Consider the following 118,789-nt stretch of genomic DNA (forward strand, 5'->3'; position numbering starts at 1 on the left):
GTGGGCACCTTGATCCAGCCCTACCAGGAGGGCCCCAATCCCAGCCTCATATGTGCCTGTGAGTAGTATTCGGTGATGGTCGAAGCTAACTGCTCCACCTCAGTCTTCCTAGGTGAACTGGTACTTTGGTCTGACCCTTATAGGTCCTCCCATTCTCTGCCTCAAACAACTCAATCTCAGCGCCCTTGCTACCTGTTAGAATTGTGGCAATGTCCATGGGAAGTCATGCATCACCTCGACATGAATTCTGTTTCCTACACACCCACACCTGTGCCAACCACAAGGCCCTTTTTAAGCCCACAAGCCGGGAGCTGGAAGGGAAGTGGAGCAGCTGGGACATGAAATGGTCTGAACTAGGGTAGCAGAGCTGAAACCTAAGAGGACGATATCACAGGTTAGGGCTTTATTTAATAGTGCAGACTCTTCAGGAAATACTTCAAGACTATAAAAGCAGACTTGATTTATTTGTTTGAACCATATGTTTGCTCCCATTCGCTCGCCCAGCCTGACCTCTCCTTAAAAAAAAAAAAAATATTTTTATTGGAAAGTCAGATTTACAGAGAGAAGGAGAGACAGAAAGAAGGAAAGAAAGATCTTCCACCCACTGGTTCACTTTCCAAGTGACTGCAATGGGTGGACTGGAATTGTGCCAATCCAAAGTTAGGAGCCAGGAACTTCCTCCAGGTCTCCCATGTGGGTGCAGGGTCCCAAGGCTTTGCTTTGGGCCATCCTTGACTGCTTTCCCAGGCCACAAGCAGGAAGCTGGAAGGGATGTGGAGTAGCCGGAATACGAACCAGCACCCATGTAGGATTCAGACACTTCCAAGGCGAGAACGTTAACCACTAGGCTACTGTACCGGGCCCCAGGAGCCAGTCTTGATTCAACTTTAGAACATCTCTGAAGTCCTACCCACAATTTCCAGCATAACTAGGAGCACAGTTCCCAGGACTGGGTCACCCATCTGCTACTGACTCACATTTTTCCCTGCCCCTGTACTGTCCATTGGACAGCACAATTGCATGTCACAAAAGCCCTGAGGTTGCACTTCAGCCTGCTGGACACTGATCACTCAGCTTCTGCAGGTGTTGTACCAGGATAGACATCAATTGATTGATAGGAAGACAAAGGGGCTAACCCTACTGCCTACATCAGGGTGTCTCAAAAAGAAGGTGCTCATCCCTTTTGCCTAAAACCCTACCCATCCCTGTACTGCCTCCAGCTCTGCTTGACCTTCAGGAAGATTGTCCTTGTCCAGACATGCTGGTGACACATTTTCCCCCATCAGCCTGGTTGCCAGGCTCTTAAAATCACAGAGCACCTTCTCCGAAGCCCTTCCCTCTCAGTGGTGTTCTCTTGCTCCGACCAGTAATGTGGACAGGGAGAGGGTCTGGGGAAGAAGCACCAACAGGAGACCAGTGATGGCAGATGTCTGCGAAGTCTCTCTTTATTGCTGCTTCATCTCTCCTTATATACTCTTCCACTCACGTCCTACCGTCCTATTTAGCCAGGATATTGGATACAGATGAGTCTAATTAGTCTAGCTGTGTTTAGCCACAAGCCCAGTTCCTGTTCCTGCCCAGCCCAACCAGGGCTAATCAACTCCTTAGCCCACAACATTCTCTTTGTCAGAATCCTTGGTTTCTCATAGCTTACCCCATTCCTCTAACCTCAGCAAGAAAATGGCACCCAATTGACAGCCCTTGTGTGAGTTCCATCTCAAAGCCCAAATTTGATTGGCCCAGTTTGAACTGGGGCTCTGTCACTAGTTCGATCAACTGTGATCATGGTGGAGCTGAAGCATAAAGGGATGGTCTATTACACAGTCATGGCCATTTCAGGAGAAAGAGTCTTTATGGGTGGGGGAGCTGCTCTAATAAGTGAATGCTTCAGGGGGTAGTGAACAGGTCATTGAGGGGTTACTGAGAATTTAGGATTTTCATTTCCAAATTTACAGAGATTTAAAGTATATCAAACGAGATCTCTAGGACACCCACTCTTTGAAATCTGTTTTGTTTCATGACTTGGTACTTTTTTTTCTGTCATTTCCACTTGTTATTACATTACACACACACACACACACACACACACACACACACACACACACACAGCTTATTGGGAATAGATGTTGGACGCAGAAGGTGAAACTTCATTTGAGACGGTAATATCCCTTACTGGAGTACCTGAGTTCAAGTTGCTGCTCAATTCCTGATTCCAACTTCCTATTAAAGTGCATCCTAAGTACCTGCTACACAATGGGAAACTAAATCGAGTTACCGGTTCCCAGCTTTAACTTGGCCCAGCCCTGACTGTTATTAACATTTAGGGGGAGTGATCCAGGATGGAGTTTTGTTTCTGACTTTGGTTGGGTAGGGAGCTGGCTGTGGAGGCCATTTGAAGAATGAGCCAGCAGCTGGATGATCACTGTTTCTTCAATGCTCTCTGCCTTTCAAGAAAGTAAAACTTAAAAAAAAAAAAAAAGTAAATTTTGAAAAGTATATTGGAGGGCCTGGTGTGATGGCTCAGTGACCTCAGGGACCTTGCCTTTGCACATGCTAGGATCCCATGTGGGTGCCAATTTGTGTCCTGGCTACTCTGCTTCCCAGCCAGTTTCCTATCTGTGGCCTGAGAGAGCAGTGAAGGATAGCCCGAAGTCTGGGAACCCTGTACCCATGTGGCAGACCTGGAAGAGGCTCCTAGCATCAGATTGGATCAACTCAGCTCTGGGCATTGTGGCCATTTGCAGAGTGAGCCAGCAGACAGAGGGTCTTTCTTTCTGTATCTCCTCTTTTTTGAGAATCTGCCTTTCCAATGGAAGTAAAATAAATCTTTTTTAAAAAGTATATTTTTGGGCCCGGCGGTGTGGCCTAGTGGCTAAAGTCCTCACCTTGAACGCACTGGGATCCCATATGGGCACCGTTTCTAATCCCGGCAGCCCCACTTCCCATCCAGCTCCCTGCTTGTGGCCTGGGAAAGCAGTTGAGGACGGCCCAAAGCTTTGGGACCCTGCACCCGCGTGGGAGACCCGGAGGAGGTTCCTGGTTCCCGGCATCGGATCGGTACCAGCCATTGTAGTCACTTGGGGAGTGAATCATCGCACGGAAGATCTTCCTCTCTGTCTCTCCTCCTCTCTGTATATCTGACTTTGTAATAAAAATAAAATAAATCTTTTAAAAAAAAGTATATTGGGGTAGTTGTTTGGTCTGCCAGTTAAGAAATTAGCATCCCATGTCAGTGTCTGGGCTCTAACTCCTGATTCCAGATTCCTAAGGCACAGATCCTGAAGGCAATGATGATGCTCCAGTAGTTTTGTTCCTGCTGGCCATGTGGGAGACTGGCACTGAGTCCCTAAGCTCTGGTTTCAGCTCCCCAGTTATTGAGAGTATTTGGGGAGGTAGCCAGCAGATGGGAGTTCTCTATGTTTATGCCTCTCAAATAAAGGAAAAAACAAACTTTAAAATTAAGAAGAAAAACATTTTTGTAAAGATTTATTATTCTTATTACAAACTCAGATATACAGAGAGGAAGAGAGACAGAGAGGAAGATCTTCTGTCCGATGATTCACTCCCCAAGTGACCGCAACGGGCCGGTGTTGCGGCTGATCTGAAGCTTGGAACCTGGAACCTCTTTCAGGTTTCCCACGTGGATGCAGGGTCCCAAAGCTTTGGGCCGTCCTCGACTGCTTTCCCAGGCCACAAGCAGGGAGCTGGATGGGAAGCAGAGCTGCCAAGATTAGAACCGTTGCCCAATATGGGATCCCGGGGCGCATACAAGGCGAGGACTTTAGCTGCTAGGCTACCATGCCGGGCCCAGCATTCTCTGTTTGTCTCTCTGGGGCTTCCTTTTTTTTTTTTTTTTTTTTCAAAATATTTTGACCTTTTTTTTTTTTTTTTTTTTTTAATTTTAAAGGCAGATTTACATAATGGGGAGAGACAGATCTTCCACCCACTTTTTCACTCCCGAAATGGTCACATAATGGCTGGAGCTGAGCCAGTCTGAAGCCAGGAGCATGAAGCATCTTCTGAATCTTCCACATGGGTTATAGGGACCCAAGGACTCGAGTCATCCTCTACTGATCTCTCAGGCATATTAGCACGAGCTGGATTGGAAGTGGAGTAACTAGAACTCAAATTGGCACCCATATGAGATATAGGCATTGCAGATGGAGGCTTAACTTACTATGCCACAGCATGGACCACACTTCTTGAACTTCTTTTCAAAAACACATGGTTCCCCTGGCATCTGACACTTGCCATGCTTGTGTCTTGTAAACCTGAATTTTACTCAGATCATTCTAGGTGTATGTTTAAATGATAGTGCCTCAACAAGAGAGAGAAAAATTGTGCTGTATTTTTCCTCTTTTTACCTCAAAACATAATGGATGTGCATATATTAAATAGCTCCTCATAAATACCCAGGTCACGTATCCAGCTGGAATTCCTCACTGAATGTATGGGTATTTTGTACCGTTTTATTTAATCCATACATTACTGTGAGCAGAATATTGATTTAACACAAGGTTGAGATCTGTCAAACTTAATCGTTGAGTTTGTCCTTCTGGTGGGGCTGTGGCCGCTTCATATTTTCACCATTAGCTATCTTAACTCTTGAAGTGCAACCTTACTGCTGTGTTTATTTTACCATTTCACTAATACTGGTATGCTGGACGCACCCCCATTCCACTGGAACTATTTATTCCATTCATACTAATTAAAAAATATTAATTTCTTTTTACTCAAAAGATTTATAGGGAGGAGAGAGAATCTTCCATCTGCTGGTTCACTCCCCAAATGGCCTCAATAGCCAGAGCTGAGTCAATCTGAAACCAGGAGCCTGGAGCCTCTTCCGGGTCTCCCATGACGGTGCAGGGTCCCAAGGCTTGGGACCATCCTCTGTTGCTTTCCCAGGCCATAAGCAGGGAGCTGGTTTGGAAGTGCAGCAATGAGGACATTAATGTTACCAGAAATGCCTGGTGGGTTCTTTCCTCAGCTTAGTATAGAAATAAAAAGCCGGGAATCTGTTGCAGACAGAAAAGTTTATTTGTGAAAGGACCAGGTGAGCAGGGAAGGGAAAAGGAAGGGGAAAACACCTCCGGAGAGAAAGCCGGAAGGTGGGGTGCCTCTTGAAAGAGGAGGGAGAGAGACACCAAAGGTTTGAGGCAGGGTCTTGGAATTTTAAGCATTCCCTGACCCCTCCTTGTTGGGCGGGGAAGCTACAGGTAAGATGTTCCCCATTGGTGGTCTCTCAATTAGTTAGAAAATGGGTGGGCCCTGCCGCCCTCATTGGGTGGTGAATGCGACTGGGGAGGGGCGCAACCTTGGGCCTGGGAGCTTAGGAGCAAGCATCTTATGCCTGGATCCCAGACGCCAGCCACCACGTGCACGTGGTGAGCTGTCCCTGGGCAGCCAGGGTGCCATTTAGTGCCAGCCTCCGTCTGCTGGCCACCCGACCGGGCAGCTCTGGGGTTTTGGTTCTTTGAGTCGCTGCTTAGGTAGCTCCAGGTTGAACCCACTGAGCTTCTAGGACATGAAGCAATCGTAAAGATTCCCAATGACAGTAACTCTTCCTTTGAAAAACTTGTAATCACTGAACAATGCTGACCACCAAATACCAGTCCATGCAAAAGCTATGGCTTGGGTCTTGTCCAGCAGAATCATATCCTGTTACCTGACATAATGATGGATCAGGAGAAGGGTCACATTGAGCATGGCCATTACATTAACTAACACTCCAGAACCATATGCGGGGGTAGATTCTGTGAGGGATTTGTGGGCCAAACCCTGTGGAAATCTAGCCCACTGGTTAGCTCGAGGGTTAGGGTGGTGATGGAATAAGCTAGGTGTGACCAAGGAGCCTGCAATCAATTACAGGTATAGGAACCCACAACAGTCTGGACTGGTCAAGGCAGCAGCACCCAAATGTGCATCCTGAATAGGGTGTGGGGTGGGCCGGGCTGCAACGTTCACCAGTTCATACAAGGCCAAATGGGAGGCTAGACTACGCCGGGTGCTGGCCTAAACCCAATGGCATGTATGAGAACTGGGTCTGGGAGTGGATTAAGTGGAGGATCTTGGGAAACTCCCTTGGCAGGTCATAGCTCCCGCTGGTAAACATGTGGTCCAGACCTGGGGGTCAGACAAGCTGAGCAAAGTAGCTCCAACAGCTGGGTGATGTGTCAATTGGTAATGGAACAGGTTGGACCAGGCAGGACTGACCAAACCTTAGCCCACAAGCAAAACTAGAGACCAGGATGGAGCACAGGTCATGCCGAGCTAGGCTCTTGCACCTACTGGTCTGCGTGAGCCAGGAACGCTAAGCCACAGTATCTAAAGCAGAGGTTGGGACAGGTGAGGGGCTGAGCCAAGCTGAGTCAGAGCAACCACTGGCAGGTGCATGATCTATGGCTGGTTACAACCCTAGCTGGGTTGAGGTTCCCACCAAGGGGCACGTGACCTGGAATGGTGGCTGCGTTCTGATCAGGAAATGGTTGTAGTCTCTCTTGGCACAAGTGTGGACTGGGATTGGATACACCGAGCCGGGTCAGACTCCAACACCCTCTGGTTTCCTGGAGGACCAGGGTAGATGGGGGATGGACTAGGCAAGGTCTCAACCCCTACTGAGCCATGTGTGAGCCATATGTGGGTATGGACGAGCCATGGATGGGCTGAAACATCCAACAGCAAGGACCAGTTTGGGTTGAAGGTGAGTCAGGAAAAGTCACTGTTCCTGCTAGGACAGGAGGTGAACTGAGTAGGGCTGGCTCATGGACCCACTGGTATGCACAAAATCTGGCATTGGGAGAGGTTCTGATGGAGGAGCCTGAGCAACTCCTCTGGTAGGACACAGACCCAGCAGGTAAGTGCAAGAAACATGATAGGAAACAGCCCAGAACAGGCCATGGAAAGTTACCCACTGGCATACATTTGGCATGGATCAGGGGAAGACCAGGCTGAATCAGTTCTCATCACCCACTGGCAAATTCAAGCACCAGAACAGAGTGTGGGTCAAGCCAGGTTCGGTCGCAGCAAAAACTAGTGCACAATATATATATTGTCTTGAAGTATTATCATTTTAAGTTTTGCCAGGCAAGACTTAACAACATTTTGTCAAGAATCTTTCTATCTTTATTTATGTGTTAAGCTGCTTTATAATTTTACTTTATATGCTGCTTCTATCATTTTTGGTATTTGAGGTATAATAATAAAATATGTTAAAAAAAGAAACTAGTGCACAATACGGAATGCCAAGGTGAGGTTGCCTGTACCAGATGTGACCGCAGCGCCCAACCAGCATGCGTGAGAACCAGGAAGGGAGAGGGCAGAGCCGGCAGGGGAATAAAGGGTGGTTCCTTTGCTGGACAGCTACTCCCACTGGAGAGCGTGAACTGGGATGGGGGCAGACCAGACTGGGCAGGGCTACAACACCTGTGCGCCTCATGTGGACCAGATCAGGGAAAAGCCAGGCTGGGCTGATTATTCCTACTGGTGCAAACAAAATTAGAGTGGGTGAGGGTTGTTTGGGCGTAGCCACAGCATCAGCTGGCAGAAGCTGGCACTGGGATCTAATTCTGTCAAGTCAAACCACAGAACTACCTGGAGAGAGCATAATCCGGGAGAGGCCTGGGAGGGAAATAGTGGGCTCCTCCCCCTTGGGTTACCACTTCCACGGGAGGGCAAGAAAACTAGGACAGGGGCTGGGGTGGCTAGACAGATACCGAACAGCATCTGTGTGGGCTGCATAGTGGAACTGGTTAGATGGAACAAAGCTTTAATACCCATTGACATGTACGAGAGCCAAATGGGGTGTGGGTCAGACTGGGCTACTGCTACACATACTGGCAAACCAGGGTAGGGGGTGGGCTTGGTGGGGGTTATTGCGGGTCGCTCCAGCTAGGCTGCAGCTCCCACTGGTTTATGCGAGGGCCAAGTATATGCTGGGTAGAACCAGGCTGGACTGCAACACCCATTGGTTCCAGTGGAAGTCGGGGCTGAAAACAGAACCAACCCAGCGATCGCAACCACCAGCTGATCAGGGCAATGGACTGTGCTGGGCCCTGTACTTGCTAGTACACACAAGAATCTGGTCTGAGAACACCTCAACCAAAGTTTCTTTGGAGATCGCCCCAATCGAAATGCTGGACTCAGAACCCTAACCATGAAAAGACAGAAGACAGAACAGGTCATTAACCATCTCAGCTATATGTTGGCAGAGAAATATGGGGCAAATGGAGACTCTATGATGGACTATGTCAATCAGTGGATTCTTCAAAGACCTCATTGTGCTTGGAGTGGCAAGATTGGCAGCGATTCATAACTGGTGAACTATCAAAACCACTTGAGCAAGAACCTCGGAGCATGCCCTACATCTGGAACCTGGGATGGGTAAGAAATTGGGTGGGCCATCTCCCTTAATACCTCCCTTTAAACATGACGGAAACAATATGGAAATAATAGTCTTACCCACTTTCCTATAGCCCTTGAACCTTTTTTACCCTAATTAACTATGTACAGATTGTCAAAAAATACAATAAAAAAAAGATTAGAAAAAAAAAAGAAAATGGGTAGGTAATGCTGGTGCCACCCACCTGAAGGTGTGGCCAAGACCTCAGCAGGCCTGGATGGTCTCAATTAATTGGTGCCCACATAGGATGCCGTTGTTACAGGTGGAGAATTAGGCTCACTTAGAATTGAGCTAAATGCTGGCCCCCATGATATTTTTTGTTGTAACTCCACTGATGGGGATGGATATTTAGGTCCCCATTCCACTTTCAGACTGTATATGCTGTTCTCTTAATTTATCCTTGGTGGCCCAACAATCAGGTCTGTCTGCCGTGAGACCGCAGCTGATACCGCCTACTCCTTTTTGTCCTTCCAGTAGGCAAAAATTACAAGGAACTCCTGTGGACACCACCACCTTCTGCAGCCTGGCTTGTGTGAACAAGTTCTCATGGCTGGAAGCCTTTTCCCCTTATTTTAAATTTATTGCCCAAGTTAACCTAGGTACTATTTCACATCCTCAGCCCCGTGGGTGGTTGAGTATCAATAAACATTGCTTGCAAGAAACAAATAATTACTAACGTTAAGCAAATATCACTACTATTATTATTTGGTGCAGTCGTTGGGGCACCACTTGGGGCATCCACATTCTCTATCAGACTGCCTAGGTTCTTCAAGTCCCAGCTCCACTCCTCTTTCCCGTTTCCTGCTGATGCATACCATGGGACAGGTGCACCCCCACTATTCCGGTGATGGAGACCCTGATTTAGTTCTGGCTCCTCCCTTTAGCCTGGCCCAGCAGTAACTGTTTGGTACATTCTGGGGTGTGAACCAGAGAATGGAGTATCTCCATCTCTCTCCCTCAGTTACTCTGCCTTTCAAATAAATACTTTAAAAAGGGAGGTGTGGTAGGGAAGGAATAAGGCCCAAGAGTAGACTTCTGGAACATGGCAGGGATTACCCAGCTGAAAAGCAACCCAGCTGGTAGCCATACAATTATGCTCTCTTTGGCATCTATGCCCTTAGAGAATATCAGCAAGTATTCCCTGGGTCTTGCCTGAAGATGTGAAACAGCATGAGTCACGTCAGTTGAGTTTCTAAAACCATTCCACACCCCCAGCCCCGTCCCCGCTCAGACTCCAAGGATTCAGAGGGAAGTCACAGTGAGGCACTGCCACCTGCTGTTCATCTGGTCAATGTAAAGGTGAAGGACAAGACAGAAACAAATGCTTAACTCACACTGGCCAGCCCCTAGGGCAGGACGAAAAGCTGGTGAGCACCTCCCGGCAGTCCTCTCCACTTTGTCACAATACCAAGATTTGTGAGAAACTACCAGAGGGAGAAAGTGATGGCAACTGGAGGTAATTCAAAGAGAACTAGAGAAACAAAGCCAGAAGCTTCCGTCCCTACATTTGGACCAAATCTTCCATTTCTGCTAATATTGGCATTTCCTGGTTCCAGCATCCTAATAAGAAAAATAGATACGGGGGGTCCCACACGATAGCGTAGTGATTAAAGTCTTCACCTTGCACGCACCAGGATCCCATATGGGCGCCGGTTCTAATCCCAACGGACCTGCTTCCCATCAAGCTTCCTGCTTGTGGCCTGAGAAAGCAGTCGAGGACAGCCCAAGGCTTTGGGACCCTGCACCTGTGTGGGAGACCCCGAAGTGCTCCTTCCTGGCTTTGGACTGGTTCAGCTCCAGCCATTGCGGCCACTTGGGGAGTAAACCATCGGACGGAAGATCTTCCTCTCTGTCTCTCCTGCTGTCTGTATATCTGCCTTTTCAATAAAAGTAAAAAAAAAAAAAAAAAAAAGAAAGAAAGAAAGAAAGAAAGAAAGAAAGAAAAAGAAAAGAAAAATAAATAGATCTGGGGACCCACTGCAGACTATTTTACCAAAATCTTGGGGTTGGGGTGTGTGTGTGTGTGTGTGTGTGTGTGTGTGTGTGTAGTACCGAGATGTAATAGAGCATCCTTTGCAGGCGCTGGGGAGCTGGCATCATGACATAGAGAGAGCTAAGCCTTTGCCTGCAATGCTGGCATCCCACGCAGGCACTGGTTCAAGTCCTGGCTGCTCCACTTTTCATGCGGCTTCCTGTTGATGGCCTGGGAAAGTAGTGGAGGATTGCCCAAGTCCTTGGACCCTTGGACACTTGTACCCACATAGGAGACCTGCATGAACCTCCTGGCTCTTGACTTTAATCTGATTCAGTCCTGGCCATTGTGGTCATCTGGGGGAGTAGACCATTGGAGGGAAGATCTGTCTCTCTTTGTAACTCTGACTTTCAAATAAATAAAAATCTTTTCAAAGAATCCTCAGATTTAAAAAAAAAGGGGAGGGCTCGGCATGGTAGCCTAGTGGCTAAAGTCCTCACCTTGCATGCATTGGGATGCCATATGGGCACTGGTTCGTGTCCCGGCTGCTCCACTTCCCGTCCAGCTCCCTGCTGTGGCTTGGGAAAGCAGTAGAGAATGATCCAGAGCCTTGGGATGCTGCACTTGCATGGGAGACCCAGAAGAAGCTCCTGGCTCTTGGTTTTGAATCAGCTCAGCATTGGTCATTGTGGCCACTTAGGGATGAACCCTTGGATGGAAGATCTTCCTGTCTCTTCTCTCTGTATATCTGCCTTTCCAATAAAAATAAATAAATCTTTAACTAATCATAAAAAAACCAAAATAAATCTTTAAAGAAAGATGCAATGATTTTCAGCAGAAGATGGCTCACTGAGAATCTTACCAGAATTTCTGGTGAAGGAGGAGGATGAGACTGTGTGTGTGTGTGTGTGTGTGTGTGTGTGTGATTTTCAAGGAACTTATTTAATGAGTCTTTCAGAGGGCTCTAAAACATCTGCATATTTCACAAGAACCCCACATGATTCTAGGTTTTGAATGTAAGGATAGTTTTGAGAAAATAATTTTAACATTCATTTTGTATCAGATTACATAAACAATAAAATTAACAGTCATGTATTCCCTTATATTAAAAGACCCGTAAATACAATACGGTTTTAGAAGGGAAATCACATGTAGTTCAAAAAGACAAGTATGCTACATCAAAAGCTATACAACAGTGAGAAAGAAAAATTAACAGCAAAACCAAGTACAAATAAGGACATTTCTCTGAATTGGCATGTTTCATCGAGCATCAAAAACCATCAATCTTTTTGTTGTCTTCTTGTATATCATTCTATACCCATATTCTGTGCTTCTGATTGTATCCTTGAACTTTATCTCATTTTCAGTGTGACATTCCCCACAAATATAAATCATTGGCTGCTGCTTGGGAGGCTGAACATCCTTCTGGGTGTCCATTGTTAGTCCCTGAAGAGCACAGAGTTGAGACTTTGAAATTTTAAAGATTTTTGTTTAATTAGAAAGTCAGATATACAGAGAGGAGAAGAGACAGAGAGAAAGTTCTTTTGTCCAATGATTCACTCCCCAAGCGGCTACAACAGCTGAAGCTGAGCCAATCTGAAGCCAGCAGGCTATTCCAGGAATCCTATGCAGGTGCAGGGTCCCAAGGCTTTGGGCCGTCATTATCTGCTTTCCCAGGCCACAAGCAGGGAGCAGGATGGGAAGCAGGGCCGCCAGATTAGAACCAGCACCCATATGGGATCCCAGTGAATGCAAGCCAAGGACTTTAGCCACTAGGCTAAGGAAAAGGATCCTTTGTCCACTGGTTCATTCTCCAAGTGGCTGCAGTGGCTGGAGCTGAGCCAACCTGAAGCCAGGAGCCAGGAGCTTCTTCCAGGTCTCCTGCACGGGTGCAGGGTCCCAAGGCTTTGAGCCGTCCTTGACTGCTTTCTCAGGCCACAAGCAGGAAGCTGATGGGAAATGGAGCAGCCGGGACACCAATCAGTGCCTATATGGCATCCAAGCTCTTGGAGGTGGAGTATTAACCAATTGAGCTGGACCTTAGAGAAGCAATTTTAAAATCAGGAATGTGGACTCTACTCTCTGTTTTTGACTCATCCTAAAACTCTGATCACATCTCTTTTTTTCTCATCTGAAAAGCAGCACCTTATACTGGATGACTCACTGACTATTACCTTTAAAAGTATGTGTCATAAAACTCCTGATGTTTACAATGCTGGAAGGCAAAAAAGAAGCAGAAAAGTTTTTCATAAAATGAGAGTATAAAAATGCTATATGCTTTCAGCTCTATGGTTGACAAAAGGTAAATAACTCAGTTCCTTGAATGAAATTATTTGAGCTGGAAACTTTCTCTGGACTTTCTTTTTAAGCAACAGTAACCAGTCAGATAAGATATGATGACATCAAGTATTTGGCATTTCTTTCCTGATAGCAGACCCATTTTACTGCAGGGAAGATGTCCAATGGCCCAATGCTTGAGTCTAGAACTTGAGAGGATGACTTGCTGGAAATAGCCAACCAGACAAGAAATCCTAAGTGGGCCTCTGGAGCTCCCCACTCTATTCATACCCCAAGTTCTGCTTGACCTCATAGGTACTCGGCCACATCCTGGAGCAAGGATTGTTCTAACTTGTGAATTTCAAATCAGGGTACGGACATCCATAAAATGGAATATGCTCCGGTTGTCAAACAGCCAAGTAAAAAAAAAAATCAGCGCTGATATCTGAAACATTCCCAACATTGATGCTATTTAAACTTGATACCCATCTGTGTTCAAATAGTACTTGGGAGGTCTTGTTTCATCCCTGCCCCCACAACTTAAGTTCTCCACTTTGACTCCTAGTATAAGGCTTCCATGATATCAGAAAGAGCCTAGCACAAAGCTGAGTGCTCCAATCCATGCTTGTTGGGTGTTGGTCCCATTTTTCCAGGGATATTCTGACCCACAGAACGTAGTTTCAGAGGGGATTGACTTGAAAATAGTCAATTTGTGTTGCTGTTATGATGAAACTAGGCCTGATGCCAAAGCCACATGACCTTTGCTCACATCAAGGGAAAGTTAACCCGAGTTGTGTACAACTCCCTCTCTTTTGGATTTTCTAGGGCAAAGTCTATACTTTGCTAGTCAGACAACTCCCAGGAATTCTTCTCTAGACATGTAGTAAGTTGTATTAACCAGTGGAGAAATCTGTAGGATTCATGTCATTATAGCAAATCGTCATTTGTTCTACTCATGTATAAGATCTTATGAATACATCATTCCAGATTTCTACCAAGCAGAAGTATGGCTGAAAGACAAGTATTTATAATCAAATATTCACAGAATTTCTACTATGGATTCAGCCCAAACACACACTTGTTTTCAGAGTTCATAGTCCAGTTAAACACACAAATTAACAGCCAATTAGTAAAATAAAATGCTCACGTCTCCTGTTAGTAATACAAGGAAACATTTTGTTTCTGCGATTTTTGTTGTTGTTGCTGTTTGTTTAAAGATTTATTTATTTATTTTGGAAAGGTAGATATATAGAGAGGAGGAAAAATAGAGAGGAAGATATTCCATCTGATGATTCACTCCCCAAGTGGCTGCAATAGCTGGAACTGAGCCAATCCGAAGCTAGGAGCCTCTTCCAGGTCTCCCACGCGGGTGCAGGATCCCAAAGCTTTGGTCCATCCTTGACTGCTTTCCCAGGCTACAAGCAGGGAGCTGGATGGGAAACAGGGATCAATCCTGCTGGGATTAGAACCGGAGCCCATATGGGATTCCAGCGCGTGCAAGGTGAGGACTTTAGCCGCTAGGAAGCATTATAGAACAATATAGGGATATTTTCATGCCATCATATCACTGGCAAATACTTTGATTTTGCTTATTTTATGGTCTCCAGAATGGGTGCTCCAAAAGAGGAGAGACTTCTTGAGGTCATTGTTGCTTCCTCACTACTTGGCAAGTAACTGGAACTCAGTAAACATTAGTTGAGTGTACGAATGAGAAGTCTAGTCCTTTGCATATCCAGGCTTCCTGGAGTGTGCTCCAAGCTGAGCCATGACTACACTTCTCATTCAGCTTGTTTTACATCCATCTACAGATTTTAGCAAAGCAACCTCTTTAGAAGAAGAAAAAAACATAAATGTAATTGAAAAAAGACAGGAGTGAGATAAAAATAATTAAAATTGGCTTTTAGGTTCTGTGACCTTAGTTCATTTCTAAAGAGAGATTTGTCTCTGAATCAAAAAATTCTATTATCTTCAAACAAAAACCCAATAAAAGATAAATAAAAGCTAAAAGCAGGGCTGCTGTGGTTGACCTCGGAGTGGCTTGGGAGAGGAGGTTGGGGAGATGTGTTTGTTTCCTGCACCCTAACTACGGGTCTATAGTTTCTCAGATTCTAAAGGCATAATTTGAAAATATTGGATAACTTCTCCCCCACTCCCCAAATTCTCCTGATGGAGGCAGATAAGGGAGGCCCTGGTCTTGGTGAGTGAAGACCCTGGTTTTCTTCTGGTTTCTGCCATTTTAAGTTGAGGGAGTCCCAAGAAAAGGCCGAGGGTGGGAGGCTGCTAGAACTACCTGGCTCCTCTGACTAGGTCTCCAACCAGGCTTACTGCCCTCCCTGAGTCCCTGGAAACTTAGAAGCCAGGCAAGCTCAGCAAGCAACTTTTCCAGGGCTCAGAGTTGCTGAGGACTTTAAACAAGAGAAATACCCAGCCTGGTCCCAGGCCAAATGGGTCAAAGTTCTGATTCATCACCAGCCTCCTCCCTTTTCTGCAGCTGGTCTGTCGGCTTGAGGTGACAAGGGGCAAACAGGTCCAGTAAGAAGCGCACGGACTCTAAAGGAAGGACTTTAATGACTGATGCGTGATTAAATCTAGAGGACCACTCAAACGACAGCATTCAGGAACAGCCAAAAACTTCATCGCCACCAGACTGGAAGGAACAAGCAAAGTTGTCATCACTCAACAGTGGGTGTTTGGTGGACCCCGTGAAAAAAATACCACTTCCACGTTACAAGAGGGAAGGAACGGGCTGCCAAATCATTATAGACACTCGCGGGGTGCCAGTTAAACCACCAGTCCCACCTTTCAGACCAGTCACTGACAATCATATAGAAACTACATCTCCCAGCACGCACCTCTCCGCGATAGTTTCCTTACACCCGATGTCCCCCCCCCCACCAAAAAAACAAACTTTTCCAGACTGGGCTAGATGAGCTTCCGGAAAAAAACTGCTCGTCCGGCCCTGCAGTCCCGCCACTTGGGGCTAGCCGCTTGACATAGTGCGCTCATTGGTGCCCAGGTCACCGCCCCCTCGCCCTCGCCCCACGTTGGTGTCTCACGCACGTAGAGGCGACGCCTGCCCACCCCCAGCCTGGGCCTAGGACGCAGGCGCGCGCACGCTCCCCGGGCCCGGTAGGCGGGGGAGGGAAGGAGGGGGGTAGGAGAGGGGGAAGGGAGGAAGAGTAGGTGTCTTTCGGGTGCGACGGTGGTGGAGCATCAAGTGCACGAAGGTCCTGCTGCCAGGAGGGTGAACTCTACACCGACTCTAGGACCGGAGAGGGGGCGGCTCGGCACCAGGGAAGGGCACGCGGCGGGTAGGAGTCGGGCCGTTGGGCCCCGGCCTAGGCCCCGCGGAGATGTCCAGCTGCGGCGCTTGTACTTGCGGCGCGGTGGCGGCCCGGCTCTTCACCTCTTCTCTCGCCTCGGCGCAGAGAGGTAACCAAGCAAACCCCCCCCCCACCGCCCGCCTTACCCCTTTGGCCCTGGCGTAGTGAAGCGGCCGACGAAGTGAGGGCTGGGGGCGCGACCCCGGGGAGGGCACGAGGCCTGCACCCGGTCCCAGGGGTTGTGAGGGGAGGCATGGCGCTTCATCCGGCACCCTTCTCCTTCGCTGTTGGTCGGATTTGAAGGCAGAGCCCTGGTGTTGGTTTGGCCGCACACTGACTTTAGGACAGGAACCTGAGGCCGCTTGGCAGAAACCTTTCAAGGTGCAAAATGCGACTTTAAGAAGATTCCTCATTTCCCCCTTCTCCAGACAGCGCTCCGGGAACCTGGTCCAGGGGCTGTCACTTCAGGGATCTCCCTATGGCCTGATGGTGAGGGCTCGTCCAGCTGGCCAGTTCTGGTGCTGGCCGCCCGGAGCACCAGGTGTCACTGTCATTGTGAAACACCCCTCGACGTGGGGACCTAAAAGCAGGGTAGGGGGTGCGCAGGGTGCCGGCGCTGGGAGAGGCTCGGGGCGCGCCGGACAGCCGCCCAGGACTTTGGGGAAACGCTGGCTGCGATTGTTTTCGAAGCTCTCAGGGCTGTCAACAGTCCATTCGTTCGTTGGCGTTCCCAACTTGGCATCAAAAACCGTTTTCCTCCTGAGAGGTGGCGCGTGTTTACCGCTCCTCTCTGTTTATCAGGAACTGTGAAAGAGTGGTGGCACTGCAGCCAAGAGATTCCGGAAAAGAAAGCCGTTTCTTTTTTTCCTACTCTCTTTCCCCAAACCTAGGACTTGTCAAGCTGTGAGGCAAAATCCTGTTAGAATCCACCAGCTTGTTGACAGATGTGTTTTTTGGGGGGATGGGAGAGTTTACCAGTTTAGGACCCCTGAATAAATAAGTCTCCTCCTAATTTTTAGGTTACTTAATAATCCTTGTCATTACTAAATGTATATGCTAGCAGTTTGTGTTGGCCACACAGGAAGGATTAAAGAGTAGATGAATGTAAGGAAGTGAGTTTAGTTCTGAAACCTTGTTGAACTTCAACAAGTAGGGGTATCAGTTTCAGAAAGGTGATTTGCAAACCCTTGAAGATGACCTGTTTAGCCTATGTATTTGGTATTTATTTGGTGAGGGGTACAAGTGGTGAATACTAACCCTGATGTGTAAGTCCAGTGGGGTAGACAGTGCCCTAAGAGGTGGACCAAGTGTGTGTGTGATCTCTTTGGCAAGCAGATGTTGAGAAAGTTCTTTCTTGCCCAGAGTCCTTGGAAACTGCATGTGTGAGTCATACGGATAAGCAATTTTTTCTTTTCAAGCCACCATTGTTTTAAAATTTAAATGTAGCTACACAAATGAATGCCTTATTTAACAGTTACTACTTACTTATTTATTAAGTCATTCGTTGGTCAGTTTGCTGGAGATTTTCAGAAATACACAACCATTGCTTTTCCTATAAAGGAATAAACTAAGCTTCAAATATGACAGTTTTCAGTATCATTCTGTAATTACCGTTTTGCATTACAATGAAATAGCAAAGTTTTGTACTTGGCACTTTCCCAAGCCTTATTTATGTAAGTATTTTCTACATGGAAGACTAATGTTACTTGAGCCTACAAGACGATAAGAATTTTTTTTTTTAAGGATTTAAAGAATTTTAGGAGGGTTGTTTTTAAGATTCTTGGAGACAGGAAGCGAGAGGAAGGAGAAAAGTCAAAATTGAAGATTGGCTGGTTTATTATTTTTGCAAACAATAGAGTTAAGAATCCCATCAAAATATGTATGATCTAGCAAGAAGTTGTAGGGAAGTTGTACAGTTATAAACAGAGGGGAAATTTCAGAGCTGTTCTGAAATGCAGTGTTAGTTTTTAAAACTGTTGATACTTTAAGATTTTAAATATGTATTTTAAAGTTATTTACTATTTTGACATGTTGATTCTGGCTCTGTGTTCCTTCTGATCAATTGTAAATTCAATTTAATTTTCCTCACTGTTTTGTTTGACCATGAAACCTACGGTAAAACAAAAATTAAAAATGTCCTTTTTCTTCTAATCAAATTGCTATTGTTTAGTCAGAGAGAACCTCCACCCATTCATTTACTCCCCAAATACTAGAATAGGGCCAAGCAGGGAACCAGGATCCCAGCCCAGGTCTCCTGTGTGGGCAGCAGGGGCCTAGCTACTGTAGCCAGGACCAGCAGGAAGCTTGTTCCAAGCTGGAAGTCAACCCCAACCGCTTCAAAATGGGATTCAGGTATCCCAAGCCACAGTTTAACATTGGCCAAATACACACTCCTGCTGCATATTTTTTTAATGTGTTTTGCATATATGAAGTTATTGAATGATAATACTTGGTCTGAATTTGATTGGAAGTTTTTAACTCCCTTATTCTCTGACTGCCTTCAGTTATTGCCTATTTCAATGGTGTCACCTCATAAAGGAAGATGGAAAGATGCTCGGACATGTTGGCACCCATAATTACCACAGCATTATGTAATGTGCTTACCTTAACAATTTTCAGCTAGATTTTACTTTTTTTTGCAAGATGTATTTATTTGAGGGGCAGGTTTAATGGCTCAATTGCCTAATCATCCACCTGCAGGCACTGGGATCCTATAAGGGCACTGGTTTGTGTCCTAGATGCTCCACTTCCCATCCAGCGCTCTGCTTGTGGCCTGGGAAAGCAGTAGAGGATGGCCGAAAGCCTTAGGACCATGTATTTGTGTGGAAGGCTGAAGAAACTCCTGGCTTCAGATTGGCTCAGCTCTGGCCATTGTGGCCATTTGTGGAGTGAACCAGTGGATAGAAGATTTTTCTCTTTGTATCTCCTCTCTGTAAATCTGCCTTTCCAAGAAAAATACAGCTTAAATATGAAAGACAGAGTGATAGAAATCTTCATCCAGTGTTTCACTCTAAATGTTGCAGCAGCTGGAAGCTTGGCCAGCCTGAAGCCAGGGTGCAGGAGCTCCATTTGGGTCTCACGGTGGCAGGGGACCAAGGACTTGGGCCATCATCCACTACCTAAAAAAAAGATTTATTTTTATGGGAAAGGCATATTTACAGAGAAAGTGAAGTAGAGAAAGCTCTTCCATCCTCTGTGCCACTCCCCCAAAGCCCGCTATGGCCAGAGCTGAGCTGATCTAAAGCCAGGAGCTTCTTCCTGATCTCCCATTTGGGCCTGCAGAGGACATCTGGTACCATAGCAGAGGATGAAAAATAGAACATATAGACTAGTACCCCAGGAGCCAGGAGCTTCTTCCGGGTCTCTTGCATGGGTGCAGCGTCCCAAGGCTTTAGGCCATCCTTAACTGATCTCCCAGGCCAATAAAAGGGAGCAGAATTGAAAGTGGAGCAGCTGAGACACGAACCAGTGCCCATATGGAATGCTTGCACTTGCAGTTGGAGGAATTAGCTAGGTGAGCTATTGTGCTGGTCTTGATCCACTGCTTTCTTAGCCTTATTAACAAGAAGCTGAGTTGGAAGCAGGGCAGTTGGGACTGAAATCAGCACTCGAATAGATGTGGGATGCCAGTGTTAGCAGCAGATTAGCTGGTTGTGCTACATTTTGGCCCCTTTAGTTACATTTTAATTCTCCCTCTTTTTGATGGTCAGATATAGTATAAATTAAATAAGGCAAAGTAAATAGGCAATAAATCATTTTTATTTGCAGAACATTTCTTAATCAGCATTTCACTTTTCCTGACATGTTCCTCTTTAGACAAGCAGACTAGTCTTAATGAATGCTCATCAAACATTTTAAAACATTTTTGGAATGATGTTGCTTTTATTAAGAAGTATTCAGAATTCACGAAGCCCATGAAATTACATTTAGAGATCAGTAAAAGTAGTTTAGGGTACTGGTGTTATTGGTGAGATTTTTGTCAGTTTTTTTTTTTCTAATTTGTCAGAGATTAGAAATCAGGTGCTTAAGTGAGCGTTTAACCTGAGTAGCTGATTCATCACTTAAATACTGTCGTTGCATTTGATAATGGTTTTAAAATTTTTCCAATAGTTTCTTTATACTTCTGAAATATAGATTGGCCTATCTGTTAAGTTGAATCAGTTGTATATGTGTACAACATTCTTGGAAGATACTTAGTTCAAGATTGGGTATAGAAAGTTAAATATAGTGAACTAATTTTCCTGTTCTTATCCCTAAAATGTACTTATTCTAATATTTCTGAGAACTGCTTGAACCCAGTAGTTACAGATGTTATCCTAACATAATCAAAGAGATAAACAGGAATGAACTGTCAGGTGCTTATTCTCATTGATAGAGGTAGCATAAGACAAATAATAGGACATAAATAACCCTTTTCAGAGCCTTACAGGTGAACAGGTGTTGAACTCCTCTCAAACTTTGAGAACCACACATTGTTATTATGCAGAGCCCTTCCAAAGGATAGATCCAGAAAGAATTTTGTTTGAAGTCATATCTAGAGAGGAAAGGAGAGACGGAGAGAAAGATCTTCCATCTATTGGAAGATTTATTCCCCAAATGGCCACAATGGCCAGAACTGAGCTGATCTGAAGCCAGGAGTTCCATCTGGGTCCGGTACATGGGTGTAGGGTCCCAAGGTTTTGGGCCATCTTTTAGTGCTTTTTCAGGCCAACAGGCAGGGAGGTATGGGGAGTAGAGCAACCAGGACATGAACCAATGCTCATATAGGATGCTAGCACCTAAAAGTGGAGGATTAACCTGTGGCGCTGGCCCCAAGAAATACTTTTATTTATGTAGAATCTTCCAGAGGTTTTGGCTTGGCTTGCTTTTGAGAGGACTTTGCCTCTGATGCTTGCCACTATTTTCTCAATTAGTTTATGCTACTGCTGTGGAAACTGGCTGTCTTCACCCTCCTGTGTGCTAAAGTTTTGTCTCCAGAGGAATTTTTGACCTGTGTCAATATTTGATGTGTAGGCTGATAGATTTTGCTTTGTTTGCAGGCATTTCTTGCGGTCGCATTCATGTGCCAGTTTTAGGAAGGTTTGGGACCTTTGAGACTCAGATCCTGCGCAGAGCCCCTCTTAGAACCTTCTCTGAAACACCCACGTACTTTGCCTCGAAAGATGGGACAAGTAAAGATGGCTCTGGAGATGGAAACAAGGTAAGGTTTTCCTCTCACTGGTACTTACATCTGTTAGAGTTCCCTCCTGTGAGTAGTTAAATGAGGTATTGTGTTTATGTTTTTTGTAGGAAGTTTGAGATGTATAAAATGATCTGAAGAATAGAACAACTTTATTTTATGTTTCAGTTTGAACCATAAAATGCTTTTATAGGGTTGCACTTGGTAAGCCCTAATTAAGATTCTGATGTCCCAAAGTAGTAGAGAACTGCCAAAAAATCTAGGTTGTCAGTCAGTAAGCTTGAGTTAGGAATAGTTATCCTTTTCTGCTTTCATACAACTCAGGATAAACTATTTCCTTCTTTAAAAATCTTGGCTTTCTGTTACTGCTTTGTGTTGAGCTGCACTGTAGGTGGCAAGTATATGATTAGTAACTATGTTGGGGGTCAGTGAATTATCAATTTTTTGCATTATGAGAATTTAATTGATGTTTGAGTTAATATTATATGAGACAAAAGGTTAGGAACTTCCATATCCATGCTTTGTTCTAACAACAACTCTGATGTAGGTGAAATTATTCCTGATTTAGAGAGAAAAAATTTAGTTACAAGACTGTTAAAGAGTTATTACCTGCCATGATAGTAACTCCTAATTTAACTTCACCAAAATTAAATGCAGGTTTTTTTTTTAACTTACAATAACTTTTTTCATAGTACTCCATGAGCCATTGAAAGCAAGCTATTTATTCCACGTGATGGCATATCCCTTGTAAGGGACTACAGACAAATACAGCTGTATGTAAGAATTGATGAAAGAATTGATTTGATTTTTGTGGTAAATACATCTTGACGCTGTTGATAGTAGAGATGTAAACTACACTGATTTCATTCTAAAAAATCATTAAAATTATAAAAGTGCGAATTACATAGTTTACATTTAAGTTACAAATAAAATGGCTGTTTAAATTGACACTTTTTCTTTCCTCTTCCACAAACATTAGAAATCAGTCAGTGAGGGAAGCAGTAAAAAATCAAGCTCTGGGAATTCTGGGAAAGGCGGAAACCAGCTGCGCTGTCCTAAATGTGGAGACTTGTGCACACATGTGGAGACCTTCGTGTGTAAGTGTTACTTCTAGAGTTCTTCTCTTTTCTACAAATGTTTAAATGTATAGAAATATATATTATAAAAGTCAGAGGCATACATGATTCCTGAGCATACATGATTTCTGTCAAGTGTTCATTACAAATTGAAAGTTCCTAGGACTGATAACAATACTTTTACGCTATGGTATAAGACATAATTTAAGAAAAATTTTGCTTGCTTGTCTTTGCTTATATGTGTTTCTTTCAAATTTGGATTTTTTGAGTTTTTAAAATTATTTGAAAGGCGGATAGAAAGAGAAGGAATCTTCAAAAGCTCATGCAGCTTGTTTATTTTTAGCAGTTTTACTTGGATTTCAGTTTTTTTTGCTTGAAAATGAACTTTTAATTTTATTATCCATGAACTTTTGAAAAACCCTTGTGGGAGTGGGGGGATCTACATTGAATTCTTTGCTCCTGACTAACCTTTCACTTCCTAACCATAGCTGGCATTTGGAGAGGGAACCAGTGGATTGGAGTTACCTCTCTGCAAAATTAAAATAATAGTTTTCTATGAATTTCTTAGAGACCCCTCATTTCTTTTTTTTTTTTTAAAGATTTATTTATTTTTAATTACAAAGTCAGATACACAGAGAAAGATCTTCTGTCCGATGATTCACTCCCCAAGTGAGCGCAACGGCCGGTGCTGTGCTAATCCCGAAGCAGGGAACCAGGAACCTCTTCCGGTCTCCCACACGGATGCAGGGTCCCAAGGCTTTGGGTCATTCTCTGCCATATGGGATGCTGGTGCCTGAATGTGGAGAATTAGCCTGTTGAGCCATTGCACAAGCATGTATTTTATGTAAAGTGATACAGGATACTAACAGTAACTTTTTAAAAAAATTATTTTTATTGGAAAGGCAGATTGAAAGAGATAGAGGGAAAGATCTTTCATCCATTGGTTCATGAGCCTATCCAAAGCCAGGAGCCAGGAGCTTCTCTGGGTCTCTTACATGGGTGCAGGGTCACAAGGCTTTGGGGCATTCTCTGCTGCTTTTCTCAGGCCTCAGGCAGGTAGCTGGATGGAAAGTGGAGCAGCTGGGACACTGGTGCCCGATCACGGTGTGTGCAAGGAGAGAATTTAGCCAATTGAGCTGTTGCATCGGGCCCTACAGTTAACTTTTTTTTTTTTAAAGAGGCTTGCTTATCGTGGTAGTATAAGAAAATTAAATTTTTCCTCTAATTTTTGAGAGTGGAAAAAAAATATGTTACAATGCTTTTGTGTTTGGTGCCACCCAGACCCTGTCTAGAACAACATTTGTTAGAATCTGTTTTCTTGAACTTGTATATAGGATGTGTCAGCATGAAATTGTATTGCAAATGTAGTGTGAAATAGGCAAATTTAATCAGCCGTTTAGTAGTAAGTAAAGAGGGATGTGATTTGTTGGTGTTTAATCTCTTTTCCTTTGACCTAGTTTCTTGTGTTCTCAAGCTGGATTTTCTTGTCACACAGCCCAAACTGGATTGGAGGCTTCTCTGCTCTTTAATCCTTGCCCTGTTAAACTGGTGCCTCAGTTTAAAATAAAGGTGTTCACTGTCTTTCTCATCGAAGGGAGAGAATGATTATATATTTGCATATTTGTTAATTGCAGGTATTTGGAATAGCTTGTTCTTTAGGTAAGCATTTATAGGTGATCAGTAAATAGAAGACGTGATGGGCCCTTGGAGTTTAAATTTTTGCTATTAGAATTTACCCAGATAGCATTTTTAGTTGGTCTTATGCACATCAACTTAGGTATTAGACTGATTGAGTTGCTGATGAAATTTATTTTTTGATGTGGAATTGTCTTTTTCTTGTTTTCTATTTAGGTTGTTTCTGGAGGATGTAGGTTTGTGTTCTAGCCTTTCTGAATAGCTGTATTTGTAATTTTCCCAAAAAGAAATTCCCATTTTTATATAAATTATTTTTCTCTGAAGTTCTGTTTGTCTAATTATTTTATACAAAATAGTATAAAAATGTATTACCTGGTTATCCAGCTTTGTATGTGCTAATTATGTTTCTATGAAATGCTCTATCCCGCTGCTTTCTTAGGTCTCTGGTTACTACTAGTAAGGTTAAGTTTGAGAACGTTAAAAGTATTTATCCATGCCTGTATTCTTCAGCTCCATTAAAAGGAAGAGAGGTGAAAGGGGAAACAATCACCTTAACATAAGATACCCTGTAATTGATGCTTTAGAATTGAGAAACCCCTCTTGTCTTCACTTTTAACTGGCCTTTTGTTACTTTCTTCAAATTTATTTATTTTTTTATTTATTTGAAGAGCAGAGTTAGAAAGGGAGAGGCAGAGAGGTCGTTCTAGTTCATTCTCCACATGGCCACAACAGCCAGGGTTGAGCCCAGACCAATGCCAAGCACCACGAAGTCTGCCCAGATCTCCCATATGAGTGCGGAGGTCCAAGCACTTAAGCTGTCTTCTGCTGCTTTCCTAGGTACATTAGTAGGGAGCTAGATCAGAAGTGGAGCATCTGGGACTCAAACTGGTATTTCATGTGGGATGTCAGTGTCACTGGTGGTACTGGTGGTGGATTAACCCTTTGGATCACAGTATTGACTCCTTGTGTTACTTTTTTTTTAAAGACTTATTTATTTTTATTGGAAAGTGAGATTTGCAGAGAGAACGAAAAACAGAAAGATCTGTCTGTCGGTTCACTCCCCAAGTGGCCTTCAACGGCCAAAATTGAACTGATCTGAAGCCAGGAGCCAGGAGCTTCTTCTGAGTCTGCCTTGTGGGTGCAGGGTCCCAAGGCTTTCCGCCATCCTCTACTGCTTTCCTGGGCCACAAGCAGGGAGCTGGAAGGCAGCTCGAGCAGCTGGGACACTCACCAGAGTCCATATGGCGCATGCAAGGCGATGACTTTAGCCACAGGGCTACCGTACTGGGCCACTTGTGTTACTTTTATGCATGTTTATGAATTTGATGTCTGAGAATGGTATTTTATTGGTTATTAGGCGCATTAGTAGGAAGTTGAATCGGAAGCAGAATAGCCGGGACTTGGCCCTAGGCACTTTGTTACACAGTGCTGGCATTTCAACCCACCACCTAATGTCCGCCGCTAAAGTAGATCTATCTTTCGGCTTTTGTATATGTTTGCAATTTTTCATAATAAAATATTGGAAAAAATATAGATTAATATATCTTAGAATAAGATAGTATTTTATTCAGTATTTTCAAAGTGGATTTTATTTTATTTTTACTAATTTATTTGAAAGCCAGAGTGACAGGGAGAGACAGCTTTCATCCATTGGTTCATTCCTAAAATGGTCATAAAAGCAGGTGCTGGACCAGGTTGAAGCCAGGAGTCTGAAACCCTACCCTGGTCTCCCACGTGCATGGCAGGGTCCAGGTACTTGGGGCATCTTCCACTGCCTTTCCAGGTACATTAGCAGGGAGCTGGATCTTAAGCAGATTGAACTGATACTTTGATATAGGATGCTGATGTTACAAGTGACAGGTTAACTTGCTGCACCACAAAGCCAATGTTTTCTCAAAGAGGCTTTTAGAGAGGAAAACCAAAAGAATCTCAACTATTCTCTTAATGAAGTATCTGATGAAATAAAAGAATATCATGGAAATTGGGCCCGACGGCATGGCCTAGCGGCCTTGCCTTGAACGCCCCGGGATCCCATATGGGCGCCAGTTCTAATCCCAGCAGCTCCACTTCCCATGCAGCTCCCTGCTTGTGGCTTGGGAAAGCGGTTGAGGACGGCCCAGAGCCTTGGGACCCTGCACCCGGCGTGGGAGACCTGGAGGAGGTTCTAGGTTCCCGGCTTCAGATCGGCGCGGCACTGGCCGTTGTGGTCACTTGGGGAGTGAATCATCGGACAGAAGATCTTCCTCTCTGTCTCCCCTCCTCTCTGTATATCTGACTTTGTAATAAAAAAAAAAAGAAAGAATATCATGGAAATTAACTAAAGATAGTTACTGAACTCATCTAAAGTTACTGGATACCTCTATCTTTGTAAAAAGTTGATATTAATGAGGCTTGTGTGGCTCTTGTTTTGTTCAGTGCATAGCTTTTTTTTCTTTACCGTGAGTATTAAACACTATTGGAATTGTTTATTAATATTCCTTACTCTCTTCTGTTTTCTTTTATAGCATCCACCCGTTTTGTCAAGTGTGAAAAATGTCATCATTTTTTTGTTGTGCTATCTGAAGCTGACTCAAAGAAAAGCATAATCAAAGAGCCCGAATCAGCAGCAGAAGCTGTTAAATTGGCATTCCAACAGAAACCACCTCCTCCTCCCAAGAAGGTATTCAGCTTAGCTCAGCGTTGTAAGCGTTTCATGCTGAAAATATGCGTTAACATTCCTCTAGTTTATTCTGAATCCCAATACTAGTATCTAAACAAGTTTTATAGGTGTCAGTATGCATTGTAGGTGGCTAGATAGCTATTACTCTTGCTTTTTGATTGTATTTAAGAAAGGAGTCCATTGCTTTTTCCTCTGTCATCATTACTTTATTAACTTTGAAATATAGTTGTATAATTATTAGATTAGTGTAAATGTCAAGTTAATCGGAAACAATATCCTTCAATAGAGCAGCTTTTGATTTATTTGTGTGTATTTGGGTCCCTAAATAGTACTGGTCTGAAGTTATGTCCTTTAAATGTGTCTATGGTAAAGCAGCTGTAAGCAAGTAATTTTCTCATAGACAACAGTGTACAGACTGTCTCTTTTGTAGTATGGTCTGTTTGGCAGAATCCCAGGCAGAGTATGATTTGATCCTGTGAAACAGCAGAGAGTGCCATCAGCTGCACTGGATTCATGGTTGGTACATTCTGAAAACTAGGAGCTCTTGTGTTTTTACTCTGTCTTAGGTTTTTAAAATTTTTATTTTATTTAAAACGTAGGGAGACAGGGGGGATAGGGAAGACAGAATGGTCTTCCATTCCTTTGTTCACTCCCCAGTTATGCACAACAGCTAGGTCTGAGCCAGGCTAAAGATTAGATCTAGGAACTTAACCTGGGTCTCCCACTTGAGTGTCAGGGACTGAATACTTGAGTCATCATCTGCTGATTCCCAGGATGCGCATTAGCAGGAAGTTGGGTTGGAAGCAGGGTGGCCGTGGCACCAGCCAGACATTCCACTTGCTAACTGCCATGCCACATTCCATCCTTGTGTCTCAGAGTTGTGCACATTTGTGTTATTTATCACCCTCAGTGTATCTTATGCTGTGTTTAGATATCACTGAACTTGTGTCTATCTCCAAAGGTACTGTAGCAGATTTTAAAAATCAAGGGTATAATATGTGAGAACTTAAGAAGACTTAAAAGACTTATATATTAAAAGACTATGTGTTATATATTCAACAACAAAAGAATCTTTCATATAGAAATAAATTGTAGGGTCCAGCGGCGTGGCCTAGCAGCTGAAGTCCTCGCCTTGAATGCCCCGGGATCCCATATGGGCGCCGGTTCTAGTCCTGGCGGCCCCACCTCCCATCCAGCTCCCTGCTTGTGGCCTGGGAAAGCAGTTGAGGACGGCCCAATGCATTGGCACCCTGTACCCATGTGGGAGACCCTGAAGGGGTTCCTGGTTCCCAGCCTCAAATCGGCGCAGCACCGGCCGTTGTGGCTCACTTGGGGAGTAAATCATCGGACGGAGGATCTTCCTCTTTGTCTCTCCTCCTCTCTGTATATCTGACTTTGTAATAAAATAAATAAATAAAATCTTAAAAAAAAAAAATAAAAAAAAAAGAAAGAAATTGTAAGGGCCAGTGTAGTGGTGTAGCAGATTACTTTGTCCTGAGGCACCAGTATCCCATATGGGCATGGTTCGTGCCATGGTTGCTCTGCTTTTGATCCAGCTCTGCTCTGGTCTGGAAAAGCAGGAGAGAGTGACCCAAGTCTTTGGGACCCTGTAACCATGAAAGAAGCTCTTGGCTACAAGATTTAGATCAGCTCAGCTCAGCTCCAGCCGTTGTGGCCATTTGGGGAGTGAGCCAGAGGATGGGAGACTTTGCTCTGTCTCTCCTTCTCTCTGTTCTGTGTTTCAAATAAAAAATAAAATAAGCCTTTGAAAAAGAAATTATAGAAAATAGAGCTGTAAGCTGTGTATATTCTTAATTTGTGTAGATGTTAGACATCTGAGTCAGTGTTCTGGAAAAATAGGAAGTTTGTTAAGTATACATATATACTTCATATATATATAATATACATTTAATTTTTGAGAGTCAGTTCTCTATTGATTGATACCCAAACGCCTACAGTGGGCAAGGCGGGGCCAAGGGCTGCATAGTTAGAAAGCCAGGAGCTGGGAACTCAATCCAGGTCTCCCAGAGTGATGGCAGGGACACAACTTTTTGTTGTGGACATCACCAGCTGCCTCCCAAAACCAAGTTAACAGGGAGCTGGAATCAGAAATGAACTGGGCCTTGAGCTCAGGCTGTCTGATATGGAATATAGACATCTTAACTGGTGTTTTAAGCACTATGCCAAATTATTAGTGAGTGGTTTTTATTCACTAAAATTTTAAGAAATTTACCTTAGGTTCTAGTTGTTGGCAATACCCCAGTGTAGAACAGAGCTTGATTTTCAATTAAGAATAAAACTTTTAGGGGGGCACATTGTGGTTCTGTGGGTGAAGCCACCACTGCATCCCATATCAGAGCACCAGGTTGAGCTCTGGCTGCTCCTAGTTGTTCTGCTGCCCATTCGGCTTGTTGCTGACACACCTGGAAAAGCATCTGTGATGGCTTCTCTTTGCAGCCCTGCTTTTCAGATAAATAAATAAAAAAAAAATTCGCTTGCCAGGTTGATAAAATGTGAGTAGTTTAAAGTTGGTATTTATGTAAAAGATGCTTGTATTAAGACACAGATAGTGGTATACTATCTTTTGGTTATATAAAAATGGTTTCTGAATGGGATAGCTTTATAATATATTATCTGTGTAAAGAGTTCATATTTTATTAAAGTGGTTTTTTGTTTTTTAAGTGCTTGGGGCATCTGCTGCTTTCCTAGGCACTTTTAGCAGGGAGCTGGCACAGAAATGCAGCAGCCAAGACCCAAACTGGTATTCGTGGGATACAGATGTCACAGGTAGCAGCTTAATCTGTGCCCTATTACTGGTCTTTATAAGTGACTTTAGTGTTGTGCTTTTTTTAAAATTTAGGATTGAGGCAAATGTTTACCTAGCGGTTTAGATGCTAGTTAAGACATCCATGTCCTATACTAAAGTACATTGGTTCAATACATAGCTTTGGCTTTTGAATCAAGTTACCTTCTAATAGACTGCCTCTAATAGGAGGCATTGGTGATGATTCAAGTAATTAGGCTTCTGCCACCCATGAGAGACTTTGGATTTAGTTCCTGGCCCCCAGGTTAGTCTGACCATAGTGAATATTTAGTAAATGATTGGAGTCTCTATTATGTCTTTCTACTTCTCAAATTAAAACAAACAAACAAAAAAACCCAAATGGTTAGAATCAATCACATTGTTTATAAAATAGAAACTGGGATAACACTGGTGGAAAGCTAGAGAACAAATGAATTGTGATTTTGTTCATTTAAGGTATTGGGCATCTGAATCCTACATACCAATACATCATGCCTTTTCCTTTTTGTTTTTTTTTTTAGTGAAAGTCTTTGTTCAAATTTAAGGCAGGAGAGGGTGTTTAGCCTGGTGATTATGGCACTTGTGTCCCATATCAGAGTACCTGGGTTCAGTTTCCTGGCTCTGGTTCCTGAGTTCAGCTTCTTGCTAAATGCTGACCCTGAGAAATAGTGATGATGGCTTAAGTAATTGGGTTCCTGCCATTCATTTAAGAGACAGAGATTGTATTCCTGGCTCCAGTTCAGCCTTGGGCATAGAGGCATTTAGGGAGTGAACTAGTGGTTGGCAGCTTTCTCTTTTCTCTGCTTTTGGAATTTAAAAAAGAATTGGGTGGAGGAGGGCGGTGCAATAGTTCAATGGCTAAATTCTCACCTTGCAAGCACCAGGATCTCATATGGACTTCAGTTCGTGTCCTGGCCGCTTTACTTCCCATCTTGCTCCCTGCTTGTAGCTTGGGAAAGCAATAGAGAATGGCCTTGGGACGCTCTAGGACCCTGCACTCCCATGGGAGACCCAGAAGAAGCTCCTGGCTCCTAGCTTTAGATAGGCTCAGCTCTGGCTGTTGTGGCCACTTGGGAAGTGAACCAGTGGATGGAACACCTTTCTCTCTCCTCCTATCTGTAAGACTGATCTGCCTTTCCAATACAAATAATTTTTTTTAAAGATTAGTTTATTTGAAAGGCAGAGTGACAGAAACAGGGAGATATAGAGCGAGAGAGTTCTTCTGTGTATTGCTCACTTCCATAAATGGCCACAACAGCTGGGGTTAGGCCTGGCCAAAGCTAGAATTCATCTATGTCTCCCACATGGATGGCAGAGACCCAAGTACTTGGTCCATCGTCCACTGCTTTTCTAGAGGTGTTAGCAGGAAGCTGGGTCAGAATCAGCAGTTAGGACTTAAATGGCACTTCAGTATGGGATGCAGGTGTCCCAAGCAGTGACTTAATCTGTTGCATCACAACACCTGCTCCTAAATAACAATTTAAAAAATAAAACTGCAAGCAAATATTCCCATTACATATCTTTTTATTGAAACGTGTGTTTTTATTGTGGCTCATGGCAAATTATTCACACCTAATCATTTTTTCAGATTTATAACTACCTCGACAAGTACGTTGTTGGTCAGTCTTTTGCAAAGAAGGTGCTTTCAGTTGCTGTGTATAATCATTACAAGAGGATATATAATAATATCCCAGCCAATCTGAGACAGCAAGCGGAGGTTGAGAAGCAGACATCCTTAACGCCTAGAGGTTAGTGTTTCCAATACGGACCACAATAGAGATTTCCATGCCTAGAAGTTGTCTTTATAACTCTTTGCTCTAATTTTAAGATTTGTTTTTTCAAAGTACAGGTTGATTCCCATTAGTGGATAATGAAATCATTTTGGTAGATTGTGCATTGTAGAATTTTTATTTTCTTTTTTAAGTTAATACATGAATAGAAAATACTGGACTACAATAACTTGTAGTTAGATTTGTTTCTGAAAATTATACATGGATCTCGAGTCATAAAAATAAAATGTGTTTCTTATTGAGGGTCTCTAAAAAATATTTGAAAGCCAGTGGGGTAGAGACTAAGACACTATTTTTGAATTGTAGACTTCACATCTAGTTCCCTTGAGCATAGCATTGTAATAATCTAAATGACTCTTGAGTTCTTGTCTTTTGGGTTCAGTATATGGAATTTTATTTGCCTAATTTAAGAGATAAGTGGGGGTGGGCCCGACACCGTGGCTTAGCGGCTAAAGACCTTGCCTTGAACGCGCTGGGATCCCATATGGGCGCCAGTTCTAATCCCGGCAGCTCCACTTCCCATCCAGCTCCCTGCTTGTGGCCTGGGAAAACAGTCGAGGACGGCCCAAAGCTTTGGGACCCCGCACCCAGTGTGGGAGACCTGGAAGAGGTTCCTGGTTCCCGGCTTTGGATCAGCGCAGCACCATCCGTTGTGACTCACTTGGGGAGTGAATCATCGGACGGAAGATCTTCCTCTCTGTCTCTCCTCTCTGTATATCTGACTTTGTAATAAAATAAATCTTAAAAAAAAAAAAAAAGAGATAAGTGGGGGCCCGGCAGCGTGGCCTAGCGGCTAAAGACCTCGCCTTGAATGTGCCGGGATGCCATATGGGCGCCGGTTCTAATCCTGGCAGCTCCACTTCCCATCCAGCTCCCTGCTTGTGGCTTGGGAAAGCAGTCAAGGATGGCCCAAAGCTTTGGGACCCTGCATCTGCGTGGGAGACCCGGAAGAGGTTCCAGGTTCCCAGCTTCAGATCAGCCGCAGCACCGTCCGTTGTGGTCACTTGGGGAGTGAATCATTGGACGGAAGATCTTCCTCTCTGTTTTTCCTCCTATCTGTGTATCTGACTTTGTAATAAGAATAAATAAATCTTTAAAAAAAGAGATAAGTGGAGGGGCCAGTGTGATGGCTCGGTAGCTAAATACTCGCCTTGCACACACTGGGATCCCATGTGGGTGCTGGTTTGTGTCCCAGCTGTTCCATTTCCCTTCCTGCTCCCTGCTGTGGCCTGGGAAAATAATAGAGGATGGTCTAATGCTTTGGGACCCTGCACCCATGTGGGAGACCCTAAGAAAGTTCCCTGCTCCTGGCGTCAGGATGATTCAGCTCCAGCCATTGCAGCCACTTGGGGAATGAACCAGCAGGTGGAAGATCTTTCTCTCTGTCTCTCCTTCTCTCTGTAAATTTGCCTTTCTGATAAGTCTTAAAAAAAAAAAGATACGTGAAGATAACTGTTGATATGTATACAGCATATCTCACTTTTTTTTTTTTTTTGGACCCCAGCTCCAGAGTGCAAATTTAGGGTAAAATTGTGATTGTAAGTAAAATTTTGAGTGATTAATTCAAAGTGCTATTTTTTTATTGATGATAGGGTTTTTTTTTAAATTTATTTATTCTAATTGTAAGTCAAAGTTAAAAGAGTAAGAGGGAGAAATGGAGACCTCTTCCATCTGCTGGTTCACTCCCCAAAATGGCTGCAGTGGCCAGAGGTGACCTAGTCCAAAACTGGAAGCCAAGAGCTTCTTCTGGGTCTGTAGGAGGATGCAGGGACCCAAGGTTTTGGGCCATCCAGTGTTGCTTTTCCAGGGCAGGGGGCTGGATGGGAAGTGGAAAAACTGGGATTAGAACTGATGCTCATACGGGATGTTGTCACCACAGGCAGATGACTGGTGTGCTATAACACTGCCAGCCCCTACCGATAGGCTTTAATACACCAATGTACTATGTAATCTCAAATTGCATAGATACAATATCTGTTTGAAGATTTTATTATAACATTATGAGAGCCTGGCACAATAACGTAATATGGTTAAGGTCCTCGCCTTGAACGCGCCAGGATCCCATATGGGCGCTGGTTTTGATCTTGGCAGCTCCACTTCCCATTCAGCTTCCTGCTTGTGGACTGGAAAGGCAGTCGAGGATGGCCCAAAGCCTTGGGACCCTGCACCTGCGTGGGAGACCCGGAGGAGGTTCCTGGCTCCTGGCCTTAGATCGGCGCAGCACCGGCTATTGTGGCCATTTGGGGAGTCAATCATCGGGCAGAAGATCGTCCTCTCTGTCTCTCATCCTCTCTGTACATCTGCCTTTCCAATAAAATAAGTCTTTAAAAAAAAAGTTATGATTAGAATGAAACATAACTTTGAAAATTATTTTGCTATGTTTTGCCAGAGAACACTAATTTCTGATATAATTCAACGTTTTAGATTTTTATGGTCATCATTGTACAATCTAAGGACGTTCTTTATAATTACAACTTATAGTCTCCTTTGAGTACCTTTAGTAGCTACTAAATATATAACTGAATTTTTAAAAGATTTATTTATTTATTTGAAAGGCAGAGTTAGAAGGAAGAAAGAAGGGAGGAGGGAGAGGAAAAGCGAGATATCCTGTATCCATTAGTTCACTTTCCAGATAATCTCAGTGGCAGGAGCTGGACTAATCCTGAAGCCAGGAGCTTCTTCCTGGTCTCCCATGTGAGTGCAGGGACCCAAGCACTTGATCCATCCGCTGCTATTTTCTCCTGTACATTAGCAAGGAGCTGGATTAGAAGTGGAGTAGCTGGAACCATTAGCCGGAACTAGAACTGGTATCCACATGGGATGCTGGCAGTGCAGCTGGCAGCTTTACTCTCTATGCCATAGTGCCAGACCCTGGAACTAATTTTAGTACAGAAATCTGTTAACTTGCTGAATGTACTGCAAAGAAATTATGTGGTAATATCAGTTACTTTATTTTTAGAAAGCGTAAGTCATAACTGATGGAAGACTTGTATTGTTCTTTTTTGTAGGCCCAAATAGTCCTGCCTAGTTAGGCAACAAAATTTTTTTCTGTTTTTTTCAGTCATTCATTAATATGTAAACTGTTCTAGGTGGTAGAAGAACAAGTGGGTATGTTATTTATTAGCATGAGGGATTTTAACTCTTACTAAAGACTTATACAATTGTACTCTTAAAAGAGATATCAATTTTTATTTGAAAATGTGAATATTAGCATCTGGATAATAGTTATTAATACTAAAGAGTGAATCCTGTAAACATAATTGGAAGAGGGCTAGGGAGTGGAATACTCATTGTTTTCCCAAGCTGAACAAATAGGTAATATTTTCTTGTTGCCATTTTCATCTTTTCTCAGAGTTAGAAATCCGAAGACGGGAGGATGAATACAGATTTACAAGTAAGTGGCCTTGCCTCAGTTTCTCCTGTAATTGTTCTTTTAGAGATTTATCTCAATGAAGTGTCTCAGTAATAGTAATGTCAGCATGTTAGTGAGAAACATCCAAGTGATTTTATCATAGATATCATATATAATTTTGAAGGTTTTTCGCAATGTGTATAGTTTGTGTATGTTCAGTTATTTCAAGTATTGAAGATTTGATTTTATCTTTTCTGTTATGACACTTTTTAAAAAAGATTTATTTTCTTTGGGCCTGGCAAGATGGCTCAATGACTAAATCCTCACCTTGCATGCACCGGGAACTTGTATGGGCATCGGTTTGTGTCCCAGCTGCTCCACTTACCATCCAGCTTCCTATTTAAGGCCTAGGAAAGCAGTACAGGATGGTCTAAGGGACCCTGCATACATGTGGGAGACCTGGAAGAGGCTCCTGGCTTCAGATGGGCTCAGCTCTGGCTGTTGGCAGCCATTTGGGGAGTGAATCAGTGGACGGAAGATCTTTCTTTCTCTCCTTCTCTCTGTAAATCTGTTGTTTCAACAAAAACAATATCTTTTTTTCTTCAGTTTATTTATTTTTATTGGAAAGGCAGATGTGCAATGAAAAGGTGATAACAAAGATCTTCCACATGTGTGCTCTACCATTTCAGATGCATTAGCAGGGAGCTGTATTGGAAGTGGAGCAGCCAGAACTTGAACTAGTGTACATATGGAATGCTGTAAGCAGTGGCTTAGCTTGATGTGCTATGGTGCCCATCTGGTGATACTTCTTAAAGCAAAGCTTAGGAAATACAAAGCATTTTATATAGCTTTTCTTTATAAATATGGATATATGATCAAGAATCATGTTTTTAAATCTAATTTATGATGCTGGCATGGTGATATAGCAAGTTGAGCCTCTGCCTTCAGTGCTGGCATCCCATATGGGCACTGGTTTAATTCTTGGCTATTCTACTTCCCATCCAGCTCCCTGTTAGTGTGCCTGGGAAGGCATTGGATAATGACCCGTGTACCTGTGCTCTGTACCCATATAGGAGACCAGGAAAAAGCTCCAGGCTCCTGGTTTTGACCTGGCACAGACCTAACCAATATGACCATTTGGGGAATGATCCATTGGATGCAAGATCTCTCACTGTCTCTCCTTCTCTCTCTGTCTTTAGCTCTGTCTTTCAAATACATAAGTAAATATTTCTAAAAATACAATTTACTATTTTACATATTTTTTGTCAAACTGCAATTGTGATAGGAGCTTTCATGGAGATGGATTATGTTCTAACTATTCTTTGCTAAAAATCATTCTCTTTTTTGGTGTTTATAAAACTTACTATAGTCTTACAAATTATGAATTAGCCCTCGTTCATTGTTCCAGCCTTGGATTGCCCCTGTAAGCATCAGGTGGTTCCTGGAGGGTTTGGAAGGATCTAATACATCAAACAAGAATAACCATTCTGATGGCTTACAGCTATTCCTCTAGAGATGAATCTAGAAAAGATTTATTTATTTGCATGGCAGAGCCAGAGAGAGAGAGGAAGAAAGACAGAGATATCCTCAAATACCTGCAGTGGCTGGGAATGGTCCTGGCAGGAGCCAGGAGATTCTTCTAGGTCTCCCACATGGATGCAGGGTCCCAAGTACATGAACCATATTCCATTGCGTTTCCAGGCACATTAGCAGAGTGAATTAGAAATGGAGTAGACAGGATTTGAACCGTTACCCATATGGCAGCATTGTAGGCAGTGGCTTAATTTAGTGCGCCACAGCACTAGCCCCAAGTGTTTGGTTTTAGATGTAGGATTTCATTGAGGGCACTTTTAGAAATGAATTCTATTGATCCTGTGGTAATTGCTTTCGCCTCATTTCAGAATTGCTGCAGATTGCTGGAATCAGCCCACATGGTAATGCTTTGGGAGCATCAATGCAGCAACAGGTGAATCAACAAATACCTCAGGAAAAACGAGGAGGTGAAGTATTGGATTCTTCTCATGATGACATAAAGCTTGAAAAAAGTAACATTCTGCTGCTTGGACCAACTGGGTCAGGTAAATAGCTTCTTGCAAATATTTATGACTGATTTTAAGCAATAAACTGATTCTGTGACCTCTTTCTTGTGATTGAGGAATTCTGAGTTATCAGTCTATTATTTTATTTATTTATTTAATTTTAGATGATGTTTACAAAGTTGATCAGGGTGGGAAGTATCTAGGATTAGGGACAATTGGGTGTGATCATTGTTTCCAAACTTTCTATTTCTACTTACTATTTCTAGGGGGAGGGGTGAGATAAGGGAATAGGCCCTATCCAGCCTCCCAACCATCCCTGTACCAGAGGATGAGGAAAAGCAACCTGGGGCTCAGTGCAGTAGCATAGTGGTTAAAGTCCTCACCTTGCACGCCTGGGATGCCATATGGTTGCCGGCTCTAATCCCGGCAGCCCTGCTTCCCATCCAGCTCCCTGCTTGTGGCCTGAGAAAGCAGTCGAGGACGGCCCAAAGCCTTGGGACCCTGCACCCGTGCAGGAGACTTGGAAGAAGCTCCTGGCTCCTGGCTTTGGATTGGCTCAGCTCCAGCCGTTGCGAACCATCAGATGGGAGTGAACCATCAGATGGGAGATCTTATTCTCTGTCTCTCCTCCTGTCTGTATATCTGCCTTTCCAATAAAAATAAATAAATCTTAAAAAAAAAAAGAAAAGAAAAGAAACCTGGTATCAACCCAGGGTCACAATGTGTTGCATGCTCCAAGGGTTCTGCCCAGGTGGGTATGATAGTTCCAAAGTGCTGTGTATCTCGCCATTCTATGGATTAGGAATCCCTTCCAGTGTCCACTAACTGCCCTCATATTTGCTGGCATCATTTGACTGGGGTAGTAGTCTGTATGTTCTATTCTTCATTCTCTGCTATGGTATTGGATATCCTCTGCAGGCCCCAATGAGCTACCATGTCCTCTATGTACACCATGGTCTGCTATCCAACATTCCATCCTTTATACCTAGGAGGACCAGTTCTCATAGATGGGTTCATGGACCGGCGGGTCAGGTAACCCAGGCCCCACAGGAACACCCACACCTAGGACTCATGGTTCTGGCACCCTCAATGCAGGCGAACCCAAGGCCCTGAGCCATGTGACCCAGAATCTGCCAAACCCCTGGGGCTCATGGATCCCGCCACCCACTAAGCAGGCGGGCCCAAGGCCCTGGACCATGCAACTCAGAACCCGCAGACCTCCCACTGCCTGGGCTCATGGACCCGGCACCCACTATGCAGGTGGACCCAGTGACCTGGGCCAAGAGACCGAGTCTCCTCTGGATCCCCCCACCCCTGGGGCTAATGGATCCAGTACCTACCTCACAGGTGGGTTGCAAATTCCTGGCCATATGACCCAGGCCCCACCAAAATATCCGCTCCTAGGGCTCACATACCTGACACTCACCATGCGAGTTGGCCCCAGGACCTGGACCAGCTAAACCAGGCCCCACCAGACCCCCAACTCTTGGGGCTCATGGACCCAGCACACACCTTGCCGGTGGGCAGAAGGGCCCCTTCATACCTGGGGATCATGGATCTAGCACCCACCGTCTCCGGACTGGCATGGTTCATCTCACTTCGGTTTCCACCAATGGGTGCTTCAACCCTCTGTCCTGGCCCCAGTGTGAACTGACTGGTGATACGGCCTAACCCAGTCCCTCCTGCACTTCATCCTGATTTTCAGATCTGCCAGTGGATGTTATAAACTGGCCCAGCCTGGCCCACTTCTAGACATGACTCACATGTATGCCACTGGGAACTGTAACCAGGCCTGGTTTGTTCTGTTCCTTGCCTTGGTTCTTGACCTGCAGGGACTGCAACCTGACAAAGGAATTTGCCAAACTCCTCTATCTGGTCTCCACCCAGTGGCAGATCTTGAGCATACTGATGGGTCCTTGGCCCAGGTTGACTTTGTCCACGTCTTATTCTGGTTGGAACAGTGTCCTCACCCAACTCGCTCATACCCTTTCCAGTTCTTACTGTTGAGTGTTGCAGCCCAGCTACACCTGGTCCATGCCCAAACACAGTTCTCAGGTTGTTCAGCGGGAACCTTGACCTAACCCAGCCTGTTCTACACCCACCCCCTCCAACTCTCGTGAGTACCAGTGGGTGCTGGAGTCTAGCCCAGTCTGGCACTCCCTAGACCCAGTCCACATGCCAAGGGAGATTGCAGTCATATCCAGCCTAGCACAGTGCCCCAGTTCTGACTCTCGTGCTCACGAGTAGGAATTCCAGCCCAGCTGGGGCATCCCATTAGTTCCCCAGTCAGGCCTATTCCCAGCCACAGATCTTGCTTTTCCCAACTGTAGAGTTTTGCTGTTCCACTTTGGTGAGCCCACATACTTCCCCACAGATTCTACTCCCGGACCTCATTCACTCACGTTACCTCACAGTATCTGTCTCCTTTTCTGACACTTGCTGGTGGGTTCCATGTTCTCACCCTTCATGTAGGGTAGCCTTGTCCATGGAAGCCCCAGAGAAGTCATTCCTCACCCTTCCTACCTGTGCCATCCCCCAGACTCCATGTAACTCCACACCTCCAAGTCCCCAGAGTACACTACTGGGCCAGCTGAGGGCTTTGCCCAGCATCATTGGCACATGGACTGCCTGGCTGAGTTCCCCCAGCTGGGAGAGTAAGCACCCATGCCTCCAGCCCAGACTTACTTGGGATCCACCCACAGCCTTAGGTTAGTCTTCTTGGGTCCATAATCAGGATTCCTGAACAACATGCCAAACAAGAGGCCTGGGCATGGCCCTCAGGCCAATTCCTAACATCTTCACAGGAATAATAAATGATATGCAATCGGCACAGAATAATAGTAGAAATAAAATGTCACTTAACAGCTTTCCATTTAAAGCTTTCTATTTAAAGGTTAAAATTTATTTTGTATTTTTGTAGAAAAATTATGTACCAGTAGATTTTTAATAAACTTTTAGTTACTATTTATTTTTGTAGGTAAAACCCTGCTGGCACAAACTCTAGCTAAATGCCTTGATGTTCCTTTTGCTATCTGTGACTGTACAACTTTGACTCAGGCTGGATATGTAGGTGAAGACATTGAATCTGTGATCGCCAAACTCCTCCAAGATGCCAATTATAATGTAGAAAAAGCACAACAAGGTATGTTTATAGCATAGCTTCTCTGTCCCCAGATAGTGTTTTTGGGAAGCAGTGTAAAATTAAGAGATAATTTCTTATTTTAAGTCAGTAACTAAAATTTTTATAATTTAGAAGGTAATATTGCATAGCTTTTAGCAACTGATTATAAGGACCACAAAGTTTGGTTTGCCTTGTTGTTACCAAGATGCCTAGTAGGGTACAGACAGGTCAAGATAGCATTATATCCTCAGGCTCATCGTTAGATCAGACTCCTGCTGCTGGAATCAGGGCAGAGGTAGTGTCAGCGGCAAAGGCAGGAAAGTGCAGGATGCATCTAGAAATAGTTTAACTTATTGGTCATACATGCTACATTTCTCCTTTCTGTTTTCCATCCTGTTGACATGAAGAGCTTGACAGCATCTGCTGAAATTCCTTTCAGATAAGAATATAGGTGGGGAAAGGGTGAGCTAACAATTTGCTGGTAACGGCACTGTATTTCTCATGGTTCCACACTCTCAATTTCCCATTATAAAGACCATAAATACATAGTAGGAAGATGATTATTGTCAAAGACATTTAGTTATTGTACTCAAATGGTAGCCTGTTTAATCCCAAATAGTTGCACAAAATGGGAGAGGACGATGGAGTAGTAGAGGTGATAAAGTAGTAGAGAGATGGCAGTGCATTTTTATCATGAGAAGTCATGGAGTATGTTAACGATGAAAGATTGAATAACTTGCTCTCCAGCTCTTTAGTCTTTTAAAACTGAGATTAGCTTGTGTGTATTTTTTTATGTTAAGTGGAATCTTGTTTGAATTATAGGAATTGTCTTTCTGGATGAAGTAGATAAGATTGGCAGTGTGCCAGGCATTCATCAGTTACGGGATGTAGGTGGAGAAGGCGTTCAGCAAGTAAGCAGTTGAATATTTTGTTCAAGCCCACTAAAAGGAAGGGAACACATCAACCTCCCAAATATTGTACGTTTGGTTTCACGTTTGATTAGATTCTATTGTGTTTCTCTCTCCCACCCCAACTCCACATCACTTTCAGTAGTTCAGATCCAGACCTGAAAGAAAGTTGTTGTTGATGATTTTAAGTACCAAATTTTCTTTCTTGGGAAATTAAACATATTTTGAAGAACTGAAAAGACAAAAGTTTGTTATTTTTATTCCTCAAAGGCTTAGTGGAAAGAACTATTTCTAGAAGACACTTGATGAAATTTCTAAACTATTTCCATGTTTCCTATTCCTTTTGCTTAGTTAGAAGATAGTTTTATATGAAGTAGTGTTTAATTTCTCTGAGTCATAATTGAGATTACGGTGATTTATTGGTTCCTTTGACCTTTTAATGTTAACTTTATGAGTGAGGAAAATTGCAGGTTTTTTGCGTTTTTTGTTTTTTTTTTTTTTTTGACAAATATAGGTAAAATCACAGTGATTATGCTAGATGCTTTTTAAAAATATATAACAGTATCTCAAAATACAGGTATCCTTAAAGTTTAGCCCTAGGAGTGAATAAAATTTCTATTTATTTGAAAGGCAGTTTTTCAAATATTTTCTAATTTTAGTTTCCCACCATGATTTTGGAAGGAATTGTTTTATAGTCCAGGTTCTGTCTTTGTCTTTATGTCAGTGTTATGTCTTTATCATCAAGAACGACCTCTTAGGTTAATGGTTCCTCAGTTATAATGCATCAGGAGTCGTGTAGCCATTTTAAATTAATTATTCATGTGATGTGCACATTATAGATTTCCATGTTAGCTATAAAAGTGAGTAGTTTTCATTACTTATGCTCATGACCATAAACATTAATTTTCCCCATTAAATCCCATTATATAAAATATAATAAAGGATATACTTACATGGTGATGGTATAAATCATTTATTCTTTATTTAGGGCTTACTAAAACTACTAGAGGGTACAATAGTCAATGTTCCAGAAAAGAATTCACGAAAGCTGCGTGGAGAAACAGTACAAGTTGATACAACAAATATCCTGTTTGTTGCATCTGGCGCTTTCAATGGTTTAGACAGAATTATCAGCAGGAGGAAAAATGAAAAGGTAAGTTTTTCTGAGGGGTTGCTGGAGGGACAGGTGGCATTTAAAGTTAGAATATGTACTTGGTTTTTAGCCTATCTATTGGCTGTAAGGGATTTTTAAGAATTGGATTTTCTTAGCTTTTAAAATTTTTGACTAGCACATTGAAGATTCCTAAATATCTCTTGAGCATTTTTTTTTTTTAATTTTTTGCAAGGCAGAGTGCCACAGATTTTCCAAACTCCCGTTCCTTTCCCAAAGGGCCATAATGGCTGAAATGAGGAGTCCAGAATTCCACCCAGGTCTCCCATGTGGATTGCAGTGACCCAAGAACATGAGCAGTCTTCTGCCTTTCGAGGTGCATTAGCAGGGAGCTGGATTGGAAGCTAAGAGCTGGCAGTTGAGCCTGACTCCAGTATGGAATACCAGTGTCACAAGTGGCAGTCCAGCCTGTTGTAGCAAAGTGCCATCTACCTCTATTCTTTATAAAATCTAAATAATCCTAACTTTCAGGTTAATGTGTATAACTCCAAATAGTAATTATAATAGAGTGCTTAATAGTGACTTAAGAGATTTGTTGATAATTTAAAATGCTTATTACATAGGTACTACTCTAGTTTATAATATTGCAAAATTAGCTTTAGTTACAAAAGGCTACGATATACATTTTCTTAAAAATTTTTTTTTAAAGATTTATTCATTTTATTACAGCCAGATATACAGAGAGGAGAGACAGAGAGGAAGATCTTCCGTCCAATGATTCACTCCCCAAGTGAGCCGCAACGGGCCGATGCGCACCGATCCGAAGCCGGGAACCTGGAACCTCTTCCTGGTCTCCCATGCGGATGCAGTGTCCCAATGCATTGGGCCGTCCTCAACTGCTTTCCCAGGCCACAAGCAGGGAGCTGGATGGGAAGTGGAGCTGCCGGGATTAGAACCGGCGCCCATATGGGATCCCAGGGCTTTCAAGGCAAGGACTCTAGCCGCTAAGCCACGCTGCTGGGCCCTTCTTAAATTTTTTTAAAGATTTATTTATTTTTATTGGAAAGTGAGATATACAGAGAGGAGGAGAGACAGAGAGGAAGATCTTCCGTCGGATGATTTACTCCCTAAGCAGATAGAAGACTCTCCATATATATAACTCTAGCTGTCAAATAAAAAATTTAAATTAAAAAAATTAATTATTTGAGAGTTGGTTATTTAATAAAGATTAGGTTCTCAGTTGTGCAAGCAGACAGACCTGAAATCAAATCCTGGCTTTAGGGCAGACATTGTGGTGCAGTGTGTGTCACTGCCAGTGACCCTGGTATCCTGTAGGAGTGCTGGTTTGAGTCCCAGCTGTTCCACTTGCAGTGCGGCTCCCTATTTAACGCACATGGGAAAACAGTGAAAGATGGCTCAAGTGCTTAGGCCGCTGCTACTCACTTGAGAGACCTTGATGGAATTCCAGGCTCCTTGCTTTGGTTTGGCCCAACCCTGGCCATTGTGACCATTTGGGTATTGAACCAGCAGATGGGATCTAGCTACCTCTAACTCTTTCTCCTTCCCCCTCTTTCTCTCCCTTTCCCTGGCTCCCCTCTTTGTAACTCCATTTTTCAACTAATAAATCTCTAAAGAAAAAAAAAATTTCAGCTTCAACATTTATAGTAACAAGACCTTGGGAAAGTTATTTATTTGGTCTGTTTTTCTTTTGTGTGAATGATAATAGAACCTTCCTTGTGGAATTGTTGCAAAGGTCATGTGAGATAGGCATCTTGATCCATATTAATAATATGCATCATTTCTTTGACAGTATCTTGGATTTGGAACACCATCTAACCTAGGAAAAGGCAGAAGAGCTGCAGCTGCTGCAGACCTTGCTAATCGAAGTGGGGAGTCAAATACTCACCAAGACATTGAAGAAAAAGACCGGCTCTTACGACATGTGGAAGCCAGGGATCTCATTGAATTTGGCATGATTCCTGAGTTTGTGGGACGCTTGCCTGTGGTAGTTCCTTTACACAGCCTAGATGAGAAAACACTTGTACAAATACTAACCGAGCCACGGAATGCTGTTATCCCTCAGTATCAGGCTCTATTCAGCATGGATAAGGTCAGATTTTTATTTTTTGTCAATCTGATTTTCTTGCTATTGAAATTCTGTACAAACTGTTGCAGCAGATTAAAAATAAATCCTGCTCATCTGTGATAATCAGCCTATTCCTTGCTAAATGATGGATCTAGAAATGAAGGAAGATACATTGCTACATTAGATCTGTAGTAGTTGGCGTCCTTTTAAAAAAAATTAAAATCATCATTGTCAAATAAAAGCTCATCCCAGACACATGGGATTGTTCTTTTGTCCTTGATATGCTGAATATATTCTAAATTACATTACTGTATAAACTTTCATAGGAAGTTTTGTCAGAAATCTAGGGAAGAACTTGAATTTGACTTAAAGATATCATGGGGGCCGGCATTGTGGTAAAAGCTGCTATTTGAAACGTTAGCATCTGATATGGGTTCTTATTTGTGTCCCAGCTGCTCCACTTTAAACGAGGTCCCTAGTAAGGTGCCTGTGAAAAGCAGTGAAGGACAGGCCATGTGTTAGGGCCTCTGCTACCCATATAGGAGACCCTGATGAAGCTCCTGGCCTTGGCCTGCCTAAACCCTGTCGGGTACAGCCATCTGGGAAGTAAACCAGTGGATGGAAATCTTTTTCTGTGTCTGTTTCTTTCTGTAATTCTGACTTCTCAGTAAGTGAAGTCTTCAAAAAATATGTATTATGAGGCCAGCATTGTGATGCTTGGGTTATTGGACTGCTGCTTATGACATCATTATCCCCTGTCAGAGCACAAGTTTGAGTTCCAGCTGCTCTGATTTCAACCCAGCTTCCTGATGATGTGCCTGGGAAGGCAGGGAAGATAGCAGCCCAAGAGCTTGAGCCCCTGACAACATGTGGAAGATAAGGATGGAGTTTCTGGCTGTGGCTGGGCCCAGACCTGGCTATTGCAGCCAAGGGAGTAGTGAATCAGCAGATGGAAAATCTTTGTCTCTCCTCTCTCTGTTTCTCTTACAAATAATAAGGAAAAATAAACACCATAATCGTGAGCTTTTCAAAGACCTCACACATATCTTTGTTATATAAAGTTTTATTTTGTTTTGAAAGTTTTACTTTGTTGTGAAAGGCAAAATGACAGGCAGAGAGAGATCTTGCATCTGCTTGTTCACTCCCCAAATGGCCTTAATGGCTGGGATTAGCAACTGTATCCATTTTCCCTACTGGCTGGCAGGAACCACATGGGCCATCTGCTGCTTTCCCAGGCATGTTAGTGAGTAGTTGGGCTAGAAGCAAAGTGGCTAAGACATGCTTTGACACAAAATGGATTTTTGAACTCTCTGAAAATAGAAGTCTCTTTTTGACTAACTCAAAGTTAAGCCCTTTTATCGTTTTTGCCTTTGATCCATGTTTGCTTCCTAATTGGCCTCCTTGTTTCAGGTTTCTCTGACCATTGCCAACACAAAGTCAATTGTTTTCCACTCTGCTCCCAAGTGGATCATATTTTAGTTGAGCTCATTGCCCACCAAATATGTTTTTAAATATTTATTTTACTAGTTGGGCTAATAGTTTTACTCGCTGCTTCAGATTCTTCAGTGGCCCCACAGTCTGTGGTGCTTCCTTAGCGCCGTGTGCATTGATTGGCCTATAAATGCCAGAAGGGCCTGGTGTAATAGCCTGGTGGCTAGAATCCTGGCACACACCAGGATCCCATATGGATGCTGGTTTGTGTCCCAGTGCTGCACTTTCCATCCAGCTCCCTGCTTGTAGCCTGAGAAAGCAGTAGAGGATTGTTCTAGGTCTTGGGACCCTGCACCCACTTGGGAGACCCTGAGGAAGCTCTTGGCTCCTGGTTTCGGATCAGCTCAGTTCAGCTGTTGTGGCCACTTGGGGAGTAAACCAGTGATGGAAGATCTTTCTGTCTCTATTTCTTTGTATAGATCTGCCTTTCAAGTAAGAAAGCAAACAACAAAAAAATTTAAAATAAACAAACATGTAGCTTCTGACTTTGAATTAATTTAGTTAACCTTCCGGAACTTAGCTATCTGTGAAGTCAGGGCTTTAGTTTCTTTTGGTTCTAAAATACTATGATTCTAAGATTAACAAAAGTGGCAGGTAGTGATAGTTAATAGAACAAATGCTGTGTAATTAGGAAATGTTATAATAATTATTTAAATTCTTATTTATCTTTCATGTGTTTTTAGTGTGAACTCAATGTTACTGAGGATGCTTTGAAAGCTATAGCCAGATTGGCACTAGAACGAAAAACAGGTGCACGAGGCCTTCGGTCCATAATGGTAAGTCACCATTATGCTACAAAAAAGATAGTTTCTTGCCGGAGTCCAGCTCCAGCTGAGTTCGGAGCTTGGGAAGAGTGTGTGGAGTCATGGAGTCAGCGATAAAGACATGGACACTGCCAATTCATGTGCTCTTGCTATAGCTCAAGAAGCTGTCCTTTTTATTTACTCAGACACATTGTAAGCCTCTACAGAACTAATTGTTCTATTTTTACTTCAAGACTAAGAGGGCACATACAGACATTTGGTCATTTCGTCTGCACTTCAGGGCTAAGCAGGTGCCCCTAAAGATAATTCTGCAAAATAATATATTCTTACTATTCAAAGCAAGCCATTATTCATTCTTCAGTAGTAGTCATGGAGAGACAGCCAGGACTCCAAGGCCAAGGCACATGTGATTATCTGCTAATCAGTATTACATTCCTACCACACTTCTATTTCTACAATTTACCCATTATTTAAAGGGAAAATAGGTTACAAGGGAAAAAACATAAAATCCAAGACAAAAGTTTCAAATATTAAATCCCCCTACAACTATAGGCTCTACAAGCCCATAAACAATAACACAACAATTAAGAGCATATTTCCTTAATAAAAGCATCCTTAATTCCTCTAGCTAAAAATTATAGAAGTGACTAAAACAGTTACATTTTCTGTGCTCCAAAAAAAATTGCAAAGACAGGCTAGCCTTTGAGATAACAATAACTATATTTATTGCCATAGCAGTTTCAGCTCTCCCATCACTTGCATTAATATTTAGGATATATATCAAGCCCTCTCCCAGAAGATGTGCTACATGTCTGGGCGAGATTCTGAGGCAGTGGCGGAATTACACAATAAGGTGTCCAGAAATGGCATGGGCTTAATTGTGCTCCTGTGTGTAAATTGTCAAAGGCCCACTCACCAAGACATTATCAGTGACGTTAACTCTCAAGCTTACATCGGTTGCAAAAGCCATCTCACAGAGGCAAAAAACAATGCCTCAATAGATTACCGAATTCTTAGTGGGATGTTTGAGTGTCCATGCAAACGGGGTGAAACAGCATCAAGGTGGTCAGAGAGAAATCCGCTGGGCTCTGCCAAACATCTGGAAGCTCCCCCGGGCCCTGCCAAACATGGGAGCTGTTCGCTTCACACCTTTGTGTCATCCACACCTACTGCACGGACCCCAGCAGTTTCTTGGTCTGAGTTTTGAGAGTATTAAACTTAACCTGTTTTTCTTTGGGGAATATATCTTGAAGATTGAGTTTTTCTGTAATAGGTAGCAGCGAAAGACTCGGTGGTCCAGAATGTATTTTGCTTTCTTTGCTTTTTCCTTTTTCCAAAAGAAACTAAGATGGTCAGAATAAAGCACACGTATATATTATGATTAATGAACAAAGGATTTGGAAAGGAGAATTTCAGGACATTCTGCGTGGATCTTTTTTAATAAGCCCACATGATTTTTTAAACCTATTGAAGTTTTTTTCACTTATTTGTAAGATGTAGATACCATGACATTTTATCCTCAATTTCTTGATGATGGTATGAATTTACTTCTTGTTACAGATCCTAACAACACCCACTCTAATCCCTAGGGTTTTCTCGCCTGCCCTCCATGTCTGGCTATATAATGGGCTACTATTTTGTTACCTGTTTGCAAGAAAGCACCTATTCCTTTTAAAGATTTCACTCTTAACTCTCAGTTCTCTCATCTCAGTAAGACTTGATTAGAACGGTGCCTTTGTCACAGATAAACCTGAGGTTATACCCTCTGATCGAGTTCTGGACTTACAGTGTTAAAGACGGATTTGTAAACATGAGATTACAAGAGTGGGTGATACCATTGACATTTTTTAGGGAATTTAATATGCTCAACCACTGTCTTCCTTTGGAAGGAATAGAATTTAGCCCTTAACTATAGGCAAACTGGTTTCTTACAGTAAACAACTTTTATTTCTTCTACAACATTTGAGAAAAATGCTCATTTGAAGTCATAGTTTCAAATTGAAGAGTTTAGTAGAGATGATTTAACTTTGAACTATTCTTACTTTGAACTAGTTTCAAAGAATTACCAGTTGACTGGCTCTCCATCATGTAATGCCAGATAGGCTTCTGAGTAACAGCTGCATGTCCCTAAATAGGCAGAACTGCACACAAGTAGCCCTGCCTTAGAGAATGAAAAAATTAAGCTTGAAGCTGCTTTAACATAAAGAATATGAAAGCTTCTATGGTGACTTTAACATTGAATTTTGATGTGTCATAGACATGCAGATGTATTTCTTCAGTGACCAATATTCAATGTTTAGCTTATAGAATTTTGTATGCAGTCAATCTGTTTTCCATGTGGTTTATTATTTTTTATCTCTCTAGGAAAAACTGTTACTAGAACCGATGTTTGAAGTCCCTAATTCTGATATTGTCTGTGTGGAAGTTGACAAAGAAGTAGTAGAAGGAAAAAAGGAACCAGGATACATTCGGTAAAGTGTATTTTCAAACCAGAACAGATCAAAAACTTAAGATTCTTATTGGTCCTTTGTGTTGTGATTTACTGTTCTTTCATATAGAATAACATAATGCTTATATTGATAAGAAAAGTAGTACTCAGATTTTCTGTAGAAGTCTTGAGTTTATAAAATATTATTTTTGAGTCTTTTAGAGATTTTTTATTTACTTGAAAGGCATAGTTACAGAGAAAAAAGGAGAGAGACAGAGAAAGAAGGAGAATCTTTCATCCACTTTTTCTTGCCCCAAATTGCCATAATGGCCGTGGCTGTGCCATACCAAAGCAGTAGCCTGTAGCTTCTTCCCAGTTGGTGGGGCTCATGCACTTGAGCCATCTTCTGCTGCTTTCCCGAACACGTTAGCAGAGAGCTGGATTGGAAGTGGAGCAGTAGGGACTCAAACCAGCATCCACATGGGATGCTGGCATTGCAGGTGGAGGCTTAACATGGAGTTACCAAGATGCTGGCTCCTCTTTTTGAAAGTTAATTAACAAATGACCTTTTTTCATATCTTTCTTAAGACCCAAATTTTTGTTTTACAATATTTCTTCTCAGTAGTAACACCAGTTAACAGATTTGATCCGCTGCTTGACATTCCCTGCTTTGTTTATATTGGGAGCCTGCTGCTTTAAGTGCTGGATAAATACCTCTGGGCTGTGCGCTGTGCAGGGACACGGCCCTCAAAGGGGAAAGCAGCCAGTGCGTGAGGTGTGAGGGGTGGAGCTTGTTTGAATTCCAGCACATCTGTCTTAACACAAATAGGCAAGGAGCTGAATTTGTCTTGTAAGCTATAGTTTATTGATCTCTAGTTTATTCAGTATTTCTTTTCAGTGCTCGGCAAAGGTTAGTCTTCCAGTAACCTCAGTCACCAAGTATGTTAGTTTTTCGGTTTATCCTCTGAGATAATGTTAAAAGCAGTTGATTGGTTTTGAACAACCTTAGTTATTTTTCAATTTTTTAATCAGTTTTTCCATGATATTTTTATATGGACTTAGTTATTTAGCAGCAGTTTTTTATTTTTATTGTTTAATGGCATTGGTACATCATTTAAAAATGAATTATGGTGGCTTATGTCTTAATTTTGACTAATTTGAAATCAGTTTTGGTCAGAGGTAGCCAATTTATTCACCATACACATGCTTACGTGTAGGACATTTCAGTTGAAATAACAGATGCTACCTTATTTTCTGGAGAATTTTTTTAAACCTTCACAACTGAAACCTTGTCCATTTATTTTAGTAATTTTCTTAGGAAAAATGGGGGAGATTTACTTACAAGTCATTGTTGTGTAATCTGTTTAAAGATTTCACCTCTAAGTAATCAAAATGTTAAAAGTATTCTTGATATTTTCAGTTTTTGCAGATTTTTTTTTTAAGCTAGGAAAACTAATCTACTATTTTGGGAATAACCCCTCTAATTTTTATCTCTGAAAAACAAACAGACATGGCTTTGTGTTGTAGGGCTCCAACAAAAGAATCCCCTGAAGAGGAGTATGACTCTGGAGTTGAAGAGGAAGGATGGCCTCGCCAAGCAGATGCTGCCAATAGCTAAACCGTCAGACCCTCCTGTAAATACAGCTCTTCCTTCCATTGTTTAGGGCCGTAACTGTTTCTGCAGTCTGACATTAAAGGCATTGGATCTGTCTTGAATATCATACATGGTCAGAAGCCTTTAGGATAAGAATCAGATCATGTATATTATAGTAATATCACATTGATTTATACAGAGAACATTACGTGGACTCTAATAACACAGTGTTTAGAGATAAAATGTACATTATTTTGGTTCCATTTTTTAAAAATATGCTTCAACAAAATTCTTTGGAGTTCTTTGAAGCAGTGCAGGTATTGCAATTACTATGGATTTTACAATTATGATACTCTACAAATGGAAAAATAAATTCTTTAAAATAAATATTGGGATACTATTCTTTAGTGTTACCTTTTTCTACTCACATTTACCTCCAGAAAATACTAGAATTTTAGTCATCATAAAGGTCAGATGTTTCCAAATAGTTAAAAATTTCGTGGAAAAACACCCTGAGAAGCTATATTTCAGTGATTTTAGCTATAATCTTAGTCTTATCTGCTAATGCATGACACTTACTTCCCAGCTGGCACTTTTTAAAAGGTCATTTTTGTTTTTGATCATTTGCCATCTTTGCTCCATGTTAACACTGTAGGTGAGTAGTAGACACACTGAAGCCTGGCTTACATCTTTAGTAAAAAACGACCCATCTAATTCTATCAATCACAGTAACAGCCAGGTGCTTAACTAAATGAGGTAGTGTTCTGTTGTACACTAGGGTTTTGTTGTTGTTTGTGGGCATTGTTTTTGTTTTTGTCTAGGTGGGGGTAGGGTGCAGGGCTGGTTTAACTTAATAGAACATTGAAGTCTGTTTTGCTATCAGCCAGCGTGAATGTGCTCACACTAAGCAGAAGTTACTAACTTCCATTACTGAGCAAAACTAAAAATGAGAGTGAGATTTTTGAACTTAAAAACATATCACTTAATTCCATAAATATTAAGATATTTTAGTATCTTTTAAGCTTTTTCTTTTCTACTATAATGATGCAAGCTTCTGCATTATTCATTCACTTCAATCTCATTTGATTCTGTTCAAGTCAGCATACCCTTAAATACTTGTTTTCATGTTTCAGGAGTTCTGAGTTTTCCTTTTTTCTTTATGAGCCTTAAACTATGAGTTGACTCTAAATCCTATTGATAAGATATTGACGTTTTCTATAATGTAATAAAAGGGATGTGAGGTGCCTGTTTATGGTTGGAAAAAACAATTGCATTTTGTAAGTGTTTAAGCCGTTGGATGTAGAATGGAACAGAAAAGAGGAGTCCTTAGGGATGGTTCCAGGCCCTCTCAGGAAGTCTTTCAGGTGATAACTTTGCCCGCTGTCTTCTCACACAGCATCATTTTCTTTTTTGTAGAGTGGAAGTTGGGAGTAGTTTTTAAGTATGTAAGGGTGATTTTCCAGAAATGGGCTGGGAGATGTTTAGTCACAGCTGCTTACACTGAGTTTTGAAAGCTGTTGATCAAGCATAATCAATGTTTTTAACTTAAACACAGCTGAATATAACTATAATTTGTATTTTGGAACTTAATGTTTTGGCATTTGAATAAAACAAAAGGACGAAATGAAAGCCCAAGTGGTGGTATGTCATACTGTCTATAGCAGTGCAGGGGTATTTTGCATTGACAACAAGTGCAGTTCAGACAGCGCCGTTTTTTTTTTTTTTTTTTTTAAGATTTTTATTTTTATTACAAAGTCAGATATACAGATGAGGAGAGACAGGAAGATCTTCCGTCCAATGATTCACTCCCCAAGTGAGCTGCAACGGGCCGGTGCGAGCCGATCTGATGCCGGGAACCAGGAACCTCTTCCGGGTCTCCCACGCGGGTGCAGGGTCCCAATGCATTGGGCCGTCCTCAACTGCTTTCCCAGGCCACAAGCAGGGAGCTGGATGGGAAGTGGAGCTGCCGGGATTAGAACCTGCGCCCATATGGGATCCTGGCGCGTTCAAAGCGAGGACTTTAGCCGCTAGGCCACGGCGCCGGGCCCCCAGACAGTGCCGTTTTTAAAAGAGCACGAATGACAAGTGTGCTACTTCCTTCCACAGATTGGCTAATCCGTGGCTATCCAGTATCCCTCTAGTCAATTCTCATTGTAGATTGGCATGAAGTTTCAGTGAAGATTACATTGAAAATTGGTGAAAATCCTTGCTTCAGTCTTTAACAAGCCCTGCATGGAATCTGGCACTCTGGTTTTCAAGCTTACCGCCTTTGGGGGTTAGGCAAGCACAAACCTCAGTGATTTGTACTAGTGGAGGTGAGGTAGGTGCCCGATGTGATGGCATAGAAGATCGTAGCCCTGATGGGTCTGGAAGAACAAGCAAGAAGTTACCAGAAAAGGATAATGAGTATTTAAAAGTTCAGAGATAGGAAACAGCAACTAGAAAGGCTTAAGAGCTTAAAAAAAATATGAGACAGCTATGACTTCTGTTACTATATCCCCTCCCCTCTGCATCTAGCTGAAGACAACTTAGCTCTCATGTTTCTTTGACAAACTGTCAGATGGGATTCTTTAGCTCCCTCTAAAAATCTGCCTGCAGTATATCATCGTCTGCCTAGATAAAACTAAAGAGTCCCTCTAACCGAAGCTCAGTCACTCTGTATGTGCCCGAGTTCCTCATTCCTTCTCATTTCTTAAGGCCTTTAGCTTTTTTGTTACTGTCTCTACTTACATTATCCTTCCTCCTGGTTCATTTTTTTTTAAAGATTTATTTTTTTTTTTACAAAGTCAGATATGCAGAGAGGAGGAGAGACAGAGAGGAAGATCTTCCGTCCAATGATTCACTCCCCAAATGAGCCGCAACGGGCCGGTGCGCGCCAATCCGATGCCGGGAACCAGGAACCTCCTCCAGGTCTCCCATGCAGGTGCAGTGTCCCAAAGCTTTGGGCCATCCTCGACTGTTTTCCCAGGCCACAAGCAGGGAGCTGGAAGGGAAGTGGAGCTGCCGGGATTAGAACCTGCGCCCATATGGGATCCCAGGGCGTTCAAGACGAGGACTTTAGCCGCTAGGCCACGGTGCTGGGCCCTCCTCCTGGTTCATTTTCAGAGACATCTATTTACTGCCTCTTATTTCCTTTCCTGTATCAAATTTTCAGAATTTTACTCATTTGTTTGCCTTTCCGGCTACACCTTAACTTCCACTGGTGTGAAGACCAATCCTGTTTTGTTAACTATAACAGCACTTACTGTGGTGCTTCTTAAAGTTGCTGGCTTATAAATTTTTTTTAAAAGATTTATTTATTATCAGAAAGTAAGATATACAGAGAGAAAGATCTTCCATCTACTGGTTCACTCCCCAGGTGGCCACATGGTCAGAGCTGAGAGCTTCTTCTGGGTCTCCCACGCAGGTGCAGGGTCCCAAGGCTTTGGGCTGTCCTTTACTGTTTTCCCAGGCCACAAGCAAGGAGCTCTAAGGGAAGTGGAACAGCAGGGTATGAGCTGGTGCCCATGTGGGATCCCAACGCATGTAAGGCGGCGACTTTAGCCAAGGCCCAGCTTATAAATGATTAAACAACAGAATAATTTATATGCCAGTGTAAATTTTACATTTTTGTAGAAGCATTGGGACATTGTTAAAAGTTTCAAGGCCCCTGGGGAGGTAATGATTACATGGGCAATTTTATTAACTTGAGGACAGATACACAGAAGTTTCATCTGGTGGCTCACTCCTCAAATGCCTGCAATGGTCAGTGTTGACCTGAACCAAAGTTAGGAACTCAATCTAGGTCTTTCCATGTCAGTGACAGGAATCCAGCTCACCCACTGCCTCCTAGGCAGGGAGTACATAAGCAGGGAAGTAGAATTGGAAGTAGAGCCATGATTCAATCCCAAGTATTCCAAAATGGAACATTAGTACCGTTACTGACAGCTAAACAAAACACCTGCCTCTGGATGTACATTTTAGATTTTTGGGAAAACAAGCTCTGCGGAAAATTAACGGAAGGAAACATGACTGGAGACCATTTACCCAGTACTTCTCAATTTTATCAGTTTCCTCTTTTTAAATCAGTTTTCATCAGTAAACAAATCCACACCCCTGCCACAGAAGAACTAAAAATTGATCTTGCTTTTTCCGTTTTTTTTTTCTCTTCTTTCTCTTTGTCTGTCTGTCTCTCTCTGCCTCCCTCCCTCTCTCCCTTGCTTCCTTCCTTCCTTCCTTCCTTCCTTCCATTTATTTTTATTGGAAAGGCAGATTTACAGAGAGAAGGAGAAACAGAGATAGATCTTGCATCCGCTGCTGCAAGTGTCTACAACCACTGGAGCTGAACCAGTTTGAGGCCAGAAGTCTTTTCTGGGTCTCCCATCTGGGTGCAGGGTCCTCCCAAGGCTTTGGGCCATCTAGCAGGGAACTGGATGTGCAGTGGAGCAGCTGGGACACAAACTGGTGTCCATATGGGATCCCAGCACATGCAAGGATTTAGCCAATGGGCCACCACACGGGGCCCTCCAGTTCATTTGAAATCTTTGATTCAGAGATGGAAGCTGTTGGGATGTCTGTCTAGCTTAGAGACAGAGGCAACTCCCATTCATTGTCTCCCCAAATGCCTGCAGAGGCCAGGGCTGAGCTGGGATTAGAGTGGAGGCTAGGACATTCAGTCCAAGTCTCCTACATGCATGGCAGGAACCCAGTTACTTGAGCCATCACTGCTGCGTCTCGGGGTCTGCATTAGTAAGCACACTGTCAGGAGCCAGGGCCTGTATCCAAGCTAGTCACTCTGATATGGGACACAGGTACCTTGTCCGAGACAGGAAGATCTTCTGTCCAATGATTCACTCCCCAAGTGAGCGCAACAGCCGGTACTGTGCCTTTCTGAAGCCAGGAGCCAGGAACTTCTTCCAGGTCTCCCACGCGGGTGCAGGACCCCAAGGCTTTGGGCTGTCCTCAACTGCCTTCCCAGGCCACAAGCAGGGAGCTGGATGGGAAGTGGAGCTGCCGGGATTAGAACCGGCGCCCATATGGGATCCCGGGGCGTTCAAAGCGAGGACTTTAGCTGCTAAGCCACGCCGCTGCACCCAATAAAAATAAATCTTTAAAAAAAAATACATGTATGTACCACTGTAGAAGTGAACAGGGAATACAATGGAAAATAAAATCCAAATAAACTGAAAGAAAAAGGTGATCTTTCAAGTTAGGAAAAGGTATACTATTCAATCAGTGGAACTGTTGACTGGCTAGTCATTTGAAAAATACAGTTAAACCTTGCAAAGTAAGCCACTTAAGTCTTGAGAGAGCCTTGGCAAATGGAGTCAGGCTCTGGTTTTTATGATATGACCCAAAAAGCCATTGCCCCTGAAGGTAAGCAGCCATCCCCTATTTTAAAATGCACTATAGATCAAACCTCATTACTTCTTGGGGCCTAGTGTGGTGGTATATCTGGCTGATCATCTGCCTTTAGCAATGGCATCCCATATGGGTGCAGGTTCATGTACCAGCTGCTCTAGTCCTGACCCAGTTCCCTGCTTATGACCTGGGAAAGCAGGGGAGGATGGCTTAAGTCCTTGGGCCCCAACATCTGCGTGGGAAATTTGGAACAAGCTCCTGGCTCCTAATCAGCTCAACTCTGGTCATCGTGGCTATTTGGGGAGTGAATCGGTAGATGAAAGATCCTCTTTGTCTCTCCTCTCTGTAAAATCTTTCAAATAAAAATCTCTGAGAAACTTAATGTACTTTTTAAAGGATTTATTATTATTATTTGAAAGGAATAAAGAACTTCAATCTCCTGATTCACTCCCCAAATGGCTGCTATGGCCAAAGCTGAATCTAATCGAAAAACAGCAGCCAGAAGATTCTTCTAGGTCCCCCACATGGGTGTAGAGGCCCAAGCACTTGGATCATCTTCAGCTGCTTTCCCAGGCACACTAGCAGGGAACTGGATTGGAAGTGGAGCAGCCAGGACTTAACTGATGCACATGTGCAATGCTGGTGTCACAGGCAGAGGCTTAATGTGTTGTGCCACAACACTGACCCAGACAGCAACCTTCTAACTCATGTCTCTCATTGGCTCCTGTCATGGAAATTATATATAAATGTTTTATGAAAATAAGGAGGCATCCATTATCTAGTTACTTTGCTCAGAGAAACATACTCTGAAGTAGATTTAATCACGATGTTTAAGTAACTGGACTGTAGGCAAAAGGAAAAAGAACGTCCATTGGCCAAATCTCAGAAACTAATCAAAAGGGGGTACAGTAAGTGTGATTATAAAGCTTCAAAAAAAAACACAAAAGAGAAATTCTTAAGAATCTAGGGCCCAGAGATTAGACTTGATGTGAAAAACACAGTTCTGGGAGAAAAAAAAAATTTTAAGTTGAACTTCATCAAAATTAAGAACGCTGGTAGTGGGGGAAGGAAACAAACTTCTTAAGGACCAAAAATATATGGAAATAGACAACAGATGTCAGGGGTTGACAAAGTGGGTGGAGGAATAGAAGTGGGTATGGTAAGGGTAAATACCGAATCCTCATCAATATTCTGGTTGCGATACTGCACTACAGTTCTTCAAGAAGTTACTACCAGCGTCAAAGCATGTACATATTTTGAGACAATCCACAGTTGTCTCAAAATAGTTTATGCAACCATGTTGCATGGCCTTCTTTTTACCTTCTATTTCAAGTCAGTGGTTTCCCATTATGTTAGAATTTCCCTTAAGTGTCCAAACTAGACATAAAGCTGCCTCCTGCTGTTGTTGGAGACTGTGCTTCCCCCCTCTCCTGTGTATCTCCTAATTCTCCTTCAGATTGCAGATGAGGCCCAAGTCCTTGGAGCAAACTTCCCAAACGACTTCGATGGAGTCAAATACCATTGCTACTTGATTAAGGTGTTACTGTTATGTCCAGATCTCAAAGTTCCCAAAGACCACTAGGAGACTGACTCCAGTGCAAGCGCACAAGGGCAGTTTATTCAAGCTCGAGCCTGGGCACCGATCGTCACCGACACAGTGGTTCAGGATTGTGAGCCCCCAGGCAGAACAGCACAGTGTTATTACAGCTCATATGGTCCAAGGGGAATTGCAGCTATTCACTTGTGATTGATTGACATTTTAAAAAATACAAGTTGGCATTCACTCATTGGTGGGTGATGAAGCAAGTGGACCTTATCTCACGTGGGGGAACTGTGGGAATTTCCTGTTTTTTTATAAGCTGTCATCTGCTGACTAGTTATTTGCGATGTTTTCTAGAAACGAAACTTTAACTGACGAAATGGTGCCCTCATCCAAGACAGCAGGACTTATACCAAGGTTCTTCATTCTCCCCTTTTCTTGTGACTAGGGGATCCAATCATGGCTCCCTCTTGTAGCGGGTGATATTGGCATCTTAATACCATCAGTTGTACTGTGTTAATTTGTTCTCTGACGAAGGAGACTAATCTATTGAGAATACAGGGGCCAAAAGTAAGCAACAATATCAAGATGAACAAGAGACAAATAGAGTGGAAAGCAGGGTGGTTAACCAGGGGGAAGTATTAAGCAAGATTCAAACCATTCTTCTGATGGTTCTCGCTTTCTCTTAGCGAGGCCTTTTCGAACTTTGGCCAGATTCTTTTACTACTCCTGAGTGATCTACATAAAAACAGCATTCTTCACCTAGTGCTGCATACAATCCTCTTTGCTGAAGATAAAGATCTAATCCTCTGTGGTTTTGAAGGACAACTTCTGCTAAGGATGTTAAGGATTCCTGTAGGTGAGATATTGAGGTCTCTCATCTTTCTATGTCCACATCAATGGCCTGTTGTAACCCATGATACATTTGGTTCTGAAGAATCAAAGACGACTCCAGTTTCTGCCCCAGTCAAGCCTAATCCTAGGAGCACTGCAAGTGTGATGGCTGTGAGGGGCTCTCTTTTGCTTTTTGTCATTGAGCTATCTAATCTCTGATTAATTTCTTGGTCCAGGTGATAATATATCCTAGAGACTTACTGATTGTACTAATACATAGTATTCCTTGTTCTTGGCCAGAACTTTGCCATGAACACATGGGGATAGCACGGAGCTGGCCCACCACCCATTTTCAGGGGGAATCAGGTAGTCAAGAGCAGAAATAATGGCACCTGTTTGGTTACAAAGCTGGCCATGGGGTTGGGACACTTGGCCTAGGCATAATCCTTGTCCAGCCACAGATCTTAAGGTAAGTTTAACCTTGTTTTTCTGTTGTCAGCTGTACGCACTACTATCAGAAGAACTGTTATATTTCTCTTGTGTTGCTATTCTCTCATAATGGGGGATGGGGAATCTAACATCATAGAACAACCAGCATGACTGTCAAGTTTGGATGGGAAGCATTAAGAACCACCCAGGTACTCACAGTTCTCACAGAAAGTTTTGGGGGGCATTGCCAGATGGCATGGGCGTGGAAATTGGAGTCATGTCAGTGACTCCATCTGGCCCTGAGGAGTTGGAGGGTGTGTTAAAATCTAGGCCAGGTGCTATTGTCTGGTTCAGGCCCAAGGCTGAAGTAGGGGTGGCCAATACTGGAAATCTCCGGATGGTGAACAGTCCGCCCTGGTCGGACCCCACTTCATAGTATCTGAGGCCCCATACTTTTCCTACAGTCCACTTAGGATCTTTTGGGTCAGTGATGTTTATGGTAATTTGTTCACAGAAACTTCCCCCAGCTTCCGCAACTATTCCTCTATATCGGCGGCAGCTAGGGGGCCACCAATCAACTTTCACATCTTTGTCTTTGGCCTGTGAGTCTATTGGCCATGAACTGGCCACTGTCTCACATCCCCAGTATGCACAGTAATAATGATTGGTATAATTACAATAACTGGGTCCCTCAGCAGGACACATATAAAACCCAATGGAATTGAGGCAAGGTTCGCGAGGTACAAGCTTACACAAGGTGGTTACAAATTGAGGGGTATCACTCTCCAGTGGTCCCACAAATTCTCCTACTGTAGTCCAATCTTCCCACCGGACCAATTCCCACCTGTAAGTCTGATGAAGGTTCAGCGGCTCAGGGGACCCCAAACCCCTGCAAACAGAAATCATAACAAATGTGAGGCATATGATTAGATGCACTGAAATCTTAGTTTGAGGGGGCTGTTGTCCTTGACGGCCTTCCATTCTGGCAGTTAGTCTTCTTGTGCAGGAAAGGGATCTGCAGGATGGACGTGTGTATTGTGGACCCACGTAGCAATTTCGTCAACTTTTGAGAGCAGTGGGGGTGGTCAGGATGACAACAAAAGGTCCTTTCCAACAAGGTTCGAGGTTTTATCGTCTGTGGCAGCAGACAATCACCCAATCACCTGGTCGGTAGCTGTGAGGCTTGGGGAGTGGTCCAGTCTTATAAAAAGTCTTCAGTCTCTGCCAGACATCCCAATGGTCCCGCTGTAGAGCTTGGAGGGAGCAGAGGAAATTATGATCATCAAATTTAGTTATTATATTGACTCATAAATTGGGGTTCATGGGGGTGGTCTTCCAAACATAATTTCAAAGGGGGTTAATCCTAATATATAGGGTGAATAGGGTGAACTGTGTACCCTAGAAAGGGCATAGGGAAGGAGGGACACCCAGTCACCGCCAGTCTCTATGGTTAATTTCATTAGGGTCTCTTTTAGGGTTGTATTCATTCTTTCTACCTGTCCTGAGCTCTGGAGTCTAAATGCACAATGTAATTTCCAGTTTGTCCCAAGAACAGATGTTAAGGATTGAATTACCTTGGATACAAATGCAGGCCCATTATCCGATCCTATCGTTACAGGAAATCCATACCTTGGCAAGATGTCTTCCAATAATTTCTTAGCCACAATCTGAGCTGTCATGTTTAGTGGGGTAGGCCTCCACCCATCCTGAGAAAGTATCTACAAAAACTATTAAAAATTCATATCCATATTTGCCGGGTTTTACCTTAGAAAAGTCTACCTCCCAATATGTCCCTGGCTTATCTCCTTGTAGTCTGGATCGGCTGGGCTCTTGAAAGCATTGGTCGGCTGGCAGGCCTTGCAACTGGCAACAATTTGTTCAATTTTTGAGCATGTCTCATCAAATCTTGAATTTTTGGGGTGCCCATGTGAGTGGTGTTACGCATGTTATGAGGAATTGCATTGCCCAATTTCTCTTGAAGAATAATCTTACAGTCCGAAGATCAATACCAATCATTTATGCATTGGACCATGGGTAGGTTTTCTATCCAATCTATACCTTCCTGGGTATACTGAGGTTTCTCAGGCAAGCAAGTGCTCCCAGAATCTGGTAGACTGAAGACCAGTGTGGAGGAAATTGTTGGTAGGGCTGCCCGCTTTGCCACCCTGTCGGCCATAGTATTCCCCCGGCTATGGGGGTGTTAGGTTTTGATGTCCAGGGCAATGTGTGATGGCTAATTTTTTGGGAAGCCATAAGGTGGCTAATTTCCTTGTTTTTGATTGTCTTTTCCTCCACAGTCAACAGACCCCATTCTCTGTATATAGCCCTGTGAATGTGAACCATAGCAAAGGTGTACTGCTTCAACTTAGCTTTATAATTACATTCCTCTGTATCCTGTCCCTTTGCAATCTTATTTAGTCTTTGTTTCCATTCTTTAATATCTCCCAGTGTCAAGCAATATGTTTGCTAAATTGCAGGTCTGCCAGTCACTAGCCTTAACCTGTTTTTCTTCTAGGCTCTCCCCATTGTTAAAAACTTTCTCAGCGACTGCCATTAAATCCTGAATACTCTTTTTTTCCCTAGCCTTTCTACTCTCTGTAGCTTCCATTTAATGTCTGGATCCGCCTGATTAACAAAAGCCATGACTTTGGTCTCTGGAGCCTCAGAGTCCATGGGTGTATATTGTCTGAAGGCCTCCATTATCCTTTCTAAAAATGCAGCTGGGCTCTCCTCTCTAGTGGGCTTGCGAGCAGCCACTTTGAGACCCCCCAACAGAGGCTGGTGATAGACCGGGAGTCTCTCCTTACCTTCAGCCGTGTTGAAATACCATGTCGGGTGAGAAAGAGGAAAAGATTCATTAATGGCATCCTGGTTAGCAGTGGGTTCTCCATTAGCCCGGACCAGTGTTCGAACCTTGGCCTGGATCCTTTCACAACTCTCTGGTAGTAAGGAGGATCTGTAGGAGCTGCTGACAGTCGTCCCAGGTTGGCAAATGGGTGAACAAAAGAGAATCTAAAAGTCAATCAATTCCCTAGGATTATCAGAAACTTAGCATTTTCCAATTATGCAGGTCACTGGTAGCAAAGGGCCAGTAGTGATGGGGCTAATCCCCCCCATCAGGGGGTCCTAACGGTTCAATCAACCAGTCCTGGAGATGTCCATGCTGCTTGCTGTGCCCTGCTCCAGGTGCTCACTGTCAGCCCCTCCACTCTACTGGCCAAATCTGGGTGCTGGGCTGGCCAGAGTGGGGAACTGATAGGAGGGAAGGAAAATTAATTCTTCATCTCCAGCCCCCTTGGAGGATCAGGTAAGAGGGCACTGAGGGTTTGGTTTCACTTTGTTGCTTTCAGTCCGCTAGCACAGTCTTTGGGAGTTGTTTCTGTGGAGGCAAAAATGGCTTTACCCTTACGGGTGGATTCTTAACTAAATCTTCCCAGACGACTATGCAGGCTGCCTGATCAGGGTGTCCGGTTTGGGGGGCAAATAAGATCAGCCTGTATGGTAAACAAATCAAATGTGCCTTCGGCGGCCAGCCTACATTAAACGTGGGCCACTCTGTTGAACAAAAATTAACTTTGCTTTTTTAATATTTAAACTCAAATTATGTACCCTGACCTTTACTTTCTTAAAATTATCGGTCAAAAGGGAAAGGGGATTAGTCAATATCTGTTCCATATCGTCCGTCAAGCAAACACACACACTCAAAACTCAAAAACACCAATTTTTCAAGAGAAAAACCAAAATGAAGGATCCTGTTTCAGATCTTTAACTCTCTCCAATACTTAGACAGAACCCTATTTCAGGCCTTTAACTTCCCTCGTCAAAGAGGGGACCCAGGACGTCTCCTGGGACCCCTGACTGATGAGCCCCCAGCGCATCCCCCTTGCCCCTTAGTCTTTCAATTCCAAAAGTACAACAAACCAAAAACAAAAGGAACGACTCACCACTGCTGCCTTTTGGAGGTCCTGGAGACCTTGGGGATCCCAGACGAGCCCCTTGTTAGATTCGCCGACCACCAGGGAAAGAATAACTCGGCCGAATATGTAAAAGGAAGTTAGATGGCCTTTATTCCAAGGAACCGCGGTCACGGGCTTCCCTTCCTCGCGTAGCACGAACAGACGCGAGGGAAAAGGCTACAGAGGAAGAAGAGCCAGGGAGAGACGTGCACGGCCTTTCAATTCCCCTTGACACGGAAGCCGAAACGGGGGTCGCCTCGATCTCTGGTGCGGGGAGGTGGGTTTGTGTCCCTCGTGGGTGCAACGGTGGTTTCACGCACGAGGGGCCCGCCAGAATTCCGCCGTCAGTTCCGGGTTGGGTTGGAGGCAAACTCCGCCCTCCTCCGGTTACCGTGGTAACCAGCATCCGCACACGTTATGCCCAGATCTCAAAGGTCCCAAGACCACCAGAGGAGGCCAGTCCGATGCAAGCGCACGAGGGCAGTTTATTCAGGCTCGAGCCTGGGCCCCAGTCGTCCCCGACGAAGCGGTCGGTTCAGGATTGTGAGCCCCGAGCAGAACGGCGCAGGGTTTTTATCAATCGAAACTAATTCATGTAACTGACAAAATGGCGCCCCATCCAAAATGGAGGGACTTAACTAACGTTCTTCATTCCTAGTCCACAGAAGACGAACAGCTCGGTCTCACTGTGGGGAGCGCTTCTGGAACCACGCTCAATACCGACAGTAATTACAAACCAAAAGCTTGAAGGCGGAACGGAGACCACCCCGTTGCCAGACTTTCCGGAGGGACCGGCGCGCCAGCGTCGCGCGTCCGAGGACGTCACTTCCTCCTGGAAGACTCACCCTAGAAACAGCTTCTGTCACTTGAGCATCTCCGTGGCCGACATGGCCCTGCCGCCCTTCTTCGTCCCCGGTCGCCCGGGCCCGCCTCCTCCGCAGCAGCCGCCTCCTGCGCCGTTCGGCTGCCCGCCACCGCCGCTGCCTTCCCCGGCTTTCCCGCCGCCTCTGCCTCAGAGGCCCGGCCCTTTTCCGGGAGCCTCTGCCCCTTTCCTCCAGCCTCCCCTGGCTTTACAGCCGCGGGGTCCCGGGGACGCCTCCCGCAGTGGCGGCGGCAGCGGCGGCGGCGGCAGTGGTGCCTTCTACCCGGTGCCACCGCCGGCGCTCCCGCCTCCCCAGTGCCGGCCCTTCGCGGGCACCGAGGCCAGCGAGCGGCCGGGGCCACCGCCTGCAGGTCCGGGGCCGCCCTGGATCCTGCGCTGGCCTGAGGTGCCGCCGCCGCCCGACGTGCTCGGGGACGTGGTGCTGCAGCGTCTGCGCGACCGGCAGTGGCTCGAGGCGGTGTTCGGGACCCCGCGGCGGACCAGCTGCCCGCTGCCCCAACGCTCGGCCCCCGGCCCCAGCCTCGGCGAAGTGCGCGCGAGGTTGCGCGGGGCTCTGCGCCTGGTGCGGCGGCTGCGGGAGCTGGGGCAGGCCCTGCGCGAGGCCGAGGCCGATGGCGCAGCCTGGGCCCTGCTGCACGTCCAGGCCGCGCCCCTGCGCGCCCAGCTAACCGAGCAGCTGCAGCCGCTGACCCAGCCCGCCTACGTGGGTGAGGCGCGGCGGAGGCTGGAGAGGGTGAGGCGCCGCCGGTTGCGGCTTCGCGAGAAGACCTGGGAGCGCGAGGCGGAGCGGGAGGCCGAGGCCGCCCGAGCAGCGGAACGCGAGCAGGAGATTGATCGCTGGAGGGTCAAGTGCGTGCAGGAGGTTGAAGAAAAGAAGCGGGTGAGAGCTGCAGACACGCGCGGGGTTAACTGGGTGGTGAAACCTGAAACAGCCTGAGGCTCAAAAGCTGCTGTTTTTCTCCGGTCTAAACCCTCTATTTCTTGAACCGTAAAGTAAAAGATAGTCCTCCCGCCTCATTCCGCCTTATACATCGGTATCCTTGATGTGTAGTACATAACATTTACATATAGTCCTGTGAGCACAGGTATGTGATGACACCGTGGCATGTCACCTGTCCCCAGCTCCAACTTCACACTTGCTAGCGTTCAAGACCATGGGTCTGGGACTGTGCTGTCCCTCGATGACTCGCAGGACAAATAAAATACAGAGAACTTGGGGCTTTACCGCATGGCACATCCTGTCCTCATCGGCTGCTGGGTCACTAGTGACTTCCCCAAGTTTACAACTGATAAATGGTATGTCACCAGGTTCACTGTGGTGGTTTCTGAGCATGTGATTATTTTATGTTAGAAGACACCAGATCTTGACTTTCACAGCCCTGAGGGATAGGGGGGAATTGTCCCAGTTTTACAGGTAGGAATCCGAGGCAGAGAGAGGTTCACTTGCCAGTGGTCATGCAATGGGGTTATGACCATTTCCACCCCAGATCCGAGTCCAGGTGGCCTGATTACCAAGTCTGTTGCTCTGAAGACCTTAAACTGGAAATCAGTCAAATAGTTGCTTAACATATTTCACAACCTTCAAGTGCCTTTGGGGTTCCCAGCTCCCATGCCTCCAGTCTTCACCATCCGTGGAGTGAGCTCACTGTGAAGTGCACCATGGGCAGTGACTCTGTTCGGCAGGCAGTGAAGGAGGGTCTGTGCTATGCCAGCTGTAGGGCAGATGTCAATATGAGTAGGAATGGGACAGAGCTCTGATCCTGGAGGGTCTTAGAGCCCCCCTTGAGGGAGCATGTCAGTCCAGCATGGTGTGGGATGCTGCAGGAACCCAGGGTATTTATTCCTTAGGGGAGGCTTTCTGGATGAGGTAATGACATCTGAGATGAGCCTGGAAGGGAACGTCAAAGCCAGATGAAAGCAACAGGTGCAGCTGCAGGCAGGGAGCAAAGCAGCCTGGTTGGAGTTGGCAGTGATTTGCTTTACAGGGCACTTGTTGACTTGCAGGCAAGCACTAGGCCAGTGTGTCCCTCCAGCTGTCCACTGTATGTCAGAGCCTGAGGAATGGCTCAAGGAACTGGGGTGGTTTAACTCATGGGGGAATCAAATCGGGAAGAATAGAATAGTGGTCTTTAGATGTTTACAGTGGTGGTCGGGGTACGCCATAGAGGGAAGTTGGATGAGGCCTAGGAAATGGAGATGTAGGTTCAGCAGTCTTGAGCCCGGGAACTGCGGGATCATGCCACATCTTACCTACTGGGATGTTGTTCCTGGTCCTGGGCCTCATGGCACCATTCCTCCCACAGGAGCAGGAACTCAAAGCTGCTGCTGATGGCGTCTTATCTGAAGTGAGGAAGAAACAAGCAGACACCAAGAGAATGGTGGATATTCTCCGGGCTTTGGAAAAGCTGAGGAAACTGAGGAAGGAGGCTGCAGCCAGGAAAGGTAACCAGGGCTTTGCCTTTTTTTTTTTTTTTTTTCAACACTACTGGCTTCTCACCCAGAATATTTTTGGAAGAGTCACTGGGCTTGTTAGCTATAGCTTCAGAACCTTGGGAGCAGAAAGCCTCACAGGCTCTTGAGCCCTGGGAAGCCAAGGTGGAAAATGGAGATGGGCGTGGGAATCCCATGATTCAGTCTTCCTACCCCAAGCATTGCTGACTACACTTTTCAGAATGGACTTGTCATGGCTGGGACATGTGTGCCAAGATGAAAGCCGTCCTGCCCTTATTTGGTGCCCCAAAAGGTGTATCTCTTGCCTCTGAAGGGAGTGCCAAGAATTCCAAGTTCCTTCAGCAAAGGTTGTCCTAGGAATGCTGTCTGTGCCTTCCATTTGTGTGTCTGGATCTATGTTCTTACCGGTCCATTTGTCTACAAAGGCATTGACCCCATCTTCACCATTTGAAGATCTCCCTGTGCTTCAAAACCAAATACTGATGCAGTAAGTACGATGTGCCTGCCTTGACCGGGCTGCAGCGACCCCTGACTTCATGTGCACTTGGATTGGACCGGGCTGCCTTACTTAGTAGTTTGTAGGCCAGGGATATTTGAAAGTATACGGATTAGCAGGGACTGTTGTAGCAGATGGTTTCCTTTGTTAAAATGTGAGGGTACCTCAAAATGATAGTGGAAGAAAGGAATTAAGATAAGTTGTGTGGGGTTTTTTTAAAGATTTATTTTTATTACAAAGATATACAGAGAGGAGGAGAGACAGAGAGGAAGATCTTCTGTGTTATGGTTCACTCCCCCAGTGGCTGCAACAGCTGGAGCTGAGCCAATCCGAAGCCAGGAGCCAGGAGCTTCTTCCAGATCTCCCATGTGGGTGCAGGGTCCCAAGGCTTTGGGCTGTTATCGACTGCTTTCCCAGGCTACAGGCAGGGAGCTGGATGGGAAGCAGGGCCACCAGGATTAGAAACGGCACACATATGGGATCCTGGCATTCAAGGTGAGGACTTTAACCACTACACTATCATGCTGGGCCCAAGATAAGTTTTATTTTATGCAGAAATTGAGATCAATACATATTTTTAAATAATCATTCTTGTGAACTTTTTGAAACCTCTTATATATGTGAGTTTTTAAATTTTTTTTAGCAAAATTAACTTTCCAAGCTTAGTTATTTATTTTTATTTTTATTTGAGAAGCATAGGGGCAGAATGAGAAAGAAGCATGTGGAAAGAGTTCTTCCATGGCTGGCTCAGTCTTCAGATACCTGTGACCAGCCAGACTGAAGTCACAAGGCAGGAACTCAGTCCTGGTCGCCCACCTCGATTACAGGGTCTCGAGTTACTTGAACAATCATCTGCTGCCCCCTTGGTTGCACATTAGCAGGAAGCTGAATCAGAAGCAAAGTAGCCAGGACTTGCACCAGGCACCCTAGTACAGAATGTGGACTTCCCAAGCAGCGATATAATTACTGTGTTACGTACCTTCCCTCACAATAAATTTTGAAATCCATTTAGTGTAGGCTTTTTGAAGTACCCTCATAGGAGCAAAAGCCACAGCTTCCTTAGACCCCAAGTAGGTTGTGTTGGGGTGGTACCCTTGTGCATCCAGTGAGACTTGCTCACCATCTAAGCAGTATGACAGCTTTCAGAGTGATCAGTTCCCTTCCGGCTCTCGGAGTTAGATGATCCCATTGTCTCCAGGAGACTTGGGGCTCAGAGGAAAGGTAGCATCTGCCGTGTCACCCAACCATTTCTCTTCTTTACTAGAAAGCAAATCCTGCAAGCTGCTGTTGGATGTCTCCCTGCCCCAGGTCTCCCATGAGGCGGGGACTCCGTAAACTCTAACCAAGTGAATTAACCAACATAGTTTTTCAATATCTGCCTTTCTCACTTTGATCCAAGAAGAAAGAATTATGATCTCTCAGAAGAAGAGGCCTCTGGGGAGTGAACAGACTGAGACAGGAAATGATTTGCTAACCAGCACTGTGTTCTTACAGTAGAGATGGAGCAGTTTTCTAGCGCCTGTCCACACGATGGGCAGGCTCCCCGAGGAAATGCTGATAGATGAAGCTGGTCCTTTGAGCAGGGCCGCCCTTAACCTGCACTTAAAGATGTAGTTAATTTTAAGATTTATTTCAACTATTTTATTGGAAATTCATATTTACAGAGAGGAAAGAGAATGATCCTCCATCTGTTGGTTCAGTCCCAAAGTGGCTGCAATGACCAGAGCTGAGCCGATCCAAAGCCAGAAGCCAGGAGCTTATTTGAGGTCTCCCACAGCGGTGCAGGATCCCAAAGTTCTGGGCCGTCCTCTACTGCTTTTCCAGGCCACAGGCAGGGAGCTGGATGGGAAGTAGAGCAGACTGGATATAAACCAGCACCCATATGGGATCCTGGTGCATGCAAGGTAAGGACTTCAGCCACTAGGCTACTATACCGGGCCTACTCAGAGATCTTAAGATAGATTTCAGTGCCAGAGCTGAGAGAGGTTGAGAACATCTAAGAGGGAAAGAGGCAGGAAAAGCTGTTGACTGGTCAGAGACGGATAGTATGGAAGTGAGTTGAAAGCAGTAATAAATTTAAAAATAATGAAGGGCCAGCACTGTGGTGTTGTGAGTAAAGCCACTGCCTGTGGCACTGATACACCACATGGGCACTGGTTTGAGTCTTGGCTGTTCTACCAGTCCAGCTCCCTGCTAATGAACCTGGGAAAGCTGTGAAAGATGGCCCAGGTGCTTGGACCCCTGCACACATGTGGGAGACCTGGAAGAAGTTCCAGGCTTCAAACCAGCACAGCTCTGGCCACTGTAGAATGAAGCAGCAGGTGGAAGATCTTCTTATGTACCTCTGTCTTTCAAATAAATAAATGCATCTTTTAAATATACATTTATGATTGTATGTAATTAAAATTTTACACATATGTGTGTATATGTATATAATGCAAATAAGCAGAATATGAGGGACTGGTGCGTTGGCTCTTCTGGCTAATCTTCCAGATTTACATTGAGAATGCAAGACAGTTCACTTTCCACATGGCTACAGTGGCCAGAGCTTAGCTTATCTAAGCCAGGAGCCTCTGCTGCCTCTCCTGTTTGGGTACACGGTCCCAAGGACTTGAGCCAGTCTCCACTAATTCCTAGGCCATAAGCCAGGAAGCTGGATGGGAAGTGGAGCAACCAAGACATAACCTGGCACTTACGTGGGACACCAGAACTGAAAGTAAAGGATTGGCTGGCTACCCTCCCATGCCAGCTCCAAACCTTATAGCATTTAGTCTCTGACCTTTCAAGAAAAATTAAAGAAGCTATGAAATTATTGCAGGAACATCATGGTGACAGCTTAAATTTCTCAGTGCCTGAGAGTTGACAGTAAAGGAACCCCATGAACAATGAAGATTAAGACTTCTCATTATCCCAATTGGAAGGTCAAAACCAGTAGAAATAGTAAAAACCAAAAGTTAAATGGCATGATCCAGAGGGAGGAGTTGGAGAAAGTGATCAGGGTACAGTCAGAGCAATTGGAGACTGAAAAAGATGAAACTGAACCTTTGAAGATAGAACTTCGAAGAATCTTCAAATTCTAATCAAACTTATATTGTAGATTGGAATTTGAGGCTGTTAATTAGTACATGGATTTGGGGACTAGAAAAAGTTGGCATCTAAAATGCTATTTGAGGGGCAATGTTGTGGTAGCACAGTTAAGCTGCTGTTGGAATGTGTATACCATATTGAAGTTCCTGGTTCAGGCCCCGCCTACTCTGATCCAGCTTCCTGCTAATGTGCCTGGGAGGCAACAGAGGATGATTCAGGTGCTTGAGCTCCTGCCACCCAAATGAAATTCCTGGTTCCTGACTTTCCCAGACTCAGCTACAGCTCACAGAAGCTATTTCCGGCTCAGCCTCTGTCTCTTTGTCTTTCAAATAAATAAGAAATAAGTCTTTAAAAATAAATAGGGCCCAGTGCAATAGCCTAGTGACTAAAGTCCTTGCTTTGCATGCACCAGGATCCCATATGGGTGCCAGTTTGTGTCCCAGCTGCTCCGTTCCCTTCCAACTTCATACGTGTGGCCTGGGAAAGCAGTCGAGGACGGCCCAAAGCCTTGGGACCCTGCACCTGTGTGGGAGACCTGGAGGAGGCTCCTGGCTCCTGGCTTTGGATTGGCTCAGCTGTGACCATCATGGCCACTTAGGGAGTGAACCAGTGGATTTTTGTCTCTGCCTTTCCTTCTCCCTGTCATATCTGACTTTCCAATAAAAATGTAAAGAAGAAAGAATATGCTTTTGTTCTTTTTGCCCAGGAGTGTGCCCGCCAGCCTCAGCAGATGAGACTTTTGAACATCATCTTCAGCGCCTGAGAAAACTCATCAAGAAACGCTCTGAGCTCTATGAGGCTGAAGAGAGAGCCCTCAGAGTTATGTTGGAGGGAGAACAAGAAGAAGAGAGGAAAAGAGAATTGGAAAAGAAACAAAGGAAAGAAAAAGAGAAGATTTTGCTTCAGAAACGTGAAATTGAATCCAAATTATTTGGGGATCCGGGTAAGTTTCCCCTCTAGCCAGTGGAGAGAAGGAGACTAGGTTCACAGCTTTTTTCATCATTGGTGATTTCAAATTAGTCTAAAAGAAGTAGCAATAAGTGACACCTTCTGGACTTGAGCTTCTGGGCCCTGTTGTGGAATCAGAGGTATAGGAGAAATATACTGGATCACACCGTGACACCTCTAGGCCCCGTCAGCTCACCTTGAGAAGCAGACCCCATAGGCGCCTTTTCTGATGATGATTCACTGTGCCTTTTTCCTTCCAGACGAGTTCCCGCTTGCTCACCTGCTGCAGCCTTTCCGTCAGTATTACCTCCAGGCTGAGCACTCCCTTCCGGCTCTCTTCCGGATCAGGTCAGGGCAAGCTCCGCGGTGTCCTCCTCCAAGTTCTCAACTTGATAAAGCATTTGTGTTGATGGGGTCCACTACTGTATCTTTTTCTTTTAGACTTTTTATTTATTTTTATTGGAAAGTCAGATGTACAGAGAAAAAAGGAGAGAAAGAGTGAAAGAGCTTCCATCCGATGATGTCCAATGACTCAGTTCCTAAGTGGCTGCAGCGGCCGGAGCTGAGCTGATCTGAAACCAGGACAGGAGCTTTTCCGAGTCTCCCACATGGGTGCAGGGTCCCAAGGCTTTGGGCCGTCCTCAACTGCTTTTCTAGGCCACAAGCAGGGAGTGGGATGGGAAGTGGAGCCTTCAGGATTAGAACTGGTTCCCATATGGGATCCTGGCGCCTGCAAGGAGAAGACTTTTACTAGGCCACCATGCCTGGCCCTACTGTGTCTTCTTGCTTATGGATTTGTGGTTCCAATTTTCGAGATTCCAGACCCATGTCTTTCTTTAGTTCACATGTATCATTAGCAGTAATGCTCCTATTTTAACAATTGAAGGACCTGAAATTCAAGTGGCGACTTGCCGTTTTGTGTAGCTGTTAATGCTGATTTAAAGCATGGGCTGGCTTTCCCATTTCTATTCTGGTGCTGAACAGGAAGAAAGAGCCTGTGTCCTTGTTGGTGGAGACTGCTTAAAACCCAGCTGGCTTCAAGCTCTTAACAAGCCAAGGCCTAGAGAGCTAGGAGCCAGGCATCTTACTGAAATCTACAGCTGCTGATAAGCTGGGTAAAGTCTTCAGGGTCTCACTTAGTTACTTATGAAATGAAGGTGGTGAGCTAGAATATGGCCCTCAAACTCAGCTGTCTTTTGAAAAATCACCATGTGGGCCCGGCGTGATAGCGTAATGGTTAAGGTCCTTGCCTTGAATGCACCGGGATCCCATATGGGCGCCGGTTCTAATCCCGGCAGGTCCACTTCCCATCCAGCTCCCTGCTTGTGGCCTGGGCAAGCAGTTGAGGACGGCCAAGGGCCTTGGGACCCTGTACTCTCGTGGGAGACCCGGAAAGAAGTTCCTGGCTCGTGGCTTCGGATCGGCGCAGCACTGGCCGTTGTGGCCAAGATCCCCTCTGAAAATCTAACAGTATGTCATTCTCCACCAATCAATGCCTTGGTTTATGTGTGCTTCTGGTAAAGACACATAACTAATGCATATTGTTGACTGATGAACATGGAACTTTATATATATATATATTATTTTTTATTAATTAGATTGCATTATGTGACACTGTCTCATAGGCTCTGGGATTCTCCCCACCCTTCCCCATACCCTCCGCCCATGGTGGATTCCTCCACCTTGTTGCATTATTACAGTTCAAATTCCGTCAAGATTTTTGCATTGCAAGCATTGAGTCCAGCATCTTATTGTCCAGATAAATTCAGCGGTTTCTTGGGGAGACCATCTCTGGTCTGAAAGCAGAGTTGGCAGAATATCATCCCGATCAGTTAAAAACCACAACATAACATCAACAACAATTTACAACATTATGGAATTAATTGACATGGTATTGAGTAACAAATAGAACATGGAACTTGTTAATGACATTACAACTTGTGCCTGATTGAAACTTCTGTAACAGTTTCTCCACAAGGCACATCCCAGCCCTCATGTGCTTAGGAACTCTGGGCAGCCCTTTAGCTCTCGCTGGGGACTCTGTAAGTGGTGAAATCACCACTAGAAAGCTCAGAAATGTTAAGTGTGGCAACAAAGGGCCTGCGAAAAGTCTTAAATGCTGAAAATAAGAGCAAATATGACCTTGTATGATTTCGGGTGTGACAAATTGCATGTTGGTGACTCAGATTTGTTGCCACTGTATATGTATGTCTGCAGGTATCTATGGAAGAGCCTAGGGGGTTAATGTTGTGGGCATAAATTCTAGTGAGCAGGCAAAGCTGCAGAATTAGCAATAGTGAGGGTCATGTTTATATTCATATTTGGTTATCCACAGTGCTAGATGTTCTTTATATTTTCCTCATATATATGAGTACAGTTAAAAAATAGTGCTCTTTTGCCTAATTCCTAGAAGCCAAGTTCTGTGACAGATTTGTGTTATCAGTGATTTGAAAGCTAAGTCCCAGAAACAGAATTAATTGCTAAACACCTTGCTTGGTACGAGCCAGAAGTAAACAGTTGTACAATGTTCTTGTTCAGGCACGACTGGGATCAGTACTTGGTGCCGTCCGACCATCCCAAAGGCCACTCTGTTCCCCAAGGATGGGTCCTGCCCCCGCTCCCCAGCAACGACATCTGGGCAACAGCCGTTAAGCTGCCCTAGTCAAGATGCTCCAGGAGTGTGGTCCAGCCCTGGCTCATTCCAGCTCTGGATGTTTACTAAGCTTGCCATCTTCTTATGCTATAGACTCAGCTGCAACTTCTGAATCCCACGTGGCATGGCCTTACATGAAGTTCAGTCTCCCCTCTGTGCTCTGTCCTGGCCAGAGGTGCCTCTTGAATCAGGAAATGGACATGATTCTTCAGGAAAGGACCAGGTGAACCAAGGTCATGGCCTCAGCAATGACCTTGTCTCACCAAATTTGCCTCTGTTTTGAGGGGCTTGGTTCAGAGGGACTTGTTAATTTACTTGAACTTCCTTGTGTGGTGATGGGTAAGTATACTCAGTTCACTCCAGCACTGAGCCCATGTGTCTGCCAGGTGGCAGCCTTTCCACCAACCCTGTGCGTGAACAAGAGCTTGATGCAAATCCTCCCTAATCCTCCTGCTCCCCAGCAGCCATCTCACATCTAGGAGGAAAGGTCCGACATGCTGTGACTTTGGCTTTGCTAATCACAGTGTCACTGCAGCTCAGGAGGCTACTTGTTAGGAAGATAGCAGTGACTGCAAGGCCAGGCTGCCAGAAGAGATGATGCCCTCAGGAGGCCTAAAGACTGCTCGTACTGAAGTTGAATGTATGATGGCTGCACTGGCCGCATGTGAGAAGGATCCTGAAGAGAGGTCCTTAGGGTTCTAGTTGTTCAGAACCCCCAAGATTAGAAAATGTCTTTCCCCATGGGAATGGGCTGTAACCCTCATAGCTGTGAAATTTTCCTAGGACCTCAGGCTTCCAAAAACATTCCTGTAGTCAAAGCTGGAAAAAAGGCAAATAAAAATGATAGAGTTTATTTTTTATATTCACAGTTAAATGTGCTTGGAAATGGTTAATCACATAACACCAGTTTTTGTTTCAGTTTTGACAATTATTTTGTTATTTATATATATTTTTTAAAAATCTAAATAAACCTTGTTTCATTTTTCACTTTAAGCCTTTGCCCCCAATTTGTTGCCTCACAAGTCATCTGACATATGCTTCCACCTTGCCAAAATTTTCACTGCAAAATTCATAGTTGTTAAATAGACATTTGCTGCAGGAAAGTGATTCTCAACATACTCAACTTTACAAGATCCCAATTCTGGATAAGTTAGAAAGGACACTGTCAACCTTGGAAATGGTGCTATGTAGCTTGACACTCTTAAGTGCAGGTTAGCAATGTGTTTGTCTCTTTTCTGTTGTTCAGTTTGCATTGTCCAGTTTATATATCATGCATTACAGAATTAACACATGGGCATCAGCAACACACTTCCCCACATATGAAATGCCTCGTGAAACCCCACATGCCTGTGTGCCTTTGTACTATTAGTTGCTCACTAGTGAGATGTGGAAATAGAAATGAAGGGTGAATTGTGCAAAGTATGTTTGGTGTCCGGACAGCCTTCCCACTGAGGATCTGTGATGATGGGGCAGACAGTGGGGATGTGAGAAACTCAGAAAAACTTAATGAGAAGGTGGCATTAAACCACAGGTAGACAAAAAAATATTCCCTCTTTCCTCATTTGGCTCATGAAGTGTTTTAAGAAAATGAGCATTATTTTTATTTTGGTTTTTGTTTAACAAGGTCGTCCTCATTTAATACCTGTGTATAGTGGTGTTAGCAGCAACCATTGGTCCTAGTATTTATTATTTTTAAGATTAAACTTATTTTTATTTGAAAGGCAGAGTTAAGAGAGAAGGAGAGACAGAAATCTTGCATCTGCTGGTCTACTCCCGAAATGGCTGCAACAGCCCAAGGTGAGCTGATCTGAATCTAGGATCTAGGGGCCTCCAGGTCTCCCAACTGGATGCAGAGCTCAAGGACTTGGACCATTTTTCACTGCCTTTCCACACATTAGCAGAGAGCTGGATCAAAAGTGGGATAGCCAGGACACAAACTGATGTCCATATGGGATACCAATGCCACAGGCAGAAACTTAGCCTGTTATGCCACTGTGCTGGCCCCAGAAATTTTCAAATATATTTAAAAGTAGAGAATAGTATGATTATTTTTTCACCTACCAGTCATCTAACTTGAAATAATTATGTCTTCATGGCCACCCCTGTTGCCCCCCACCATTCACCCTGGATCCTGCCTGGTAGGGGTGCCTGTTGCTGCTGCTCACTGATGGGCATTTCTTGTCCTTTTCAGTCAACAGAACAGGGAGTCCTCATTCTGTTGAGCCTTTAGCCTCTTTCCAAGTTATGTCTTTTTAAGTGTAAATAAGTAATAGTCCACATATTAAACATGAATGAATGAAAATTAGAGATCATGCAGAGACTGGCAGGTAGCTTGTTTATTGTTACTTCATCATGCAGGACTATGCATGATGAAATTTATGCAAGAATATTTCATTTCCTGCAAAGGAAGCCCTGAATTTATGGAAAAAAATTGACAACATTTATATAATATATTATTTATATGTTATATAAATTTGTACTTACTTGGAAACCGTCCACTGGTTTACACCCCAGATACCCACAGTGACTGGGGCTGGGCCAGGCCAGGCCAAGAACTGGAAATCAATTGGTAATCTTCCTTTTTCTTTTTTTTTAAATATTTATTATTTATTATTTTTTTAGAGATTTATCCTATTTTTATTGGAAAGTCAGATATACAGAGAGAAGGAGTGGCAGAAAGATCTTTCGTCCGATGATTCACTCCCCAAGTGGCCGCAACGGCCGGTGCTATGCCGATCCGAAGCCACGAGCCAGGAACTTCCTCCAGGTCTCCCACATGGTGCAGAGTCCCAAGGCATTGGGCTGTCCTCGACTGCTTTCCCAGGCCACAAGCAGAGAGCTGGATGGGAAGTGGAGCTGCCGGGATTAGAATCAGCGCCCATATGAGATCCTGGCGCATTCAAGGCAAGGGCTTTAGCCGCTAGGCCACGGCGCCGGGCCCTAAATATTTATTTTTATTGCAAAGTCAGATTCACACAGAAAAGGAGAGACAGAAAGATCCTCCATCTGCTGGTTCAGTCCCTGAGTGGCTGCAACGGCTGGAGCTGAGCCAATCCGAAGCCAGGAGCCAGGAGCTTCTGGGTCTCCCATGTGGATACAGGATCCCAAGGCTTTGGGCCATTCTCTATTGCTTTCCCAGGCCATGAACAGGGAACAGGGAGTTGGATGGGAAGTGGAGCAGCTGGATCACGACCCGGTGCCCATATGAAATCCTGGCTCATGCAAAGCGAGGACATTAGCCACTAGGCTGATACACCAGACCCAACTGATAAACTTTCATATGGGGTGGAGAGACCCAATTGCTTGAGCCATTACATGGTGTTTCCTAGAGAACATATTTGTAGGAAGCTGGAATCAGGAGGCGCTAGAGGCCTCAAACCAGGTGCTCTGCTATGGGATACGGGCATCCCAACCTGCGGTTTAATAAGCCAAATGTTGCCTGCCCCCTTTAAAAAAAAATTTAATATCTATTTTTTCAAGAATTAGATAAGTACAGGAAAGATTGGGAGAGTGTGAGAAAAAGATTGGTTATATGTTAGTACTGTGTATAGTCATTCCATGTGACTTGAGTTTATCTTGTCAAAGGATTTGTGGCCACAACCCAACCAATTTCATCCCTCTGAAGCCATTCATGTTCTTAGGGGCATGTGACTTTCATAGCAAGAAGCTTAGCAGGGATTATACCATCTGTTACAGCAGTTCACTTGTGTGTGTCTGGCCCATAGGAAAGCTGGGGATTACAGGGTAAGTACAAAGTATATCTTGTTCCATTTCAGTAAGTCCTGAATGAATGCTATGAAATACACACAGAACAATTCATGTTCATGACCCCAGACTGAGGCATTTCCAGCTAAATGTTTCAATACTTAGAAAAAATCTGATTATTCCCATACAGTGAAGTGTTTACTATTGCGTGACTCCACACAGCAATTCCTACCCTGTGACTTCTGCCCACTCAAGAAGAATGTTTCTAATACAGATTCTACTTACCAGTAGTGCTAAATTCTGAAGCACAGATCTCAGATTTTTGAGGCAAGCGGTGCTTGAATGAGTTACTTTGCAGAGCAGCATTTTTCTCAATCTACTCCTGCTTGTTAGATTCGGAACACCAGGATTTGAACTATGTTCTTAGATGAATTTTTAAATGCCATTTTTTAGGTGCTCTGTTAGAGATTTGTAAAAGAGACAAATAAGATTCCTGCCTTCTTTGTTTTTGAGTCTCAAGTAGAGAAACTTATACAAATAAAGTCATTAGTTAAAATTGTTATAACAAAGTACTTACTGATGTATAGTTTTTGTTGTCCAAATATTTATTAAGTGCTTATTGAGGCTAAGCAGAATACTAAATACTCTCTATGCATAGAACTATCAGCTTTTTTCATCCCAGACTTCTATAGTACAGTAGGGGGAAATCAAAGGTGATATCTGTATCATGTAGTCATGGTGAAAATTAATACATTTATATGTTTGCTAGGTCACAAAATATACTATGGGTCACCATCAAAAACAATCTTAAAAGCTACTGGACTAGGTAAACCTAACTAAAGTTGGGGATCAAAGAAAACTTTTTTTAGAGATTTATTTTTTTATTGCAAAATCAGATATACAGAGAGGAGGAAAAACAGAGAGGAAGATCTTCCGTCCAATGACTCACTCCCCAAGTAACCGCAATGGCCAGTGTTGCTCCGATCTGAAGCCAGGAACCAGAAACTTCCTCCAGGTGTCCCACGTGGGTGCCAGGGTCCCAAGGCTTTGGGATATATTTCAAAAAGTTTTCTTTGGGGCCCGGCACCATGGCCTACTGGCTAAAGTCCTCGCCTTGCACACGCTGGGATCTCATAAAGGCACCAATTCTAATCCCATCAGCTGCACTTCCCATCCTGCTCCCGGCTTGTGGCCTGGGAAAGCAGTCGAGGATGGCCCAGTGCTTTGGGACCCTGTACCATGTGGGAGACCTGGAGGGAGTTCCTGGTTCCCGGCTTCGGATCAGCGGAGCACCGGCCGTTGCTGTCACTTGGAGAATGAATCATCGGACGGAAGATCTTCCTCTCTGTCTCTCCTCCTCTTTGTATATCTGACTTTGTAATAAAAGTAAAAATAAATCTTAAAAAAGTAATAAGATACGTATGTATGTAAGTGTTTGAAAGAGTTATAGAGAGTGATACAGACAGAAAGATCTTCCATCCTCTAATGCACTCCCTAGATGGCTGTAACGACTGGAGCTGGGCCAGGTGAGGCCAGGAGCTATGAGCTTCATCTGAGTCTCTCCCATGAGTGGCAGGAGTCCAAGTATTTGGATCACCTTCCACTGCCCCGCCAGACCATTAGCAAGGAACTGAATCAGAAGTGGAGCAGCTGGCACTCAAACCAGCACCCATACACGATGCCTGTTGTCACAGGCAACGGCTTTACTGGCTATACGACAATGTCAGGCCCTCGTCAAGAAAAAACTTTTTTGAAGAAGTGGCATTTCTGCTGAACTCTGAAAAAATAATAATATGAAACTTTTAATTAATTGTGTAGAGGAAATAAGGAAAACGATGGCTTTCTGGAATAGCAAGTGCTACGTTGAAAACCATCATGGCTGAAGCAAGGTGCAAGGAGATGGATCAGAGGCTGGATTTCACAAGGCTTTAGAGAGGCTTTCGTTCCACTTCTGAAAGCAGCCGGAAACACTGAAGGGTGTTCAACACAAGACTGACTTTGGTATGTGTTTTGAAATGACAACTTTGGCCTCTGTATGGAGCAGAGTTACAGTAATAAAGCATGAGAGGCCAGCTGTGCAAGTGCAAGATAATGGGAGATTGGATTCCCACTGGCTGGATCTCAGAGACTTGACCTCATGCGTGGGTAGGTTAGTGATAGAAAGGAGGAAGACAGCTTCAGGAACGAGTTCTCACGCCCTTGACTGGATATTGCTATCCGAGCACTGAGAGGAGAAACCGGGGAAGAGATGGGCCTGGGACAGACCGAACCAGGAGTTCACTTCGTTGCATTTGAAGTGTGCTTGAGAAATCTTGCAGGCAGCTGTGTGTGTGTGAATTTGGTCTCATCTGAGACCTGGAAAATTGAATTCGTGATTCTTTGAGTGGTAATTAGAGCTATGGGTAAGGATGAAGTCATTTAGAAGAGACAGTGGATAGCTGTCAAAACAATGCTGTCCTTGTGTGGACCCCACCCAGACCGATTTCCGCAACCTCTACCCACTCGACTCTATGAGCAGGCAGGCATAGCCAGTGACCACAGGGCCACGGACTGATATTGAGAGGTCCTGGGCTACAGTCCTGTCTTTTGCTAAAGCCTGCCCAGTCTGGCCTTCCTACAGTCTCGCCTCCCAGCTCCTCTGGGGATTTTTTTTTTTTTTTCTCACCACCACCTGCATGGAGTCAGCATTCAGTCTGAAGTTCAAAAGCCTCCCAACTTTTACATCTTACTGTCCATTACATCTTATAGTGAAAGCTTGAGTCAGGCAGCTTGTGCATCCAACACTTGTTCCTTCTACCTCTGCTCGTTTGTTGAAGATTTATTCATTTATTTGAAAGGCAGCTATTCAGGGAATGAGAAAGACAGAGAGCTTTCATCCACTGGTTCGCTCCCCTAAATTGCCATAAAGATCAGGTCTGGGCCAGGCCAAAGCCAGGAGCCAAGGGCTTCATCTGGGTCTTCTACAGGAGTACCTGGGCCATCCAGAGTGCCTGCTGATTTCCCAGGCACATTAGTGGGGAGCTGGATCAGAAGTAGAATGCCCAGGACTTGAACCAGTGCCGAATGGAATACTGATGTCACAGACAGCAGCTTAACTCACTGTGCCACAATGCTGGATTCCCTACCTCTGACTTGATCCAGCTGTTCCCTGGAATCTTGCTCTTCAACAAACCCTTTCCCCACTCACAGGCTGTTCTCCCAGCCTCCAAGGTCCCAGTGAGGTCCCGTCTGTTTTCAAAACACCAGAAGGAGCGGACCATTCCCTTTTCTCTGGGGAGCATTATTGCTGATCTGTACCTCTCATTTTGTACATAGCAAGGGACCCCCAAATTTAGGAACTATTTTAAGCAGACCACATCTTACCCTGAAATACCAATTGAGTTACAAAATTGTGTGTATGTGTGTGTGCGTGCAAAATAGGCTACTGCGAGCTTAAGTTGTGTGACTTAGTGTTTAATACAGTTTCAAATACATCTTAAAGACTTAAAGTGATTGGCAGAATCCTCAAACTGAAATTTCCCAAGAAGCAAGTGTCAGCCTGAGTATATACACCTTCAGGAGGTAGGTGCTGGGTTGAAGGTGGGATAATGAGCAGTTCACACTTGAGTCTAAGAGGAACTGTGACCTTCCCAAGTAGCTCAAAATTCGAACAGTGGCTGACAATGTAAGTAATAAGCCTGAGGCTATCAAAACTTGGTAAACCTACCTGAGTCCTATAACTAAGTCTTAGGCTTCAGAAGTTCTTTGTAAGAATTGGCTGAAGGGGCAGTTTTTTGACCAGCTGCTGCCTGAGGCTGTATCCTGGGAGCTGCATCAGAGCCACTTCGTGAGGTGCTGAGAGATAGGCTGCAGGCGCAGGGTGGAGAAGCCTCCTGAGTCCCACAGGGAAGATGCTGATGGGAGTGGACAGGTGGGGGAGGAGAGGAGGGAATTAAGGGGTTTGCCTACTTGCCCTGCATTGAGATGACTCACCCTCCCTCTTCATGACGTGCTCACAAATGGGGGCTTAGGGACACGTGGCGGGGGGGCGGGTTGTGACAACACAGTGGCCCTAAGAAGCGGGGCTTCTGCATCATCCTGGCAGGACTGACAGCTTATGTGGAACCAGCGGTCTTCCTGATGCACACTCCCTGGTAAGCTCTGGTTGTTTTGCAAAAATGCTAGACTGTGGTCAGGAGTCTAGATTTATATTGTAGGCAGTCCTGAGTTTAAATTCTGTGTGACTTCATATTTGACAAGGTTTAAATGCATCAAAAATTCAAATCCTTGGCTGTTGTAAATGCTACACGAGAACAGATACTACGCTTGATCTTAGCCAAAAGGCCAAGCAGTGATATGTGAATGAGTTTATAGTTCTGCAATTGGAGCTATAGTAAATACTGTTAGTCAATGTTAATAGACTTTCTTACCAATAGGACATAGGGATTCTGTATTCTCAACACTTGATGACATCAGGCTGTTTGATTTTAATCATTCATAGCTTTGTGTATATGTGATACACAAAACCCCACTGATTCATTTAGCATTCTTGTGGTGATTAGCAAAGCTAGACAACTTAAATGTTTATTGACTATTTGGATATGTCCTTTTGTGTAGCTCCCATGGAAATTTCTCACTTATTACTGCTTGTGAACATTCTGTCAGATATGAATCCTTTATCAGATGGATGTGTGGCAAATACCTCTCCCGGTGTGACTTTTTATTTTTGCTTCCTTAATTGTGTATTGTGATGAATTGAAGTTCTTAACAATTCAAATTCATCAATATTTTCCATTATCATTAAACTTTTTTTGGCAATTTGTTTAAGCAAGGTTTGTCCATTCCAAGACCGTGAATATAGTCTCTTCTTTTCAAGCTTTTGCATTTTACTTTCCACATTTAGATCTACAGTCTACTTGGAATTGATTTTTGTGTATAAATGATGTGATATCAATATTTATTTAAAATAGTTGTTTCAGAGGCTTTTTGAGGTTAATTTTGTCATAAATCAAGGATCCAGATGGGTATAGATCCGTTTCTGGACTTTCTGTTCTATTCATCTCATGTCACTACCATACTGTTTGAATTACTGTTACTTTGAAGGAAGTTTGTCCAAAATCCTGATGGCATAAGTCTATCTTTTTACTTCTTTAAGATTCTCATGACTGTTATTGGCCCTTTTCATTTCATTTCGTTTTAGATTATCATACCAGTTCATATCAGAAGATGTGACATAAATAAAGTATAAAGAGATAGCTGATTTCTGCACGTTGACCTTTTATCCAATGCCTCTGATAAATTTGCTTACTAATCATAAAACTTTTATTCAAAGATTCTTCAGTATTTTCCTCACATAATTATGTTACCTACAAATAATGGTTATTTTTCCATTTATTTCCTTCCTTCCTAGCTTGCTTACTTATTTGCTTCCTTCCTTCCTTCCTTTCTTATTGTTGCACAGTGAGTTAAGCTGCCAGTTGAAATCCTTATAAGTGTATTATTTCCTTGTCTTTTTGCACAAGCTAGTACCTCCAGATGTTGACTCAAAGAAATTCTGGGCTATTCTTGTCGCATTGCCACTCTTGGGAATGTATTTAAATATTTGCCATTAAGTGGGATATTTGCTATAGATGTTTGGGAGATATTCATTGTTGGGTTGAGGTTATTCTCTTGTTGCTAAAGGTTTGTTGCAATAGATGTTAATTTTATCAAGAATTTTTCCACATCTATGGAGATACAGAATTTTTCACGTTTATTCTCATTTATTGATTTTGAAACGTGAAGCCAATCTATCATTAATGGAATAAACTCAACTTAGTGGTATTGTATAAAGTTTTACATCTATGGTTCATGAGAGATTGACTTCTAGTTCTCTTGTCGTTCGATATCAAGGTTATGCTCGAATCAAAACAAGTTACAGATATTTCATGCTTCTTCTCTGGAAGAGTTTGTGTAATTGATGTAATTTCTTCCTTAAACATTTGGGTTACAACTCTGGATGAAATGTTTTGGAGTTAAGTATTGTGGATCATTCTTCTGAGGAAAAAAAAATGTGGTTTGGAATATGAAATAGTCAGCCCTGCCCATGTGTATGCTGTTGTTTCCATTTCCCTCCTCCTGTTGCAGAACCCATCACCTCGCCTCTTCCTTTCCAGTTGTGTGGGGCTCAGCCAAGCAACCACAGAGGGAAGCGGTGAAACCATCTGAGGCCTGTGCCTGGTCCTCAGGACTTGGAAGTCTCTCTCCCTGTCACCAGGAGACCTGCCCCAGCCCTGCTAAGCCATCTCCACCCTCCTCGGACAGGATGAGTGCCCTCGATGGCGTCCCCTTCAAGGTCCCCAATGGCTTTGTGATAGACACAGAGCCTGTCCCTGGGCCAGAGATCAGTGTCCCAGACTGCAGGGAGCTCCTGCTGGGTTCTATGGTAAGTGTGTGTCTCTGCCTGTCCCTCTCTACTCATCCCTGGGTCTGGGGCTCAGCCCAAAGGAGTCTTCTTCCTGGTTTGTAAGGGGCAGTTTGGGGGAAGGCCTTTAACCTAGTGGTTAGGAGTGGATGGATTTGATCTCTGGCTCCTGATCCTGACTCCAGGCTAATTCAGATCCTGGGAGGCAGCAGTGAGGGCATAAGTATTCCCACCCCTATTGGGAAAGCCAGACTGAGTTCTTAGCACCCAGCTATAGTTTCCACTCAGTCCCTACTGTTTGCAGCGTTTGGGAAGTAAGACAGTACATGGGAACCCTCCTCTCTCTGCCTCACAAATAAATAGACAAATAATTAAAAATCAGTAAAGGGTGCCTGGCGCAATAGTGTAGTGGTTAAAGTCCTTGCCTTGCACGCGCCGGGATCCCATATAGACACTGGTTCTAATCCCGGCAACCCCAATTCCCATCCAGCTTCCTGCTTCTAGCCAAGGAAAGTAGTTGAGGACAGCCCAAAGCCTTGGGACCCTGCACCTGTGTGGGAGACCAGAAAGTCTCCAGGCTCCCAGCTTCGGATTGGCTCAGCTCCAGCCGTTGCAGCCACTTGGGGAGTGAATCATCGGACGGAAGATCTTCCTCTCTGTCTCTCCACCTCTCTGTATATCCACCTCTCCAATAAAAATAAATAAATCTTAAAAAAACATAAGTAAAGGGTAGCTTGGCCTATTGTATAATCCAAGGAGTTTGAGAATAATCCAGCAGAGGAAAATGTACTTGAAGGAGACATACTGGTGGCTGGGCATTGAAGATTACTTAAGCAAGTCTTGCTTTAAATTTTGGGGTAACTGGAGGCTGCCTGTGTGATGTGTGTGGGAGTTACTGTCAGAATGCTCCAGTTCCTCTCTTCCCTGTCAGCCTACTACAGCTGACATTCCATCATTGGAATCACTTGGTCAGGCTAAGATGGAGTTTTCAGAGTCCTCTATGAAGATACAGTTACCTAGGACACACCAAGAGGCAATGATACTAAGAGCACATATGCCCCCAGGTGACCTCGGAGTAACTCCATTATGTCCCATGTCTCGCTTTGCTGACAGGTGTGAGTGCTGGTATCCCATGTAGCCTCAAGTGTCAACTTCCTGGAGAGTTAAGTTTACTTCAAGATCCGAGCAGACCAACCTATTGCATTTTTAATGGAACACAGCTATGGCAGGGATAGGTTGCAAAATTCTGTGAATTTCAAAAAAAAAAATTAAAAGTAAGATTGCCAAGACTGATGAGGCTGGCCTTGTGTGTTCCAGGCCTTTGTGTGTTCCTGCTGCACTATCTGAGGGCACTTCATGGAGAAGTATGAGCATCTGGCTCCACTCTTACTCCTTTTGTACACAAGGAATGTGGAATCCAGAGAAGGGAAAGGATTATCTCCCATTTTAGTGTCAATGATAAGCCAGAAATTCAGGTCCTCAGTCCAGCCAGGTCATGTCAGAGCTAAGAATAGGACCGGAAGCTTTGAAGGCAGAAATGGAAGTGTGTGTGGCAAAGGGCGGGCTGGGAAGTGAGCACACAATCAGAAAACGAGTCATTTGCAGGGGTCAGGCAGGATCTTGAGTGGTTTGAGGGAACAGATCTGCTGGTACAGATCCCTGGCTACAGCGGGGACAGGGCTGAAGCCAGTAGCTGAGAACTTCATCTGGGTTTCTTATGTGGCTTCAGGGTCCCAAGAACTTGGACCATCCTCTGCTGCTTTCCCAGGCACATTATAGGAACCAGTACTCATATGGGACGCCAGCATTAATCCTTTATGCTTCAAACTCAGCCCTGTGGTCTACTCCTCAAATATCCACATCAGCCAGGGCTAGACCAGACTGATGCCAGAAGCCAGGCTCTCCATCTTGGTCTCCCACATGCATGGCAGGGGCCCAAATATTTGACCATCACATGCTGTGTCCCAGGATAATATGTTAACAGGAAGCTAGAATTGCAAGAGAAGCCAGAACTTAAACCCAGACCCTCTGATGTATGGTGCAGACATCCCAAATGGCATCTTAGCAACTGCTTCAAATGCCCACCCCTCTTTAACTCATTTGGAGGACATTTAAGCAGATAAGTATTCCTGCATTATGGCATAGGAAAACAAATTTACCACTCATGTGAGTGCCAAGCCTCATAGCTTCCAAGGGACAAAGCAATGTTTCTGACAAAGTCTGCCAGACCACAAATCACATCCAATCCCTCCACCCTGGTGCCTTCTGTGGAGACCTCTCTTCCACAGTGAGAGCCTCAACAAGGCAATTTTGATTTAGTTTCTCTTCAATTTCTTGCCCTTTTTAAATCTTTTAAAAGATATATTTTATTTTTATTGCGAAGTCAGATATATACAGAAGAGGAGAGACAAAGAGGAAGATCTTCCATCTGATGACTCACTCCCCAAGTGATCACAAGAGCCAGAGCTACGCTGATCTGAAGCCAGGAGCCCAGATCCTCTTCCGGGTCTCCCACACGGGTACAGGGTCCCAAGGCTTTGGGCCGTCCTCGACTGCTTTCCCAGGCCACAAGCAGGGAGCTGGATGGAACTGGGGTTGCCAGGACTAGAACCCGTGCCCACATGGCATCCTGGCACGTTCTAGGCCACCACGCCAGGCCTGATTTCCTGTTTTTTAAGAGAAAATACATTCATGTGGTTTAAAAATGAGTAGATATGTATTTTATATGTAATACCTAGCTATATGATACAATGATATGGTAAAGTCATCAACCCAGATGAGTTCTCATGATTCTCATGATGGAATCATCGGACAGAGGATCTTCCTCTCTGTCTCTCCTCCTCTCTGTATATCTGACTTTGCAATAAAAATAAATAAATCTTTTTTAAAAAAGATCCAAAGACAATATAACAATTAGGCATGACCTTAGTTGTTTTATAGTCAAACTTAATTCATAAAAATAGACTCACAATCAGTCTACCTACCCTTAACATTTTTTTAAAAGATTTATTTATTTTTGTTGGAAAGACAGATCTACAGAGAGGAGAAACAGCCGGAGCTGAACCAATCTGGAGCCAGGAGCTTCTTCTGGGTCTCCCACACGGGTGCAAGGTTCCAAGGCTTTGGGCCGTCCTCGACTGCTTTCCCAGGCCACAAGCAGGGAGCTGGATGGGAAGCTGGAACCCAAACCAGTGCCCATATGAAATCCTGGTGCATGCAAGGCGAGGACATTAGCCACTAGGCTATTGTGTCAGCCTGCCTCTGACACCTTTTTGTCTGCCCTATTCCCTATCTGTGTCCCTTCATTGGTAACTTCTATTATTCATTTTTAAAAAGAAAGATACATTTACTTATTTGGAAACAGAGTAACCTAGAGAGGGTGAGAGAGAGTGGTTCACTCTGTAACAGACATGGCTGGGCTGAAGCAAGGAGCCCAGAACACCACCTTCCACATAGGCCGCAGGGACCCAATTACACAGATGGCCATTATCTGCCAACTTCCTTGGAACATTAGCAGGAAGCTGAATCTGAAGTAAAGCAGCTGTGACTGGAACTAGTGTTTCAATATCGGATATGGATATAGCAAGTGGTGCTTTAACCCTGTACGCCATAATATCAGTCCCTGTTACTCATTTTTAAATGTATTCTTCCTGAGAGTCTTTAGGTTTATATGCAAGAAAATACAATTTCCTCCTTTGCAATTCCTCTTGGTCTTTTTTTTTTTCACTTAATTATATATTTTAAGATCTTTCTGTATCAGTTTGTGGGAAACTCCTTCAATAGTGTTTTTATTGCACACCACATTGCTGTGTCACACTGTGTTGAGCCAGTCCTCCCTGAAAGAACAGTTCAGGTGGTTCTTTCACCATTGCAAATAACGCTGCAGGGAATTACTGACTCAAGCACACATCCAAGTGCGTTTGAATGTAAAGCAGATTGCTCTCCACTGAGCTATTGACCTACACTCCAGCCCACATTTTGGCAAGTCTTTGTTTTTTTTTAAGATTTATTTATTTTTATTGCAAAGTCAGATATATACAGAGAGGAGGAGAGAGAAAGATCTTCTGTCCGATGATTCACTCCCCAAGTGACCACAATGGCCAGCATCGTGCCAATCCAAAGCCAGAAGCCCAGATCCTCTTCCAGGTCTCCCATGCACGTGCACGGTCGCAAGGCTTTGGGCTGTCCTCAACCGCTTTCTCACGCCACAAGCAGGGAGCTGGATGGGAAGCAGGGCTGCTGGGACCAGAACTGGTACCCATATGGGATCCCGGCGTGTTCAAGGTGAGAATTTCAGCCGCTAGGCCACGGCGCTGGGCCCCACATTTTGGCAAGTCTTTTCCTCCCAGGCTCCCTTGCCCAACGGGAATTGCCCAGGACCAGGCAGGTGACATCTTGGCAGAGTAGTAATTTGTCTTTCTCTTATGAGGAGTGAGGGCCAACAGCTTTCATATGCTTAACAGCCATTTGTGTTTTCTTGTCTGTGAATTACTTTTGCCCATTTGTCTGTTAGGCTTGTGGCCTTACCTTACCCATTTCTAGGCATTCTCTGTATTGGTGGAGTTAGCCCTCTGTCTGTGATATGAGAGCTGCCCCCCACCCCACCACCACTAAGTTTCTCATTGATGTTTTAACTTTGTTTACAGGGCATATTTGCCTTGCAAAATTTCTGTGTTTGTGTAGTAGAATTATCTTTTGGACTTTTTAAAAGTTTCATGAGAAAGGGAAAAAGATCATCCATAAACTTGTTCATTTCCATATGAGTTGGGCTGGGCTAAGCTGAAATCAGGGACCTGGAGCTCCATCCAGATCCCTCCCATGGGTGACAGAGACCTGAGTCCTTGACCCATCACCTGCTCTCTCCCAGGGTCCCATGACCAGGCAGCTGGAATCCAGAGTAGAGCCAGGACTTGAGGCCAGTCAGTCAGGACGTGGCGGCTCCAAGCAGCGTCTTAGCTGTCGAGGCACATGTCTGTCCTGGCTTCTGGATTTTGATCCAAGACAAAAAAGGCCTTGTCTGCCTGAGATTGTGAAAAGGATTTCTCTCCTGTTTTCTTAGTACTTTGATAGGTTCATAGCATATATTTGAAGCTTGGATACTTTTGGAATTTTTAATTTAATTGAGAGGGCCCCACATGGTGGCCTAGCGGCTAAAGTCCTCACCTTATATGCGTTGGATCCCTTATGGGCACCGGTTGTAATCCTGGCAGCCCCACTTCCCATCCTGCTCCCTGCTTGTGGCCTGGGGAAGCAGTCGAAGATGGCCCAAAGCCTTGCGACCCTACACCTGCGTGGGAGACCCAGAAGAGCTCCTGGCTCCTGGCTTCAGATTGGCACAGCTCCAGCCGTTGTGGTCACTTGGAGAGTGAATCATCGGACGGAAGATCTTCCTCTCTGTCTCTCCTCCTCTCTGTATATATATCTGACTTTGCAATAATAAATAAATAAACAAATAAATAATTAAAAAGTCTTCTTAAAAAATTAATTTGAGAGACAGACATAAAAAGGATGGATAGATAGATAGGAAATATCTCCCATCTTCTGATTCAATCTCCAAATGCCCACAATGGCCAGGCCTGGGCTATGCTGAAGCCAGCAGCAGAACACATCGTTCAGGTCCCCCAGCATAGCAGGACCCAGTTTCTTGTGCTATCACCACTCACCCAGGGTCTGCATGAGCAAAGCTGGAATCAGAAGCCAGATACACACATTGAACCCAGGCATTCTGATGTGGAATGCAGTCATCTCAACCATAAAGCCAAGTGCATACCCCCTTGTTAATTTTAAAGGTAGGTGATGAGGATATTCAATTGTAGTTCATTTGTAAATTATTACATTGGATTTTTTACATGGGTTCCAGTTGGGTTTCTAAAATTGAAGAGTCAGGGAGCTTGCATTGCCTGGTTTACTCCTGGAGTAAACCAGGGCTGGAGCCAGGAATGCAATTTGGGTCTCCCATGAGGGTGGCAGGAACCTGATTATCTGAGCTATCACCACTGGTTCCCAAGGTCATGGACGCTGAAGCCAGTGTTGAGAACTGGAAAAGGGACCCAGGTGCGCGGTGCCGGACTAAACTCCTGCTCCCCTGGTTCTGTCTTTGGGAGAAAGCAGACAGAGGACAGAGACAAACCCGCTCAGTCACCCACTGTGCCACCATCTGTCCTCATGAAATACAATGATCCTCACTCATTATCTGGGACTAGGAGTGACACCAGAACTAGGAGTTATGGTAGTAGAGTTCAGCCGAGATTAGCCATGACTACATTTCTGGGGACGGCTCAGAGGTGGTGTGGGCTGGGAGAGGGATCTCCCCAGCAGGAAGAGGTATGTTTGCCGGGGACAGGCCTCGGGGTAGTGGCAAAGGAGTGGCGCTCAGGCAAAAACCTCCTGGTTGGGAATAGACAATCTGAGGAAGTTTTTGAACACCTATTGTTTTAGGACACATTGGGGTGGGTGTGCCGGGGGTCAGGGTTGGGGAGCCAAGGGGCGTGGACATCCTGAACTCTCCCGTTGTCTTTCACGGCAGAGTTTTGGTATCCAACTGTTATGGACATCTCTGGACCCCGGTATGGGTTACCTCCCAGGGTGAAGGTGTGCTGTGATCAGGGCCGGGGGGGGGGGGGGGGTAGGGTAGGGGTATGCATTGTCTGGCGTCCCTGAGACCAGGAGTTGGAAATGGACCTCATGTTGCCTTCTCTCTGCAAAGCATAACTTCAGTCTGGAAAGGAAGGCTCTCTTTTGGGTGGAAGCCATCGTCCCAGGACCCTGCCCCCCGCAGCGCGAGGACCCAGGGACAGCATCGGCGCCTCCGGCCTGGCTCTTGCTGTTGAGCCCGGAATACCTGCTGGAGCCTGCACCTACCGCCGGCCAAAGCCAGGAGCAGCCGGAGGTGGAGGAGGAGGAGGTGAAGGAAGAGAATGAAGAAGAGCTCTCCTCGGGCAGTGAGGAGGATCCGGGTTCACAGGACCCTCGCAAGGATTCAGTGGGCATGCTGTGCAGCATGTGCTTGGAGCCGGCAGCACATGCCTGCAGGCGGCTCTCTGAGGGCGGGCTGGCAGCCCGGCCCCGCACATCACTGCCCCGCCACCGTGCTCTGAGCCTCTGCTGCTCGAGCCCCCTGCCGCCCCCACGACCCTCCACGGCCTGTGCTGTGCCTCCGCTGCGCAGCCAGAAGCCCACAGCCTCGGTAAGAACTCTGACCCACTGGGGCTGCCAGCTCTGTCTTGTCTGCTCCCAGCTACTCCCTTTGCCTGGGCCCCAGGTTGTCCCCTGCCCGGAGCCCTCCCAGGCCCTCAGCCCTCTCAGGCCTCCCTCCCGCGCCCCTTTTCCCGCTGTGTTTGCTTTGCCTCTGCGGGGGCACCAAGTCCACCAAGGTCCAAGACCCAGCCCTTGTCCCTCTGCTATATGGTGATGAGTTCCCCAGGCAGGAATCAGGTAGTGTTTCTGTTTCCAGAGAGCCTCGCATTCGATTTGATCCATAGGGGGCGCTCAGTGAATGTCCAAGTGAAAGATTTGGGGTTCTCCACAAGGCTGTTTGGGCTTTGCAGAGGGTTTTATCCCTGCAGTGACTTCCTGCAGTACCCTGGTTGCATCTGCTCCCCCCACCCCACACCAGTGAAGAGAGAAAGCCAAGCCCAGCAGACAAGAAGGGTTGGTCGAAGGGTAGTGGGACCGGGCCCTAGCACCATATGGGGAGGGTCAGGTGTTGAAAGAGTAGGGCCAGGATGCTACAGGCTGCACAGGCTTTAGGTTGGTGGTGATGACCCAGAGAGAACCCCCAGCAGGAGTGAGTGCACAGTGAGGTTGGAGAAAGTCAACTTCAGGCCTCACACCTTATCCCTCCAGAGGCCTTGCACCTGAGGTTTTATTCACTGTTTTGTGCCCCTTGCCTCTGAAAGATCCCCTCCGGGTCAAGAAAGTTTCAGATTGCACACACAGACCTGCACTCAGAGCAGGTGGGCCGGGTCGGGACTGGCAGCCCCACACTCAGGCTGCAGAGCAAAGCTGAGAGGGTCAACCTGAAAACCCAGCCTGAGACCTGCTCCCTGTTGTGTGACCTCAGGCAAGTCCCTAAGCTACCCCTCTTCATGCCCCTGAAGCAGGCCCAGTGACCCTGCACGTGGGGGCTTAGAGCAGACACAGAGGGGGAGCTGAGGGCCTGCGAGGCAGGTGGGCCCACCTTGGGGACCAGGTGCTGATGCCAGGCTGGCTCTTTCTGACCTGTGCCAATAGTGTAGTGGGGCAGGTAGGGCAGGAGGCCGAGGCAGAGAGGAGCTGAGGACGCCAGGGTAGACTCAACTCCTGCAATGTGTACATTTTCCACCAGGAAAGTGAGGGAAGACCCTGGGGTGCAGTTATGGCGGGCACTCATCACCCTCCCAGAAGATGACGACGGGCAGGGAGTCATAGCTCTCCCCACCGCCTCACCCATACACCCTCAGTCGCAGGGACCAGGACTGCAGCCCAGCCAGGCTGTCCTTGGGAGGAGAGGCAGAGTAATTTCTTGGGACCAGTACTTCCTCATGAACTATGGGTAGGGGTGATAGCAGCCAAACCAACTGAAATGCCCCTCTGCCAGACTCCTGGTCCAGGGTCTGTTTGGGGTTTTGCAGGACCATGGTACCCACCTGCTCCCTGCCCTGCCGATCAGCAGCCCAGCCAATCACAAGACGCTGGCCAAGAAACACCCCATCTCTATACTATACTCATTAAGGAGAGCTTTGAACGGAGGGGGTCAGGTCCCAAACGTGTGTTGCTTTCAAGGTTATTACCATCTGGATTTTGGCTCAAACAAGAGGTTGCATTGGAGTTATCGTGATTCTAAGCGACAGGTGGAACTTTAGCATTTACTGAGTTCCTATAAATCAGGTCTTTTGCTGATTCTTGTTCTCACACCATCTCACTTACACCTCATAACACCTCCTGTGGGTTGGCTTCTTGGAGGGAACTCCGTGGGCAGCTAGGGTCTGCAGTTCTCCAAGCTCTCCACTCTCTCAGCACCAACACTCTAGCTAGGTAAAGGGACTGTGTGCAGCGTCTGTCCTAGCCAGCTGTCACCTCCCATTACAGTAACTGACACGTCTAGCCTACCTGTATTTCAGTCTCTTAGCCCATCTACCTGTCTGCCGTCTCTTGCGGGGGCACCACAGCCTCTCCACCACCACAGGTCACAACCTGATTCTACGGCTGATCTGCTGTCCGCCCTGAGCCAGGAGGAGCAAGACCTCATTGGGCCAGTGGTCGCCCTGGGATACCCCCTGGGACGGGCCATCGTGGCTCTGCAGAAGACGGGGAGGCAGAGCCTGAGCCAGGTGAGTCAGCTCCAGAGCTGAGGAGCTGTAACCAGGTAGACTTGAACTTGGAAAAGCTTTGCTTCCTTCTCTTTAGAGGCAGAACCACAGAATGGTGGTGTGATTCTTGGCGGGGCGGGGGGAGGGGTTGTGAGCGAGTTTCCAGACCCTACTGCCTCTTACCTCCTCTGTCAGATGTTATCAGGGACCTCTCCACCCCTACCCCACCCCACCCCTACCCTACCATGCCCGTTTGAGGAGCCGCCATCCTCTGCTCCTTGATTTATCACTGTCCCCAGTCGGTTCTGAGAGCTGCATTTTGGAGCAGTCAAGGGCTATCCAACATGACTTTCCATCATGCGAGCGGTGCTTCGTGTTGTCCAGTGCAGTAAATAGCCAGCAGGCACATGAAGGTGCCAAGTGCTGAGCTGGATGTCACAGAGAAGACCTGGGTGGTATTCCCAGCTGGAGGGACAGTGTGGACCCAGGAGTGGAGGCTGGAAGGATTAGGAAGGCTCTTATGTGACCTGTCTTGCTGGAGGAGAAAGAGTATAGGAGGCAGGCTAGAGGGAGATAAAGACAGAAAAGGAACTTTGATCCCTGGGTTGATTGCTGGTCAGGTGACCCAGTTGGCCAAAGGAAGCACAGAGGGACTGCCACTGCCCGCCCTCACCCAGCGGACACTGTAATGGCAAAGCTGGCCCCAGGGCACTTAGTGCTTGCTCCTTTTTATCCTGTGGTCTGCCACACTGCTGTCACAGGGTTTGATCCGGTCTGTAATTGCTGATAGTGGTTGAGTGCTGGGTCTCAGAGAAAGTCCAGTGAATAATCCTTGGACCAAAACTGGAACTAGAACTTGCTGCCATGTTCTAGCCTGGGGAGTCTGAGAGATAGCCCTGATCTGTGCCCTCCTCCCTTCCCTGTGCCTCTTCTGCTGCTTCTGCTTTCCCCTGAATATGCCAGCCCCTGCCCTGTGCTGGAGGAGGCCTTCCCACGTGGTGCTTCCCCCAAAGAAGGGCGAGCTGCTAATGGTTGCTGCACATTTTGCCTTCACCAGTTCCTCAGTCCCGAATATTTCCAGTGAGCTTTTCTGATTTTCATTCAGCTGAGGCCTCCGAGCCCAGGGAGGCCCATAGGGACAGTTGCCAGTTGGTGGCAGCACTGCTGCTCTGAGCATCCCAGGCTCACTTGCAGTTGAAGCATACATTGAAAGCCTCTACCAGCCTGCAACTGCCACTGAAAAGCCAGGGCCTTGCCTAAGAATCTGACCGGGAGAGCTGTGCAGGACCAGAGCCTCTGGCACTCTGACATCCTGTCTCAGTCCCTCCGGGCCCTGAGCCCGACTGAGGCCTCAGGCCATTGCGGTGGGCTGTCTGGAGTTGACCCAAGGCCAGTGCCGAGCACCTGACTCCTAGTGGGTGGGCTACAGGAGGACCCATTGCATTGGGAATGATGTATCCCGAGACATCCACTGACCAGCTGCCTGGCCTCCTGATAACCTGGTGACCTTTTTCCCAGCAGGAGGCCAGGTCTTGGGGTTGGGGGAGGGCTTAGCATGGCTTCTGTCATCCTCCCACACTGTGTCCTCCCCACTGTTTTGTGAAGTTCTGCCCTAAAATAAGCACTGCCTTTGAGCTCAGATGGCATAAACTGCCACCTGCCCCCACAAAAATGCATGCTGCAGCCAGTCCTCATCTGAGGTAAGTGACAGATGACCCAGGGCTGGGGTAGGGTGGAGGAGGACAACTGATGATGGAGACAGGGCCGTTGGGACAGTCAGATAGAGAAGAAAGGAGGCCCAGCAAGTCCTGCGCATCCTTCATTCCTACCACAAGGTTTGGCGCCTGCTGCATGGCACATGGAAGGGCTCCTCTCAGCCAGGCTCTGTGTATTTGGAAACAGTCATTTCTAGAGGCCCCAGCCTAAAGGGGCCATCATGTCCTCAACTACCCTGTGGCCTGGGACATGCCTGTTTGTTCCTGCAGTCCCACAGACCCAAAAGATGACATGACAGTTAACTTTAAAAATGCATATTCCCAGGCCCTGTTCAGAAGGGCCCTCTCCCACCTATTATCATAACTGGTCTGTGGAAGGTTCCAGCATACAGCCTGAGCTGGCATGGATCAAAGCCAGCCATCCCTTGACCCAATGATTCTCAATTTGACTGCACATCAGAGTGCCCTAGGGAGCCATGAAAAGAAGTCCTATCGCCAAGACCACATCCCAGGTCTGTGATGTCAGAGTTTCCAGTTGAGGGCCCAGGTACCAGTTGCTTTTTGAAGCTCTTGAGGACAGTGGTAATGAGCATCCTTGAGATTGTGAGCCATTGCAGGGGAGTAGGAGATGAGCCACTGTGGACAAGTAAGGGCTGAGCCACAAGGTTAGGGCAACATCTGCTTGCTGCCCTTGCCCTCCTCCTGTGTGCTGTGGAGCCAGCTCACGGTGCCCCCTGACACCCTCAGAGGACAAAGCACTAATCCTGGGATGCTGAGTCACCTGCCCTGCCTACGCCTCACTGTCCTCACCTAGGAGAGGAGGGCATGGCTGAGTGATTTTCAAGATATGCTCAGAGCAAAGCTGGGGGTGCCAGGAAGATCTCCAAGCAGATCCCTGGCCTCCCATGGTCCCCTGCCCCAGTTCCCTTGGAACAGCTCCAAACCGAACCTGTTACTGCACTGAAACTGCCTGTGTTGGAACCTGCAGTGTAGGAGCTAAACTATTTGGAAGACTGTTAACCCAAATGGGCAGGTGCTTCCTACTCAACCCCATCCACACACAGACTCCTTGTTCTCCCAGACTAGAGGCTTCATTTGGCACCTGCTGCCTCTAAATCCTGCTGCGATTTCCCTGGCACTGCTATGACCCTGGATCTGTTTATCTCCCCCGCTAAGCCAGGAGTTCCTTGAAGGTCATGCTTAATTCTTCCATAAACACAGGCGTGCCTTCGCTGAGTTCCTGCAGCCCACCACTGTGCTTCAGACTTGATGAGGCTGATACAGCCCCTGCCTCTTGGAGTGGGAAGTTAGTGATTAAGAGATGAGAAAGATGAAGGGAGGTGATTCCCAAGCCGTGTGTGTACTGTACCAGGGGAAGCATGGGGCTCCCAGAAGCCCAAGGCGCAGAACAGCTTCCAGGAACAGGGAAAGGCTGGCTCAGGGCTGAGTTCTCGAGCTGGGAGGTGCAGAGGGAGGCCTATCAGCCCCTGGGGAAAGTGATCGCAAGCAGGAAGTGACTTGAATAGGGGCTCTTAGCCATGGGAGCCTCCTGTGTGGCCCCCAGCACAATAGGGGCTCCAAAAAGACTAGGGTAGGGTTTACTTTCCCCTGACAACGTGGGTGCTCGCCAGTGTGCAAGGAACTAACAGATACTGTCACGTATGTAGGACTGTCTGGGGCAAGCTGGGGAGACACTGGGGTGCACAGCCTGGCCAGCTCCTTGCCTGGGTTTTGCGTACACTTTGATGGGGCCTCCAGTCTCTACCTGGGAAAACTGGCAAGGACCCACTGTCCACCTGCTCTCAGGTCTTCAGAGGAGGTCTCTGTTCCTCCTGTGTTGGCCCTCAGTGCCACACCAATTTAATCAGGGGCTGTTCCCAGCCACTTGTCTCTGAGCTCAGGCCTCAGTGAGGCCCTTGGGTGCCTGCCACACTCACATTGTCTGTTGCCCCTGCCACCCCTCTTACTGTCACCCTGCCCTGTCTGCCCACTTCCGGCCTAGTTTCTCAGCTACCTCAGCGCTTGTGACCGGCTGCTGCGCCAGGGCTACGAGGAGGGCCTGGTGGAGGAGGCCATGGAGATGTTCCAGTTCTCAGAGAGCCAGGTCAGCAGGGACCTTTGGCTCCAGGGAGGAGCGGGCCTGGAGAGGAGGAGCAGGTGTGGGATGGGGGGCAGGGGAGAAGGAGGGAAAGGGAGGAGGATATGGAGGAGCAGTGGCGATGGGAGGGAAACCAGTAGAGGGAGGAAAGAGGAGACCCCCCCCAGGCACCACTGCTCAGGTTCACCTGGCCTGGGGTGGAAGAGGCATGGGGGGCCTGGGCAGAGCCCCTAGTGCCCTTGCTGCTTCCTGTTCTCCAGGCGGGGGAGTTCCTGCGCCTTTGGGAGCAGTTCAGCGACATGGGCTTCCAGCATGATCGCATCAAGGAGGTGCTGCTGGTCCATGGCAACCATCGGGAGCAAGCTCTGGAAGAGCTGGTGGCTTGTGCCCCGTGACTGCACCAACCCGTCTGCCTGGAACTGTTGAGGCCCCTGTATGAGGCTAACCCAACTGAGTTATCCAAGCCAAGCTGGACTAACGAAGCAACTGACAACACAAAACCAGATGAGAGAGCGGGGCCCAGCTGTGAACCACCATCTTCTCTATAAGCCTTGTCAAAAGCACCTGCATTTGTCCCTTTCAGCTGTGTGAGGCAGTACCTTGATCTTCAGGAAATGAAAACAAATAAATGACGGGCTGCTCTCCTGAGTCCTGCTGTGGAAAGCTCATGTTCACTGTAGGCCAGGAGAGCTGGTGTCTGGTTTGGGTTCTGTTGATGTCTAGCTCTAGGTCTCTGTGGGCTTCAGCCCTTCCAGAAAAAGTGGGGAGAGTTGATAAGGTCACAGGTTCTCTTCAGGGGAGACGTTAAGATGCCCACTACTTGGGCTGAGCACTGCGGCTTGAGGGCTAAGCTGTTTCTTGGGATGCTGCCTCTAGCTCCAATCCAGTTTCCTGCAAAATGCACCCTTGGAGGCAGCAAGCAGGTGATGGCTCAAGTGCTCGGGTCCCTGATTCCCATGTGGGAGACCTAGATGGGGTTCCTGGCTCTGACCCAGCCCCAGCTGTGGCAGGCATTTGAGGAGTAAATCAGTAGACGGAAAATCTCTCTTCTTCTCAGCTCTACCTTTCAAATGAAAGTAAATAAAACAAGCAAACAAAAAGCACATGCCCGCATCGCATATCAGTGAGCTTGAATTCAAGTTTCGGCTTCCAATTTCCTGTTACTGTGTACTCTGGGGGACAGCAGTAGGCCCCTACCACCTACGTGGGAGACCTGGATTGAGTTCCTGGTTCCTGGCTTCGGCCTTGCCCAGTCCCAACTGTCATGGGCATTTGCAGAGTGAATGAGAAGATGGAAAATCTTTCAACTGCATAAAATAGGTAATAAAATTTTAAAAATAATTGTAAAATGTCAAGAATTTTCCAGACCTGGCTGCTGTCCATACCAGCTCCAGTGTGTGGCTGTTCTGCTGTTGAAAGCACAGTTTGGCGGCACCCTTGGGAATCCTTGTTAAGGAGAAGTTCCCTGAGGACTCTGTACAATGTCATCAGCTCATGGCCAGCGTGTCTCCTTCGGGAAACTGCCTGTCTGGACTCCCTTCTGCTCTGACAATCTAGGATTCTCCATTTCCAGGGATAGGGAGGTTAGGACCAGGTTATATCCCATTACCAGCGACCTTGCCTTTAGAAGCGCCCCGCAGGATTGAGCCTGTCCTTGCCAGCTGACTCTGGGCAAAGACCTGGAGCAGTGATCACAGACATGGCTGACCCTGAGGCTGAGGCCTGCCAAAACACAGACTGTCCATTCCTTGGAGCCTCAGCCACAGATTCCTTGCTTGAATGGGATGTGGGTTTCTGCAGGCCCAGGACAAATTTGGGACTAGAACTTCAGTTTCCTGAGGCCCAGCTAAGCTCTTGGGACTTTCCTCTGAGCCTCGGTGCCTGCCAAGGTGAGATCACATTAAAAATACGGTTGGGCCTTGAAACTTGCCACAAAAAAACTATTTGAGGAAATAATCAAAATGGCATAAAGTTGGTTATGTGTTGCCAAAAATGAAAGTACCCTTGAAAAGCACTGTTAATATTAAAGCTCCATTTCTATCACCTCTTAGCCTTCTGGCTAATGTCAAGTCCATTTCTAAGCTGCATCATTGGGTCCAAAACCATCTATGTTCTGATAAGATCATCTGGCCTCCAGCTGCCAACTTTGTTAAATTCCCTCGCCAAAGGCTACTAACAGGTCCCCTACTCATTCTCCCCACTCCCCGCCCTTTTTCTCCTACCATCCCTCTCCCACCTTCCCCAAATCTCTTCAGCTATAGAAAGCTGTTGCTTACTTTAAAAATGGTGCCTCAAGGGGCAAACTGTTAGTTTGTAGTATTTTTAGGACCAGCATGATGGCTAAACTGCCTAATCCTCTGCCTGCAAGCACTGTCATGCCACTGGGGGCCAATCTGTGTCCCTGCTGCTCCACTTCCCTTCCAGCTCCCTTCTTGTGGCAAGGGAAAGCAGTGGAGGATGGCCCAATGCTGTGAGAACCTGTATTTTCGTGGGAGACCCAGAAAACGCTCCCAGTTCCTGGCTCCTGGCTTTGGATCAGCTCAATTCCAGACGTTGCAGGCATTTGGGGAATGAGCCATCAGATGGAAAAATCTTTCTGTCTCCTCTTTGTACATCTGCAAAGTCAAATATACAGAGAGGAGGAGAGACAGAGAAGATCTTCCGTCCAATGATTCACTCCCCAAGTGGCTTCAACGGCCGGTGCTGCGCCGATCCGATGCCAGAAGCCAGGAACTTCTTTCCGGGTCTCCCACACAGGTGCAGGGTCCCAAGGCTTTGGGTCATTCTCAACTGCTTTCCCAGGCCACAAACAGGGAGCTGAATGGGAAGCGGTGCTGCCGGGATTAGAACCGGCGCCCATATGAAATTCCAGTGCTTTCAAGCTGAGGACTTCAGCCCCTGGGCCACAGCGCTGGGCCCTGAAAATAAATAAATCTTACTACTACTACTAGTAATAATAATAGTAATAATAATAATAATAATAATAATAATAATAATACCGTATGGTAGTTAGAAACCCAGATGCTAAAGTCAGATCTGGACCCTTGTCAGGTCTGGGCTGCTTTTGGAAGTCACACAGCCTCTCTGAGCTTCAGTTTCTCATCCATAGAAGGTGAATCCTGACACTTGGCAGTGGTGAGAGTGGAGCAGAAAGTGCACAGAAAGCTTGTGGCAGGGTCACTGACAGCTGCTTACCTATCCACATCAGCACCCTTTGTCCTCCCACAAGCACTACTGCCTGCACTCAGATCCTCCCGATCGCACTGCTATGGACAGCAGACCTCCAGCCTTCGTACTCAGACTCAGAAACCTGGAAGAACCTTGTCCCCAGTGACAGGCTCGCTGGGCAGCAGCACTTTTTTTGGCAGTGTCATAGACAGGGAATGAGAGGGAGAGAGACAGAGAGATGTTCCATCTGCTGGTTTACTCCCCAAATGGTCACAACAGCCAGTACTGGGCCAAGCCAAAGCCAGGAGCCTGGAATTCCCTTCCAGTCCCTCATGTGGATGACAAGGGCACAAGCACTTAGGCCATCTTTTGATGCTTTCCCAGGCACAAAAAAGGAAACTGGATCACAAATGGAGGAGCAGGGTCTCGAACTAGCATTCACATGGGATGCCAGCACAGTATCCCTGACTCCCACATGGGAGACTGGGGTGAAATTCTTGGCAACTGGCTTCAGCCTGGCCCAGCCCCAGCTGTCATGGACATTTAGGGAGTGAACTAACACATGGAAGAGCTCTCCCTCCTCTCCCAACCCACCTTTCAAATAAACATTAATAACTAAATAAGTGGTTGCTGCTGGACAAACGGCAGTCTCTATATTAATGCTGAGGGTCAGGTGGCAGTGTTGGTGGCTCCTTGTAAGCCCTGGGGGCAGGTCTTGGACAAGATGACCCCCTGGAGAGAAAGCTAGGGGAACAGCAGAGCCCAGGCTTTCAGTGTGCAGATGGAAGCAATTTCTGCCCATTCTTGGTGTCCTCTGTCCCTCTGTGCTATGAGATGCACTGCCGATAAGTCAGAGGGAACCTACCTTTGACAGCAACTAGGGTTCATCCACCATTTCTGGCTGACAGCTCCAGGGAAAAGTCCCCATTCTAGGGAAATATGCACACTGTCCCCCTAACCAATTGAACTGTTTCTTGCCGGGACCCTCAGGCCCCACCCCACTAACCAAAGCTGACCAATCACATCAACTAGGGTTTTTTGCTGTAGGATTTAAAGATTTATTCACTTATTTCATTGCAAAAATCAGATATATAGAGATGAGGAGAGACAGAGAGGAAGATCTTCCGCCTGATGATTCATTCCCCAAGTGACCACAATGGCCAGAGCTGAGCTGAGCCAAAGCCAGGAGCCAGGAGCTCTTCTGGGTCTCCTATGCAGGTGCAGGCTCCCAAGGCTTTGGCCCGTCCTTGACTGCTTTCCCAGGCTACAAACAGGGAACTGGATGGGAAACAAAGCTGCCAGGATTAAAACCAGCGCCCATATGGGATTCTGGCATGCTCAAGGCGAGGCCTTAAGCCACTAGACCACCACGCCGGACCATGCTATAGGATTTAACTGGGCCCTTGCTGCAGCTCAGCTTGGCACAGTTGGCCCTGTTCCTCCTCGCCTCAGCCAGCAGCTTCTTACCTATCCATTTCTTGCCTCCATTTGTATCTGCCTTTGTGGCTGACAACGTGTGCCCCCTGGCACCTGCAGCATCGCCAGATAACCCCTGGGTTCTGATCCTTCTAGTCTAGGGACAGCAAATAGGATACACCCTAAGGTCATAGTCAGGACCCTTCCCCTGGGCTCTTCCAGGTCTCTCCTCCACTCTCAGCCCTTCTTTCCACATGCTGAGTCTCCCCACCAACCCCCAGGCTCGCCTCTTTCTGGCCTGTCTTCTTTGGTGATGAGAGAATTCCTTTGTTGATCTGTGCAGGGAACACTCTGCCTTTGAAGTTGACCACAGTTGAATAATGACCCCTGAGTGCTGGGGTTTTAGGCACAGCACGGCTGGCAGCTGGAAGGGACGACCTCATAACCCCTTTCTCTTGGACCATCCCTGTGTCTTCATGTAGCATGTGCCACCAGGGTGACATGGGGTCTTGCGGGGTTTTGGAAAGAACATTTCCTGCTAGAGTCCCCCACCCCAGTGTGGAACCTCCAGGTATCCAGCTCTACTTACCGTTAGGTGCTAAGGCTAGGGTTTGTTCCTGGACATGACAGGACACAGGAAGGCTTGGACAACCAGGTGTCTCCTAGTCTTACATATACATGCACACATATGCACACACACACACACACACACACACACACATTTCTGTCCTGGACCCCTTCTGGAGACAGTTCAGGATATGTCCCTCCCTACTGAGGACAAGGGTGATCCCAATTCAGGTGAGAACCAAGTCCTCGAGTCCAGGGCAGGGCCCACTCAATACCCTACCCATCTGTGAGAGGAGCCTGCCCAGTACTATGCCAGCTCCTCACAGAAGAAAAGCCACAATCCGTGTCCCAGGCACACTGCAGCCCAGGCAATGAGCCCGGAAGCTGCCCCACAACCACTCATGGACCAAGTCTTCTACCCACAGCCTGTGCTGCTTCCCAGACCAGCTGGTGCCAAGCCTGCGGGGCCCGCGAGGGGAAAGGGCCTCTGCCCCAAAGTAGGGGGCCCACGGGACTGGGCTGATCCCATAGCAGGCAACGATGACGGTGGCACAGGGGGACCACAGGCAGGCTCTGTCTCAGCTAGAGCCTCTGCCAGCTCCCGCTGTGGAGCCGGGCCCAGCACCATGGTGGTGCACCCAAGCTGGCCCAGCCTCCCTGTCTCCTGGCGGGGGGCCCCTTCCTGCCCAGCCTCCTCCTAAACCTCCCCTTATAAGGTCACCCCGGCAGGAGACGTGTGTTCTCTGTCCTCTGGCAGCTACCCACACAACGTCATGTGCTGTTTGATTGCTCAAGATTTTTAACCTAAGGCCGATTTTCTCCTTTTTTTTTTTCTTTCGCATAAAGAAAGTCACCCCAGGCCATGCAGGGACATTCAGTGGATGCCAAGCAAGGGCATGAGGATACCAGGAATCGCAGCCAGACCAGCCCAGGGCAGCCTGCATGGTGGGGTCCACCGCTACATGGTGGGGTCCATATACCTCCAGCAGTCAACATCTCTATCAACTCCAACAGGTCCTGGGCAGGCCACGTCCCATCATGCTTTCTTTTCTTTTTTCTTGATTTAAAGATTTATACATATACATATATATATGTATACACACATATATACAATATATGTATATATACAGTATATAATATATATATTATTGGAAAGGCAGATATACAGAGAGAAGGAGATACAGAGAGAAAGATCTTCTGTCTGCTGGTTCACCACCCGAGCAGCCACAATAGCCGGAGCTAAGCTGATCCAAAGCCAGGAGCCAGGAGCTTCTTCTGGATCTCCCATGTGGGTGCAGGGTCCCAAGCTTTGGGTCATCCTTGACTGCTTTCCCAGGCCACAAACAAGGAGCTGGATGGAAAGTGGGGCCACTGGGACATGAATCGGCACCCATAGTATAGGCTCCTGGTGCATGCAAGGCAAGGACGTTAGCCGCTAGACTCTTAAGTGACACTCCACGTCCTTGAGAATAACTGCTTCTCCTGAAGTGGGTCATCTTAGCCTGTTGCCAGAGTGCCCTGCCTACCCTGGACAGGAGTAGGCATCTGTCATTCACCTGCCACTCATCTGCCACCCAGCTATCACACATCCAGGGCCTGAACCTTGTAGTTTCAGACACTTAATTTTTCTAAGGCCCCTACTAAACTTGGCCCTTGTCTGGGACCTCTGAGCTCTTCACCCCCCTATCTTCCCATAGATGCTATTCTTGACTTAGCCACAGCCATGTTTCCCATGCAGACACCCACAGTTCCCTGCTGGATACAGTGAGAACCGGCATGAAGGCAACAGCTGAGCAGGGAACACATCCTGCCCGCCCGCCATGACCTCAGAGTGGGAAGCCGGATGAAGGGCAGCTCGGCTGAGTCTGTATGCGAGCAGGAGGCCTGAAGTCCCCTCCCTCCCCACAGAGGGATGCTGTCTGCCCAGGACACTTCCCTGGGCCTCCTGACAATGCTGTTGGAGCTGTTGCCTCCTCCACCATGAAGCCCAGGCCCAGAATGCATCTCTCACCAGGGCCTGGCCACCCTGGTTAGGTGAGATGCCAAGGCATCTATGTTGAATGAAGAGGAGGACAGGAGAGCCCTGGAGTGTGACCAGGGACTGAGACACCTGGGCAGGGGACTACTGTCCCTGGGCAGGATGGAAGTAGATACCACTCTGAGCGGCGGAACAGGCTGAGCGGCAGCCAGGCAGGGAAGCCGTGGCTCCTGTCACTGGAACCAGAAGCCCTGCTTTGTCTCATGACCCCCAGGGCAGGAGAGGCAGGTGGCCTAGCGGCAGGGCAGAGCAGGGCAGGGCAGAGAGATTTTGGGGTTTAATGTGGAAGGCAGAAGTGAAAATATTTTGAACACACAGGAGGTACAGGATAAGCACCCATAGATCCCTTGGTTAAATCTGGTGACTGTATGTCTGGCCCGGGCAGCAGAGAGCCAGGCCCTGCTTAGATGTAGGGCTGCAGGTCCATGTGTACCCACACTTGGGCGAGGCGGCAGAGCTGCGCACTCGGGCACCTGTGATTAATTCTGTGCTGTTCGCAGCTACCCCGCAACTTCCGAAAGTCATTTTGCCCCTCAGTGTCAAGTGGCTTTGGAGGAGCCCCATCTTGCCTGTCAGTCATTTGCTTCATTCCCCATCACTGGGTAGCTAGGCCAAGGCATCAAGATGGATATTTCCATTTCCTGTGGTTTTTATTTGCACCTAAGCTGAGCTTGTGCTTGGGGACAGAGAAGCCCAGCGAGTTGCAGGTGGAAGGGCACACAAAGGGGGTGCCAGAGGAGAGCTGGCAGGGCGGGAGGCTCGCCTTGACCAGACAAAGGCCCCTGCAAGGGAGTGCAAGGCCACTCCCAAAAGCAGAGGAGGAAGAAATTTTGGCCCAAGGCAGCCCTGCAGAGGGGACCCAGAAAGCATGTGTCCAGAGTCACGCTCCTCAATTCCCAGTTTCTGGAAGAAGCCAGAGTGTGGTGACACCATGAGGACAGGGCAGCTGTCCTGGAACAGGGTGTGTGGGACCAGCAGCCCAGGGGGCATCCTGTGTCTGTATAATGACAGGAGGTGGACTAGATGTTCGTTCCTGCCCTTCTTAGTTGCTGGGGTGACAGAGCACAGTCCCTTTTTTGTACCCCCTCCAACCTCCACCTCCTGCTGGGTCAGAATTACTCCTTTCCTCCACCACCAGGCGCAGAGGTGATGGCTGGCCACAGCTGTGTCTCCCACAGCACAGTTCATTTGCCTGTTCCCGGCAAGTGGCAGCCACTTTGCTTCAAAGCATTGAGGGTGAAGAGGCCCAGCTGCTTGGGGCCAAAGGAAAATAAACAATCGGGCCCTGTGTGTATTCCATGGCCAAGAGGAGCCATCCTTCATGAGACAATGAGTGTTTCCAACCGCAGCCTCCCCACCGTCCCCCGCCTGGAAGGGAGTGCAGTGGCTCCCGGGCTGCAGCCATCCCCAGACTGCTCTCTTCCCAGTGCATCCCAGATGCCATGGCTCATCACCTCCCCGTGGCCCCACCAGAAATGGCAGCCTCGCCTCTGAAACCCCAGGGCCCTCTCTGGAGTTCTCTCCTGGGTTTACCCAGGACTGGCTGATCCATGCATTCATTTGTCTGTCAATAGATGAACACCATTCATTCATTCAACAGGTATTTATTGAAGAGGCCAGTGTTGCTGCTGGCACACCACATCATAGTGCTAGTTACAAATCTGGCTGCTCTACACCCAATCCAGCATTCAGCTAATGTGCCTGGAAAGGCAGCAGATGATGGCTCAAGTACCTGGGCCCCTACCACCCAATGGTGGAGACCCACATGGAGTTCCAGGTTCCTGGCTTCAGAGTGGCTCAGTCCTGGATATTGCAGGCATTTGGGAAGTCAATCAGTGGATGGAAAGTCTCTTTGTCACTCTGTGTTTCAAGTAAATGAATTCATTTTTTTAAATGTCTATTAAATTTCTCTTGCATTCTAGACATGGTTCCAGGTACTAAGGGTTCTGCTGTGAAAATAGACAAAAATCTCTGTTATCATGGAGTTCAAATTTTAATAGATGCAATACAACATGGAAGGTGGCAGAGGTCCCGCTTTCAAAATCATGTTCTGCCACTTCCTAGCTCTTCCGATTGTGTGATCTTGGGATGGTTTTGATTTTTGTTTTTCCTTAAGAGGGGGCAGGAGGGGTTCTACAATCCTTAAAATCATAAATAAGCCAACAGCAGGAGAGTTGGCTGGGAGTGCTATGTTGTTAGGCATCAAAGCTATTTCAGATCAGGCACTCAGGGTGAAGGAACAAGCACATAGCAGGAGCCAGCAGGCTCTGTCTGAGCAGCCGCAAGGGCAGCCAAGCTCCAAGTTCCACCGACTACAAGATCCCATGGCTCAATGTCACCAATCTCTTGGCCATCAGGTGCTCAGCACTGGTCAGGAAGGAAAGCCAGGAGGCAAACCTTTATGCTGGTAAGAACAAGTTATCTAGGACTTGCAAGTAAAGCAAAAGGAGGCCTCAGTGTCCTTGCAATGTCATGCTAGGGCAACAGTGGACAGCGAGCAAAGACTTATTTATCCAAGGGAATGTGCTGTGGCTGTACAATCTGCTACCGATTGGGGCCCAGGCTTTCGGAACTTCTGGCCTAACTTGGAGTTGTAGGTATAAATATACACATGCCCAGGTATGAAGATGGGAAGGGCTTTTTTTTCCCAGCAAGAGAACCACAAAATGTATAGTGTTACTGTCCAAGAAGACATGAACTGGCTTCACTTCTAACTTGGCCAACTTAGCTATCAATATGTCCGTCCCAACTAAATAGTCAAATCTCTTTAAAAAAAAAAAGATTTATGTTTTTTAATTGGAAAAGTAGGTCAGATTTAGGGAGAGGAAGAGAGACAGAGAAAGATCTTCTATATGCTGGTTCACTCCCCAAATAACTACAACAGCTAGAGATGAGCCAATAGAGGCCAGGAACGAGGAGCTTCTTCCAGGTTTCCCACATGGGCACAGGGTCCCAAGGTTTTGAGCCATCCTCTACTGTTTTCCCAGGCTATACGCAGGGAGCAGGATAGGAGGTGGAGCAGCCAGAACATGAACTGGCACCCATAGGAGATCCCAGCACTTGCAAGGTGAGCAGGTAGCCACTGAGCCATTGCGCCGCACACTATAGTCCAATTTCTTGCAGATGCCCTTTTCCATAGGCTTTTTCTCTAGCAAGTCATCACTGACACATCCTAAAGTCCTCACCTTGCACACTCCGGGACCCCATGTGGACACGGATTCTAATCCCAGCGGCCCTGCTTTCCATCCAGCTCCCTGCTTGTGGCCTGGGAAAGTAATCAAGGATGGCCCAAAACCTGTTCCCATGTGGGGGACCCGGAAAAGACTGCTTGGGGAGTGAACCAGCAGATGGAAGATCTTTCTCTGTCTCTCCTCTCCCTAAATCTGACTTTCCTTTCCAATAAAAGTAAATCTTTTTAAAAAATTACCCTTCAACAGAATCCCATGTGAAAACTCTGCCATGCAATGGGGGAGTGTGCCTAGCTTCCAGGGACTGTGGCGGCCTATAGAGGCCAAGAGAAGTGAAAGTAGTGTGCCCGGAATCAAGGATGCAAATGCCAGGGTTTATTGCTGGGACTCTTCTGCCTAGGCACCTCCAAAACTGGAAGAGCTCAATCAAGCCTTAGAGTTAATTTTCCTTGTCTTATTCTTAGGACACAGGCCAGAAGGGACAGCCTTGACACCCGTCTCCATGACCAGGAGGTGCCTTGTTTTGATGCTGTGTTCTCCACTTCTGCTGAGCTCCTGGAGGATGGCGACCACCCAGGACCATGGAAAGGCTGGGAGGTGGGGGACCTGGTCAGAGAACCCTACTGGAGGGAGTAGCAGCCCCATCTAGCAGCAGAGGTCTCTAATTTGTGAGCCCCACAGCCCAGATTCTTCAGGATTTCATCACTTTATCCTGCAGGTGGGGAAGTGCCCCTACTTGGCTACCAGCACAGAAGCTCACTGTTACCACCTGCATACGTGCATGGGCCACACATGTGCACATGCTCCCACAAGCACACACACATTCAGGGTGGTCACAGCCAATGGGCCAATGAGCAGTGCGGACGCTGAGGAACTGCATCAATCTGTGCTGTGCAGGGGTAGGAACAGAGCAACGTGGGAGCAGAGGCTAGGATGGGGCGAAGATGAGGCAGCAGTGGGCAATTTCTTGAGTGACCTCAAGCCAGGTAGTCAGTCTACTTCCCTAGCCAAAGGGGAGATGAACAACTCTAGGTGCTCCCTTGAGGCTGCACTTTCCTGGAGAAGTTGTGGGGACCCTTTCCCTCACCCTGGGATCTCACTCCGAGCAGAGCTTGGATGTGTGCTATTTCAGCTGGCCACAGCCCTCTTGGAGTGTCTCTAGCCATGGCTGCTTTCCCTCTTCCACCTGCTCCCCCACTCCCAACACCCCCTGAGCCGTCAGTCTGTGAAGTCACAACCTGTGCTTGTAGTAGCTAAGTAGTTAACCGGGTCCTGGCTGTAGACACCTCATTCCCTAAAGTGACAGTTTTCCTCTATTGTCCCATTGGCCTGATTTCTTCAGTATCTTCTTTAATAATAGTTTAGATGGATTTTTTAAAAAGTTTTTTTTTATTAGAAAGACAGGTTTACAGAGAGAAAAGGAGAGACAGAAATATCTTCCCTCCACTGGTTCACTCCCCAAATAGTCTCAACGGTTGGAGCTGAGCCGATCTGAAGCCAAGAGCTTCATCTGCATCTCCTATGTGGTTGCAGGGGTCCAAGGACCTGGGGCCATCCTTCGCTGCTTTGCCAGGCCATGAGCAGGGAGCTGAATCAGAAACAGAACAGCAAGGACTAGAACCAGAGCCTGTATCATATGCTGGCACCTGTATGTGGAAGATTAGTCTGTTGAGCCACAGTGCCGGCCCCCAAAGATGGATTCTTATTATTTTTTAAAGACCTTGCATGTTGTCTTGAACCCTCTTGCATCAAGGTAATGTGGGCAAACTATCCTGTCCTGTAACTGTTGAGACCAAGAATCTAAGCTTCACAAAGCTCTCTAGCTAACTCTCTTTGGGCTCAGCACTGTGTCAGGTACACAGCAGATGCCTAATTTTTGCCCACTGATTGGCAATTGGTGCAGTTTCGCTTAACCTACGCCTGCTTGTGCTCCATGACTGACCCACTCAAGTACCAACCTGGGTTCTTCAAATACTAACACCCCCCTCACTCACTGACACTGAGCCCCACACCACCCCACCATCCGGCCTCGGAGCCTCTTCTATCGTTCACACTAGAAGGCTTGAGAGCCCAGGGTCTCAACAGGGAGCTAAGTTCCTGGAAGTCCCTAAGGCCACCCTCGCACTCTGTCACAGCTCAGGGAGAAATCAGAGCAGCTCCTTGTAAAGGCTCCCACCCACCCCCCTTCGCGCCGCCAGAGGGATGGGGAAGGAGGAGGGGGCGATCACAGCTCTGGTGTCGTGGAGGCCACAGGCCCAGAAGCACCCAGGGGCAGCCTCAGGAGAAAGGTTTGCAAGGAGCCCGGCCGGGGGAAGCCGGCTTTCTCACGGAGCAGCCGCCAGGTGCCGCCTTCGATTGCATAAAGCATGGTGAACACTCGGTTCACGGTGTAGACCGTGTCTCCGCGCACCACGGCTGTGAAGAGTGCACCCTTGCTGTTGACGAACTGGCCGGGCAGTGCAGTCCACTGGCCCGTGGCCAAGTTGAGGCAGTCGATGGCACAGTGCAGGAAGTCGTCGGAAGGCCCGTTGCGCACAACATAGAGGCTGTCGCGGTGGGCCACCATGCAGTGACCGTAGCTCTGTGGTCGCCGCAGCTCGGCTACCGGCAGCCAAGTGTCTGCCCGCGCCGTGTACTCCACCACGGCTGTAGTGTCTGCTGGACGCCACAGGCACACGAAAAGGCGGCCGCGCGCCTGGGCACAGGGCACTCCGGCGGCTGGCTGCGGCAGGTCGGCCACGAAGCTCCAGCAGCGCGCCGCCGGGTCATAGCGCTCCACGGAGCTCATGGCCGTTCTCTGGAACTCGCCGCCGATGGCGTAGAGGCAGCCGTCGAAGCCGGCCAGCGCCGTGTCATAGCGTGGCTGGTGCGGGCTAGGAAACTGGCGCCACGTGCCGCCATCGGGGTCGTAGCAGAAGCCCAGTTCTACCACCTCCTTGCTGGCACCACGCACACCGCCCACGATGTACAACTTGTTGCCTAGCGTTGCTACACCTGCCAGCAGCGTGCTGGCCTCCAGGGGCAGCGCAGCCAGCGTGCGCCACGCATCCTCCTCCTCATCCAGGTAGCAGAGCGTCCGCGATGCGTCCTCCAGGAAGCCAGGTGCAGGTGTGTGCGTGCTCACGGCCACATAGCTGCTGGGCCGCAGGGCAGCCACGTAGGCGCGGGCCTCAGGCAGCACCAGCTCAGCCGCCAGCTCGCGCGCGCCGTCGCAAATGAAGAGTGCGGCACTGTGGAACACGTCGTGCAGGCCAAAGGCAGCGGCCGCATCGCACAGCAACGTGCAGTTGTCCGACGTGATGCTGTACTCCAAGAAGCGCGCCAGCGCCGGCGCCTGCAGGAACGCAGCGCACTCCACGGCCTGCAGCAGCTCGTCGGGAGCCTCCAGCGCCGGCCGCTGGCCGCGCAGCACCTGCAGGGTGGTGCAGAAGCCGCCAGCGCTCAATACGCCCAGGCGCACCTCGGCTGCGCGCGCCTCCCGCATGCCCGAGCGGAAGAGGCCGCGGAAAAAGTCACAGTGCTCTACCAGCAGGGCCTGCTCAGCCTCGAAGAGCTGGCCGCCCACCCAAATCTGCACTGCAGCCTCTGCACCCCGCGGCATGGCGAGCAGGAAGCGGGGGTGGAGGCCAATGCAGTCGCTGGGGCTTCCAGGTTTGCAGAAAATGCTTCCCCGGGGGATATAAATATCTTCCCCGGGCTAAAGATAGTGCAGCTCATGTGATGTGGTGGACCGCAGGCTGGGTGGCTGCGGGCCTGGAGGCCACCTACAGACGTGTGTGTGTGAGTGTGTGTGTGTGTGTGCATGTGTGTTCAACTGCTTTTCGTGGCTGCTTCTGCGTTGCAGGGCCCTGCGTGGGGCTTCTCACAAACATGACCTGTAGAACGCACACCAACACCACCTGTGTGCCCTTGTGTGTGAGTACCCGAGTTCCTTCCGGGATTCAGTCTTTGAAATGGGGCCCACAATAACACCTGTTTCACAGTATTGGGACAACGGCTGTAAAGCATTCCGACTGAAGTGCACAAGGCTTAGGGGATTTGTTCAAAGCTATTCAGCTGGGAAAGGAGCATTAGCTCTGAGCCGGTGACACCCCTGCGGGAGAAGGAGGCAGAAGATGAGACTTCAGCCCACAGGACTGGGCTAGCCCCGTCTTCCTGGATCTCCACTTTCTTCTCTTTCACATGGAGAAAGCAACAGCCCTCCATGCCTGGGGGTGGGGAAAAGCAGAGGGGCTGTTGAGGTGATCAGACCCCCGTGGAAGGGAAGAGAGGCTTCTTGCTGTGAAAATAGTTAACTTTTATATTGTATTAAGTGTAGACATCCCAATAGTAAGCACTTAGCTACTACAGCTCTTGCCACAGTCTTACTAAGAAGCATCTTTAAAAACTTCTTGAGGAGCAGGGAGTGGCGGCGGCGGAGACGGTCATGGCCAAGATCAAGGCTCGGGACCTCCGCGGCAAGAAGAAGGAGGAGGTACTGAAGCAGCTGGACGACCTCAAAGTGGAGCTGTTGCAGCTGCGCGTCGCCAAGGTCACCGGCGGCGCGACGTCCAAGCTGTCCAAGATCCGCGTTGTCCACAAGTCCGTCGCCCGGGTGCTCACGGTCATCAACCAGACTCAGAAAGAAAACCTGAGGAAGTTCTACAAGAGCAAGAAGTACAAGACCCTGGATCTGCGGCCCAAGAAGACAAGCGCCATGCACCGCCGTCACAACAAACACGAGAAGAACCTCAAGACCAAGCAGCAGCAGCAGGAAAGAGCGGCTGTACCCGCTGCGTAAGTGCGCGGTCAAGGCCTGAGCCCGGCCAGCCGCGGCAACACAATAAACACACAACACACACACACACAAACTTCTCGAGGAGCAGGCATTTAGCCGGGTAGTTCAGATGCCAGTGTCCCATTTGGAAGTGGGGTTCTGTCGGGCTGCTCCTGACCCCAACCTTGTGCCAATGCAGACTCTGGAGGAAGCACAACTAACTGCTTTCCTGCTTCCTTACGCCCTGATGGGAGACCTGAAGTCAGGCCTTAGCTGTTACATATTTTGGAGGAGTGGACAAGCAGATGGAAGTGTGTGTTTTTGTGTGTTCGTCTTTCAAATAAGTAAATTTTAAAAGTTCATGGACAATGCCTATTATGAGAAACCTATGTATGGTTTTCTCCTTTTTTAGCACCAAAATAAACTTTTAATTTCATTTCCACAAACTTTTTGAAGCATCCACATTCGCCCCATCTAATAGACACTCTCCATGGATTGCTTCTAGCAACACCATGAACTAGAATGGCCCCATTTCAACATCCAGCGCAGATGGTTCAGCACTTCCATGTACAGAGTGGACAACTGAGAGCAAAGGGGGGCTAACCTAGTGTCTCATAGCTTGAGACTGGAAGCCTCCAGGTCTCGTGCTGACCACCCCCAGGGCACTTTTTAACATTTCCAACTAGTCAGAATTTTCCTGCGTAGCCAGCTACTTGTCAAATGGGAGGAAGTTTAGTGAATCTCTTCTTTCTGCTCCTGCCTTCTTACTCTGCAAGTGAGAAAACTGAGGCCCAGATTTGGGTGGGACTGTATCTGCCACTCAGGAGGAGTTCAGGCACCTGTCTTCACCTACTGTTGGGAGCACTGCACAAGTGCCCTGCCCTAAAATAATGACTGGTTCAAGGCCAGGAGGCAGCAGGAAGACAGGAGGTCACAGGTGAGGCGGATCTGCCTCCTTTCCAAGGGCCTGGCCAGTCAGGTAGCACCCAGTGGACCCACGGGAATGCAAGTGATGGGAGTGAGAGCTGAAATTGCTATGGCAATAAGTATAGTTATTGTTATTTTATAGGCTAGCCTGTTTTTGCAATTTTTTGGAGCATAGAAAATGTAGCTGTTTTAGCCGCTTTTTTAATTTTTAGCTAGAGGAATTAAGGATGCTTTTATTAAAGAAAAATGTTTTTGATTATTGTTTTATTTATGGGGTTGCAGGGTCTATAGTTGTAGAGGGATTTAATATTTGTAATTTTTGTTTTTAGATTTATATTTTTTCCCTTGTAAACTATTTTCCCATTGAATAATGGGCAAGTTGTAGAAATAGAAATGTGGTAGGAATGTACTACTGATTAGCAGGTAATCGCATGTGCCTTGGCCTTGGAGTCCTGGCTGCCGCTCCATGGCTACTGTTGAAGAATGAATAATGGCTTGCTTTGAAGAATATGAATACAGTGTTTTAAAGAATTATCTCTGGGGACACCTGCTTAGCCCTGAAGTGCAGACGGAATGACCGAATGTCTGTACATGCCCCCTTAGTCTTGAAGTAAAAAAATAGAACAATTAGTTGCTTGTGCAGAAGCTTGTGAGGTTTTGAGTAAATAAAAAGGACAGCTTTTTCTTGGGCTGTTGTGAGAACGCACCAAGTGTCAGTGTCTGTGTCTTTCTTTATCGCCGACTCCACGCACCCTTCCCGAGCTCCGAACTCTCGGCTGGAGCTGGACTCCGACAACCTACAAGCCGCCTTCTGGCACGGGGTGTTTCCCAGCCAGTGGCCAAGTAGTAAACAACAGGAAAGCAGGGAAACTTTCACCCTGTTAGGAAACATAGGTGCAAAGACGCTCCCAAGTGCAAATCTGCAGAGCTACACAGAGGCGCCTTCCCTAATAGGAAACATCCACCCAGTGTCCTTCCTCAAAGCCCAGGCTTGGATGTGGGGACCACAGTGTGAGCCTGGGAAGCCAGCGGCCTAGGGGAGGCAGCCAGAAATGTCTGCACTCAACCCCAGGGGCAGTACCAGAAGGGAAGGACGGTGAGGCAGAGTGGGTGAGTGGAAGCCCCACAAATACTGTCCCAGGCATGGTGCCAACTACTCCGCTTGCCTGAAAGGGCCTGGAATGCCCAGGCAGCAGGTATCAGTCCCTCTGTCTGCAAGGCCAGCTCCTGACCGTACCCTTCCTGGTGACCCAAGTGGTAGCGGGAGGATATCTGCCTTCACATTTCAGAGGTAAAAAAAAAAAAAAAAGCAAGGCTTGGAAGTCTTGAGGACATGAGACTGGATTAAACCCCACCCATTAACTCCAGGCCCTGCTCTTTGACGCCAGCCTACCTGCCCCTCTCTTGCCCTGGCCTTGCCTCAGCTGTTTCCTCTGGGGCTCAGGTAAGGGCGAGGATGCGTAGGAGCTGAATCCCAGGGAATGGGGCTACAGCACAAGTGTTGGGAGAACAGGTGCCTCCCAAGCAGGGTGTCCCAGACATCTAGCAGTCAGCAGGCACATCCAGATGGAACCATTCCATGGTAAGATGCACAAAGAATGTAAACCCCTCCCCCACTGAAGCTCACTTGCTCATTCGTTCGTGAGTTCTCAGATTTTCCCCAAGCCCAGCCCTGGCCTGAGTCAGCTGGCTCATGCACCGCCCACTTCCCACCTCCAGCAGCTGGGTGGTGGGGAGGGGTCCTCCGGGTGGGACTGTGGTTCTGAGGCTAGGCTAAGTACACCCAGGTCCAGCCGGAGGCTGCCAGCAGTGAGAGCTTCCTCCTCCTGGAGGCTGAGTGTCCCTCTGGGACTTGGAGAAGACAAGGAACTAGCCTGGCTGTGGGCAGCCCACAGAGTTTCCCAGGCCCTGGCCGACCCCACATCAGCCTCCCACTCCGTTCCGGGCTGGGAGTGGGAACCAGGGGAGGAGTCTGCTCAGACTGCGGCTCTCTAGAGCACCACCCCAGCCCAACCACAATGACAGGCAAACAGCAGGAATCTGTCAAGTGGAACCCGAGTCCTGACAATGCCATGGGAGACCCAGCCCTTGCCCTGGGAGACTGGCTGTTCTTTCCATCCTCAGTGGTGTTCCTACAGGCACTGACAGGCTGCCTGGACCTGAGGAAGAGCACTGGGCTAGGAGTCCAGATGGTTGTGTGTGCTTTGAACGCTGGTACCACACTCACTTGCAAAGGTGAGCCAACCTTGCCAGATCTTGGTTGTTCACTTCGAAGGCTGTGGAGCATGGGTCTGTTTCGCTTTGACATCTGCACTTCACATTGCAAGACCACAGACATGGTTTCACAATGGCTCTCCAGGGAAGGCATCAACTTAACTAAGCCTTTCCAGAAACCTGGCTTCATGTGGAGTGGCTCCTGGAGCACCTCATTGGCCCTCCATGTCTAGACCTGTACATGCCCCACCTGATCATTCCAGGACAGCTATTGAGTACCTGCTGCATGCTCCCACTGCAGGGCTCAGTGCTGTGCCTCTGCCCCCATAACAGCCTTGTGGAAGTCAGAAGAACTGAGCATTGGGGCCAGGGCCGTGCCATAGCAGTTTAAGCCTCCAACTGCAGTGCCAGTAGCCCATATGGGTACCAGTTCAAATCCTAGCTGCTTCACTTCCGATCCAGCTCCCTATTAATGTACATGGGAAAACACTAGAGGGTGACCCGAGCTCTTGGGCCTGCCCCATGGAGAAGACCCAGAAGCTCCTGGACCAGCCAGGCCTAGCCATTGTAGCCATTTGCGGAATGAACCAGAGTAGATCTTTCTTTCGCTCATTCTCTTTATGTAATTCTGCCTTAATTTTTTTAATTTTTAATTTTCTTTTTAACTATTTATTTAAGTTTAATGGAAAGGCATTTTACAGAGAGAAGGAGAGTCCAAGATCTTTCATCCTTTGGTTCACTCCCCAAGTGAGCACAATGGCCAGAGCTGAACTGATCCAAAGCCAAGAGTCAGGAGCTTCTTCTGGGTCTCTCACATAGGTGCAGGGTCCCAAGGCTTTGGGCCGTCCTCTACTGCTTTCCCAGGCCACAGACAGGGAGCTGGGTGGGAAATGGAGCATCCGGGACATGAATTGGCACCCATATGAAATCCCAGTAGTTGCAAGGTGAGGATTTAGCCACTGAGCCATTGCGTCAAGCCCAATTTTCTTTTGAATATTGGCTATATAATTGAGAGGTTTGCACACCCATGTGGGCCTCTGATAAAGGAGAAGAGGGTCAAAGGTATAACGGAAGGTGGTGGGACAGATGTTTGTTTGTTGTTGTTTTTCTCCTGTATCTGCAGGGGATGAGAGGGAGAGAGCCACTCCTTGCTGTCAAACTACATCAGCACCTCGGGTTAGGAGACAATCATTTGATGATGCCTTAGAGACCCCGAAGTGGGAAAGAGTGTTAAAGAGTGTTCCAAGGATATTAGTTGAGACATTGTTGACTTTGTTGCACCAGGATTGAGAAAATCTTTTCAAGGTCTATTCGTTCACAAAGTCCGCCTCGGTGCATCCACAAACCTAGGAACCTATTGCAAAGTTTCGCTAGAAAGAGTTGTCCAACCTGTTCTGGTTTCCATCTTCTAACTGCAGTGCCAGTAGCCCAGTAGAGAGTAGACAGTCTGTGTGACCTACTTGAGCTGCTGTCATGTCCCCCCTGTGATTTTTTTCCCTGTAGCTGGGGTCTGAATCCAGCACTGCCATAACTGTTTCTCAAATAAAAAATAAATAACATTTAAAAAAATTGAGCATGAGGGCCCAAATTCCTCTGTCAGGGAGTGTGGAGTGTGTGCCATTCATGTCTGCAGGAGTGGGGGGCCGAGCATTTGCTTTTTTGAGTTGTGGGACAATCTGCATGTGGGACACTTTCATATCTAATTCTTAATATTATGCCTATTTATTTATTTATTTATTTTAAAAATTTATTTGAAAGGTGGAGAAAAAGAAAGAGGCACAGATCCTACTTCTGTTGGTTGATTCTCCAAATGCCTGCAGCAGCTGAGACTGGGCCAGGATGAACCCAGGAGCCTGGAGCTTGATCTGGGTCTCCCATGTGGCTGGCAGGGACCCAAACAACCGATGATTCCCAGGTTGAGCATTAGCACGAAGCTGGAATCAGATGTGGAGCTGGGCTTGAACTCAGGCACCCCGGTATGGGATGTGGGCACCCCGCGTGAAAGCTTAAACGGCCCTACTGAACCAAACACCTGCTTCTATCCCTAAATCTGAGGAACCGAGGCCCAGAAAGGTAGAGAAACTGGTGTGGGGTCTCACAATAGGGAGTTGATGCCACAGACCTGTCCAATCTACAATGCTGGATGCTTGCCAAGCCTCTGGCAGGTGAGCCAACTGGCAGCCGGGAAAGGGGCTGCTAGCGGCAGTGAGGCAGCATGGGTCTCCTCCCCAGGCTCAGGCAGGAAGCAGGGGCAGGCTTCAGGCACTGAGCTGTCTCAACTGAGTGGTAGCTGACTGGTAACCTGTTTGAACCAACTCCAAAGAAGGAGAAAAATAAATGTTGTTTCATCTCACCACACAAGTTATGATGGAGGCGGCTATGCACTCCTCCGCCCACCCCCTGACCTGGCCTGGCTACAGTCAATGTTGGGGGTTCACTTCCCTCAAGGACAGCCACTTGTAGCTATGGAGGGCTCACACTGCTAGAAGCTGCCTTCTTGCAGCTCCCATGTTCTGCTGGCTCCAAAGTGTTTAGGCTTTTCCTTTCTTTCTTTTAAAGTTTATTCTGAAAAGTCGAGATAGATAAAGAGAGTAGTCGTCCATCCGCTGGTTTTTTTGCCAGTTGCCTGCAGTAGCCCGGGATGGGCCAGGCTAACACCCCAGGAGCCAGAAACCCAATCCTGGTCTCCTGGCACCAATGTTGTGGTTTAACACAACAACGCTGTAGCCTGCCTCTAGTTTGTGTCTTGGCTGCTCCACTTCCGATCCAGTTGTCTGCCTGTGACCTGGGAAATCAGCTGAGGGTGGCCCTGCAACCACGTGGGAGACCCGGAAGAAGTTCCTGGTTCCCAGCTTCAGATCAGCCTAGCTCGAACCATTGTGGCCATTTGGGAAGTGAACCAGCGGATGGAAGGCCACTCTGTCTCTCCTCTATTAAATACACCTTTCAAATAAAAATAAATAAATCTTTTTTAAAGGTTGCATGTATTTTATTTATTTTTATTAATTATATTTATTTTTGATGATAGTTGATTAGAGTAATGAGGGTCCAGTGCTACGGGAAGGTAGATGAGATCACCATTTCCACATTAATTTTTTTTGCTTCCTGTATCTGGGGGAAGGAGAGACAAGCAGAGAAGCCACACCCAGCCTCCCAAATGCCTCTGTATCTGGGATGGAGGACAGCCACCCGACACCACCCCAGGGTTCCTGATGTGGGGCACGCTCTGAGGGTCCTGCTCAAGAGGTTTCGATAGTTCAACTGTTCTGAATGACTGCCAGTCTCACCACTCCAAGCACGATGAAATCACTCCAGAATCCACTGGCTGACATAGTCCACCCTAGCGTCTCTGCCCAGATTTTCACTGTTAACACTTGGCTTTGGTAGTTGATCAGTTTGTTCTGTTCTCTGTCGTGGTACCAGGTGTCCTCCGCGGGCTCCAGTGCACTGCCATATCCTCCATGTGCACCTGGATATGCCGTCCACTGCTCTGTCCAAGCCACTGAAGAGGCCCAGCTCTGACACATACACTCCACGGTCAGACCATGGAACTGCCATCCTCTCAATGGTTGCGGATCTGAGTCCAGCAATTCAGTTGGGGAGATCCCCAAAGAAACTTCATCTAAGGTAATCCCAGACCTGATTCTTGTGTGTGCCTGCCAATACAAATAAAGAAATTTTTTAAAAAATAAATAAAAAGCAGCAGCAGCAGCCTGTGACACTGGCATCTCATACAACTTCCCATCCAGCTCCCTACTAATGGCCTGGGAAAAGCAGCAGAAGATGGCCCAGATCCTTAGGCCCCTGCCACCCATATGAAAGACCACGGTTCCCAACTCTGGTCTGGCCCAGCTCCAGCTATTGTAGGTACCTGGGGAGCAAACCACCAGAAGAGAGTCTCTCTGTCTCTCCTCTCTGTGTAACTCTGACAAATAAATAAATACATTTTTTTCCCTCCAGTCTGGTATCCCTATGTGGGTGGCCAGGATCCAAGCACTTGAGCCATCATCTGCTGCCCCCAGCCCTGGGGTATGCATTAGCAGCAAGCAGGACTCAAACATTTGGATATGGGATGTGGGCTGCCCAAGAGGCATCTCACCCACTGTTCTGAACACCCACCTGGCCTGGGTTGGGAAGACCAGGACCCTGAGAGTAAGCAGGTGCTGACAAGCCCCTGTCCCCAGCAGCACACACACCAGGATGTGGCCAGGTCAGGCTTCCGCAGCTGGGCCTGTGCAGGTCCCCAGCTCACCCTCCCTCCAGCCATACTCCAATGAGCTTTGTCCTTCCACACAGTCCGTCCAGACTCTCTTCCCAGGGCCAGTACCAAGAAGTGGCTAAAACTTGGCTCCCACTTTCTCTTAAAGAAAACTAGAGGTTGTTAGCTGTTGTGTGAGGTCTTCTGGCCTGAGGGTGCCATTTAAGCTTATCCCACCCACCCCCCAGAGTTTTCATAAAAACGTGGTTTTATTGTGCTCTCCCAGAAGCACCCGCCCTGCTTCCCTTCTTGCTCAGTGGGAAGTTACTGCTGTCCAGCCCTGACCCTGAACTTCTACCCGCTGGACTAAACTTCCTTGGCTTCTCTTGGGGATAAGTGGGTGGGAAAGAGGAGGGAAGGGATGCAAAGAGGAGCTCTGAGGCTCCCATACCCCTTCCTGCTTGAGCCTGACACGCATTCCAAAAGTCAGACGTGCTAGGTCCT

General features: G+C 46.4%; 6 protein-coding genes and 1 pseudogene across 7 annotated transcripts; 4 read left to right on the top strand and 3 right to left on the bottom strand.

Annotated features, from left to right (window-relative positions):
• Window positions 1-11,593: 11,593 nt before the first annotated feature.
• Window positions 11,594-11,807, bottom strand: LOC101517211 (DNA-directed RNA polymerases I, II, and III subunit RPABC4-like). The gene has a single exon (XM_036495641.2). The coding sequence runs from the start codon at window positions 11,805-11,807 to the stop codon at window positions 11,631-11,633; it is 177 nt and encodes a 58-aa protein (XP_036351534.1). The 3' UTR covers window positions 11,594-11,630.
• A 3,844-nt stretch (window positions 11,808-15,651) lies between these two features.
• Window positions 15,652-50,393, top strand: CLPX (caseinolytic mitochondrial matrix peptidase chaperone subunit X). Of its 2 annotated transcripts, XM_004577980.3 has the most exons (14): window positions 15,653-16,079; window positions 21,010-21,170; window positions 22,129-22,246; window positions 26,365-26,519; window positions 30,911-31,070; window positions 34,465-34,506; window positions 36,366-36,542; window positions 39,481-39,645; window positions 40,447-40,535; window positions 41,521-41,685; window positions 43,454-43,753; window positions 45,904-45,996; window positions 48,349-48,455; window positions 49,940-50,393. In XM_004577980.3, exons 1-14 carry the CDS (start codon window positions 16,001-16,003, stop codon window positions 50,028-50,030), a joined length of 1,902 nt encoding a protein of 633 aa, XP_004578037.2. In that variant the 5' UTR covers window positions 15,653-16,000; the 3' UTR covers window positions 50,031-50,393. The 2 variants fall into 2 exon arrangements, with proteins under 2 accessions (XP_004578038.2, XP_004578037.2); XM_004577981.3 differs by lacking the exon at window positions 34,465-34,506 and having other exon boundaries at window positions 15,652-16,079.
• A 12,176-nt stretch (window positions 50,394-62,569) lies between these two features.
• PDCD7 (programmed cell death 7) lies at window positions 62,570-73,614 on the top strand. The gene is made up of 5 exons (XM_004577982.2): window positions 62,570-63,868; window positions 65,292-65,430; window positions 69,729-69,965; window positions 70,231-70,318; window positions 72,509-73,614. The coding sequence occupies exons 1-5, from the start codon at window positions 62,993-62,995 to the stop codon at window positions 72,630-72,632; spliced, it is 1,464 nt and encodes a 487-aa protein (XP_004578039.2). The 5' UTR covers window positions 62,570-62,992; the 3' UTR covers window positions 72,633-73,614.
• Window positions 73,615-80,492: 6,878 nt separating this feature from the next.
• LOC118759390 (U2 spliceosomal RNA) lies at window positions 80,493-80,663 on the bottom strand (annotated as a pseudogene).
• Window positions 80,664-82,064: 1,401 nt separating this feature from the next.
• UBAP1L (ubiquitin associated protein 1 like) lies at window positions 82,065-96,452 on the top strand. The gene is made up of 5 exons (XM_058665279.1): window positions 82,065-82,731; window positions 89,417-89,896; window positions 91,812-92,021; window positions 95,718-95,819; window positions 96,074-96,452. The coding sequence occupies exons 1-5, from the start codon at window positions 82,393-82,395 to the stop codon at window positions 96,206-96,208; spliced, it is 1,266 nt and encodes a 421-aa protein (XP_058521262.1). The 5' UTR covers window positions 82,065-82,392; the 3' UTR covers window positions 96,209-96,452.
• A 10,941-nt stretch (window positions 96,453-107,393) lies between these two features.
• KBTBD13 (kelch repeat and BTB domain containing 13) lies at window positions 107,394-109,829 on the bottom strand. Its single transcript, XM_004577983.3, has one exon. It carries the CDS (start codon window positions 109,789-109,791, stop codon window positions 108,415-108,417), a length of 1,377 nt encoding a protein of 458 aa, XP_004578040.1. The 5' UTR covers window positions 109,792-109,829; the 3' UTR covers window positions 107,394-108,414.
• Window positions 109,830-110,598: 769 nt separating this feature from the next.
• LOC101518351 (large ribosomal subunit protein uL29-like) lies at window positions 110,599-110,970 on the top strand. Its single transcript, XM_058665336.1, has one exon. The coding sequence runs from the start codon at window positions 110,617-110,619 to the stop codon at window positions 110,968-110,970; it is 354 nt and encodes a 117-aa protein (XP_058521319.1). The 5' UTR covers window positions 110,599-110,616.
• Window positions 110,971-118,789: the final 7,819 nt, after the last annotated feature.

This window comes from Ochotona princeps, chromosome 6 (genome assembly GCF_030435755.1).
Source record: "Ochotona princeps isolate mOchPri1 chromosome 6, mOchPri1.hap1, whole genome shotgun sequence".
NCBI classification, from domain to species: domain Eukaryota; kingdom Metazoa; phylum Chordata; class Mammalia; order Lagomorpha; family Ochotonidae; genus Ochotona; species Ochotona princeps.

Excerpts from the sequence above, each read along its gene's own strand:
- LOC101518351 (XM_058665336.1), top strand. The coding sequence starts at position 110,617 with ATGGCCAAGATCAAGGCTCGGGACCTCCGCGGCAAGAAGAAGGAGGAG.
- CLPX (XM_004577980.3), top strand. The coding sequence starts at position 16,001 with ATGTCCAGCTGCGGCGCTTGTACTTGCGGCGCGGTGGCGGCCCGGCTC. Across the intron at positions 41,686-43,453 it reads GCAGGAGGAAAAATGAAAAG|TATCTTGGATTTGGAACACC; the intron begins GTAAGTTTTTCT and ends TTTCTTTGACAG. Across the intron at positions 43,754-45,903 it reads CTCTATTCAGCATGGATAAG|TGTGAACTCAATGTTACTGA; the intron begins GTCAGATTTTTA and ends ATGTGTTTTTAG.
- UBAP1L (XM_058665279.1), top strand. The coding sequence starts at position 82,393 with ATGTGTATGCTGTTGTTTCCATTTCCCTCCTCCTGTTGCAGAACCCAT. Across the intron at positions 82,732-89,416 it reads AGCTCCTGCTGGGTTCTATG|CATAACTTCAGTCTGGAAAG; the intron begins GTAAGTGTGTGT and ends CTCTCTGCAAAG. Across the intron at positions 92,022-95,717 it reads GGAGGCAGAGCCTGAGCCAG|TTTCTCAGCTACCTCAGCGC; the intron begins GTGAGTCAGCTC and ends CTTCCGGCCTAG.
- LOC101517211 (XM_036495641.2), bottom strand. The coding sequence starts at position 11,807 with ATGGACACCCAGAAGGATGTTCAGCCTCCCAAGCAGCAGCCAATGATT.
- KBTBD13 (XM_004577983.3), bottom strand. The coding sequence starts at position 109,791 with ATGCCGCGGGGTGCAGAGGCTGCAGTGCAGATTTGGGTGGGCGGCCAG.
- PDCD7 (XM_004577982.2), top strand. The coding sequence starts at position 62,993 with ATGGCCCTGCCGCCCTTCTTCGTCCCCGGTCGCCCGGGCCCGCCTCCT. Across the intron at positions 63,869-65,291 it reads AGGTTGAAGAAAAGAAGCGG|GAGCAGGAACTCAAAGCTGC; the intron begins GTGAGAGCTGCA and ends TTCCTCCCACAG. Across the intron at positions 69,966-70,230 it reads CAAATTATTTGGGGATCCGG|ACGAGTTCCCGCTTGCTCAC; the intron begins GTAAGTTTCCCC and ends TTTTCCTTCCAG.